General features: G+C 43.1%; 13 protein-coding genes across 23 annotated transcripts in view; 6 read left to right on the forward strand and 7 right to left on the reverse strand.

The window, feature by feature from the left end:
- The window catches only part of ccdc14 (coiled-coil domain containing 14), a 7,262-nt gene extending 2,908 nt beyond the window's left edge, over nt 1–4,354 (reverse strand). Inside the window, exons 1-6 of one of the 2 annotated variants that reach the window (XM_086110867.1) lie at nt 4,214–4,354; nt 3,105–3,163; nt 2,262–2,325; nt 1,506–1,578; nt 1,297–1,401; nt 381–851 (exon numbers count right to left, since the gene is read on the reverse strand). In XM_086110867.1, the coding sequence (XP_085966993.1) occupies nt 381–851; nt 1,297–1,401; nt 1,506–1,578; nt 2,262–2,325; nt 3,105–3,163; nt 4,214–4,237 (796 nt within the window). In that variant the 5' untranslated portion in view covers nt 4,238–4,354. Of the gene's footprint in view, nt 1–380; nt 852–1,296; nt 1,402–1,505; nt 1,579–2,261; nt 2,984–3,104; nt 3,164–4,213 lie in introns of those variants that run through there. The other variant, XM_086110859.1, reaches the window with a different exon arrangement.
- A 1,194-nt stretch (nt 4,355–5,548) lies between these two features.
- ddx4 (DEAD (Asp-Glu-Ala-Asp) box polypeptide 4) lies at nt 5,549–15,844 on the forward strand. 2 transcript variants are annotated; one of them, XM_086110897.1, is made up of 20 exons: nt 5,549–5,569; nt 5,694–5,724; nt 7,992–8,033; nt 8,243–8,302; nt 8,379–8,417; nt 8,494–8,520; nt 8,981–9,022; nt 9,091–9,114; nt 9,194–9,229; nt 10,184–10,237; nt 10,310–10,452; nt 10,532–10,684; nt 11,765–11,919; nt 12,638–12,767; nt 13,451–13,617; nt 14,069–14,214; nt 14,301–14,400; nt 14,484–14,754; nt 15,253–15,357; nt 15,447–15,844. In XM_086110897.1, exons 1-20 carry the CDS (start codon nt 5,549–5,551, stop codon nt 15,516–15,518), a joined length of 1,818 nt encoding a protein of 605 aa, XP_085967023.1. In that variant the 3' UTR covers nt 15,519–15,844. The 2 variants fall into 2 exon arrangements, with proteins under 2 accessions (XP_085967023.1, XP_085967013.1); XM_086110887.1 differs by having other exon boundaries at nt 14,069–14,400.
- A 1,069-nt stretch (nt 15,845–16,913) lies between these two features.
- Nucleotides 16,914–24,983, forward strand: LOC147210458 (ubiquitin-protein ligase E3A). Its single transcript, XM_086110878.1, has 11 exons — nt 16,914–17,189; nt 17,709–17,753; nt 17,939–18,228; nt 19,539–20,791; nt 20,872–21,016; nt 21,623–21,828; nt 21,907–22,071; nt 22,145–22,300; nt 22,592–22,665; nt 22,844–22,987; nt 23,644–24,983. The coding sequence occupies exons 1-11, from the start codon at nt 17,113–17,115 to the stop codon at nt 23,762–23,764; spliced, it is 2,676 nt and encodes an 891-aa protein (XP_085967004.1). The 5' UTR covers nt 16,914–17,112; the 3' UTR covers nt 23,765–24,983.
- Nucleotides 24,984–26,192: 1,209 nt separating this feature from the next.
- LOC147210459 (cyclic nucleotide-gated channel alpha-3-like) lies at nt 26,193–31,862 on the reverse strand. 2 transcript variants are annotated; one of them, XM_086110920.1, is made up of 9 exons: nt 31,776–31,862; nt 30,620–30,873; nt 30,195–30,248; nt 29,997–30,077; nt 29,775–29,831; nt 29,479–29,586; nt 28,775–28,876; nt 28,583–28,689; nt 26,193–28,503 (listed from the first exon to the last, which is right to left on the reverse strand). In XM_086110920.1, exons 3-9 carry the CDS (start codon nt 30,242–30,244, stop codon nt 27,146–27,148), a joined length of 1,863 nt encoding a protein of 620 aa, XP_085967046.1. In that variant the 5' UTR covers nt 30,245–30,248; nt 30,620–30,873; nt 31,776–31,862; the 3' UTR covers nt 26,193–27,145. The 2 variants fall into 2 exon arrangements, with proteins under 2 accessions (XP_085967046.1, XP_085967036.1); XM_086110910.1 differs by lacking the exon at nt 31,776–31,862 and adding an exon at nt 31,055–31,193.
- A 2,353-nt stretch (nt 31,863–34,215) lies between these two features.
- atp1b1b (ATPase Na+/K+ transporting subunit beta 1b) lies at nt 34,216–43,766 on the reverse strand. The gene is made up of 6 exons (XM_086110934.1): nt 43,548–43,766; nt 41,977–42,105; nt 38,578–38,733; nt 38,294–38,484; nt 36,595–36,678; nt 34,216–35,642 (listed from the first exon to the last, which is right to left on the reverse strand). The coding sequence occupies exons 1-6, from the start codon at nt 43,636–43,638 to the stop codon at nt 35,382–35,384; spliced, it is 912 nt and encodes a 303-aa protein (XP_085967060.1). The 5' UTR covers nt 43,639–43,766; the 3' UTR covers nt 34,216–35,381.
- A 10,553-nt stretch (nt 43,767–54,319) lies between these two features.
- ddrgk1 (DDRGK domain containing 1) lies at nt 54,320–58,369 on the forward strand. Its single transcript, XM_086110969.1, has 8 exons — nt 54,320–54,509; nt 55,271–55,423; nt 55,582–55,730; nt 56,564–56,665; nt 56,757–56,879; nt 56,968–57,006; nt 57,090–57,195; nt 58,015–58,369. Exons 1-8 carry the CDS (start codon nt 54,422–54,424, stop codon nt 58,173–58,175), a joined length of 921 nt encoding a protein of 306 aa, XP_085967095.1. The 5' UTR covers nt 54,320–54,421; the 3' UTR covers nt 58,176–58,369.
- On the reverse strand, nt 55,210–62,374 carry cars2 (cysteinyl-tRNA synthetase 2, mitochondrial). 2 transcript variants are annotated; one of them, XM_086110956.1, is made up of 16 exons: nt 62,274–62,374; nt 61,939–62,152; nt 61,501–61,551; nt 61,309–61,426; nt 61,152–61,223; nt 60,888–60,993; nt 60,723–60,803; nt 60,278–60,407; nt 60,058–60,191; nt 59,890–59,957; nt 59,678–59,744; nt 59,353–59,491; nt 59,125–59,248; nt 58,953–59,051; nt 58,558–58,767; nt 55,210–58,487 (listed from the first exon to the last, which is right to left on the reverse strand). In XM_086110956.1, the coding sequence occupies exons 2-16, from the start codon at nt 62,133–62,135 to the stop codon at nt 58,392–58,394; spliced, it is 1,692 nt and encodes a 563-aa protein (XP_085967082.1). In that variant the 5' UTR covers nt 62,136–62,152; nt 62,274–62,374; the 3' UTR covers nt 55,210–58,391. The 2 variants fall into 2 exon arrangements, with proteins under 2 accessions (XP_085967082.1, XP_085967073.1); XM_086110947.1 differs by having other exon boundaries at nt 61,939–62,333.
- A 374-nt stretch (nt 62,375–62,748) lies between these two features.
- atg3 (autophagy related 3) lies at nt 62,749–72,279 on the forward strand. Its single transcript, XM_086110980.1, has 12 exons — nt 62,749–62,939; nt 63,285–63,326; nt 63,748–63,797; nt 65,285–65,355; nt 65,804–65,911; nt 66,398–66,450; nt 67,117–67,198; nt 67,271–67,305; nt 67,374–67,526; nt 68,956–69,083; nt 69,775–69,843; nt 69,970–72,279. Exons 1-12 carry the CDS (start codon nt 62,868–62,870, stop codon nt 70,049–70,051), a joined length of 945 nt encoding a protein of 314 aa, XP_085967106.1. The 5' UTR covers nt 62,749–62,867; the 3' UTR covers nt 70,052–72,279.
- A 434-nt stretch (nt 72,280–72,713) lies between these two features.
- slc19a2 (solute carrier family 19 member 2) lies at nt 72,714–79,328 on the forward strand. The gene is made up of 6 exons (XM_086110993.1): nt 72,714–72,907; nt 74,523–75,074; nt 77,124–77,370; nt 77,457–77,649; nt 78,151–78,292; nt 78,652–79,328. The coding sequence occupies exons 1-6, from the start codon at nt 72,785–72,787 to the stop codon at nt 78,784–78,786; spliced, it is 1,392 nt and encodes a 463-aa protein (XP_085967119.1). The 5' UTR covers nt 72,714–72,784; the 3' UTR covers nt 78,787–79,328.
- On the reverse strand, nt 76,751–80,548 carry arl6ip6 (ADP-ribosylation factor-like 6 interacting protein 6). Of its 6 annotated transcripts, none has more exons than XM_086111051.1 (5): nt 80,275–80,548; nt 80,106–80,159; nt 79,769–79,889; nt 79,571–79,695; nt 76,751–78,333 (listed from the first exon to the last, which is right to left on the reverse strand). In XM_086111051.1, exons 1-4 carry the CDS (start codon nt 80,408–80,410, stop codon nt 79,596–79,598), a joined length of 411 nt encoding a protein of 136 aa, XP_085967177.1. In that variant the 5' UTR covers nt 80,411–80,548; the 3' UTR covers nt 76,751–78,333; nt 79,571–79,595. The 6 variants fall into 6 exon arrangements, with proteins under 6 accessions (XP_085967177.1, XP_085967167.1, XP_085967149.1 ...); XM_086111041.1 differs by having other exon boundaries at nt 76,751–78,782; XM_086111023.1 differs by having other exon boundaries at nt 79,763–79,889.
- Nucleotides 80,549–87,775: 7,227 nt separating this feature from the next.
- Nucleotides 87,776–101,316, reverse strand: arhgap1 (Rho GTPase activating protein 1). Its single transcript, XM_086111062.1, has 13 exons — nt 101,229–101,316; nt 97,665–97,894; nt 95,724–95,822; nt 95,513–95,600; nt 93,056–93,187; nt 92,885–92,971; nt 92,676–92,774; nt 92,467–92,574; nt 92,295–92,371; nt 92,129–92,206; nt 91,182–91,310; nt 90,993–91,096; nt 87,776–89,364 (listed from the first exon to the last, which is right to left on the reverse strand). Exons 2-13 carry the CDS (start codon nt 97,786–97,788, stop codon nt 89,197–89,199), a joined length of 1,293 nt encoding a protein of 430 aa, XP_085967188.1. The 5' UTR covers nt 97,789–97,894; nt 101,229–101,316; the 3' UTR covers nt 87,776–89,196.
- Nucleotides 101,317–110,175: 8,859 nt separating this feature from the next.
- Nucleotides 110,176–122,140, forward strand: LOC147210467 (anosmin-1-like). The gene is made up of 13 exons (XM_086130328.1): nt 110,176–110,434; nt 111,762–111,809; nt 115,190–115,255; nt 115,361–115,583; nt 116,471–116,655; nt 116,763–116,892; nt 117,184–117,389; nt 117,470–117,596; nt 117,693–117,800; nt 118,132–118,220; nt 118,716–118,887; nt 120,426–120,631; nt 121,569–122,140. The coding sequence occupies exons 1-13, from the start codon at nt 110,204–110,206 to the stop codon at nt 121,722–121,724; spliced, it is 1,947 nt and encodes a 648-aa protein (XP_085986454.1). The 5' UTR covers nt 110,176–110,203; the 3' UTR covers nt 121,725–122,140.
- Nucleotides 122,141–126,397: 4,257 nt separating this feature from the next.
- Nucleotides 126,398–131,935, reverse strand: LOC147210468 (patatin-like phospholipase domain-containing protein 4). 2 transcript variants are annotated; one of them, XM_086111084.1, is made up of 7 exons: nt 131,900–131,935; nt 131,566–131,746; nt 130,328–130,363; nt 130,048–130,183; nt 128,905–128,970; nt 128,649–128,804; nt 126,398–127,816 (listed from the first exon to the last, which is right to left on the reverse strand). In XM_086111084.1, exons 2-7 carry the CDS (start codon nt 131,661–131,663, stop codon nt 127,685–127,687), a joined length of 624 nt encoding a protein of 207 aa, XP_085967210.1. In that variant the 5' UTR covers nt 131,664–131,746; nt 131,900–131,935; the 3' UTR covers nt 126,398–127,684. The 2 variants fall into 2 exon arrangements, with proteins under 2 accessions (XP_085967210.1, XP_085967200.1); XM_086111074.1 differs by having other exon boundaries at nt 130,269–130,363; nt 131,900–131,929.
- Nucleotides 131,936–138,697: the final 6,762 nt, after the last annotated feature.

The raw sequence follows: 138,697 nt of genomic DNA on the forward strand, positions 1-138,697 counted from the left end.
GAAAACGTGTATTTCTTTTGTAAGCATGTAAGTCAGCGATAAAGGGGATGCCATATAAAATCTGAACTAAGATGCCACTTTGGTTAGGGCTAAACATTTAATTGGGTGAATAGCATAGCACGACAGAACGTCCATGCACATGACTTTGAGAATCATCAGTAGCATTGACATTTTATTGGCACGCTGGTCCCCATATGAACTGCAGGTATGCACATTTTTAAAATGATCCAACATAATTTAGTGCTAATTATTTAGCGGAACTGCCAAGCGACGACTTGCGGCACCGCAGGGCTTCGGGGACTAGTTTGAGAACCCCGTCGGCACAGTACTTGTATTAGCACTCATGCAATACAAAAGAAAGTATGACAAAGAAAACGTACCTTTTCCAGCTATCAACGCCTTGAGCTCGCCAAGAAGATACTGAACGGTCCGTAGTTTTTCTGCACTAACGTCATCCCCACTATGTATGTCACGGGGGGTGTCATATGGCGGACCAGGATTAAACTTAGTATTGTAGGCGTGCGCACTTTGGGCGTCTGTGTCTTTCACAGGCACAGAATCAACATCTTTGCCATTAAAGGAGGCCGTGTGGTAACCGCCAAATGATTGGCAGGCGGTCTGAGCAAGAGTCCGTTGACTTGAGCGGTGGGCGGAGTGGAGCGCGGACTCAGACTGGGTCACAGACAGAAGGACGGAGGTCAAGGGCTGGGAGGGGGCAGACCCGGGAAGCTGTTGAGACGGTCTCAAGGATGGAATTAAGTGAGACTGCTGGAGGGTGGGCGCCGCCTTCGCTCCCAACTGTGAAATTGGAGGACCATCTTTTGCTCTTGGGACCTGAGTAGAACTGCGTTCTGAAGGTGGAAGAATGATAAGTGTCAATTTACATCATCAGAACACAGGGTGTCCAAAAACAAAAAACATACAAACACACACACACACAAATTGACTTGCTCTTTGTTTCAGGTGCAAACTACCCTAAATGAGAATATGTCAGAAGGATATGGACAGTCAGTTTTTGAGAATAAATTTGAAGAAAACAGCTAACAACCCCAAACGAAATGTTCCGCAATGTTGTCAAATCAATTGGGCCGTGTTTTTAGCTGTCTTTGGAAAATTATGGAAACCAGCTTGCATTTTTGCAAAAGCTTAAAAGTATCATAAATTTAATGTGATTTCCTTTCCATTCAATTCAGTGGACTTCTTAAATATGTCAAATATCCTCCAAAAACTATATGTAAAAAAATATATGTGTCATAGCCAGTCAAAGAATGAATAAAGTTTTGGGCGACTGACTACCTGTTGTTGGAGGGAACTTCTTGCTGGTCTTTTTCCCCGGTCCGGTTGACGGTTTTGGTTTGGCAGCACCACCGTCCACTGTTTTGAGAGGTTGTCTCAAAGGTTCTAAGCACAATCACACACCAAAAAAACACAGTTACATCACGGCACAAGTGAATTCTATAGTACGAGCTCTTAATCTGTGACTGATTCCAGGAAAGCCCTCCGACCTTCCTTGTCCACCTGGAGCATGCCAGAGAGCAGAACAGCGCAACGATCCAGCCCCGAGTGCAGACTGGCAACCTGAGAGCAAAGTGTGGGATGTATTCACAATCATTTACAATTTGTGTACTTTGATGCAAAATGGCATGTTGGATGGATAATTGTCAGTAGCCTCGTTGAAGAGAATTGTTTGATGGTTTAGGCGTCAAGAATGATTTGGAGTGAATGTTGTGTCTCGTGCCAGTCAAAAATCCTCAAGCATTGGGCATTCAAAAACACATGTGTAAGTTTTTCAGACGTTATCATTCGTGATTTTTACATGTTTTGTTGGGAAAGCTATGGGACCACATTGTTTTGATAGCTAGCTAGCTAGCTAGCTCGTAACACCACACAAGGTGATTCTTATTCTTCAGAGGACAGACATATGGCAATTACTAAAGAGGGAAACTATTTTGTGTGGGGGGGTTTGTTTTGTCAAGTTATTAAAATGGGTGTTGTATAGAGGAAGTACATTTCAGAATGTGGACTTATCTACTTCTCTATAAGTGCAGGGGTTTAATCAGTAACTACTCCGGCCAATCTTTTTTTAATGTTTGTTTTTACTTTTGCCACCTCTGGTGAAGATTGCTTAGAAATAACCTACAATTATTATTTTTCCCCCTTCAAGTTGCTTTTAAAATGTTTTTAATTATCAAGAACATTGCTATATAAAATGATCGTCACTGACCACCCACATCCACCCTTGTGTCCTAGCCTTTGCTCACCTGGTCTTTAGGATCTGTGGAATAAAAGGAGTAGGCCGGTTCCTTTCGCCCTGGAAATGTGGCTCTGTTCATATAATAGAAATAAAATACAGTATATTTCTGAATAAGGAGAATGCTGTTCATGGAATAAGTGTAGCGGCCTGGTAGTCCAGTGGTTAGCACGTCGGCTTCACAGTGCAGAGGTACCGGGTTCGATTCCAGCTCCGGCCTCCCTGTGTGGAGTTTGCATGTTCTCCCTGGGCCTGCGTGGGTTTTCTCCGGGTGCTCCGGTTTCCTCCCACATTCCAAAAACATGCATGGCAGGTTGATTGGACGTTCTAAATTGTCCCTAGGTGTGAGTGTGGGCGTGGATGGTTGTTCGTCTCTGTGTGCCCTGCGATTGGCTGGCAACTGATTCAGGGTGTCCCCCGCCTACTGCCCGAAGACGGCTGGGATAGGCTCCAGCACCCCCCGCGACCCTAGTGAGGATCAAGCGGTTCGGAAAATGGATGGATGGAATAAGTGTAAAACATGTGTAAGCTTATGTTAAATTATTAATTATTTTCATTTTATATTTGAGCATTATATTCTTTTATGTTATAGTTATCTAAATTATATTCTGTTTAATAATTGTTGAAACATTCTTATGTTGCTTGCGTCTGATTGGCTAAAGGGAAGCAGGAAGTGCTTTCGTGACTGAAAGGGGGCTGTGTTCTCGTTCATCCGTTCGGACGTTTTTTTTCCTTTTAATAAACTGCATTAAAGGATTCCATCTCTCCTTTTGTCATTCGTAAAGTAGAGCTGTCCACTAAAAACAACGAACCCCTCCACTTACACATGCAATAACACAAAGAATGAACTTGCCGTTTCCTCGCCTGTTGTAACCTGGCTCCTCCACCTGTCAGCTTTCCAGATGTTAGTACCTGTCAATCACAAGCAGAGTGTTTCAATTCATTCGCCAATGTCCATACTACTGATGCTGTTCAAGGTCATACAGGGAAGCTTGCGTCTTTCCCAGCTGGCTGTGAAGTGGGATACACCAAACCAGACTGATTATGTTTCAATCACTGCGCCAACTAAATGGAGCGTCAACGTACAGTAACATTCGTTAACCCACGTATTAATCGAAACTGGATTTACACTGCAAGTCAAAGTGCTCAATTACCCATTTAAAAGAAACCCCGACCAGAACAATAAATGGGTCTCAAAATACAACCACTGATTTCTACTATTAAAACACATTGATAGAACAACATAAGAATTTCTTGTAAGGTATAAAAAATCTCATTTGTTTGTTTGCAACAGGGGTGGCCCAGTCCTGTCCTTGAGAGCCCCATCTCAAGCATGTTTTAGATGTTTCCCCTCCTGCAATACACCTGATTGAGACGATTAGATCATTAACAAGATCTGCAGAAACCCGATAACGAACCTGAATATTTGAATCAGGTATTTTGGCTAAGGAAAATATGTAAGACTTGTAGGATATGGGCCAACCAAACAGGCCCAGATTTCACACCGAAAAAGTTTGTTAGCAAATTAAACGAGATGGGCAATATTTCAATATATTTACATACTTGGTGTGACATTTTTGTTTGGCGTTTTTGCAATTTGTTTGTAAAACGTGCAGGGCAGGGCCCTCGAGGACACCCCTGCTCTATTCTATGAGGTTCAGCCAATTTGGACAGATATGACACATCCAAAATGGCGGACGAGTTGACGTACCGCAGCTGTGGGTCAGTGTAGCCAACCGGCTCGACGCGTACCTTGCTAAAACAACCGTTTCCTTACTTGCTGAAAAAAACACAGCTTAAACGAGTTGCAGGAGCATCATTACCGCTTTGGGATGCTTTGGCCAAAGAGCGAATTTAACCCGAATTTAAAGCAAATAAGACACGAAAGACGATCGAGAAGTGAGGGAAAAGTGCAACGAAAGTAACCGAATTTGTGCCCGTAAATGTAATCAATGCTCTGACCTTTCGCTTTATACTTCCTTTCATTGCTGAGAAACTGCATCACCATAAAGCTAACTTCTGGCGCTCCTTTAATGTTGTTACTGTGCAATCATCGGAATACAACGTAGCATGTTTATTTCGAATACCGTATTCTTCTTCCTGTTGTTTTCTTTTATGGAAACCAACCAATGTTATTAGATGCACTACCGCCACCTATCATGGTGGAGCGTGGCACAAAGGACCGTAAATACAGTACTGCACAGTACTGTATCCTCCCTGAGTCAGAGACATAATCAACACTTTTTAAAAAAAAAAAATTATTTAGCGTGTTATAGCTGATTCGTGGCCAGAAATTTACTATATTGTGCCCAAAATGTAGTACAGAATTTAGTGACCACCAATTATTTTTATCGCCTTTGGTCGAGAGCAACTAAATAAATAAGAAAAGTTATTTTTTTTTTTAAATAAAGTTAAATTCACATCCCACCTGAGCGGAATTTTGAAATAAATACGTGAACGTTTTAAAAATGAGCACTCGAGTAAACGGAAAGCATTGTAAAAACAGCTCAATTTAAAAATTGAATCGGTCCGGTCAACTTTACATTTGAGTCGTCAAGCAAACAATTGCCAATTAGGCGGCAAAGTAGCAAACCTGGCAACCCGCGATAGCCGAGCTTTGCTTTTCTGCCACGTGCTAATTGTGCGTAGTCGAGAAGCCGTAGCCTGCGACGCAGCAACGCAAAAAGACACATTTGAGTCAAATTCACCTGCCAGGACGAAAACATCAGTACAGTATGCATATTTATGTCTCTCTCAACAAACGTTAGTTGGCAATTAGGTTTTATCGCGTAGTTGTTATTGCGTTGTCTGGTTTCGCCAAATACAAACTATCTTTCGAAGTTCCTTGGGCGAGTTTGAGCTAACGAGGCGTCAATAAAGGCCAACACGTGTTCGTTCTTTTCTCTAAAATGACTGTGCTACGGCTACTATTTTTAAAATACATTGAGGATTCGGTGGTTTCGGTTGCAGAAGGCCGCTGTTGGAAGGCCAAGTCTTGTGTCGAAGAGCGTAGTAGCTGCAAGGCCAAATTTTTGCAGAACACACTTTATAAAATATTAGGTAGCTCACGAGAAGGTCAATTCCACAAATATGAGTCGGAACTGAAGCTTCACAACTGCACCTACACTAAAATAAGTTTAATGTTCATATCAAAATTTAAGCTTGACAAATCCAGTACAATTACTTTAGGTAAATTTTGCCACGCATTCCAACCAATGACCTTGAGGTAGATTTTAGACCATTTTTGCCTCGGAAGTAAAATTTCTGTAATTTTGTATTCGTTTCAGGTGAATCAAAATGGATTCTTTCGATGAACAGGTGAGCTTGTCGTTCTCAACCTGTTGCAAGTTTTTTATTTTATTTTATTTTTTGCTAATCAGCACCGTCTTTGTGCGTATGTTCCTATTAACACGTAATTTGTCTTTACTGAATTTGTTTGCAGGAGTTTGGAATCAGCACGTCCCAGGATCACAGTATGTCAAATTAGAGTATTTTTTGTGTTAAAAATTTGCATTAGAATGATTATTTTGTTGTTGGTTTGATTGCTATTCATCACCGGTCTATAGTTTTTCTCTCCAGAAACTGATAAAATTACCTGCTACTCTGCTTTTCAAAGTTGCATATAACGCAGCTCCTGCCAGGCTTCTGTGAAGTGTACTCTATCACCCAAGCATGCTTGTGTTTCCAGCCAAATTTGTCTTAAGTTTTACCACTGAAAATTATAGTTTGTTAACATTTACTGGAGTCCCTGACTTTGTCCACAAAGAGGGTTTGACCACGCACAAAAAACAATATTGATTGGCAAACAAGTTTATGAGTTTATTTCAACATGTGTTCCAGTTCAAAAATGACCAGTCATTAAAAATGAATGCGTTGGTCTTTGGGGAAAAATAAATAAAAAATTGAACACAGCGGTATCCTCATTTGTCAGATGACACACACATCTATTCAAATTGCTTATTATACTTTTTGAGCTTTTGCTTACATTTCATTGTGTGGTAGCACCATGCCAGATCAATGTACCATAAGTAAAGGTCTTGAAACATTTGATTGTTACCGCGCTGAGGAAGAGCCACAATGCCAGGAAAACAATAGTGAGGATGGATTTGACCAGTGTCAGAAACTCATGACGCAGAACAAATTTCAGATCAAGACACAACTCGTAAGGAAAAATCCAATGCCAAAGAGGATGACGATGCTGAGATTGCGGTCACATTCAAATCAAAAAAGGGCTACCTATACTGGTCTTCAGAATCGAGGTGGGCTGTCACTTGTCACCAGGATGACCCCAGAAAATATGCCCTGTCCCGAACTGATGACATCAAATCTTGTTTTGAGCTGCTGTTGATGGCCCATGGTAACTACTGTGGTCAACTTGGACAGGTCACAAATTTACAAAGGCAGTTGCAAGTTGCTAACCCAGAAACCCATCAACACACGCACGGGCCTTTTGATATTCTGCTGATGTATACAAATCCAGAAACAAATCTACAGTTTATGGGATGTACACTGTTGGTGAGCTTTTCAGCATGCCACATCACTCCAAGAATTGCATGTCACGGGTGACTCACTTGAACAACCGAGATTCAAGATCAGGCTGCTGTCAACACCAAAGACCAGAGAAATATGGCACAAATCTGCTAAGCTAGTCAACATGTATGAAGACATCTAACTTGGGAGACTGTTAACACATCAAGTGCAGTTTTAGGACTATTTCCTTTGTACGCAATTAAAACGGCCACGGTCATTTTTGACAGGGAACACAACCGGTGTTATTTTTTTCTGTTTAAAAAAAAAGTAATAAAATGGTTTCCAAGCCAAATAGTACCCTCTAATAAACAGTATACATTGTCATCCGATTATGTATTATATTAAAAAATATACAGTATATACAAACACTTCTCAAGTGTATAAGTTGAGGTACACAAGCACAAAACAGTAATTCAGAAGTGGTGGTAATCACTAGAATGTAAGTTGATAAAATCTAACAAGTAGTGATAAGATGGATCAAATTCAGTTTTTCACGGTGACGCTTCGTGGAATAGTCATTTCTGAGCGGGAACATAAAATTATTGAACGTGAAATGAACGCATGAGGGTTAATTCCGGTGTTGAAGGATCACGTATCATTCTTCTATTAGCAATTAGCTTGGCTTCCCCTCTTCTGATTGTTTACTCCTGATTATCCCTCTTTGTGACAACGATACTTATCAAAAGTATCTTATGTGTGTGTTGTGTAGGCGACGATTACTGACTTGCGAGGGACTCCGCAACATGTTTAGCTGCTGTTAGCTAGCCACCCTAAGATCGTTGTTAACTACCTGGTGTGGTGTAAGTAGGACCCCCTACTTCCCGTGCCAAGATAATGTTAACGTTTGGACATCCAACCCAGTGAAAATCTTGGGAACAGTTACCACAGTTTAAAAAAAAATGATTGTGACATCCCTAGTTCTTATATTTTGCAAACCTGATCTGCTAGAGAAAAAAACAAGGGCAGATTATTTTATCAGTTTTTATTATTTTATCTATTTTATTAAATCGCTGAGAAATGTTTACTTTCATCGCTGATGAAAAAAAATGCAGTAAAAATTTATTGACCAGTGTCATCGGAAAAACTTTTTAAAATGTGGTTCTCTGTTTAACTTTTTTTTTTCTCGTAAAAATGCCATTTTTGAATCGCAAACGGCGATGTGAGACAGTTTATTCCGAGCCTTGCTACATTGACATTCTTTGCTTCTTAGGTCGTGGTAGAAGAGGAGGATTTAAGAGTTCCTTTTCATCAGGTTTGTATACTTAAAGGGACACCTGATTGAGTTGAACATTCTGTATGTAAAAATGATGTCGGCGCTCAAATTCATGCCCCCAAAAGTATCTGTAGCGATTGAAGGGCTTTTTTTTTTGTGTGTGTTGACTAAACCCACAGATTTGCCCGCCCCCTTTTGGAAATGATTTATTTGATGGTCACTGTTGTTCATTTTTACGTGTCCGTTAGAAATGGACAGCTCGGACGGTCATGGAGGAGAAAGAGGAGCTTTCAGAGGAAGAGGCAGAGGTGAGGTGTTTTCAGTTGGCAAAGATTTGTTCATTGAGAAACGTTGCAGAACTTGTCCTGATGTGTGCTCAACCAGGTCGAGGTTTTGGTGGAAACAGTCAGGCCCAATTCAACGGTGCGCTTAATTGATCACCGTCTCAATTTTTCCACAATGTGCTCCTGATTTAATGCAATTGTCCTGAATTTCCCAGGAGAAAATGATTCAACTCAGGAAAATGGTAAGTTGGTCATATGAGTATTGACAAAAACAGTCACTCATTTATTTTACTTTATTTTTTAGATACACTTGGTGTAGATGAATGCATGTACTTACTGTACTCTCTGTACATCTAATTAGTGTTAAACTTTTGTGTGTCTTGTTGGAAAATATTATTTGGCCTGTATTCCCCCCCCATTACGTATTGCTTTGCCAGTCCGGCATTTCATATTTAAATATTTAAATAATAGCCAGCCTTGCTAGAGCTTTAACATTTGCTCAAAATGTACTGGAAACAGCCTTTGGACAGTTTTTGTAGTCCTCCTTAAAGAGCAATTGATTTGAATGGCCATTCAAATTTGAATATGAATCTCTACGTTTTCTGTTACTTTCCAGAATGTAAGCAACTGCCATATTTTAGGCCATTTGTAATCTACTTGTCCCTGCCCTTTTTCTTTTTTTTTTTTTAATGTTCTGAACAGACTTTAGCGGCTGGAGGAGAAGCAGAGGAGGCCACAGCGAAGGTATTTTGTGAGTCAAGTTTAATTTGAATTGTTATTTTAACACCCCCCACTTTTTTTTTAAATTCAAGGTCGTGGCCATGGCTTTGGGGGAGGTAAATGACAATTCCGCTCTCGTGTATTATTTCTTTTTATTTATTTACTCATTTGTGTGCATGTCTCACATCTTTTTAGGATATCGTGGAAAGAATGAGGAATTCTTCACCCAAGGTTGTAAAGTTACAATACAATACAATACAATACAATACAATACATGCTGATTTATATAGCGCTTTCACAACAGCGGCAGCTGTAACAAAGCGCTTAACAAAACAGTTAACATAAAGTAAAATAATAAACACAACATATAACATAAAACACGGACAGTCGTGCAGTCCTAACCACTTTTCCGTCACACGCTTTGTTTGAAGCAGTTTGAGATGAAAGAGGACAGAATCAAAGTGTCCTTTAACAGTGGATCAGAGACGTCATGCTCAAAATGTGCACACGTCGGCTACAAGCTAAGTTTCAAAGTCAACAAGAAGCTGTAGCATCCATTGACGAAAAAAGAGATTGGTTCACTTCTCCTGTCCCATGGAAATCCATTTCAATTCCAAGCGGCGACTCTCGGTTCCAAATACGCATCGGCGCTCTGCGCCAACGCTCCTCTCTCCTCATCCTCAACTTCAGCAGCCATCCATCCAGCCGCACCAATGCCGACTGTCCCACAGCGCCGACATATCCACTGAACAAAACGGGGTTGTGAAAAATGCTGCCCATTACAGGCGCAAAAAACACAAGCGCCCCAGGTCTGTCCAGCACCGACAGTCAATGGCGCCGACATTCCTCCCAATCAAAATCTGTGCTGGTACAAGCGTGCTGCTGAGAAGGCGCAACCACCAAGCACAGATACTTCTCCTTTGACAAATGTCGTGGCCAAAAAACGCTGAAAACAGTCCATATCAGGTACACACGATGAAACAACAAACAACATGTGACAAAACAAAAGACAAAAACACCAAAAAAGAACAAAAATGCAAGGCTCTTGAAGAGCACTTGCCGAAGGCTGCCTACTCGGGCGCCATCTTGAAAAAAATTTTGATTTGAAAAAAAAAAGTTGATGTAGGTGTGATTCTTCAAGCCTGCCATTGGTGTGATGTTTGACTTTTTTTATTTTTTTGCCAGCCAATACACAAGATCCAAAGGAGTCAGACCCATCAAACCCGGATTCTAGCGTCCGTAAGTTGGAGGGGGTCATACATTAAGAAGTTATCAATAGTGTCATGGCGCTTGTAATGAATGTCTGCACAGGGCCAAAAGTCACATATGTTCCTCCGGCCCTTCCTGAAGATGAGGACTCTGTGTTTGCACATTACCAGCAAGGCATTAATTTTGATAAATACGATGACATCATCGTAGATGTGAGCGGAACAAATCCAGTGCCTGCCATATTGGTAAGCTTTTTTGAGTTTCTTAAGCAGACGATTTTAATCCATCGTACACCAGTGACGACATGACCATGTTTCCTTGCAGAGTTTTTCTGAGGCAGCCTTGTGTGAATCCCTGCGAAAAAATGTCACCAAGTCCGGTTATTCAAAGCCCACCCCGGTTCAGAAGCATGCCATTCCGATCATCTTTGCGGGTCGAGATCTCATGGCATGTGCTCAGACCGGATCTGGAAAAACGGTACAAAAATGCATCTACAAGGCTGCAAGGTCATTTGTGTATTTTGCCCCTCAAACGATGCCAATGTAACGCAAAACTGCGGCTGGGCCGGCCATCATATGACCAAATCCAGTGTTGCCAAATGTTACAGAATCATCGAAGGAACGCTAACTTATTATTATGCCTGTCACACATCGAAATTGATTCTAAATATTAAAAAAAAAAAAAAAGAAATCTGACTGGCCACTATTGGAAAGGGCGTCAGTCCTGAAAGGTGGTCTGAAAAGGCAGATTTTTTTTTTTTTTTGGTGTGTGTGTACCTGATTTAAAGTTTAAACAATCGCGCCTACTTTGATAAATAGATGAAGGAATTCCGTCTTAAAAAGTAACGTTATTTTTCCATCGATCTGCGTGCGTCGCACTGCTCTAACGCGGCTCTTCAATGCACCGATTGGAGCACGTACGCAGTGTGACGACAAATCTTCAGTCCGTCTCCATGTCTTGTGAGTTGACTACTTTGTCCTGTTAGAAAATATGTTTGAGTTGCCTGACAATTTAAATTATAGTATTATATTTACCACAAAAGATTTTAATATTCCCACTTCCCACTTGGGCTGTGTGATATGGACACAATATGGTATCCCGATTTTTTTGCCAGATATCATGATTAAGATACAATAACGATGCTGCTGTGTTCTGTGAAACCTAGGCTTTTTTTAAAGGAATAATAGAACAATCTAAATATGAATCCAAAAGAATGTGACAAGTGCAGTCTTTTTTCAGAACTCTCTGACCATCAACATTAACAATAGTCTGTTGAGTATATAAAAAAGGAAGGAAACCAATTGGTATCTCATCATAAAGTGTGAGCAATTAAGGAAATATATCCGACATTCAACCGTCCTGTTATAGTGTCATTTTTGTTTCAAAAAAACAACCTCACTTCAGGTCCCTAGGATTATTCTGCTCCTTAAAATGACAAATTTGCTCATTAAAAGAATTACTTGATTAGCAAAATTGCGCCGCCCGACTTGTGGTCATAGTCTTTGTATTCCTTTTCAGTGTAACGTTGCGTAACCCGTTTGTTTTTGTGTTTCCTAGGCTGCATTCCTACTTCCAATTCTGCAGCAGCTAATGGCCGGTGGCGTGGCTGCCAGCAGCTTTGTTGAGTTGCAGGAACCCGAGGCAATCATTGTCGCCCCAACTCGGGAGCTCATCAACCAGATTTTCCTGGAGGCCAGGAAGTTTGCCTATGGGTATGGTCACCTTTCACTCTCAACCTGTGCAATCTGTTGCCTGAACTTTGTTCCCTTGGTCTCTGATTTCACAAATCAGAAAAATGGGTGAGTGGGGGTGAGTCCAGGTTTTCCGTCAATAGCCTGACAGCAGTCAGCAGGAACGAGCGGCGGTACCTCTCCTTCTTGCAGCGCGTGTGTATCAGTCTCTGGCTGAAGGAGCTTTCCAGTGCTATCAGGGTGGCCTAGAGGGGGTGGGTGGGAGGGAGGGTCTCTCCATCATAGCTGTTAGCTTAGCTAGCATCCTCCTGTTGCTCACCTCCTCCAAAGTGTCCAGGGAGCAGCCCAGGACAGAGCTGGCCCTCCTGACGAGTCGGTTCAGTCTCTCTCTGTCCCGGGCTGAGATGCTGCCTGACCAGCAGACTATGCCATAATGAATGGCTGAGGCCACCACAGAGTCATAGAAGGTTTTAAGGAGTGACCCTTGAACTCCAAAAGACCTCTGTTTTCTGAGCAGGAAGAGCCACCTCTGCCCCTTCATGATCTTTTTTTTTTTTTTTTTTTTTTTTTTCCAGATTTGTAAAATATTGAAATCCAGTGCTTTATTCAATCCATCAGTGGGATTAACATGTGTCAAAATCACACTATTGGCTAAATCAGAAATGATCATTCCAGACTCCTTTGTCAAAGCTGAAACAAATTGACTGAAATTCTACTTCGCAATCTCTCCTTGTTGCAGAACGTGTGTGCGTCCGGTGGTGGTGTATGGTGGAGTGAACACTGGATTTCAGCTCAGAGAAATTTCTAAAGGATGCAACATAGTGTGTGGAACGCCGGGGAGATTATTGGATGTAATTCAACGTGGACGGGTAAACTGATCAAATGCACTCACAGCTTCTGCTTTCTAAGCTTAAATTGGTGTTTGACCGCAAAGAAGCGCATTGCGTGTTCCTCAGCTAAATTTTGGCAGTCCTAGTTTAGATTGGGACCAAATTGTAAAACCTGCATCCTAAATGTGCTTGCCTCTGCATCCTCACCTTCATTCAAAATCGGACTACAGTTTGGTACCTTCTACAAGCCATTTTAGAAAATGTAATACCTCACAACACAGAACCAAAATTCCTAAACAGAATGACTACATCCAGCCACTTTCTTTTATCTGACGTGACTTGTAACTTACAGGGAGTTCTTGGTTGACGGCTGAGTTCTGATCCTCCAATGATGTAACAGTAATGTGTCGATCACGAACCTACGCTGATTAAGTATTTAAGTCATCATTCCAGCAACATTTGTATGGAAAAATACTTCTAAGCCATATACATGAAATACTCAAATGAAAAATTGTAAATATCAGTGTGTGCCGCCTTGTGTGCGCTTAGCATACTGTATGTCGGTATGCGACCATTGTGAACTGACAGCCCCCTGTTCATGCAAACTCACCTACTAATCACATCACAATACAGTTAAGTTGCGCTGGGGGGGAGAGTCTGTGGGCCTTTAGATATGACTTGTGTATGTCTATATGAGCAAAACTTTGAATCCTGGGTTTCAGATCGGGCTGACCAAGCTGCGCTATCTGGTTCTTGATGAGGCTGACAGGATGTTGGATATGGGCTTTGAGCCTGACATGCGCCGCCTGGTTACTTCGCCCGGGATGCCACCCAAACAGAATCGCCAGACTCTGCTGTTTAGCGCCACCTACCCTCAAGACATCCAGAAGTCTGTATCCCGACATGATAGTAGTGTCCAGCTGGTTTAAATCGCGGCCCACAAACTGGTGGCGGTCACCCTCAGGGCTGATTTGTAATGCCAAGCCATTTATATGTTTAACGGGAAATTTGCGTTATGCCAAAAATGCTGCATTCTTACATCGTGCGCAGAGTCCACGTTTCCAAGTTTGAGACATAACACATATTCACATCTTTTGTTTATCTCCCTTTTAGCCGGATACCTGTGAAATAGGTTTCCAGTTAAAAAAAGGGGGGGGGGTGTCTTAAGTAGGTCTTAAAAAGTCCAAAATATTAATCATATCACTTTGTTGTCCCTGTATTTGATTATCATATTTGACTAATTGTGAACATGAAAATATTGCAAACATTTTGGGGATATGACACCGGATTTCACCATCGCCGTTTGAGAAGTTAACTATTTTCATTTTGTGTATTTAAAGGTTGGCCGCCGATTTCCTCAAGACGGACTATTTGTTTCTGGCTGTTGGCATAGTAGGCGGGGCTTGTAGCGATGTTGAACAGACATTTGTCCAAGTCACCAAGTTCTCAAAGAGAGAGCTGCTTCTTGACTTTCTTAAGACCACCGGTAAAAAAAAAAATCAATCAATCAATCAAATAAATTCTTTCTGCTCAGTCAGTGTACTTGATGGTAACGCCTGCTGGCACTTGCAGGAAATGAGCGCACAATGGTGTTTGTGGAGACAAAGAGACAAGCTGATTTCATTGCCACTTTCCTGTGCCAAGAGGAACTTCCCACGACCAGTATTCACGGGCAAGTGTTGCTTCCTTCGATATCAGGTCTGCTCACTTTCAGCGCACCTTGTAACGTGTTGTGAATGGATGTTCACGTCGCAGGGATCGCGAACAGCGTGAACGAGAGCAGGCCTTGGCCGACTTTAAGACCGGCAAATGCCCCATCCTCGTCGCGACGTCGGTCGCTGCCCGCGGCCTGGACATTCCAGAAGTGCAGCACGTGGTCAACTTTGACCTCCCCAAGAATATTGATGAATATGTCCACCGCATCGGCAGAACCGGCCGCTGCGGTAATATTGGCAGAGCGGTGTCTTTCTACGATCCAGAGGGGGACAGTCAGCTGGCTGCTTCTTTGGTCACAATCCTGTCCAAGGTTCGGAACATCACGTAACAATATGGGCTCTGTGTTGGCCATTTGTGTTTCTTTTTTATTTCATGTATTTATTTTTCTTTGCATTAACGATAATGTCATGAAATGTCACAAGTTGCGATTTTTTTATGACTTTGTTTTTGCTTTTTTCTTTTAATTGTATCATGTGGCTTCATCGTGAACACCTGGCCAGTTGAAACCCATGAAAGCTACATTTAAAAATATTTTTTAAGTACCGGTAACTGGATTGAGTCTTGCAGTTTCGGTAAAATTGATTTCTTCCTCCTCAATACTGATAGTATTTTATAAGGGGGCACGATGGTCGGCTGGTTAGCACATCTGCCTTACAGTGCAGAGGTTGTGGATTTACACGCACACACGCACATTGTCATGGCAGTGATTTGTTAATAGGCACAAAGTTGCGGGGGTAACTAGTAGAAGGCTACTCTCAGTGTTGATTTGATCGGGCTTTTGTGTGTGTGCTTGTGTTATTGTTGACAGGCCCAACAAGAAGTGCCATCATGGCTGGAGGAGTCTGCATTCAGTGGAGGAGCCACTAGCTTTAGCCAGGCCAACAAGAGCTTTGCCTCCTCCGACTCCAGGAAGGTACTTTGTTTTTTGTTTCCCCCTCCCACCGTACACAATCCCCACCCCAATTTTAAGTGTCTTCATCCTTTCTCTTTCCTTTTCTTCAGTCTCAACAGGCAGGATGTGAGTGGAGACAGCCCGTTCCTCAGGTTGCAGTTGCTGACGATGTTTGGGAGTAGAGGTCAAGGCAAATCCACCAAGCACTGACTTTTGTTATTTGAACGGTTCACTTATGCTGCGAGTTCTTTTATCGCCACATTTTAGTTTGGAGCGAGGACCAAACGGTTGTCCCAAATCAAGTCTAAAAGTGCATGTTTAAGATGCTAATTTGGAGAAACATTTGTGTAGTGTGTTTTCCTTGTGTACATTTTTTTTGGGGGGGGGGCTGTTACTCTCCATTTAAACTGAAAGTATGACAATATGTGGAGGGAAGAGGAGTAAGTGTCATTCAAGATCTGTTTTGTTTATCTACTTGGATGACCAATAAATATTTGTTCAACGCAAAGACCGCTGTTTCGATGTATCATTGCTGATAAATCACTCCTTTAGAGCTTTGAGAACATTTTTGAGATTAAACCAAAGGCAGTGTAACGTGATGGAGCTGTATTCAAATCATCTGAGTGTAAAACATTTGTGTAGCGGATGAGATTTGTGTGTGTTTGTGTGATTTATGCCTGGCCTTTCTTTACATGGGCTGCCTTTGTAAGAACGGAATGCATAATACATTATGATTATTGTTATTAGCAGTATCAGCGATTAAGGTCACAAGCAGAGGGGTGTGAAAATGTGCATATAATTGATGTCCATTGAAATGCTGTGGGGGGGGGGGGGTCAGATATATTTTTTAAACCTAGACAATGATTCAAAAATCGCTGACAAACACTCACTACACGTTTTCTACGGAAAACCGGGGTAAAAAATACAAAACAAAAAAAAAGAAATATGCGAATCCGCAGATGCGGAACCGCGAGGATGCGGGGGCCGATTGTGTCAACATTTATAATAATAATAATAATACATTTTATTTATAAGCGCCTTTCAAGACACCCAAGGACACTTTACAATAACAAAAAACACAAAACAATACGGGTTGAACAGCGGCAGCCAAATTGTGAATATGCCATTTAGCCGACTAGAATAAGATCAGTAATATAATTTTTATACACAGATAAATAGTCGTTAAAGCCAAGCATCATATTTTCAAAACAAAAGGAAACATGTGGTTCAACAAAAAAACTCCAAATACAATTATAACACTCCCCCCAAAATATATCAGAGAACGGAGAATGCCGAAACAAATGTCCCTCGGGGTTACCTCACAAAAAGAGTAATCAATGTCAATGTCTTTTATGAAACGTTGTAAAAAAATAAATAAATACATTTGTGAGTGTGAATTGTTGTTTGTCTGGTGTGCCCTGCGAAGGCGGTTCGGATAAGGGATGGATTTTTAAAAATAAATAAATACATAAATGAAAAAACGACAACCTTCGAAGTGGGTGCCCCACTTCCAGGTTGACACCGGAACATTTTGAACATTTTCCTCCAGGTTTTGTCGCCGGTGCATTGTGGGTCGTAGTCCGACAGTGAAGCCGAGCCAAATATGGCTGCTAACCTCAGGCAGCGGAAAGAGCCTTCAGATGCAAGCTTATGAATGAAGTTTTTAAGTATAAATCCCTCTCGCCAGTCCCAACGGTCGCTGCGCCCCACCCGTGGATGACTTAACACTTTCGCTCGCCGCAAAAGAGTTACGAACAAGTGAGGTTACAGTCTCGTATGAATTCCGACGAGAAGGAGGACTGTGAGTGTGCGCCACCACAGGCCGACATTAGCCCAGAAGGAGGAGTTGACAGGTGGGTACGCGACGAGGAAAGAGCCGGGGATGCTGGGAGCGCTACTTGGCTCTCTTCTCGGCTGCTCGTGTGATGTTTTGCGCCCCTTTCCACAATACTGTCCAACATAATACCCTTGTAAAAACGTTCAGTTACTGTTTTAATAAGATAACTGTTTAAAATAACGAATTCTTTTTAAGTGGGTACAGTCTTTGCTGTATTAGCTTGCTACATTAGCTTGCTTTGGCACTTCAATTTCATTTCCCTTTCTGTGTCCCACTGACCGTATAGCAAAATATCCGTTTTTCCTGTTCGGTGTCTTATTAATAAAGGGTGAAATGTCATTGTGAACCCGTATTCATAACTCTATTTATTTGCCTCATGTTAACGTTGGCTGGCCGGCGCTATGCATCTTCTCAACTGGGACTCTGGTGCTTATTAACTACAACGCTCTGATCGTCTCGTACCTTTATTTCAAATCTACCGGGCGCTCACTCACATGCAGTATTTATAATATGTTTTTTGTGCTTGTTCCATAAGACAATACGACGAGCCTGAAGCAGAAAACGCAGAAGCAAGCCGAATGTAAGTGTTTTTCCAAACACTAAATTTCTGCATACGTTTAAGAGTTGGAGCAAAACCTTACAAACTGTCCTGAGTCCACACAACCGTATTGCGTGGCATCAGGGCAATTGCATACAACATGATGTAATGCCTTGTCTCTTGTGCCTGTTTTTAATTTCTTGCTCTTTTTGTCATTGCACACGCAGGAAGCGAGCAGCTGCCAAACATCTAATAGAGCGCTATTACCACCAGTTAACCGAGGGCTGTGGGAATGAATCGTGCTCCAACTCATGGTGTGCCTCGTCTTCCGGCTTCCGCCGCATGGACAACAATGCGGCAGCTGTCAAAGCCCTCGAGCTCTACAAGGTCAATGCGAAACTCTGCGACCCCCACCCCTCAAAGAAAGGTACATCTTCGGTCTACCTGGAGAACTCGCCGTGTACCAATACCAAGATGAACCATAAGGATGTCCACTCTGTACGGGACAATTTCAAAGGTTAGTTAAAAATCGAATCGAAGTTCAGAATTACATCTGCGACTGGCTTTCTTTCCACTTTGCATGTCTTTAACAACGACCCAAATGATTTGAAAAGTGGTCTTTTCTGGCCAAGGAAGGACCCTTTACATTTTGGTGCACCCATAGCATTTTTTATTACAGAGCATTTACAGCGGTGCCCTGAGATACGTGGGTCTCGACTCTGCGTATTTTTTCGAGATACAAGCAGTTGTTCGGCTGATTGTTTTTGCTTTGAAGACAAGCATAGACTTGAGATGCAAGCGCTGTATGGTGAACTCAACTCACTTCAAAGGAAGTACCACTTTGGCAAATAAGTACTTGACAATTCTTCAAAAAAAGAGACTTCAAGTTGTGTATTGATACTCCCACTATACTTCAAAGACAGTAGATATTCCTTATTTTGTATTGAGAACCATCCTGAAGAGTGGAACCTTGGCTTAAGGGTGCCCCAATGTCTCGAGCTGTCGCTTGCTCCATTTTTTTCTTGTTTTTTGCCATGTATTACGATCTAAAAAAAAACCTAAGTGAGAAAACCTCAGATACGCTATTGCTCGATGAATGGAGGAAAAAGCCATTAAAGCCAACAGGGCTTTATAAAGTGTATTTCTTTACGTTCTCTTCTGTTTTAAAGCAATACAGTGCTATTTCCAGTTATCCATATACACAAGTCACGCTCGTGTACCACGACACCATCAGAGACATTTCTTTGACATCTTCCATCTTTATTAAAAACAAATGCTCTCAAGCGGTTCAAAAAAAAAAATTTGGGGCTAATTCATCCCACAATTTTCTGCAATTAATCGCAATTTCTCACATTTTTCTATGTCTGCTTTTGCGCTTTAAGCCTGTAACAAATATTTACTTGAGCAAAATGTTGGAAATAACGTAAAATCATCTAATAGAAAGTATTTTGAGATTCAAAGACTGTCATGATAGCTTTATTTAATCCTTAAATACAGTTTTTCTCCTGTAAATTACAACTGTTTAACTCAACAATCAAAGCGGACTCTGCTTTGCAGGCATCTTATATTCTGCTCACAGAAGCAAAGAAACTGGTAAAACTGGGTACATTTTTCTTCATGCTTCAAATAAATCCAATGAATTGTTTTTGTCACGTGCAGTTGCACATTATGGGACATTACAGGGAACCAGGACTGGAGGTCATGCGTTACATCAAGAATAATTCGCCCCTCTCTGGCATTGAAATTCTGCCTTGGCCCTTGTCTGCACATTGGCTATTCATTGCCGTTTTAGTTTTGGATTTAATCTTGTCACGCTTCCTTCGGCAGATGTGAATTACCTGACAGAGGAGAAAGTGTACGAGATCTTGGATATCTGCGGTGAGAACGAGGATTACTCCCCTCTCATCAGAGTAATCGGCCGAGTGTTCTCTAGCTCCGAGGTCCTGGTGCAGAGCTTCAGACGGTCGAGTCCTCACACCAAGGAGGAGCTCAAGTCCCTTCAGGAAAAGGACGAGGACAAAGATGAGGACGAAAAGGAGGCCGCGGCCTGCTCGACCACAGCCATGGAAGAGGACTCCTCCAGCTCTCCTTCGTCATCGCGGCTCGGAGAGGGGTCATCCGGGGAGAACGCTGTCCAAAAGCTGGGCCCCGACGAGGTGACGGTAGACATTGACGCGGTGCGCCGGGTATACGAGCGCCTGCTGTCCAACGAGAAGATAGAAGCTGCTTTCTTGAATGCACTGGTCTACCTCTCACCCAACGTAGAGTGTGACTTAACGTACCATAATGTTTATTCCCGCGACCCCAATTACCTGAACCTGTTTGTTATCGTGATGGAGAACAGCAACCTCCACAGCCCAGAGTACTTAGAAATCGCCCTGCCGCAGTTCTGCAAGGCCATGAGCAAGCTCCCGCTCGCCGCTCAGGCCAAACTCTCGCGACTGTGGGCGCACTACAGCACGGAGCACATTCGGCGCATGGTGGAGACCTTCCAGCAGCTCATCACCTACAAGGTGATCAGCAACGAGTTCAACAACCGCAACCTGGTGAACGACGACGACTCGGTGGTGGCGGCCACCAAGTGCTTGAAGATCGTCTACTATGCAAACGTGCTGGGCGGCGACCTTGATACGGAGCACAACGAGGACGAGGACGAGGAGCCCATCCCGGAGTCCAGCGAGCTCACCCTGCAGGAGCTGCTGGGCGAGGAGCGGCGGAACAAGAAGGGTCCCCGCGTGGACCCGCTCGAGACGGAGTTGGGCATCCGCACCAACGACTGTCGGCGGCCGCTCATCCCCTTCGAGGAGTTCGTCAACGAGCCTCTGAACGAGGTGCTGGAGATGGACAAGGACTACACTTTCTTTAAGGTTGAAACTGAAAACAAGTTCTCCTTCATGACGTGCCCCTTCATCCTTAATGCTGTCACCAAGAATCTGGGCCTGTACTACGACAACCGCATCCGCATGTACAGCGAACGGCGTATTACGGTGCTGTACAGTTTAGTGCAGGGCCAGCAGCTTAATCCGTACCTGAGGCTGAAGGTCCGCCGGGACCACATCATTGACGACGCTCTGGTCAGGGTACGTGGCGGCTCAGTGACCCGCGCTCTCAAAGATGAGACCGCATTGATAACCGAAGAATTCATTGTACTTCTGAACAGCTGGAAATGATCGCAATGGAGAATCCTGCAGACTTGAAGAAGCAGTTGTATGTGGAGTTCGAAGGGGAGCAAGGTGTCGATGAAGGAGGTGTTTCCAAAGAGTTCTTTCAGCTGGTGGTTGAGGAGATCTTCAACCCGGATATTGGTAAGACATCACAGCCTTACTGAAACGTCCCTCAAACCCAAGCAGGACAGTTCATTGCAGGGAGTCGCGGTAAAATTTGGAACGGGAATTTATGTCGGGTGGGCTTAAAATAAAGTTAACTGTAATGTAGGCATATCGTAATACAGGGTGTTCCAAAACTCTTGGGCACATTTTGACATTGAATATCTCGGAAACTACTAAGGATATAAAAACACATTTGGTAAATTCAGAAAGCTTGTAATCTCAGTTAGTTCAATGGGAGCACCATTTCACCATTTCACATGGAACACCCTGTATATTACCGGTAATGAAAGCAAAATAATGTTAACAATAAAGAAAGCATTTGTTTTTCTTCCAGATTTCCCAAAACCAGTAATCGTAGTTGAGAAATACCTTGGAAGTCGAGGAACTCGCATATTTTCCCTTGATTTGAGATATTTAATCTTTGTTGGAGTTGAGTTTTTGCAGTGTTGAAAATGAGATCTGTGTACAAGTCTTGAGGGGTTTCATTGCTTTTACTCTGAGAATCAAAGTGAACAGAACTGCGCTGCAGAGTGGAAACAAGGCTTGGATATTAATGCAGCAAGTGTTGTTTTCCTCTGGCAGGCATGTTCACGTATGATGAACTCACCAAACTCTTTTGGTTCAACCCTTCGTCATTTGAAAACGAGGGCCAGTACACGCTGATCGGCATCGTTCTCGGCCTCGCCATCTACAACAACTGCATCCTGGATGTTCACTTTCCAATGGTGGTCTACAGGAAGCTGATGGGCAAGAAAGGAACCTTCAGGGACCTTGCCGATGCCAACCCCGTAAGTGTCCAGTTGTCTGTGATGGAAAGTGACTGCTATTATTCACCGCGCGGGCTTTTTGCGACTTGCGCTTGACAGATTCTGCACCAGAGCCTGAAGGAGCTGCTGGAGTATGTGGGCAGCGTGGAGGAGGACATGATGATCACGTTCCAGATTTCTCAGACCGACCTCTTCGGGAACCCGCTCATGTATGATTTGAGGGAAAACGGGGATAAAATTCCAGTGACGAATGAAAACCGAAAGGTGAGCCACACCCACCATCCCGTTAGCGCCGGAACCATGAGACACAACTCTTTTCCTCGGTGAATGTGTGCAGGAGTTTGTCGCTCAGTATGCAGAGTACATGCTGAACAAAAGTGTGGAGAAGCAGTTCAAAGCGTTCAGGAGAGGTTTCCACATGGTCACCAACGAGTCGCCACTCAAGTACCTCTTCAGGCCCGAAGAAATTGAGCTACTGATATGCGGGAGCAGGGTGAGATGACGTATCGTGTACATAATTGAGATCCGGTAGCCCTTAGCATTAAATAGGCACGCGTGACGAAAAAAAGTTCTACATTTACAATACAATACATGCAGATTTATATAGCGCTTTCACAACAGCGACAGCTGTAACAAAGCGCTTCACAAAACAGTTAACATAAAGTAAAATAATAAACACAACACATTTGAGTAAATTAGTGAAGGTGCGTCTTTTGAGGTGGCCAGTCAGTGCATCGTAATGAGCGGCCGGTCAGCTTATGTTCCTCTTTTGTTTATTGTCCAGAATTTAGACTTCATGGCACTAGAAGACACAACGGAATATGATGGAGGCTACAACCGAGATTCTCGAATCATCAAGTAAGCTAAATCCACCTCGTAAGCCGGGTCCACGCATACTGATTTGTATTTTTTTAAATATATTCTCGTATTTTCATAATGTAAAAATGTGTGGCTTCCTTCTGTTGTATCGAGATGAGCAACGCAGCAATATTTTTTGCTCTTTTTTTATTTTTTTGGGTGCTGTCTGGGTGTTTAGGGAGTTCTGGGAGACATTGCACTCTTTCGGCGAGGAACAGAAGCGCCTCTTTCTTCAGTTCACCACGGGGACGGACAGGGCACCTGTGGGCGGGCTCGGCAAACTGAAGATGATTATTGCCAAGAATGGGCCAGACACAGATCGGTGAGCGTGAGCGCCACATTCCCGCTACTATTGAAAGCCGTTCATGTACCGGTACGCTATTTGCCCTCACTAATAATGTAGTGTTACACATTTCTGGGAATTTTTAGAGTTCCAGATTTTTTACTTTCTGTTGAGAACCGCTCGAGTGGAATGGAAAAAAAAAAAACGTTGCTGATTAAGGCACGGTAAGGCCGTACATATAGGCGACTACAGCTACCATAACTTTGAATATAAACTGCATTATTTTAAAAAAACGAATCATACAAAATTGATGAGGGGAAAGAAACAAGAATTCATCACATAGTACAAACGCTTACCTTAGGCAGAGGCTTTGTTCATCAGGCCGTCACTTGGGCTCTAAATATTAATTTAACTATGGTTTTAAACCAGGGCCAGTGCTGGTTCTGCCAGGGTTACCACAAACATCAATTATCACGGGGAATAGGGGCCAGCGCGCAAATAGCAAAAAATCCGCATCTAATCGATGCTCGTTGAAATGGAAGTTCTGAGACTGTGCTGAGTCATAGTCTCATCGGTGAGAACAAAGAGCCGAGCCGGACATCAAGGAATTCGAATAAATGCACAAATGACCCGCCGTACGCTTATGATACATCTGCAATTCGCTCCTGATGATATCATACGTTTCCCCTCAACAGGCTACCAACATCTCACACTTGCTTTAATGTGCTACTGCTGCCCGAGTACAGCAGCAAAGAGAAGCTGAGGGAGCGACTGCTGAAAGCCATCACCTATGCCAAAGGGTTTGGCATGCTCTGAGCCCCACCACCCACCCCACACCGGCACAATACCACTCTTACACCACCTGCTCCAAACACTCTGCAAATAGACTTCTCGACCCATCTCGCGCCGCCCTTTTTAAAAAAATAAATACATGAAATAAAATTCTGAGGCAATGTAAGCGGCAGCAGGAGGAAATAAGTCCTTCACTGTGCCTGCATTATCAAAACATTGTAGTCTTTCAATGTAAGCACAGAGATCGCCTGATCAAAGTACCCACATCCTCTTGACATGGGCGTGCTGCTGCCTCCCCGCTTACCTTATGTACAGAGAGGATGATTTTCTATTTATTTTATGTTTAACTTGGGTTCCCGCCCATCCGACAGTGAAACAAAGGTTATTAACCTCTGAAGATGGGACAAACAAGTTGCTATCCTCCAGGATTATTGAACAAAAAAAGTGACCAGTAGAACATTGTAGAAAGTTTAAAAAAAAAAAGTAGCCTTTCCTGGATTGTGAATATCCCCATTGCGGGACTAATAAAGGCTTATCCCATTCTTATTCTTGCCTTTCTTAAAAATAAACAAAACTCAGCATTGCACTCTCAAAATCCCTCCAACCCCCACGCATCTCAGTTGTTGTTTTGTGGGGATGGGGCGCAGATCAGACTGAGGTCTTGTCAGAGCTGTGTAAGTGCACTTAGACTTTTTTTCAAGAATGTTTGTTTTTGGAGGGAGGGAGCTGGAGGTCACCACGATTGTCTGAAGAATTTTGTAGTGACCATGTCTTCCTGTGTTGACAATACTAATTAAATAAAATGTAAAAAAACAAAACAGTATTTATATATCAGCACTCTTGGGACGATGACGTCGGACTGCCGTATATAACATAGTGGGTAATTGGCTGAAATCCATAAGGCACTTTATTTTGTCCATTTCTGCCATAACTATATTTTGTGCACAAATGTTTCAGGAAATCTGGCCGTGTCACACAACCGGAAGTGAAAATGAGCTGCTTTGCTCTTATGACCGCTTTCACTCCTGTGCCAGTGACAACCTGAATTGCCAACATTATTTTAGTTTGTTTCTATTGAGCAGTCAGTTTTCCACACCACATTCATCCAACCAAGGGGCCTTACCCAAATAGTTATTGGAAAGCATAGCCAATGTATCGACACAATGAAGTACGATTCAACTGGAAGGACTCTGCCCCAACCATTGCCTGATTGATAAATGAATTAAAATGGTGTGGCCCAATATTTTTGCCTTGTCAGTGTGTGTATATACAGTTTACAATGGATAGCCTACACACCCCTTGCGAGGTGCTGTAAAAAATAAAAATAAATAAAAAAACAGACCAATTTGGAATGTGGCTGTGCTCAGAATGAAACCAATCACATTCAAACATTAAATGGGGTTCAGCACACACTTGCCACCATTTAAAATGCCACCGATTAACTCCAAATAAAGTCAGCAGTTTGACTCGCCTTTTCCTGACATTTTTGTAGTCGCATCTTACAGCGCAGCTTCTCACTCTACCCTTTTTCACACTGCAATTTAACAGGGCGCAGCACGCTGTCAATTTCGTTCATTGTGTATGTGGTGAGCAGTGGGGACCGCAGAGTGGAGCGTAGCTGGGCGGCACGGCCAGAGGACTTCTGCCGTGACGGCAAAGTGCCTGGAATTGGAAAATGTTCCAAGAGTGGCGGCCATGTGACGTAAGCAAAGTGCCTCCAATTGGGGAGGAGCCAGTGGAGTGACTTATTAGTGTTATTTTGGCAGTTATTTCCAAATATGGACACACTTGACAGCCGGTCATTTTGTGTTGCTGTGTGACTCTCGCACTCACCGAGTGCATTGTGAAAAGGGATTAAGCTGATGAGAAGGAAGACTGGTCAGTGAGGTGGCCAGGAGGCTTAAAAGCAACAAATGATGGAGCCGCAGGAATTTCTGGCAAATACCATGGCAGTTTAATACATGTGACAAAAATAATTATTGGGTAGGCCGGCAAGACTGAAATCCTTAAATAACCAAGCTTGTCTACCTTTTCTCAAACATGTCGAAAAATGTGTTATGGTCCATTGAAACCAAGGTTGTAATTTTTGCGCTTTATTGCAAAAGATATGCTAGATATGAACGCAACTCTGCTCATCACTAAGAGAAAGCCTTACTTAATGTAAAGCAAGCCTCATGACAGGTCATGAAACTGTTGAGGGGTAAACTGGTCAATAGGGTAGGCACCTCCGCATCTGCACGGGCAATTCAACTCGGTGGGTCCAGCGGCCACCGCATACCATTGCTCACTGTGCCCTCCGCTCGGGGCCCCCGCTCCCAGCTTGGCCGCCCACCAGCGAGGACTGTCCTCCGCCGGCCGGGAGGCCCATGGCAACTTCAATCTGCCCTTGTCGAGAATTTCAGGATCGAGCTCGGCAGGGTCCCCCGCCCCCCCCCCCCAAAGAGCCTCTCCCTCTGTCCCCCAGCGGTCCTCCGTTGAACCAGCGGTCCTTGACGTACAGTAGCTGGAGGCGTTGTCACATGACATGGAAAAGCGAAAAATGTGTTTCCATTACACTTTTGCGATACACTTTTATATCGACCCTTTCTCAACCACCTTCTGAGGCGTCTGCCATTCTTGTTCTGGGACCTCTAGTCCATATTTGGAACAGATGTTAGGGCACATTATTCCTGCTACCTGGTTATGCAGCTCCATGTATCTCTTGCCTGCCAACATCTTGTCGTTCTCTGATATGCTGCATCATCTTTGGGGGTGTCTTTGCACAGCCTGAGCCTGTCTGATGTGGTCGACGGTAGCCTCTATTGATCTTTATTTTAGGGCCTGCCTATTCTTGTGCCGCCATGATTAGTGCCTCCGTGTCCGTCCAGCCTTTTCCAGCCACTCTGTTTTCTTGATGTCAGACATTTTTTCACAATTTGGCGGTGGTACATGCCATGCAGGGGCTTGTCTTTCCATGAAGGTCCATCTGGCTCCTTCTCATCACTGGGCTTATACAGTATTGCCTTTTGTGTACAGCCTCAGGATTCTTGCGGTAAACTATTTCGACAACTGCCTTTGAATAAATTGTTTTAAATGTAAAGCGGCATTATGGACCGTCTAGATATGAAATATTGCTTAGATCAGGTCACATTTTGCGATCAACATATGTAGAAATCCAAGTTCCAAAATGTTTGCAATGCACTGTTTTTTGAAACTGGACAAGTGATAGTACATAGTTTGTGTTCGGTGTCATAATGTTAAAAAAACAAGCATGATGATGAGGTCTCCCAACATACATATTTTCCCAATTATTTCAGGAACTTGCACATTAAGAATGTATAGCCTTTGGAGTAAACCCGAGCCATTTATGGGATCAACAGTCTGTCTGAAGAGCAGTTGCTCAGTGGAAGTAGCCTTAAGCTTGTGCTATTCATCAGCAACTTTGATGGTCTGGACCTGGTTTGTCAAATTAGTGAGCCGTTGTTTGAGCTTGCGCTGGGATGATTCATGATGCTCCGTTAGCTTCTTCAGTTTGAGCGCCATGACTTCCAGGCTCGTCTCGACAGCATTCACTTTTAATTCAAAGTCTTTAGCGTCGGTAGCTGCGACAAGCGACTCATCAATGAGGTTGTCTTTCATCAGGATGGCCCGTCCCTTGTCTTCCAGTGCATTCTTAGCGTCTGGGTACTCTGTGAGCGCCTCCATCAGGTCATCCTTGGATAAGGCAAAAAGGTCGGAGTAACCTACGCTTCGGATGTTGGCCGTTCTTCGATTCCCCGCCTTACTTCCTTTAATGCCCAAAATGCTGATTTCTCCAAAGTAGGCTCCATCACTGAGCACCACGAACTGAGTGACCCCATCATCTGCCACCACTGCTAACTTCCCTTCCTTGATGATGTACATTTCCCTCCCGATGTCCCCCTTCTTACAGATGTAATCACCCGGACTAAAAACTTGGGGTTGAAGTTTGAGAACCAGCTCTACAAGCAAACCTGCCTCGCAATCTTGAAAAATTCGCACTTTCCTCAAAGTTTCCAGATGAACGTTTATGGCGATCTCAGCCTTGAGCTTATCCGGAAGGTTCTTGAGCACCTGCTTTTCGTCACACGTTTTCTCCTCCGTCCACAAGTAATCAAACCACTTGACCACTCGGGCCTCAAGGTCTTTAGAAACCTTTCGGAACTGCATGTACTGCTTGATGGAGTCTATCTTGGACTGGAACTCTACTCGAGCGACACCCATGTTGGATATCATGGCACCAACATTGCCTACAATTGTCGCAAAGATCAAAACCCCAGTGAGGAAGTCAGCGACAACAAAGAAGTACTCAATATCACGGACTGGTGGTGGTGTCTCCCCAATAGTGGTCAAGGTCAGTGTGGACCAATAGAAGCAGTAAATGTACTGCCTGGTCAGACGTTGAAATTCTGCATTCTTCGTTGCTGGATAGACCCACGTGTCTGAACCGAAGCCCAGAACCTTCGAGATTGCAAAATAGATGCAAGCATTCCAGTGGATGATGATGATGATGTAAAGTACAAGATTACTGATCCGAAAGATGTTTGGGAAATTGGTGCGAGTCTCTGTTCGGTCGAAGAATTCAAAGAGCCGAGCTAACCTAAAGAGGCGATTGAACCTCCACTCAGGATTGTTCAGTCCAATTTTGATGAATACAATATCAGTGGGAATCACGGATATGATGTCCAGTCGAAACTGGCGGGTTTTCATGTACTTTTCCTTCAGAATCTTCTCATCCCGTACGAGCAGTCCCTGCTCAAGGAAACCTGTGACAAACAACATGATTATCGTCCCATGAAGGTTTTTATAAACTGCAACTGCAGAAGATCAGTTGAGGTCACAAACCTGTTCTGGCTCTCACAAAACTGTCCGCAAGGTAGAGTGCATCCGAAGTGTAGTCCAACACTATCCACAATATTGTGTTGTTATTCTGCAGCTCATTAAAGCAAGCCCTGTAATGCACCAACATTCACAAAGACTTTCAAATTTTTCTAAAAAATATATACATTTCAACGCTGAAACCAAAAATGTCCAGACCTGGCTACCAGCAAAATGAGATTGTAGAAGACAGGGATGGATATGGTCCATAACCAGTAGTAGTATAAATCTGTGGCAGGATCCATGATCCACACCTCTTTTCTGAACAAAAGAATTAATTACTGTTAGTGTTTAATTAGAACTTTTGATAAGTAGCTACCGTATTTTCCACACAATACATTTTATCTTTTCATACGCTCACATGTGTTGCATCTGCACAGTAGAACGTGACAAAGAAGAAATTATATTAATACTCGTGGTTGTTTTTGCGCCTTCAAAACAAAGTTGGGTTGAGCGTGTCAAAATAAATCGGGCCCGTACCTGCATGGACCGGCAAAAGGTTCATTAAATGAGATATGGTGCTTTGATCGCTTCATTGACACTTGGATAACTGGACACAATAATTAGCTAATTTATGGTAACCTGACATCATTTCTGCAGATTGTGAGTATATTTTAAAAACTTGCCCTCGCTATGTGTTGGACTTGCAACCGGAAGTTCGCATGCCTCCGTACCTGAATACGGGATAGGTGCGTGCATAGGCAGTCCATTCCGTTCACTTGAAAATGAAGCTAAAAATATTACGTTCTCATTTATCTCAATGTAGCTCGTGGTAAAAGTTCATTTTAGGGAGCCAAATTCATAACAAACAAACCTTATTTAAAATCACTATTTAATACATTGACAGTGAGCGCACAGCTTACGGTTCTTCCTTTTTCTCATCCTTTTTCTCGTCTTTCTTGTCGTCTTTCTTCGGTTCTGCCTTCTCATCTTTCTTCTCATTTTTGGGTTCTTCCTTCTTGTCTTTTTTGCTGTATAAAAAGACGTTCATTAAGCAGGCGCACAAGGAGTCTACAATGTTTATACAATAACTCAGGTGTCCGCAGGGGGGCACTGTGACATTTCAGTTACGCTCACTTGTCCAGCTTTAGGAAAACCACCTGCCGTACTTAACATGAATGGATGTGGCTGTCGAATAAAGAGTACAGTGCCATCTTACCCGTCATTGTTGTTGCAGTTATTCAAATTCTGTTCAGCCAAAGGCCTCTGAAAGTGACTATAAGGACAACACATGCATTAATTTATCACTGTACATCTTTTCTTACAGATTTAGACATTCACATACTCTCCCATTCTATGACACTTCCTGTTTTAGTTTATTTTCAGTGGCAATCCCTGTTTCTTTCCAAATGTTCTATTATTCCATAGTTACAGAGCTCACCTGTTCTTTGTTTTACAGAAGCTCATACTGAACTCTGCAGGTCTGCTTCTATTCGGACCGGAGTGCATCATTTGAGCCAGCCTTGCAATAGAGAACAAATTTGTAAACAGTGATGATTAAGCTCTGTTTTTTTTTCTCAGTCTTGCTTCTACTTGTTGCTACTGCTTTCTGGATGATCCTCACCTCAGTGAGACTTACCTGTAAAGTGGTCCAGTCCCTGCAAAGGAGTTCTGATTTTGGGTGTCCATCAGCCTAAGATTTTTTTAAAAAAAAGGGGGGAACGGTACATTGACTTTCCTTCATGAGTCTGTTCTTGTGTTTCTGTCTCGTGCCTTTTCTACAGTCGTTGTGCTGAGAGGTAAGCATTTGGTAGATCTTAAGGATTGAAACCCAAAGAACCAATTAGATTGGTCTGTTACTATTATCACTACCCTGAGAGACAGTCTTTGCAATTGAATAATTGTTTAGGTTTTGTTTTGTGAACTCTGCTCAAATCCTCTGCGCAGATTATGGATCATTGTATCTAAAATTAGAATTTGTATAGCTGTTTATCATTCAAAAGTTATTCCTATTTTTTAAAAGCCAGTTAACAAGTGACCATAAAGACGTGTGCATGCATTTACCTGTACTTTAGTGTTGATTACGAAGGCTCAGCGTGCACTCTGCACTAATTCCATGTTTGCTCCCAGTTCTGAATGACCCCAGTCACATCAAATATGAGGATATGTTATTATGTATCTGTGAAGAAAGCAAAAACAAACCAAAAAAAAAAAAAAGACATCCAAACTGGAGAGATCTTGTCTTGCTGTTGATTAGTCGCAAAATGTTCATGTACTCTGTCACTTCCAAACCAAGGTTGTGGGGAGGAGGGAGGAGACTGCCAAGAGAAAAAAGATCACAAGCAGAAGACAAAATGCATCACTCTGATGTTTTTAGAATAGGTCTGTTATCTCAAAGGATAAAATATTGTGTCGTTGTTGTTTTTAATTATTTTCTGACTTTCGCTTTTACTTTGTATTCAAATGTCGTCTGTTTTGTCATAGTTGGACAACACTCACCGTTGTTCCCAAATTCTTATTTAGCCATCATAGAATTGGAAAGAGTCAACATCAACACACAATTATTAGATCAACAGTAGTGACTTTTGTCCGAGCTGCCTATTTATTTATATCCCTTCCAGTCTGGGCAAAGCCGCTTACTGTGTGTTGGCCAAAATGACTCGGCTGTAGGGCAATCCTCTGACACTTTGAGCTAATCTCAACATGGCTACTTACACCCTCCCCTTTAGCTTCCCTAAACCTCTGAAGCCATGGAACAAATGTGAGATACTGTATGTACCCTGGTGGTTATTATTCATATTATTTGACATTTAGCAATGACAAGAATCACTGATCTGTTCCCAAGCAAGGAATTTTGAATTTTTAGACAAACAGACAGGTAGTTAGCTAGCTAGCTGGCTGGCTAGCTAGCTCGCTCAATGGATCTACTTCAACCACAGAGTCCACCCCAGAGTCCCCACACTCTGCCTCCTCAAGGGAAGGTGTGTTCGATGGAATTGAGGGGGGTCTTATTCTCTATTATTATTAGAAATATTCTCTCCATGATTTGCAATGTCCCGAGTCGAGGTCAGCAGCACCCCATCTCCACTATACACAGTGTTAATGCTACACTGCTTCCCCCTCCCGAGACGCCAGATAGTTTGACCAGAATTTTCTTGCAGCCGTCTGGAAGTCATTTTCTATGGCCTCATCTAACTCCTCTCATCCTTTCAGTTTTTACCTCGGTGAGCATCGAAGCTGTGTTCCGCTTGGCTAGCCGGTACCTGTCAACATCCTCAGTAGTACCGCAGGCCAAAAAAAGCCTGACAGGACTCCTTCTTCAGCATAACGGCATCTTTTACTTTGGTCCAGAAATTGCACTGTTCGGACGCAAGACAAAAATCATCTGGATCCAGTTACATTTTTAAGGTGGACTACACAAATCCGAATGATTTTATTGTGGCAGACGAAATCAAATTTAGTTAGTTCAACAAAGCATTCTTTTCAGTGTACTTGAGTCACCTCTCATGATTTGCCATGTTCAACCCAATGTGCCTTCCTGCAATGAGTCATTATTTACCACAGAAAAAACGCAAAAGGGACACATCACACCTCACATCACATTTATAATTCTATGGTGTCACCTTTAGCTCCCAGAGGAGGTGGATGGGTTGGAACATGTCCAGCCGTTTTGTTAGGCTGATTATCATGAGCCTCTTGTGCATTCAGTCAGCAGTATTTCATGGTAGTATCATCAGCAGGATGCTGAGGGGGGGCAACAACAACAACATACCTTTGGCTGTTTTGAGGATTCAAAGCTTAAATTCTAAATGTGTGCTTTGATAAAGAGTCAGTCATTTTCTTGATGAGAAGCATCACTCATACCATTCCCCACTTCATCTGGCTGTAGCTGACAGTAACAACAGTGTTACTGCAACTGGCAAGGGTGTCAGATTTTTGCTGTTCGAGAAAAAAAAAAACTTTGCGAGATCTTGCAAAGTTTTATTTTTTTTCCTTCCATGTCCCCTTAGGGCATAGGTGTCAAACTCAGGTCCTGGAGGGCCGCTGTCCTGCATGTTTTCCAAGTCTCCCTGTTGCAACACACCTGATTCAAATGAACAGGTTCAATGTCAGGCTTGCGCAGAGCTTGCTGATGATCTGATCATTTGAATCAGGTGTGTTGGAACAGGGAGACTTGGAAAACATGCAGGGCAGTGGCCCTCCAGGACCTGAGTTTGACACCTATGCCTTAGGGACTCCGTATGAACCTAACGTAAGTCCTCTTTTCTATTTTTCATGTTTTTTTCCAAGTTTTTAACCATAATGACATGTCACTCAAAGAGACGCCACCCCGTCACTCACATTATCAGAAAAGGACGAATTAATATGACGCATTTTTAATTTTTATTACATGGCGAAGTTCATTCTTGTCCAGTTAGCATAGAAGCCAACACAGCTAGCAAGTACTCTTGAAAAAAAGAGGTGCGACCTTGTTACTATAATTACACTACTCGTAAAATTTAAATAATATTCGGATTAAATTTTGATTTCTTTTATTTAATGATAAAGGATTTATTAATCACTATTTTTGTTACACTTTGTACATGTTTTTGAGGTACATTTCAGCAAACTCACGTGACAATCATAAAGAAGTTGATGGTAGAGCTCGGCGATTCAAATGAAATGCTGTTTTATCTTGAAAATGTAACATGCACTCAGAAAAAGTATCAATGCTCCTTTTTTGTCCTGTACGAGGAAGAACTGTACTGAATAAAGTACCCGGTGAATGTTATTCACGTGATATTGCTGCCCACTTGTGGTCAGCTGTGGTAAGAAGGATGTGCAGTCTACCGAACAAATAAAAAATTAAAAAAAAAAGAGAAAATTACGGGGGAATTAAACTATACAAAACAAAAAACTCACGGTTACTTAGTATAGATCACAGCCTTTATACAGCCTTCTTGTCAAAATAGCTTCAAAGACGTGCTTACATCATCCAGATAAATTAACAATAACACTTTAAACACAGTAAAATGTGGCTGTTCATTTGCAAATTTTGCACAGTGAATATGAAACTTTGCCAAAATTGAGAGAAGGTTGATAACATAAAACTTAATCTAAAGCCATTTCCTCCAAATGACATACCCCAAAAAGAAATGTATTTTCATTGTGGGTTTAATTTTAGATAATTAAATTTGGATAAAAGTTATTCCAAGGGATGTTTGTGTAAGTACAGTCCCAAAACAAATGGGATATTGCTTGCTCTTCATCAGAACAAAAGCACACATTGAGTCAATGTTAATTTTATATTTTGGCAGCTTAATTTTTACACAGTAATAGCTATGAAGTATTTTGAAAGAAACCCCTCTTGATATGTTTATAATTAAATATTTTCATGGCAAAAGCCAATTATATTTTCACTTCATGTAGATTGTCGGAGTTCAAAAAACTCTGCCGCAGGTTTGGAGACAATATTCCTTTGGAAAAGTTCCCTTACACAACAATTTGAGCCTTTATCGCTTAAAGTGTGGATAAACTATTGTAGTCCTTGCACTCTTATAGCCTGCAGGAGGGGCAAGTAAAAAAAACTTAGTGTACTGTACTAGAATTACACAAAATATTTGAAATATTAAACACCTGATGTTAAATATAGCATCAAACATAAGACAAAGCACAAGAGAGAGGAGTATTAGGATTTTATTAGTTTCTATCTTTGATTAAATGGCAAAGGGTGCATGAAATGACGGTAGGTTGTACAAGTTCAAGTGTTTCAGATATGATCCTACACACTAAATTGCCAAAATGGTTCATCACCTAAAAGCCGCAAGAGCTCATCGAGGTTCATTTTCCCTCTTTTCTTTACTTTTAATTTGAAATGCATGAACGTTGTGACCATCGAAGTAGTCAAGCGCCCTGGTTCCGCCGACATTCATCGCCCAAGACGCCCCTCACCTTTCTAGAGTGAGCCACGAAAAGGTTGCAAGGCAAACAAATGTTGACCCTTTGACAGATCAGCACTTTGGTATTGCATGTATACATTAACAATATTTTTGCACAGAAACGAAATGTACAACTGTATAAATATACAATTCATCCAACATGTTTGATGGCTAAAAACATTCAGAGGACATGCATCGCGATATTGCGACAGAGTCCAGAAGGAGAAGAAGATAAAACCTAGTCAACGTCGTGTCTTACCCACGAGTTGGAAAGCACAAAAAACAAAACAAAAACAAAGATCAATTACAAAGGCATTGAATAAAATCTCTTCACACTTTAAGTGATTTAAGCACAAACGAAGGCAAAGTAAAACAAGGCCCCCATGATTAAAGATTACAAAAAAAAAAAAAAGAAGAAGAAGAAGGAGGAGGAAAGAAGTTCCTGGAGTGCAGCCTTTTTCATTTAAGATCAGAAGAGTGGTCCAAGCCAATCAATCACTATGGGCCGTGGGACATCACGCTGGAAAAATGAAGGAAAAGCGAGGTACCGAGGCAGTGATATGACAAGGAGGAGGAGGAGGTCATGGTCAAGGTGGGAAGGGGGGATGGAACAGATGGTGGTCCACTGGTACACCTGTGAATGAACAATGGCCCCAAATTGCTTGTGGGGAAAATGTCACTTACAGCAGAATAAATACGTTCGCGTGGCCTAACAGCTACCTTTTTTTTCTCTCCCCCCCCACTAAAATTGTGCGCCAATGCTAACCGGAAGCAAGTGTGATCGACTTAGCTCCGCCCCCCACCCCCACCCCCGACTACTTGTCTACTTCATGTCAGGGGGTTGAAATGGGGAAGGGAATAGGGGTGGGGGGCGGCAACGGGAAAGTGCTCTACTGTTCCGGTGGCGGTCATAAACCGTTGACCGAGATCTTGATATCAAAGCGTCCCTGGAAGCGGTCCTTGTCACTGTAGGATATGTTATCGCCGTAAACTTTGCACTCGATGCGCAGCTCTTCGTTCCTGGTCAGGTTGGTGAAGTGCAGCGCCACCAGCGGCTGCAGGTAGTGCGGGTGAAGCAGCTTGCCGTAGTACGGGTAGTACTGCAGCGGGAAGCCGCCGCCGATGCCGTAGTATTTGATCTCGCCGATTTTGCCAGCGTCTTCCTCTCGCTGCCGGGGAAAAAGGAATGATGAGAAAGAGTCATCGTGGAGATAATCGATACTTTATCATCCATCAAGTCACAGCAGAAATATTCACACAAAGAAACTACAATACAAATGACTAACCCAAGTACAAGCAAATACAAGAGCAGAATTGAGACAGAATTCTAGGAATTGGAATCTAAAGAAGAAAAAAAGATTGCGATGATGTGTTTTGGGAAGTAATTCATACGTTGGTACCTTCACTTATGAGTTCCCCGACGAATGAGCTTGGTCAGTTTTTGACTTTGTGTTACAAGCAAAAATTGGACTTGGAACACATATTGTTTTTTTCCCCCGAACTATCATGTGTATTCTGGCGTTTATAGTTTGGCATGTAGCAAAGTGTGCTTGCCTCAAGGTGTTTGTTACCACTCCCAGTTGAAGGTTATTGTCAAAGTAATTCTAAAACAAAAAGAGTTACCTGTCGTGTATAAACCACGTAACGTTGTCTTATGAAAGTCCCCGAGCTTAATGCTAACGCATAATGCAAACCGCCACAGCATAACGAACGAATTATGCCCGGATGTCAAGGTGTAATTACGGTAGAGTGCAAACTGGAAAGCACATTTTCAACAGCGACGGAGAATAACACACTCAACGCTGTTAACTCATTCACTCCCAAAGACGTTTTTAAACGTCTTTTCAGACCTGGTCCAGAATTGGCTGGTACTGAATGAGTTAATATGCATCATATGTATGCAGAGAAGTCCAAATGCAGTAAACACCAAAGGAATGACAGACTTCAAAATAACCAACACAGGCGTACGAATCATACTCACATCCTGCAGTCACGTTCGAACAAAGGGCGCAGGTTGACAGGTATGAATATGGACAATATAATATCATATACGGTACGCATATTAAAATGTATAAGGTTACAGGCAAGAACATTTGGGCTGAGGCTTTGAGTGGCAACTACCTTATTGGTGCAGTAGATGGGGATCAAATTGGGCTGCACCTTGGGTTGAGCTTCTTCAGGAATGGTTTCATTTGAGATGGGAGTCTGAACACAAAAAGAAAAGACGCTTCATAGCATCATTCACCATATATGACCAAGAGAGGTTATGATCATTATATTTCTTTTAAGACACGTTTTTGGGACCCACACAAGTCTAATCAGGATGTATTTTTCAATCAACGGGTTCTGTGCAAGTTCATCTACCGTATTTTCCACACTAAAAGGCGCACTGGATTAGGAGGCGAACCTTCAATGAATGGCCTATTTTGTCATTTGTTTCATATATTGGATGCACCGCATGATAAGGCGCAATCTACAATGCATCCACTAGATGGCGCTACGCTCAAGGAAATGCCAACAGAATACTACACGCTGATTTATATAGCGACGATCAGATGTCAGTAAGACTTATTTAATAAAGTAGCGACACAGTTCACTTAACCAACAGCAAGTTATAAAATTGACTCGTTGACGTTGAACTCTCTTGCCGCTGCTCTATTTCCGTGTTCACCTGCATGTCTCGAGCAAGGAGCCATTTTGAGGGTCGACATATTACCGTAATAACAAGGCGCATCGGATTTTAAGGCGCGCTGTGAGCTTTTAAGAAAATGGAAGGCTTTTAGGTGGGCCTTTTAGTGCGGAACATACGGTTTTTATATATATTATTTTTTTATTTAACATGTCCCCATCTTCATGCCTTTGAAATAAATCTCATGAGAACAAGTTTTATTTGCTGTGCTCTGAATGATCTGGAAGAAATTCCCATTCATTTTTTTCATAGGGCTGGCCACTTCACACTCCAGTAATCGCTTGCATACTTCCATCCATTTTCCAAACCGCTTGATCCTCACTAGGGTCGCGGGGGGTGCTGGAGCCTATCCCAGCCGTCTTCGGGCAGTAGGCGGTGGACACCCTGAATCAGTTGCCAGCCAATCGCAGGGCACACAGAGACGAACAACCATCCACGCCCACACTCACACCTAGGGACAATTTAGAGCGTCCAATCAACCTGCTATGCATGTTTTTGGAATGTGGGAGGAAACTGGAGCACCCGGAGAAAACCCACGCAGGCCCGGGGAGAACATGCAAACTCCACACAGGGAGGCCGGAGCTGGAATCGACACTATACCACATTCCTCCCACATTACCTCTGCACTGTGAAGCCGACGAGCTAACCACTGGACTACCGGGCCGCCCGCTTGCATACTTGCAGTTCACTATTCGCAAATTCAACTATTAGCATTTTTTTTTGTTGCTCTTTCTGAAATTACCTAAAATGCAAAGGTGCCGCCCCCCCCCCCAAAAAAAACAAAGTATAATGATGTCGAGTAAGTACAGTACAATGTTTCACTGCATATTTATGCATTCATTCATTTACAGATTTATTTTTATCCATCCTGCTATTTTTTTAATGCATATCTCGTGGCATCTCGTGTCAAGGAAGTAACCATGCAGAAGTGAGTTGAGGAGCTTCATTGACACAAAAGTAGTGGTTTGTTGCCAACTTGTGGCATTTTGTGCCAAGGAACTATGTTGAGGCCAGCTGAGTCGCTTCATTTCGACAGAAGTCATGTTTTACCAGATCTTGTGGCATTTGGGGCTCAGGAACTATGTCGAAGCACAGTTTTAGAATAATCAAGAATTGAAAGAATTGACTCACCCGGGGACGGAAGTTCACAATCCGATTGAGCTTGACGACGATGCAAGGTTGGCCTTTGTCAAAGCCGAAGTCTTTGTCTTTCTCATCCAGGCCGGAGCAGGGGCCCAGCAGGCTCCTGGAGAAGCGGCACGCCCTCCTGACGCCCGTATCGCTCTCCAAGTCGCCACGGTTCTTGTAGCCCATTGGATCATCTAAAGAGGACACCGAGCGCGTATTCAACACGGACTGGCTTGACTTTTTTTTGGGGGGGGGGGGGGGTTGTTTAAGAGGGTGAGTGGGCGTACCTCCACAGTCCTCAAATTTCATCTGGTCGAGTTGCTTGTCGTCGTCATACTTGGCCAGGAACTCCCTCAAGGCCTTGGTGTAAGGCAAATAGCTCTCCACGTCTCTCGGGTTAAAGGCCATTTCGGATTTGTCAGATCGCGGGGTGTGCGAGAGGCCTGCGGGTACAAAACACACAGTTCAGACTCGAATTAGCCACGAGATTATTCGTAACGTCGTTGAATTACACCATCACCGGGTGGTGCGTTTATTTTGAGTTTATGAACGTTAGTCAATACCTCGCATGCTTGCAGTTCACTAATCACCAATTCTATTTACATTTTTTTTTTTTTTGCTCTGTGAAACCTATCAACACCCCCTTGTGCTTTTTTTGTGCTCTTTGTGACGCCCGTAAACGGCACTGTGGGGGAATCAATAGACAGAAACTTGCCCGTGTATTTCCAGGTTATGCCACTGTCCCGCGGACGAGAGCAGGTTCACCTGGCGGCCATGTTGGCGATGCCGACCGTCCCGTCAAAAGGTAGGCACCGGGCCCAAAAGGAGCCGAGGCGACCAGCTTGCTTGCCTAGCTTATTATCCCCCACACACACACACTCCACCAAGCCCGGGCGAGCTAAGTTTGTAACTTTTCAAACGGTTTGAAGCATCTTTATCATAATTATTTTGTGTTGAGGATTTTTAAGCCGCGAAAAAGAGTACAAGGCAATTTTGTACTGCATTGGACATTTTTAGGCCATGAAAAAACAAATAAAAAAACAAAAGGACATTTTGCTCTAATGGACGACACCTTCCCTCAGTTGATCCAATAAATCGACGTTCCGCTGTATTTTGTGTTGTTTTGTATTGCTTCTTTTTTCTTTTCGCTAATCACTCGCCAGTCCGCATGGCAAAGTTTCCCGTTAGCATTCTGATAACCAAGAGAAGAGAGCGACATCATGCGGTTTGTCGCACTGCATGGTGGTACGCATGGAATTTTAACTGCAAGCATGAAGTGCGAGGGACCGGATGTTGCTGACAATCCAATCAACTGATGTAAGACGAAGAAAGCGTCTTTTGTTGTCGTGTTTCTACAGTAACTATACAACGGTGTCCGCTCTGAACGTCCGTTGCGGCTTTGCAGGATAATTGAAAAGCTTCCTTGTCACAGGGTGACATGCTGCGGGATGAAGACAACACTTTCATTTTAGTTATAAATTCCCAGATTTGCTTTAAGTGTTGATCCGGCGTCATTCGCTTCCATGGTGAAGCCCTGCCTCGAGGGCGCATTTGTTTTGGAAACTATCACTCCATGGAGATGCGTGTTGATGAACTGGACAGATGCAACCCATGTGTGAAACTGCTCTGTCTATTCTAGTTGCTTTTGTGATGTTTTGGAGGTGAAACCAAGCTCGTTCTTTACAAATGCAGAAGTGCCCACCGGACGACTGATTTTGCATTGAATTTCATAATGGCATTAGGGACCATTGTCTTCCAACATTACCTTGTAAGGCAAATGCCTTACACGTGATTTTAATTTGCAAACAAAACAAAACAAAAAGACAATAAAATGCACCACAAGTGTGGGTGTAATTCACATGTGAAGAAGACTCTCCGGAATTTCCACCAACTAAATTTAGCTGCTCCCTGACACACAGAGATCAGTCGTGATGCGTCACTGAAAAACATACTTCGGAATACGTAAATGACTTATTTTGTATTAGCCAGGACTTGGGCGGAATCTTAGAGTGCTATAGAAAGAGCTCAAGAGATATGGACCCCGGTGAGCTTTACAGCAAACAGCTGAGGATAGTTTTCCGGACATCGGGTGACTAATGCCAACGTTCATTTGTTTATGTCGCCACGCTGGCAAGATAGTAGCGAGATTGGCAGGCAAACGATTTACAATGGAGAGCAGTGACAATATTCGTGTTTGTCAGCCAACATCCCAGCCAAGTGAACGGACATCTCACGTGAGCGACCGAATGACCAAATAATTTCAAATGGGTTACTTTCTGTACTTGTGCCAAAAAACAACAATTTAGTTTGTGTCAGAGCTTTTCTTGTCACAAAGAAATGTTCATGTTCAAAATTTGATGACGACAAGAAAAATGGTCTCTCTTTGCATCATTCAATGAACCCTCCAAAAAAAAAAAAAGATTGCAAACCGCTCGGTGATGGATGTTCAGGCTTTCGGCTTTGGTTCAATAGACATTGTGTTGCTGTTTCTGGTGTGCATGTTTTGGCCACTGGGGGCAGTACAGCGTAACGCACATATAATTGATGACAAAGAATGAACAATACCGTTAACTATGTTGCAGTATATTACAGTGAAACTCCTCTACAACGAAATCATGTTTGCAGCAAGAAATTTTTCACAACAGTGGACTTTTCACTGTAGCAAATTTGATCTCAGACGTAAACACGAACACACACAAAAAAACGTATATTATGTGTACTTTTTATTTTTATTCCAATCGTGCAGAAGTATGAGCATACACTTATTTGACACTTCAGATAGCCAGCGTAGAAAGAAAAAAAGGCAAAGAAATTGCGAAATTTATGATCAGCATTTACTTTTACTTACATCAATTTATTGCATAATGTCTTATTTTGCTTCCTCAGTCTTTCATTTTGATCACTTTTACCCTCTCTTCTAGCGCCAGAGCTCTTCTTGTCTTAGCTGCTTGACATCCAAAGATCCGTTTTGTAGTCATTTTAGCAATGCAACGTTCGTGCTGCGTCTGAAACTAACAATAACAAATACTTCTTGTACGACTGCGCATGTGAAAACCAGTGTGGTGGTTGCTGTTGCCGTTTCCGAACGAAGCAGTAGAGGTCGCTGTGGCATGCCGAGATTGGATCATTAGTCTTTTGCGGAAGGTTTGTTTTCGTTGTAGTGAATCTCGTTGCGAGGCAAGAGCAGAGAAAAAGATTTCGTATAACGTAACAGGGGGACTTTTCGTTTTTAGGGGGAGCAGAAAAGTGGGAATGGCTTTCATGCATGAACATTTTTTTCAACACACTAGAGGGTATTTTCGCCCATGTTGGTTTTGTCGTAGAGGAGTTTCACTGTAGTCATTTTTCACAGAGGGGAAAGGATGTATCAATTTGATTATTGTTAGAGACTGTGCACGTGGCTGCAGTTTTGTTCAAATACCTCAATTGTTTACAGGTTTACAACCACTGCGCTACCAATGAGTGTGTCGTTAGCCCATGTATGGCGTTTTGCATTATTATGTAAGCTTGTGGACTTTCGTAAAATTTGTGTTTCGGTGAGATGTAATTCATTTAGTTTTATCGTGATGGCAGTGCAGTAATTGCACACAACACACTCTGGGAGGTCAAAATAGTTCTTTGCAGACTTCACGTCAAGGTGTCGCTGCACTCTACGGCGGCCCTGCGCAAACAGATCACGGACTTACCGGGAGGTGCAACTCGATCCTGCCATGTGGGCTTGTAGTTGCTCAGGGTGAGCAGCATGGCCTGGATGGTGCCGATGAAGATTCCGGCCAAGCAGCCGTAGAAGATGATGTAGAAGACGATGATTTTGACTGTGGGAGGGATGAGAGAGGGTGGGGGTCACAGCGACAAAAACCACAACATTACAGCAAACATTAAAAAGAAAGAAAAATACACTCATCCCTAAAAAATAAACCTACAAATATCTTCACCCTGTTTCAATATTAAATTAACAACAGGCTTTGGTATTTGAATTATTTGCATGCTTCTAATCCACAAGCAGCCCCTCTAGGCAACAAACTCGTCAGGCAAGAATGAATTTAACCCACTTCTGTTCACTGCAATCGGTTACCTCGCTGATACAAATGCTCGAGGAAATCTAAAACCATACAACAGGGGTGGCTGTCGTCCATACAGATTCGACAGTATTCAACTGTGAAGTCTGAGAGTGGAAAATAAAACGGCTATGCTGACGCAAGCACGTGGGTCCTTGTCATCCCTCACGCGAGGGACTGCAGGTGAAAAAAAAGAGAAAAAAAAAAGTATCTGGGAGGTCACACTGCTGCTAGCCGACTTCGACATGAGGCTGCAGGAAGGAGCAATGTCAAAAAGGGCAAGGCAGTCAAGACCGCATTAATAAATTACGTATTACTTCTTTGATGACCGTTTCACGATTACTCGGGTGGGCTTATCTCAAATGAGCTGCAGCATTGAGATACAGTAACCAGAAACGCATAGATTCTGCACCGTCCAATGTTTCGTGAGGTTATGTACAGTGATGTAGAGCTGAACTGCATCATGCTGAAATACGTTGAGCTTGTTCAGAGTGGACTATGCCCCCCCCCTCCACCCCCTAAAAAAGACAGCAATAGTATTAAAAAATAGGCTATCGTGGCTTTTATCAGATGGATTAGGATGCATATTAACTGTGCCAAATTGTGTTTTCCTTCCTGTAACATCCTGACACCCTCCCGCAGCAGTATGTGATGCTTCAGCATTTTTTTTAAATATGCGTCCAGAAGGTCAAACGTGAGACATTCGCCTCCTCTTTACATACAGTGTGCTCTGCTGCACAGCACACTACTTGTGACATTGAGAGGCGCTGCAAGGACATGCGCACTGGCGCCTCACGAGAAACTCGAGAAGGTCGAAGCCTTAGTTAATCAGTGGTATTGTCCGTTAAGATTACCCTGACATCTGATCGGAGGAACCCGATACGGATCGATAGTCCTTCCTCCAAGCCACTCCACTTTGCAGCAAGGCCATATCACCTTGACTCACCTTGGATTGTGATGCATTTTTAACCCCTACGGGGGCCAGTTCATTCAAAAAAAAAAGGGGAAAAAAGCCGCTCGACGTCCAGCGGTTGGAATTCTGAAGCTCTCGCTCCGTGTCTGTATAGCACTCTGTTGCTTTCAAAATACATTTACGGATATCTCAAACATCGCAGCGGCATTACCGGACGGGTCGTACGTGAACGCAACGCGGGCATATCAAACAGGTGGCAAGTAAGCACGAGGCGGTTCATACTTACACCAACTGCCTCCTGTGCGACCGAGGAGCTCTCCTTTCTCCGAATTCCACAGAAACTTCTTCCACCCGCCATCGTCGGTCTTCGGGGGCATTTTGGTTTATTTTGGGGGGGTTCTTTATTTATTTATTTTTAATTTCCCGTTAAGCCGGTTCCTTTCAGTTACCGGAATCTAGACCAACTGCTAGCCCAAGCAGAGGTACCCAGCTCGGGCTTGGTGGAAGGCAACCAAATATAAAGAGTCCGGATGAAGAGGGGCCCGCCCCCCTCAAACGCCCCCACGCTTTACCTCCACGAGGAGGCGGAGCGGTGGTGGCCAATCGGGAAGCGGGGGAAAGGCTGCGTAAAGATGACGTCACTATAACGCACAGACAACCCATGGAGTCAGGACATTTTTTTGTGAGAACTTAAAAAAACCCTAAAAGATGTATTTAATCTCTGGTTTGTAAGAGATTTCACTTTTACATGACGGGTGTGAAATTCAAGGTCTACCACATCAGGTTTTGTGGCCTGCTAAAGCAAATAAAGTGTTTGCGTCACATCCCTGCTAAATCGATTTGGTTTTTTGATTTTGGCCACTTTTCATCACTTTTTTTTTTTTTTGGGTCCCAACATTTTACAGATTATAAACACGTTTTCACTAGACCTTTTTTAATTTATATTGAACAATTGGCACTTGCATACTTCACTATTTTGTATCCTTCGTTTCCTCCAAGTTGAACAAATATCTCTTTTTGTTCATCCATCGCTGTCTCTTTGTAAATGACTGTGTTCCCAACCAAAGCAATGTTTCCCATTCTCAATGAATGGATGTAGAATTAATTCGTTCCAGCGTTGGAAAAAAAAACATATTTTATTATTTTTAAGTTGGTGTGTCGTTGAAAGTGAATACAGTAGAATTTAGAAATAAGTGATACCATACTATATCATGAAGACATGACATATTTTCTTCGCTTGCAAATCACTGAGCAACATCTCATGCCACGTTCAGACAAAAACGTGAAATTCACGGTTCAGCAGCTGGAAACGAGTAAATAAACTCACCTGTTCATGACGCGACAGTTCAGCCGCAGCGTACAAATGTTTCGAGTAATTGGTAAATTTCTTAATTCTATTCATTAAAAATGTTGGTTTGCAAGCCAACCTTCCCCGTTTTTATATCCCAACTCTTGCTTAAAAAAACATTCGAGGACATTTTATAAATGTAGTTTGTCATGTCCCTCATGTTTGATGCTCCTTATTTATTCCTTGTTTTGTTTTGGTTCTTTAAATGTATTTCATATATTTACCTTGGCATTTGTTCAATTTGTTCCGATATTGTAGTAAAACTATCCATTTTAATTAGGAAATAAAGTGGAGTAAAAATGTAAATAGCCAAGTGAATTGCGGATACATGAAATTTGTGCCAAAGGAAGCATTTCAACCCGGTGACACTGCAATGGTGAAAACCTACGAGCAAGACAACATTAAACTTTAACAAGCAATAGCACTAAGCTTTAATTCAACTGGCAACCCAAATATAAACTCGTGTGAATGATTTCATCTCAAGTTTTACAAGTGTGTTACGCTCGCTTTAAATTCAGAAAAGCAAAGCAAAATCAAGAATCACCACAAAGTCACTAAATCAAACCCAGCCGGCGTTCACCAACACGCCCAGCGGGACACCTTCACATTCTTGTCTGGAAACCAGGCACTGCCGTGTGCGATGTGTGTGCTGGTGCGCGCATGTGTGAAATGGCTCAGCAATGTGCTTCGGCTGCTTGTTGAAATGTAAACATGGATGTGTAGGACAGGCCCGGCCTGGCTGGTGGTAGCGACCTTTAAATATCACCTCAAGGACAAGAGCGCTTGTCTTGCCTCTGCACACAACCCTGTGCCGTGATCAATTCTTGGTGTTTCTCATATTATATGTATTCGAATCGGCATGTTTAGACTATGGCCCAGGGGGGGGGCCATCATTTATCCGCCCGTGGCATATGATGCCGTAAAAAAAAAAAATACCTTGACACGGCCAGCAGTGCTATTACAATCACTTCCTCGCTCATGGCTCGCCATGTAACTTCGGAGCAGCGTTACAAAAAATTGCCGCCAGGCAAGACGTTTTTATGTCCCCTCGCTAGCCGCGGCAAGTTTAATAACAACACCAAACTTTTAGAGCAGGCGTTGGCGCAAAAGCCAGGGAAAGTCACCCTCCCCGCAGCGCCCCAATTTACGCTTCGGGTTGTTGAGCATCAAAAACTTTCTACTCGAAACAACCTGAAGTCTGGATAGGTAAATACTTCTCACTCTTCAAAGCATCTGCTGAACCAAGCTTTTGCCGATGAAGCGCAGCCTTTTGTGATTTTCTGTGGCTTTTCACAAAGGCTTGCTCACGAAGTTCCGTTTTTCAGCAGGTCCGGGTAGAAGAAGGCCATTTGTCGTGTAGTTTGTCAATCACAGATCTCGGGTTTGAGAAACTTGCCACGGAAAGCCTCGATTGTACTTCGCGTTGGAGCAGCGTGACAGCCATAAGTTCTCTCTGGCTCAGAAAAAAAATCTTGCCCGGTGGCAGGTTCATTTTTTTTTCAATGTCACACCAAGGTCAGGTGGCCAACCGTGGTCAAGAGAATGCGGCGCTTACAAAACGTGCAAAGCCGAAGCTGACGTCCATCCGGGTGAGACATGGAAACAAAATAAAACCAAAGTGTGCACGATGACTTTTGGCACAACGCTGGAAAGTTATCGTCATCGAGTACCAAGGACACAATTAGTAAAGGTGTATGAAAAGCATATCTCCTACACTTTGGAGGGCTCAAACGAGACCACCGGAGACCACCCGATGGGACATCGTTCCAAATCACCTTGACTCCGTGTCCCTTTGCCCTTCAAAATAAGGCACGCTGGAAGGCTAGATGGATGCATGAGACCCACGCGCATGGACACAACTAATACAACTTTGAATACTTTGTACATGTTTGAGGCTTTTTAATCCAAAGAAGGAAAAGAAAATGTCAACATTTCCACTCTTCCTTGGTGATGGGAAACTGGAAAGATCTGAAGTGAGTGGAAGCAGCAATGATAAGCGGCCAACTACCAGCTTTTCTCTGCTTGTGTTCATAATAAACATGCATTGTGTGAGGGTTTGTGCGTAAGCGAGTCCTTTGGGTGTTGCGGGTGGGGGGATGGAATCATGCCACACGGGCGCAAGCAAGCAACTTGGTGAGTTTGAGGCCTACATGCCAAATAGTACTCAAAGGCTGTTTTTTGTCATTTCTTTACATACATAGAGTAGAAGCAGCACTGAGTTCGACTGGATGTGACGTAATACAGTTGAACCTCTGATTGAATGTTTTTACAGATGAAGTAGGAACACATAGTTGTTTGTCTCGTGGCTCATAGTCATTTTTTTTCTTCATATACACGTATTTTAATTGACATGTTTATACTGGGGTGGCCCGGTGATCCAGTGGTTAGCGCGTTGACCTCACAGTGCGGAGGTGCAGGGTTCGGGTCCGGCTCCGGCCTTCCTGTGTGGAGTTTGCATCTTCTCCCCGTGCCTGCGTGGGTTTTCTCCGGGTGCTCCGGTTTCCTCCCACATTCCAAAACCATACATGGCAGGCTGATTGAACACTCTAGATTGTCCCGAGGTGTGACTGTGAGCATGGATGGTTATTGATCTATCTATGCCCTGCGATCAGCTGGCAACCAGTTGAGGATGTCCCCCGCCTACTGCCCGAAGACAGCTGGGATAGGCCCCAGCACGCTCGCGACCCTTGTGAGGATAAGCCGATTAGAAAATGGATGGATGTTTATACTGTATTACAGGTTCATGTTTTTACATCTATAAATATTATAGATGTAAAAACATCTATTCATCATAGTTGGCCGGCCATTTTATTGGAAACGGTTTCAACTACCGTTATAATTTACATATTCGTCATGTCCCTCGAGGTATGTTATAATCAGGTTCGACTGGTAGTAGAAGAAGGGGCAGAGAAGGTCCCCAACTAAACTGCAGTAACAGTCATTGATCTGACAGGGAATTATTTGTGAATACTGTGTAGATCATACTCTCATATCTCAAGCATGTACAGGGGATACAATTCAAAAAGCTGGATTATCCATCCATTTTCTGCACCGCTGTATCCTCACAAGGGTCGCGGGGGGTGCCAGAGGCTATCCCAGCTGTCTTCGGGCAGTAGGCGGGGGACACCCTGAACCGGTTGCCAGCCAATCGCAGGGCACACAGAGACGAACAACCATCCGTGCTCACACTCACACCCAGGGACAATTTCGAGTGTTCAATCAGCCTGTCATGCATGTTTTTGGAATGCGGGAGGACACTGGAGGACCTGGAGAAAACCCACGCAAGCACGTGGAGAACATGCAAGCTCCACACAGGGAGGCCGGAGTTGGAATCCACCTTAGGGCGCCAGCTGGGCCGCCCTACAGGGGATTATGTGATGCTAATTGATTGATTTTACCAAAGCGATGCGCTCTAATGAATGCCTTTGGATGAGTTCTCGCCATCTGTGTGAATGTACTCAAAGTCCAAAGTGCTCAAAGAGCTTCATTTGCCATCAAGTGATACTTTTTATTCTATCCGACTTTACGTGACTTCACCCTTGAGTTCTGTAACAGAACCTTTTTGTCCATCAAGTCCTATAGCGGTCCCCTACAAAGCTATCCGAAGACATCAGCTGTCAGAGTGCACAGATAATAGATTTATTTCGCCGTTTTTGGCTGGACCATATGGATGGCATACCATAACGAAATGTCCATTGTCTTTTCGCCAGCCAAGGCCATCACATAATGCCAGAGGTCAATTATTGACAGGTTCATTCTGGCAAGCTGAAACGCCCCCTCTCAAAGGAATTTGGTTAATGTGTAGAGTTTCAAAGGAATGTCTAGCTGCATGTCACTTCTTCAACCTTGCACTAAAAAAAGTGCCAAACATTCAAAACAAACACGAACGGCAATGGTGTTTCCAGTGATTGACAAATAGCACCATCGAGGGGAAAAAGCGATCACGATGACTTGAGGGCGGAGGCTCAAAAGCCGTAACTTCCTGTTTGCTAACTCGACTCCAAAAATGGGAGAAAGGCGTCATCTTTGTTTGTATGAAAATTAGCCTCCACACCACCCTGTGTGCGGATTACTTTCACAATTGTGGCAAAACAACAAACAATACACACACAAAAAGAAACATTTCGTGATTTATTGACTGGAGACTCCAAATTGGCAATCGGGGTGAAAACTCAACCTGTGACCCTAATGAGGACAAACAAAAACAGATGAAAAGATATGAATGGATGGATGGATGATCATTTTTCACTTCTGTGTCAGTTGCAGAACAGCCACGGGCAACTCTGGTCCTCGAGGGGCCACTATCTTGCATGTTTTCGATGTTTCCCCTCCTTCAACAACAACTGATTGAAAGAATCAGCTCATCAGCGAGCTTCGCAGAAGCCTGACAATGTTCCCCATCATTTGAATCAGGCGTGTTGGAGGATGGAAACATCAAGATCCAAAATGGTGTACGTCGTTAAAAAAACAAAAACTTATCTTTTCAAATGTAATTTACTTTTTTTCTGTTTTTAATAAATGCATTTTTTTTAATATCCTGAATTTGTAAAAAAGATACAGTATATATTTATTTGGCACTCATGAAGGGTTGAATGTGCATATTAACTGGTTGGGTTCGGTACCTCTAAAAAGGTTAAGAACCACTGTTCTGGAGGCACTGTTCAGATTCAATTAAATTGGCAGCATATAGAGGCTGAAATCTGATTGGTCAGAAAAAAATAAATCCAACATCCACATATTGGAAGGAGTGAAGTCAAGAGATGGCTGGGCCATCAGTGAATGCATTCCTGAGTCTGACTTTCCACCACTACGTTGTAGTACAATGAAAGGAATTGTTCCGAAACAGCAAACAGAAGATAAAATAAGGCCAAACAACAAATGATTATTTCCAATATATATTTTTTTAGCTTCCGCAAATAGGCATTTAATCAAATTGTCACTTTTTGGATTTTAAACAATGAATCCAAACGAAAAGTCGTTGCAGTAGTTCCCATGAATGACCCCGGTGTCCATTCGCGGAGTAAAGAGCTGTCGCATTAAACATTCACTGTTCTTCCTTCCGTGTTGGAAGTGCCCGCAAGTGAGCAGAACTCCTTGAAGCTCGACTGGCTCACGCTGCCGGGGTTGAAACGGACGCTGTTGCGAAACATTTGGTTACAAATTAATCTACACCTCACTCACATTTGGCCGCCACTTACACCAGTCCAAAGTTTAGCCCTCAATCCTTCCAATAATTCATGTGATGGTTAATATTTGAGAGAGATAGATGAGCCGAGCCACTGAAGTAAGTCTACTCCAGCACTTCTCAACGGGACACATTTTGAGTGTTACGTCGCCCCATAGTAGAGGTTATGAAACTTCGGAACAAAGAGGAAACAACCTTATCAAGGAAACGGTTCAGCATTTTAGGACACTTGGACAGTCGGCAGTATTGTCACGACATCCCCGTTTTGCTCGCGCCACAGACCCTGTCCGGTCAATTCAGAGATTTGTTTCGAAATACATGATTCATGTTTGGTGATAATTGCTGAAAACATATGACGAAAAACAAAAACAAAAAACGAGAGCTATACTGATTTGTGAAGATATGGCGTTGAACTATTTTCACCACTTCAGGCTTCCTGATTTTCTTTTCGGGCGTGGCTAAAATGGCGCCCAGTGACACACTGAGGTTCTCAGGCATGTACCGCCTATCCCCCACGACTGTACAGTAATATAAAAACTTGTGTGCCTTTATTTACCATCGACTGCGAGTTATTACAAGGTGCATTTCTACCAGTAAAGTGACAGCATGTTCACACTGCAGCTCAATTCCGATTTTCTTTTTTTTTTTCCCCTCCCCAAATGCCAACGTGTATCAGATGATTTGCATGCAGTGTGAATAAGATTTAAGATTTAAGATATCCTTTATTTGTCCCACACTGGGGAAATTTACAGCCTCCAGCAGCAAGAATGTAGGCAGAAAGAAGAAAGAAGAAAAAACAAACAAACACCGTTCAATTAAGTGCAATATAAATACAAAATGGATAAATCGCAGTGCTATTTACAGTTGTTTTTCACATCATTTAATTATTATTAATATTATTGTTGCTATTTTTATTCAGCAGGAATAATACAAGTCAGATTTTTTTCCTGGGCCTCTTTCGAATGCTGACAAAAATTGGATATGTATGAATGCTCATTCGTACACATTCGACTTTTATACATGAAAGCTCAATATAGGGGAGCCTTGGGAGACTACTGATAATCATCTGTCAATCTGCAAAGTACCCGAAAATGTAACGTTCTTGGATGGCATAATTTATAACACGGCTTGGTGTTGTTTAAATTCCCAAGCAAGGAGGCGACGCCCCGGACGATCCCGCTTTCTGATAGCGGGCGAAGAGGTTCCCCCGGAAGCCTGTTAGCTTGCTCTACCTGGTGGCTAGCGGCCTTATTTCACGCCTTGGAAAGCCCCGCAATGACGCAGTGGGTTATACAATTCCAGCCATCATTTTTCAGTGTGGCGCGTCTGCTGAATATGTGATAACACGCCGCACAGCGTTAAAGAGCGGAGACATTAACGTGATTCTTCATGACTTCAAAGCTTCGTTTAAAATATTGTTTTTCAATCGGTCAAAACTTCGCAGGGTTGTTCACGACATTCCTCCGTGTGGTGAGTCAAATTTATAAGACATTTATTTTCTCTTGCCAGAGACTTTAAAGCAGAAGTGGGGCAAACTACAGCCCGCGGGCCGAATCCGGCCCGTTGTTTTTTTTTAATCCGGCCCGCCGAAGGTTGGTGCACAATTAAGGTTCGATGTGAATGATTGCATCCATTTCATTTGGATTTGCAATGACAGGAATTTCAATGCCATTTGGCGCATTGACTTGAAGTTGTAGAGCACGGGGGGGGGGGGAGATCTTATCTACCACCTACAAACCTCTGTATCACTCTACTTCTACTGGTCTGATCGCAACCCATCTGCAGCAATGCACTGGCTAAAATAGGTGATCAACAACACTGTTCTCATTTAAAAAAGTATATTAATACAGTACTTTCAGGCTGTTCTGTTGATGTTTGATATGGAAAGTCAACAAATGCAGTTTTTAGTTGGTTTTTTTTAATGTACCATAGCTCGTGCTGACCCGGCCCTTCTGTCAAATTTTAAATGTCAATGCGGCCCCCCGAGCCAAAAAGTTTGCCCACCCCTTAGCCCACACTTTAAAGTTTAACAGTGTTAAATGACAAAGTTGTCTAATCTGTCAATGAGAAGAATTTTTTTTTTCAACTTTATTTTGATCTCTTGCTCTATGGTCCAACGTGACCATACAATAACGTCTACGGAAAGATAGACCAAGGGACAATGGAGGCCCAATGCCCTTGTTGCTCAAGGTCATATGGCTCGCCCCCTGTGACCGCAGCAATATAAGTCACACAACCATTAACAGATTGTTTGACTGGTGCGGGAATATTATGCTGTAAATCAGGTTTGGCGTCTCCTACGCGATCAAGAAAATATGATCTGACTCTCCAGTGTGTCGCCTTTAACGAGTCTGAGAAAAAAAAGCTTGGATGGAGGACAAATGGTTCAATTGTGATGACAACATTTGTATCGTGGCTATGGATCATGAGCCGCAGTGAGTGAAAACAAAGTGTATGGGTGTGCGTGGGTTTTTTTTTTTCTCACTCGCCTGTCCTTCAAACCATGGTGGCGGCCATTGCACTGAGAGCAGCAGTCAGCCAGTCTTCTTCTTTTTTTTTTTTTGAGCTCTGCACCATTTCCTGTCTTCCCTCGGTGTCCAACCCCGCTTGCCCATGACAACTTCCTGCTTCCATCTGCATGACCTTGTCCTCATTGCCCCCACCTGCAATTGTCTTTTGATGAGGACCTAAGCCCTCAATAACCTCTGCGGCACACATCGGTCATATTCCCACGTGACTACAGTAATGCAGCTTCCTCTTTGCAATTACTGTACAGTACCCCCCCAACACACACTCCCCCACCCCTCAGAGAGGAGCTGCAACAAACTCCTCCCCTTCTCTGTGGATCACCTGAGTGGTGAACCAGGAAATAGAGGCGCTGCGGCAAGTGCAACGTCCTTCAAGGAAATCTCCTTGAACTGAACTCAGATTTTTCTTTTTTTTTTTTTGCAGGCTTATTGTTACAAGCGTATGCGCCCCCCACTACACACACACACACAAGCACACCGACTTTTGTCAGCATGTCTTGCGAAATGTGCTATCAGTGGCAAGAAAATAATTGCACATACAGTACGAGACAGAATGTACAGCGAGATAGAGAGAGAAAGAGAAGCCATAGCAGGGAGTTCTTTCTTCAAAAGCAGACTGTGTCCTCCAGATGTCACCAATGATGGAAAAGTACTGTGTCACCCAAAGGAGCTTCTCCTGCAGTTGAGGATTAAGTGATTACCGACTTCTTTCACTTTCTCTCTTCCTCAGAGCTGGACTTGACATGATTTTAAAAATGTGGACAAAGTGTGCTAGCGTTCTTAGTCTGTCGTACAGTCGGTACAAGGGTACCAGGTCACCCCCCTCCTACCCCCCCCCCCCCCCCCCCCCACATACCACAGCTTTTGTGCAATTAATTAGCATTAACATATAGTTAATGGTGACTTGAACAAACTTTCTGTTTCGGAAGTGTGTACCAAATTAACCGGGACAATTATAAAATGCAATACAACACAATGCGTTTTTATTTTCATTGACAGTGTGTTCGATCCGATAGACTTTGTTCTGATACATTGAGGCACACTAATATCATAAAGTTAGCCCCTTGTGATGGCAATTGCAAGCCCTTGTGTATGTTTCCAAAACAAGCTTATTTACAGTATGGACTGTATATGCCGAGGAGCATCAGGGAGATGACAGTGGAGGTAACATGTCTGCTTCATGGTGAATGAACAGTCTATCAAATAGTGTTGGAAGCGTACATCCATGCAAAACAGATAGTGACCACAAACATTACGATAAATTAACTGGTTCATGTTTTTTCCACAGAGGGCTGGATTGAAATATACGACAACAGATATTTTTTGCTACCCCTTTCTGAATGAAGTGTGCACCTGCACAGTAACAAAATGGAATAGTCCTTTGCATGAGAAGGGAGGGGAGCACCCCCAAACCATCATGATAAATAAAGCATTTCCAGGTGCGTGTAAATGTGTGAATTCAGACTAAAACTCAAGGAAAACTTTGTTAATCCTTTTTTTAATGAGATATTTTCTCTTGGGCACGAAGGGCCCCAGGCAGTTTCCTGTGTTTGTCTGATGGTAAGTCAGTCAACTGCACCATGTGTGCAAAAGAATGACATTGGGGCAGTTTAAGTCTCATCAAATTTCAGGGTGAAAGAATGACATTTTGTGTATTTTTATTTCGGTCAAACTGTCAAAACAGGTCAGATTTAACCAAAAGAGTACCGTTTATAATGATTAAATATGCTATTGTTCGTCTATGTGGGCCCTGCTATTGGCTGGCAACTGGTTCAGGGTGTACCCCGCCTACTGCCAAAAAAACATCTGGGATAGCCTCCACCACGCCCGCGACCGTTGTGAGGAAATGCGGATTAGAAAATGGATGGGTGTAGATGAAAATAAATAAACACATATATAAATATTGACAAACTTTGTTCTTACTCCAAACCCATAGGGGATAGTCACTAGCTCCAAAGTGCTAAATGAGCAGCAGAAAAACGACAAGCGAAGAAGAAAGCTGTCGTTTGTTGACGTATCAAAAGCCTCATGCACACAGTCTCGCATATATATTTGTGATACAAGTTTACAACACGTGAAAACGTGTGTGTGAAACGGCCATGGATATCGTTTTGTACTTGATAGCTGCTGCTATCCTTGCCGCGCTGCTGCTGTTTGCTCTGAAGCTGCGGAAAAGGACGCAGCAAGGTAAATCGGAGCTAGCCGACGAGCTAACTTAGCCTAACTCAGCACGAGATTTGGCTCACGTTTCGTGCCGCTGTACCGTCTACGCGCTCAAACAGCAGTCGCCGAGATTGCCTTTTGCGGCTTTAATCGATCGTTTATGTTGTAGTTACGACCCACGTCTGGTTTGGAAGCCACGTCAGCAGCAAAACAATGTCAACAGCATGTAGACTCAGTACTGAACTAAAATTACAGAGGGTTGTGCAATACAATACGATTCGATGTGAAACTTAGATGTACGTTATTAAGTCAACTTAATCAAGTATAGACTGAAATATATCGTAAAAATGAATATCGACTGTCAGTTATACTCGTTTTCATAACTTGGAGCTACTTTTATGATATCAAAACACCTTACTTATCTCTGGGTTTTTTTCAGATTTCACTGAAGGAGAAATAATTTGTTAAAACCAGAAACTTGTTGCCTTTTTTGGCTGGGACCAGACACACCTTGTTTACCACAAATCTTTTTTTTTTTTTGCGAACGGCTCCAAACAATTATCTTTAAGGCCCTGTTGGACATCTTCATCTCCATAATTTAATGCAACAACATTGCAACAAGTTAGTGTTTATACTGTCAAGCATTTTTATTTAACCTGTTTTCCTCAATGTATCCGTTTTAAGATGTGATTTAAACCTAAATCACCATTGTATGACAAAAAGGTTTAAGAATTAAGGTTTATTTATTTTTTTAACTTCAATCTTTATGTCTCCACTCCGCACAGCTGACAGAGAGCATGAGCAAGCTGTTGTCCGAGCGGCGGGTGTCCGTCAACGGCCTGTCATGGAGGAGCGAGGAGCAGGCATGCCTCGGAGGAGGAGAAATCTTGCAGGGGCGATGGCCAACAGAAGACAACAGAGAGAGGCAGCGGAGCTTGGTAAACAGACATTTGAGCTCACTGGTTTGCAATTCAACATAGTTGTTGCTTTTTAAATTTTGACTTAAAATTACTCCATTTTTTTCTCTGAGGAATCAGGGAAAATGTATAAAAATGTTAGCAATCGAATAAGAAGGAAAAAAAATGTTGATTTTTAGAAGAAGAACGAGTGCAGCAGCAGCAGCAACAACAGGGGGAAGAAGATGAGGATGAAACAGAGGAGCAGAGCTTCCAGCCAGCTGCAAAAATTGGAGCCAAAAAGCAAAGGAAGCTAGAAGAGAAACAGGCCAAGAAAGCCCAGCGAGAGGTGGGAGGCTGAGAATACAGTGCACACCCACTTTTTAATTGTAGAATGTTTTCTGATCCACTTGCTGAAAAATGTGCTATTTATGGCAGAGTGGGTTTTTCTACTCTTGCCACATGTTGACGCCAAAGCCCCAGCTAAAAGGAAACTAGCAGTCGCTGTCAGTTGTACTTAAATGTTTCAGCTGTTCCAAGTTCTTTCGATATCAGGAAAGGAGCAAAGTTTAGCCTGGGTCGTTTCAGAGAGCCTTTGCCACATGTGTATATTTTTTGCTCTTTTTCGTATCTTTGAAGTAATTCACTGCCAGCTGTTTTCGGAGCAGAGTTCCCCATACGGTCAGCCGTTTTAGAAAATTTTTGATTGACCTTTTGAGTTCCTCTGAATGTGTTCTGTGTAGTGAGGGCAAAACGAAGCTTCATAAAGCATTGAAGCATTCCAAGCCAATTGGCACATGGTCTGGCCACAATAGAAAATAAACACAAGCGCTAATTCTGGGGGCGATCACAAATCAGTGAGTTAAAAAAAAAAAAATGTGATTTTGGCACAACAGGCTTGTCTGAGGTCATATTGTCATTTAAAAGATGAATTGCTCGAGTGGGCAATCCCCTAATTGATATCTTCTCATCCAAAGCCGTGCTTATTTCAAATCCAAAGTAATGCATCATCACTATCTCCAAGGGATGTGAAATGTAGGCAGTTATAAAGAATTTTGGGTTCCTGTGCTCAACAAAATCTCCATAATCACATGACACAATTCAATGAATGTACTTAAAGTATAAGTTGTCCACTGCTATTGCTCTTATTAAAAAAAAAAAACCCAAACACTCTACTTTCAGGCTGAGCTCGAGGAGCGTGAAGAAAGGAAGAGGATGCAGGAGCTCAGAGATGAGGAGAGACGACAGGAGGAGGAGAAAGAACGGCTACTGGAAAAGCAACAGGTTTCTTTTTTTGTTTGTCCAAACTTCCTTTTTCTCACTCATCCGTGCACGTGGGATGACAAATTGGACCTGTTCATTGCTCTTTTGTCAGGAAGAGGATGAGCGTCGAGCCAAAGAGGAGAAGGAGAAACAGGAGGAGGAAGAGTACCTGCGGCTCAAAGCTTCATTTGTTGTTGAAGACCAGGGCGAGGAGGAGCAGCTCACTGAAGACCAGGTCAGGCCACTTCTGATATGACCTCAACCTAAACATATTTGATGGCTATCCAAGTAATGAACACGTGTGATTTGGTTTTGCCTTTCAGTCCCGCAACCTGCTCCAAGAATTCATTGATTACATTGAGGTGATGTCACACACTGCAATTGATTTTCCAGAAAATCAAGGTGAAGTGTGTTTGTTTCGAACATTGGCTTCTGTCTCCGCCAGAGCTCTAAAGTTGTTCTACTGGAGGACTTGGCCTCTCATTTTGGAATGAGAACAAAGGATGCCATTGCCAGACTGCAGGACCTGCTCGCCGAAGGCTCCCTCACAGGTTTGTGTCAAGCGCGGCATCGTTTTCGCTCACTTTCACGGACGTTAGCTTCCAAAACTTGCATACCTACAATTATTTCTCTCACGTATAGATGAAATGAGTCAGTTATCCACCTCATTGGATCATGTTTTATTTTGGCGTTAAAGTGTATTCAGATGGACCATAGATTAGCTAAAGGTTGCAGGTAGGACTTTGACTAGTCTCAAATACAGCAGAAAGTAAATGGCTAGGACTGCATCTGTCCAAGTGTGCTGAAAAACGACAAAATACTTTAAAATGTCACTTTTTCTTTTATCTTTTGATCTGCCTCAATGATGTAACGAATTTAAAATGAAAATAGGGGTTTTCTCAGTAATTTTTAGATTAGATTAAATATAGATTAATTAATTACAGGCCCCAATTAATTAATCACACTTTTTTTTTATCGCCTGACAGCACTAGTTTTACTGCTCCTCCTGATATATACGGCAAAGGATTGTCAAATTACATCCAACCTAGATTGAATTGAATGCGCTACAAAGACAAGATATGGAATGGGATTTTAAAAAATATATAAAAATTTATGTATGACATTTTGACGTCTAGTTGTCAGTTTCCATCTTGCTGAACAAAATGTAGCCTGTGGCGCAAGGCATTTCAGTGACCTGATGTCTCAAATGGGCCCGCAGGCCGGACTTTAGGTCCCCCAATTGGTGAGGGTTTTGTCTCAACTTTTAATACCGAATTAATTTGAAGGCAATGCGACATACGTAATTAAGGTACAATCAAATTTGTTTCGCTCGTTATCTCTATTGATTCAAGTTTTTTTCTTTTTTCCAGGGGTCATTGATGACAGGGGCAAGTTTATCTCCATCACTCAAGCCGAAATGGACGCAGTGGCTCAGTTCATCAAACAAAGAGGTCGAGTTTCCATCACGGAGTTGGCCCAGGCCAGTAATTCTCTGATCAATTTGAAACCAGAGAACCGCAACACTGCCTGATAAACACTGCTGGATAACCGTCGACAGTGATCTCACATCTTCACGCGGGATTTTATTAACCCGACTACTGTCGTGAGAGATCGCCAGGTGTGCTCTTGGAATTTGTCAGGAAATTATTTTTTTTATAAATAATATATCTTTGCTCTGCTCATAAAAAAAGATGTGGGATCAAATAAACGGGTTTCTTTCTCTAATTCCAAATCCCCTCGAAATCATTCATTCATGACCAGTTTTTCGTATGCTAGGTTTCATGCCATCTGTGATTTCCGATGCTCTTTTCGTTAGCTCCCACGTGGAGGTGGCTCCTCGATCCTGAAAGCACAAGACCGGAATGTCAGTTTGACGTTCCGCAACACAAACACAAAATACTTCCGATGCTCACTTTTATAAGCACGCCAAGAGGTGCAAGGTTCTTTCTCAGTTGGTCACTCGCTTGAAGGAGCGAGATTCGGTCTGGATAAAGTGCTTCTTGAAGCTTCCCGGGAGTTGTTGACTGACGGGTGAGAGCGAACGCTCTGACTTCGCTTCGGAACTGAGTCAGCTGCTCAACAACAGCCGAGAGGCTTCCCGACTGGTTCATTGACTCCGCATCCTGCATAAAGAAAAAAACGAGCCAGACCGAATCTTTATAGTTTTATTCCCCGGGCCTTTTGGCTCCAGAGACACCGAGCTCCTCTTTCTATGTGGCCACGTTGTTAGTGGAAGCAGTGAATGTCAGACACACTTTTGACAGTGCGTGAAATAATTGGTATTTGGAGGTTCCATGTGCATCCTGACCTTGTCATGCAACGAATCAATACCAAACACGTCCAGGATTTCTCTTATATAGGCCGCCATGGCTCCAAACACTGCTGGACTTCTGCTTGCTCCCGCAGTCTAGTCCAACATAATCACACAAATAAGCTGATGTGCTGGCACGTCAGCGCATTTTTGCGGCGGAGCTCGTTACCGTGGAAACGGGCTGCAGCTGGCAGTTTCCCTGGTACACCAAATCCATGATGGCATTCATGGCTCTCGGGGTGTCGAAATCATCGGCCAGAGCCGCCAACACATTTGCCTTTGTCTGAGCCAACCTGGCGAGTAGGGAACCGGGAGACGGCAAATGATGTCATGGCATTCGTGAGCACTTTGGAAGCTCTTCCATAGGCTGAAAATAACCATAAGTGTGGGATCAAACCTCTCCCAGAGTAACACGTCCTGCACAGGCAAACACTGCAGCTGACCCTTGACGTAGGCCTGAGCGTCATTGTAGTAGGTGGAGATGCTTGCCAGGGAGCCCCGAGCCTCCGACATGCTGCTGTCACTGTAGTCTATCGCTGCAGACACCACAGGCCAGTCATTTAGCACCAGCTGCGCAAATGAAAAGCAGCTACAGTACAGCAACCCCCCCCCCCCCCCCGTATCGCTGTAACAATTATACATTTCCATATTCTTTATTTTCACTCTTTACGGCAGGGCCCAAAAGGATGACGGTGCAGAATTTTCAATAAAACTGTCTCTACCTGATCTGTATTTGGTCAAGAGGCAGAACATACGGAACTCATTGGCGGAGTGAGATCGCAGGAAGTCCTGATGAGGCGTGGAAGGGGAAACCCCCCCCCCCCGCAAATGTAAGTACGAAGCAGCTTCAGCATTTTGGCATTGTGACAACATGTCTCAGCATTTGCGCACAATGGCGGAGGAAACTTCAAATTCTTGTTGAAAGGTGAGCTACCTTAATGGTGATGTAGTTCTTCAGAGATTTGGACATTTTCTCTGCACTGCCTTTGAGGTGTAAATGTCCTAAAGGCGTAAATTAGAAAAGGATTTTTGTGACGTTTCCTCTTTAAGCCGGTCATATTTTCGACTTTCAGGATCTGTTTGCGTTCGGTCCATGACTTACCCGAGTGGAGAAAGTAGTTGGCCCATTGCTCACACCGATGATAGGCTTCACTTTGTGCCACCTCATTCTCATGGTGAGGGAAGGCCAGGTCCATGCCACCGGAGTGGATGTCCAGCTGACTCCCAAAGACGGAGCTAAACCCATCGCAGAGGTGACGTCAACAGATCGCAGAGGCGACCAAATAGCGGCGCAGAGACACGGCCACGCTGGGGATGCAAACCTTGCGACGGTGGAACACTCGATATGCCAGCCCGGTCTTCCGGGGCCCCAAGGAGATTCCCAGTGGGGTTCTTGAGGTTTTGATCGCTTCCACAGAGCAAAATCCCGCACATCTTTTTTACTGGCGCTACCTGGAAAAGCGAACACAAGAGCCTACATTCAAGCGAAACGGCACGCCTGGTCTTTTTTTCTCCCCACACTCTATTTTATTATTGCGGTCTTAAATCCAAGTGGTGGAGAACCACGCCGCATAAATGGTGAGTAATATTTGCCTTCTCATGCAGCTAAATAAGGCTACCAAAATAGTAGATGCAACTCTTCAAACTCTTCTGTAATGAAGTGGATGACAAGTGTTTAATGCGTATGGCATAAAATCACAGATTTTGTGGGTCTTATGTCTGATTCGAAGTTTTTAGTTTTGTTTCTAAATCCCATCCATTTCTTACCAGCTCCTTCTTGAGAATCTCCAGCTATCCCAAACTTGCCGTATCGATCCCCAATGGACTGGATATCAAAATAGACGTCACCTGCAAGTCAAACGAGTTTGTGGATTTTGACAATTTGGCGTGGGACGATCCGGTGACATCATGCGGAGCCGCCAAAACGCTCACCTTCTTTTGTGGCGTAAGCATTCCCGTTCTCGATGATCCTTTGAATGAAGGCCACAATTTGCGGGACGTTTTCAGTGACTCTTAAATACACCGCAGGAGGAATCACCTAGATTTTTTTTTTTAAAACCCACATCCATATTTTTTTAAAAATCTGATATTTTTGATACAGTTTTTGATGTGTTGGAATGGATTACAGTATGTCCATTTATTTCAAAAACCTTCGGCATCTTCCATATACAGGACTTGACCGGCACACACACACACCTTCAGTGATATCATATCCTTCTTAAATTCTTCTTCATACATTCTGGCTATGATGATGGGTGAGACATTTTCCTAGGAAGAGGAGACAAAAAACATTATGATATCAGACTGAGAACAATGCTCACCGATACAGCCGTGGTAGCGACGGGCGTCTCACCTGCCAACCTCTTTGAATGATTTTGTCATCAATGTCGGTGATGACCATGGCGTGGATGACCGTGACACCAAACAACCTGGACAAGATTCTCTGCAGCACATCAAACCTGACGTAAGAACTTGAGGAGAAGAGAGGGTCCAACGTCTATTAGACTGAAAACGGATACAATTTATTGTGCGCCCTCGTTATTACCATGCATGGCCCAAGTGGGCGTGGTCGTACACGGTAGGCCCACAACTGTACCTGATGGGACAAACACAAGCGCGGGATTGTGGGATCTCAGTCGCACGTTGCGAGACATTCATTGGGGTCCTCGGTTTACCACGGAACACCTCGAAATTTTAAATCGCAACAAGTCAAAGTTTTCCAATCTGTGCTCGGCAGCCAATTTCCGCTGAGAACACGGGTGATAATATCCAACCATCCATTATCTGAACCGCTCTATCCTCACGAGGGTCATGGGCGCGACTCTCATATACGCGGCAGGAGGAATCGCCTAGATTTTTTTTTTTAATAACTGAGTGTACCGTTCTCTGACGCGTGTTCTTGCGCTCTTTTGGAAGGGTCAAAACCACGCATGTCGGGGCCGTCGTAAAGCGAGGACTCACGACATTTGAACGTGTGCAGTACCAAGTGGCGATTCCCTGTCGAGCAAGAATCAGAGGCTCCTTCTGTTTGGTGAGGCTGTTGAAAGTCTTTAAACCGGTGTCAAATCCCGTGGGAGTGACCCATTTCTTGTCGCTTCTGCTGCATGATCCACGAATTTTTGCTCTTACGCGGAGTCCTTTGGTTCGCCGTAGAAAGGACTTGGCTGTGTTTCTCCACATGATGTGACCTCAGATATCTGCAAAACACAGCTACAGTATTAGCAGCTAATGTAGCACACACGGTGTGACGCTTAATGTTCTTCCAGCAATACGAGTTCTACATAAACAAAAAAGAACAGATGAAAATGAAATACACACGTTTAGAGAATACCCGAGACTATCAAATCGACTCCATCAGGCTGCTAGAGTCATTATAGAATAGATACCGCCTTGACCACCACACCGTATGTTGATTTAGCCACCATATTGGATGTGGAAAGGTGGAGCTTGAAAATACCTCATTTGCTAATGGGAATGTTCTGTACTTAAGTATAAGTCCGAATACTTACTTACGTCCAGATCATCCATGGATCTTGAAAAAAAGCAACCAGCCAATTTTGACAAAGTAAAAAGGGTGCAAATGTAATTTCAAACGTAGGGAGTAAAAGTACAAAGTCGTTGGGAAAATAAATACTCAATTAAAGTACAGGTACCCGGCAAATAGACGGTTGCAGTTAGTTACTTAACAAGTATTTGGCGTTAACTTACATCGCTTCCTGAGCAGAGCTGCCACATCCAATATGCCGAACCCTCGTCAAAGCTCGCGAGACCACGATACCCGGAAGTGTTTCTTTTGGTCATGTGATTCACGAATGTTGCTGCTGCATCCTTAATTTCGAAACAACTATGTCGAGTTAGGTTTTTGTTTGTCTGTATGCTTCCAGGGACAATCCCTTCATTTGAGCCTGCAAGATGCAGAACGTCATTAATACGGTAAAAGGAACAGCTCTCGGAGTGGCCGAGTTTCTTACGCCAGTGCTCAAGGTAAACTTGATTCAACTTCGCAAGCTACCTCGTTGCTAGTTAAATTACCTGATATGCTTATATGCACCCGTAAAGAGAACAGTTATTAATGTTAGACGCATTGTAGCCGTTGTTGTTGTTTCAAAAATAATGTTATCGATGACATGTTCGGGGTAATGCGGTGAAGCAATTATACAATAAACATCAGCATGGGGAGTTAGCACATGTCGAATACTTGTGTCATCAAATACTGTAGGTGAATGGGCCATTCCAGAATAGAAGCACAATTCGGGCAGCGACAATTATATATAAAAAAAAAAGAACCCCCCCCCCCCAAACTGATATCTCGTTTCTAAAATTCCACAGGAGTCCAAATTTAAAGAAACTGGAGTCATCACACCGGAAGAGGTAAGGTTGATCCATACATGCTGACTTTTTGTTAATTAGTCTTTACATGCTCCAGTGTTTCCCCAACATTTATTGAGCCAATGCACGCATTTTACATTAGGGAAACCTCACTGCACTCCAACACACAATAATGTCACAAACAGTATATACACCAAAATAATGATAATCTCCTTTCAGTTTACTCACAAATTCATTTACTTGGAAATCTGGGCCCGGTTAGTTGAACACAAAGCTGATATACTTGTTTACTTGCGAGAATTGAATAAAGACACATAAATCCTGAATAATAAAGCTCAAAAATTAACATTTGGACCAGTTAGTTGAAATGTGACAATTTCACAATAGTTATGAATCACTAAAATGAAAAGATTCTACATGTATAATAAAAGCACACTGTTGCAATGTTCTTTTTGTGTGTCAGTTTGCAGCCGCTGGGGATCACTTAGTTCATCACTGCCCCACTTGGAAATGGTCAGTATTATTTCATCCAACTTTGGGTTGAAACGAATGCTCGAATAATTCGGGTAACTCGATTAAACAAAAAATAATGCTGAGGCATTTTTCAGGTCACCGCTTATTTATGTGTACACTGCCAAGAAGAAGTCAACCTAACCACAGCAACGATAAATAGTGTGCTGCTATGCGCGGTTTCATTTTAAGTATAAAATGTTGAATAGTTAAAAATGAATAACGGTTGGACATTCATTATTAGAGGTGTGTGCACTTTTTAAAAAATCACATTATTCTATGAAATTCCCAAAATATTCAATAGCTGCAGCCCTAATTCAAATAATCTGTGCTTCTTAAATATGTGTAAATAATGTGAGTGTGTCTGGCTAGCAGGGTGAATCTAATATATGATACTGCGACTGTGTAAAATAAGGCAGTGTGAACTTGTGACTCGGGAATGTGCATTACGTTGTTGCGCCGCTCTTGTTAAATTTCACAGAATGGTGCAATTCTCTGCTGGGGAAACCCGCTTTGTCCAAGTGAAACTATTTTGCTGGACACTCTTATTTGTTTCGCCATATATGATGTCTTTTGACTTTGCTCTTGGCACTAAGACACTTGACAAGTTTACCTCATACAATTGTGCCTTGAGATACGAGTTTGTGTTCTGTGACGATGCTCGTATTGCAAAAGACGAATATCTCAAATCTACTTTGTCCATTGAAAATAATTTGAAATGTCCATTTTTTCCAGTAATGCTTTATTTCTTTCATCATTTATTTTTACAAATAAGGTAAATAGGATTGTATAAAATTGTACTTTAGAATACAGTTCAGTCTACAGTTATGCCATTCACAAATACAATGTAGAAATTACCACATTTTTTGACTCCGCTCAATAGACATTGTTCGGTCCCTTGTGATGTGTGCACTTTAGCTACCTGGTTGCAGTAAAAATACAAACATATGGTTGGACATGCATGGAGACAGTTGGTCACTCCTCACCAAGTGGCAATATTCTTAATCGTTCTCCGCGAAGGATAAAGAATAGAAACCTGCTGTGAGTGTGGTTATATTATGGGTCTACATGTGTTGCCTCGCCATTTGTCTTCAAACAGCCTTTGCATTGTTTGTTAGCATTAAGCTGAATAGGGCTGCCGCTATTGCATATTTTGGTATTTGGATATCCTACTGAAACTTCTGTCAAATAATCGGGTGCTTGGATACTTATAAATAAATATATACAGTATATACAGTATATATATATATTTTTGCAGCAGCAGACAAAAAAAGAAATCCACTTAATAATGAATGGCTAACTCGTTTTCATGTCAAAGATTTGCTAACAAGTCAAAGCAAAGAAAAAATAGACTAAACTACAGCTGGTTGAAGTCAGTTGAAGAATCTCCAGGCACCACTGTATGAAGTCTACTCGCGGTAGTTGTAATTTACTGAGTACAACGAAATAAATACATGAAGTCATGATTTTTGTGTTTCATTTTCACTCAGGGCCACTGGGGAGGAAGCGAAAGTAAAGCCATATTTGCCCCCGGATAAACAATTTCTCCTGACACGCAATGGTAAGAGCAATGTCTTCTCAAAATCTATGATTTCAGTGACCCCTTAAAAAAAAAAAAAAAAACCACAAAAAAAACCCCACACACAAAAACTTTCCAATCATCTGAAATCTTAGGCCTGCGAGGCACTTGCCTAGCAGACTTGAGCCAAATATTAGTATATACAGTACATACTACAGTATATACAGTTTTAAAAACTTTAACTATATTTAGGCGCGGTGTTAACGTTGAGTCTGTCCATCATGCTCCAGTGGCTTACAATAATTTTAAATAGGAGCGGGAGAGCCGTTACTGGAGTATCCATATTATACAGCACATTTGACAATAAAGTTGTATCCAATCCAATAAGATACAGTGGATGTAACTTTTTTTTTCTGGCTTTCTGATTGTGTGAATGTTTTTTTTTTTTGTGTGTGTGTGTGTGTGTGTGCGTGCCTGTGTGCGTTTTCAGTTCCCTGTTATAAGCGCTGTAAACAGATGGAGTACTCGGACGAGTTGGAGGCCATCATCGAGGAGGACGATGGAGACGGGGGATGGGTGGACACTTACCATAATGCAGGCATGGCAACATTTCCCAGCAATGTGCTATTTAAGCAAAGAAATGCGATATGCACTGTTGGGTGAAAGGAAAATTATATCACATTCACAAATATTGCCTGAAGATCACTTTTTCTTTTTTTTTTGTTATGGGGTGGGTTGTACAGGCAGGCTGGAGTGTACACAGAGCAGCTGCCATCTCCGAGTGTGTAATACATTGTGCACTGATGGAGAAACATTAACGCAACCAAGACACATTCTTTGTTGTAAATGAATACTTTTATTTTTGGGCTGAAAAAATTAATTATACATACCTTGAAGTGTTAAAAAAAAAAAAATTGGGGTGATGGCAGCGAGCCAGGAGCGAAAAGAGCATAAAAGGCAGAGAAGGTCCAAAATTCTGAGTCACTTTTCACTTCCAAAAGCTGACGGCATCGACAACCTGCAAATGTGAATGCCTCTTCTCGACCGTATGACACTTGTAACAATGATCTGATTCTTTTTCCAGGTGTGTTAGGCGTCACCGATGCTGTACAGGAAATTTCACTGGACAACAACAAGGTATTTGTTGTCAATTTGTGCTCAGCCATTTGTTACTTATTAAGGTACTAAATAGTCTGACCATACTCAAACGTGGCCATTCGAACCATACTTGGTACCTCCCACTGTCGCCCTCTGCTGGCCTGCTTCCACATTTCCACAGCATTTTAAAACGTTACGCATGAGCTAAGATAGTAAATGGGCTGCAAAAATGCGTCGCATGCCTCCGGGTCAGGTCACCCACTAAGGTAGGCAAGAAATCCTTTCCACAAACTCATAAACTCTTGTGTCTACTTTATTTTTCTCTTTTGTTGGTCTTAGGGGCCGTTATGGCTGTTGCTCAACATGGCATGCGTGTGCAAGTGCGTGTGTGCGCGCTAACGGGTCGATGGCGGGAGGTTGGTTGATCGAATAGTACATCAATAGTACATCAGTCAAAAAAGTTTGAGCACCCCTGCCGTCGATTGTATTTAGCGTTAACATTTCGATTCCATGCCACGTGCGTCTTTGCGCTGAGACCTGTAAGATTTACTGAAGTACGGTAGCCAAGTATTTCCAGTCGGTGACTTCCCACCACTGCATTGCGGTAACCGCATGACACTTCTCCGATGTGTTGCGCGCGCACGACCAATTGTGCCGCACCTGACTCGCAAGCCATATTTCAGCCGCGTATTAACTCGATTCAAGGACAAGAATATGAATAGCACATCGGCGGCCTGTTGCGATGATGGTGAAGACGACGACGATGGCGAGGCAGCAGATATGGAAGGTACGAGAAAATCGTGACGATTTCGGTCTCGCGTTGAGCCGCGCGGTCATGACATTCGTTTGCTCCTTTCAGAATATGAGGAAAGCGGCTTACTGGAAACGGATGAGGTAAGCCGGCCCGTTTCCGCGCGTGAGCCCAAGTGCTGTGGCCTCCTCTCATGGGGTTTTGTCTCCAGGCAACCCTGGACACCAGTAAAATGGTCCAAGCCAAAGTGAAAGCGGAGCCCGGGAGTGAAGACGCTATCCTTCAGACAAGAACATATGACCTTTACATCACGTACGATAAATACTACCAGACGCCTCGACTCTGGCTGTTTGGATACGACGAAGTACGTACCTTGGCTGTTATCAGCCAACACCTCCTTTATAGTGTTGCGATGTTGCGTCATCCTTTACTGTCAGCTCCCAGCTCTTCTCCTTTTATTGCTTTGCATCGCGGTGCGTTTCTCAGTGGTTTCGATTCCCCAAGGCGCCGAACCCTTTAATTGTTTCGGCTGTGTGGAGAATTGGTTTCTTGGTGGTTTGCGTTTGTGCCAAAGTCTTTTGGTCGCGAGAGTTGCGATTTCAGCAATGCTAGGCTAGCCACACGCAGTCAACCAACTGACAGGCGCTGCAACTTTTTGAAAACCGGCACCCTCCAACTCCAAATGTTATTTTGAGTTTCCTCAATTATTGAAATGATTTTAAAATGTAAACATAACATCAATTATTATGCTTAAACCATTCAATATCAGTTTGAACTCGTTTTATGTTACCCTTAAATGGCTTCCAGATGATTTGATTTTGGGGGGGCGCGGGGTGTCACCTATGTTGCCGATTACGTGACCTGTGGTTTGTCAACTCGAACCTTTTAAGGACCAACGAAAACATATGTACGTACGCAACGCAGACTTTGCGGAACATTCGCTAACAAACCCAACTCGGCTTAGCTCCTCTCAGACACGCAAAGATCAGTCACGCTACTTACTCGATACCAATTGCTACCATTTTTAATTTTTCTTACTTTTATTAGTCACCGCTTTGGCGCCATCTTGTGGCATCAGAGGGCATGAAAGAAAGAATGCTAAAATGGCAACACGAACAATAATAATAATAATAGATTTTATTTATAAGCGCCTTTCAAGACACCCAAGGACACTTAACAATAACAAAAAACACAAAACAATACGGGTTGAGCAGCGGCAGCCAAAACGCGCCAGCGTTTAACTGTGATAAGAGGTGAATTTATGAATTGGTGGGTGTAACCCGATCATAATGTCATTCATTTGCGTTCAGACCTTCAAGACTATACTAACTATGGGAATGGCCTTTTATTTTTGTTTTAATCTCTTCAAACTATAAAAAAAGCATACTATTGCTTCATAAAATTGTATTTTTGAAATTTCTTTCAGATCGTTTTCCAACATTATCTTGGAAAAATACAACCTTATTCTCAAAATGGTATTGAATTTCTCTCGTGTAGTATTTCCCTTTGAGGGATCATTACGAGTATAATAAATGCATTTAAAAATAACATTACAACCTCAATTCTAAATAAATAAATCAATAAAAAATGAGTATGTAGCTTTTTAAGTCCAGTGGCATTTAGAGGTACACACTTTTTAAATGGTAACAATAATGAAATCTTCTCCTGTGGAAGGGGTCCCAATCCCCAAATAATTTGAGAACCAGAAATTTGCTGTACAGTCCAATCCCATGTGATCGCCTGCCGGGGCCTTGAGATTTCTAGTTTGATCAAGTTGCGGTGACTTCTTCCAGGACAGGCAGCCTCTGACCGTGGAACAAATGTATGAGGACATAAGCCAGGACCACGTGAAGAAGACGGTCACCATTGAGAACCATCCAAACCTTCCTCCACCCGCCATGTGCTCTGTCCACCCCTGCAGGTAAGCAAAATTGCAAGAGAGGACTGACCGCTGCTGTCGTCCTTCCTTATTATTAGTGACTTCATGAAGCGGCTTCGGAATTTTCCACTCGTTCCCGTTTTTCGACAGCGGCCTCTGCGTTGTAGTTTATTTCTAACACCCCCAAAAAAGCGTATTTGGAAGACTCACTGGGGGTGAGGTTAGCCGTCATTACTGCCGCATGCCGACAACGTACCGAATCAACGTCAGCCGGCTTCATTTCCGTACACGTTTTAAGCTGCACGTAGTTGAAAGTATTCAAACAAACAAAGCACAATGTCACTCGGTGTTGGGGTATGTTGGTCTGCGTATGTGAAAGCTATTCAGGTGCCACAACTCATGAATTTTCCTGGTGCTGAGAATCAGAAGCAATCAAGCGTGAAAGTTATTCTTCTGTGCAATTCATCATGGGACAGATATCTGCTCGAAGGAGCGTATTTGTTGACTACTTTTTAAGATGCGCTGTGGTACATAGTACATTGAGGACTCTACATACCGGGATAACTTAAGCCCAGTACACATTCAAACGGCACAACAAAATGGCAAGCTCACAATCTAGTACACTTTGTATATTGAAATCATTTCCACATAATTGGTCTTTTTTTTTTTAGCAGGAAGTGTCTTCACCGCCTTTCTTTACCCAAGGACGTTTCCTCTTTTTTTCTTTTTCTAGACATGCTGAGGTGATGAAAAAGATCATCGAGACTGTGGCTGAAGGAGGTGGTGAACTTGGAGTGCATATGTATCCTTTTTATTTTTTTCCATTGCACAAAAAAAAAAGTGCTCAAATATTGTGGTGTTTTTTGTGATCCACTAATGAACAAGGCCTTTTTTGTTTTTGTTTTTTAACCTTGACTGTGATTTACAGGTACCTTGTGATTTTTCTCAAGTTTGTCCAGGCTGTCATTCCCACAATAGAATACGACTACACAAGACACTTCACCATGTAGAAATGGCAGATGATGGAAAACGGCTTATTCTGCCCCGTGTGATTTTTTCATATGATCTGGTTTGGTGATGAGAGGATGTTTGTCTCACTCTGGAACACTTTGCACGGGTGTAACTGACAAAGAAATGTCCATCCCAAATGGGAATCGTTTTTTTTCCGTGATTCGTGATCATATCATACAGTTCTGAAATGTGATGTTTTGTCTTCAAGCAGAAAAATCGAAGCACTTCACACGATCACACTTCACAGTATCATAAGAGTGTAAAAATGACTTTTAACAGTTATCCAGCGCTCTGTCCAAAGTAAGGCTAACTCCATCCTCAATGCTTTATGGGAAGCGTTTGTCCTCCCTGACCGTATACAAATTGACATTCCATCATGGTATTTAATGTGATCCATACTCTGCTACTTTCATTTTACGGTAGTTTGCCACCAAACTCTTTGGGGAGTGCCTGGCCCTTGCGCTCAAGGCGCCTCCATTTTCCCTATATGTCAAGTTTACATTCGCACGAAGGCTCAACCAAAAAAAGGACCCCAATATCGCAAGACATCAAAGAAAATATGGTGATTAAATTTTTGGTAACCTTTTGTTGAACGTAGAAATAGAAATAATGGCCACTGAAATATCTTGCTACTGTCAAAACAATCATTTGTAAAATAAAAAAGGCCAGACTCCAAAAAGGTCAGAATAATACATTGGCGCTAAGATGTGGCCAATTACGCAACAGTTTTAATTTCAAGATACCATCATGTTTTGCCAAGTTAGTTTTACGAGTTTTAAAAAAAAAAATTGATAATAAAGCAAAGCTGGATTTTTAGTAGTTCATTTTCAGTACATTGCACCTTTGCAAGTTTAAAGTTATTTCAGTGACCTTTTTTTCCCCTTTTATGGAAAGGTGCCAACCATTTTGTCCATGTATGAAGCTCCTAAGAAAACGATCAACTTTAGTGTACTATCGCCTGGTTAATGACAACTTTATTTCCTACACAACTTGGGTACTCTTTTTGTTGGGCTTCAGTTGGACGTTGACATGTGTTGAGGAGAGTCAGCTTTTCCTTTGCTTCTTGCTCTCCTTGGACACAAGTCCTTTTATACCTCTGTAAGGTGGAATAAAGACCAAACACCACGTCGTACTTTTTCAGTTTATCACAGCACAGCACAAATCGATTTGGGCTCCGAGAGTTTCAGATTTCTTTCGGAAGCCCCAAAGAAACACATACATGAGATTATATAGTTACAATATGATAATGAGAGGCGGGGAGGTACGCCTCTCATGCAAATCCCTGAAACAAAGAAAGTAACATGTCATCTAACCCGGCGTGGCTGGAAGAAGTTGGGAGCGGTGGGGTTCGAGGGCACTAAAGGTGATTGTAAACACAGCGAACAGAAAATACCTTTAACAGCATTCCATAACCATTAAACCTACCTAAGCAAAAACTAGAGACAAAGAAGGTCAAGCAAAGTTCGACCTTGAAATGATGAAGTATAGACCACTGCTGTTGGTCACAGATCTTGAGATTAGGTTTCCTCTTTGAGGGCACTTGACAGCCTTCAGGGATTTATACGAGGTGGTGGAGGCAGGAAAACCCTCGGGGGGCTGTTAATTAACCAAGTGAAAATAGGACCTAAACTTCACACTACATTCTTTGTTTTAAGTACTTCAGCAGATGTTCAGGACAGAGACTAGTGTCAATAGTTCTCATAGCAAGCTGAAATTCCTCAACAATGTTCTACTACTACTTCTAGCGGAATATTTCCTTAACACATGTTACGTTCATTTGACGCAGCTTGTACTTTCCTTACCATCAATGGAAATTCAAGTAAGATTAGACAGAATTGAACTCAAAGCAAAAGCAAACAGGTCTTATTAAAAATGATTCACATCACACAATCAACTGAAGGGACTGAAGAGTTCATAAAGATTTGGACTTGGACAAATCTTTGGCTTTCTGTTCAGATGTTGAATGTATCACTGTCAGGCTTCACTTGGAGTCGATCATAAAGTATATATTGTTGTAGCAAGAGAGGTGTCCCAAATTAAAAAAAACAAACAATGCCATGTTGTCTTAATACTCTGAATGTGTTGATGGTCCTTTAGCCGTAGACTGAAATGTTTTTTTTTTGTTTGTTTATATAACTCCTCTCGCCTCGCAGCTTGTGTGGTTAACTTGGCAACAAACAAAATCTTTGTGGCACATTGTGTAAAATATTAAATAATATATACAGCCCCTGGCTCGCCTGACTTACATAGAATTGGAAAATGCTCTCATGGATGCCTACACCAAAAGATCGGTGATTGGCTCATTTCGCTGTCAATCAAAAAGAGTCAGTCCCAGACAGATCATCCAATCATCATGCAGAAAGTAGTAAGTAGTAAACAAAAAGCTGATTCGGAACAAAAGTTGAGCGCGTTGTAGCGCATATTTCGTTAATGACATGTACACACAATTGTATGTACACACACACACACACACACACACATTTAAGGCCTGGGAAAGCTGAGCTTCCCTTGCAATCTTAAGAGCAATCGCCTCTGGTGTTGAATCTTCAAGACAGAAATGGGACTAAGCCTGTTTTCCGTGCATATTCATACTTTAACCACCATGCGGCGGTAGTGTTCCAATTGACTTCCTGATTGGTAAATGATGAACGAGTAAGAGTCGCCACCGGTGTGTGTGTGAAGTTGAAGTTGATGTTGATGTGGATGTGGAGGTCATATAACTTGCGTACAACATGTCTGTGTTGTACCCAACCTTGTGCCTCTGCGCATACGGCTTATTTTCCAACATGAGACCTTCGGAACCTTTCCTTACCGCTTACTTGATGGGACCAGACAAGAACCTGACCGAGGCGCAGGTGAGGAAGCTCCGCGAGTTACTGGCTTCGTACAGTAATGTTGGTACTCGGATACCACGCGAGGCTCCACTTACCGGTGTCAAAATAACGCATCTGGATTGCTTGTTGTTTAATTAGATAATTATCGACCAATGTTTTACTCGGTATCAGAAACGTAGGAAGTAACCATCTTAAACTAACGTGATGTAACATTGACAGCATACTGCGCAATTCGAGCTTCTGCCATCGGCAAATGGAAATAAATACAGTGCGCCAGAAAAGTATTCACAACTCATCAATAATGTTTTTCTTTGTTTAATCCTATAGCCACATTCCGAAATGGTTACATTTATTTTTTTCAACCTCAGAATTCAACACCATTTCAACAGATTTATTTGTTGTACACCTTTGTCAAAATGTAAATATTTTAATGAACAATCGGTGACTTCGTTGGAGAACATAATATGAATGCTGAGTTAAATATTACGTTCCCCCTTGGCCCAACCCATTCAAAAATGAACACAAATGCACACCCTCACCCTGTAACAACAACAACGTCCCATTCGAAGCGTTGAATAATAAGAGCCTTTGCAGTAGATTAAAAAAAATACTTCCCACAACCTTCTCAAGTCTCTGGATTTCTACTAAACATTTTCAGGCACTTTACATTCAACTGTACGAGCCCACGACCAGTTGTTTCAGTCAGGATTATGGTAAAAAAACCAACAACAAACCTGTGTATTTATAATTAGTTCCTTTTTAATACAGAGCCAACCTTCAATTTTAAGTCCTGGTTGGTTCCCATCCATTCTCCCAAAGTGTAGACTCTCCCATAGATAAACTGATTGCCACACTACTCCCAAAAAGTTTGGAATATTCGGTTTCCGGGTGAAAGTTCATTAACGTAAAATGCACTGCAGCCTTCACGGTGAGTTTCATTTGACTTTATCAAATCTTTGGAATGCACACATGTTGTCCAACATTGGGGTGTGTGCGTGTAGACCTTTTGAGGAAAAAATATTTTTTTGGAATCAAGACCGTACTATAACAACAATTTTAAAATGAAGTTATTTCATAACTGGATGCACTGCAGGTTAAAAATTTTCATGACCTCTTCTAAAGCCATCTCACAGTGGACAAAAGACAATGTTGTTGCATTTTTGTCCCTGGACAAGTTGGTAAAAAGTGGGTTTTTACTGCAATCCCTATTGAAAACAAATGCTAAATCCTTTGGAATTCGTGTTTAATGCCAACTATTTTTTTTTCCCACCGACCTTGAAAAAGAAAGCTTTTGTTCTGCAGTGCCAGGACAAACAGATCCACACTCAAGGATTTACAGACAAGGCAAAATGATTGTGCTTTTCAAGGATTTTTCATGAAATAATGACTCCAAACGGGATAAAACGAAAAGGTGAGAATCAAGATCAAAAGCGAATAGAAAATACAGCCTATTGACGACCGAAATGAAGCAGGTTTATTTTTTCCAACATTGCAGCCCAATTTGAAAATTACATTCTACTACATTGCAATGTCTAATTGTATTCAATTAATTGTTCAGCCCTAACTGTCTGTATTTATTTATTTATTTAAAACATGAAAATCAGTCAACTGTCATTCTGTCTTTTGCTTTGCGCAGGTTGTCAGCGAAATCTACCCAATCTGGACATATTCCTATCTGGCCTTGCTGTTGCCGGTCTTCCTGGCCACGGACTACCTCTGTTACAAGCCCGTGTTGCTTTTGCAGGCAACGAGCTACGTGGTCACTTATGTGATGCTGGCCAAAGCGCAGGGCCTCGGCGCCATGCGGCTTCTGGAGTTTTTCTTCGGGCTCGCCACGGCCTCTGAGGTGGCTTACTTCTCGTACATCTACAGCGTGGTCGAGCCGGCGCACTACCGGAAGGTGACGGCTTATTGCCGCAGCGTCGCTCTTTTCGGCTCGGCCGCCGGCTCGCTGACCGGCCAGCTCCTCCTCACTGTGGCCGAAGTCCACCTGGTGCACCTCGTGTGGGCCACGCTGGCATCGGTCGCCGTGGCCTTCGTCCCACCCTGGTTTCTGCCCATGCCCAAGAGGAGCTTGTTTTTCCACAAGAAAAGCGAGGGGGCGACAGAGCGCCGATCTGACTACAGCGGTGCGCTCATCGAGAAGGTTGACAACAAGGCGCCTCTGGACAAGGAGGTCGTCTCAACTGTGAGTCTGATACTACGTTAGTGGGGAATAGCGACCGAGCCCTGCAGTTTATAGCAAAAAACATAAAAAATGTTCACTGTTGCCTGCATTCATAACCATACAGACCGTGATCCCCAAACACTCTACTGTAATTTCAAAGTCATCCTACATGTTTTCAGATTCGAGTTTGATAAGAGGCACCAGAAGTGTTGTGTGCATACCACGTTTATTCATGATTCACTGCTAGAAGATTCATATATTTTTTTTGGGGGGGGGGGGCGGTGGTATCTGCTGTTATTCCCTGAAAATCTCACCAGTATTTTTGTTTTTGTGCTCGGGCAAAAGCGATGCCTACGATGAAAGTATTGCTTTGGCGCCACCTTGTGGCGTCTTGCTGCAGCTGTCGAGTATTTCCGTAACTCGAGCTAAAAAAAAAAAAAAAATCAAAGAGTGTATCTCAAAGCCCTGATGTGGTAGAAAAAACAAACAAACACATTTTTGAAATCGACACAAAAATCCACCTCTGATTAAAATTTGCTGTTGACCGGGGTGGTCGGCCTGAGTTTCGCCGACGAAACGCTCTTGTCATCTTTCTTATGAAAGCGCGCGTGCTGGCGAGTAATTCTGAGCAGGAAGTAGAGGACGATGGGCCTCATTTACTAACAGTGATTCCGCAATAATAAGTCATTCTTCGGGTATGAGATTTATAATCGAGGTTCGGAATAAACAGGCAGCAACACCTGTGTCGATCCCACTACCCGATCGAGCTGCGTCGAACAAATTGTCGAGTTCGCATGACATTTCACTCGGAATTTGCAAAAGATCCGCACAGCGCCCGTTTTATCCAGACGATCTCCTTTTCTTGCTTAAGCCAAAGTGTTTCCACGCAAAGCAAACTCATCGCGACTCTTCCGCGCCGCCGTAATGTTGGTTGCTTGACGTCAATCATTAAGGAGATGTATCGCTACAACCCCAACGGTTAAGGTTTACATTCAGTATTAGTAATAATAATACTAAAAATAATCCATCCATCCATCCATTTTCCGAACCGCTTGATCCTCACTAGGGTCGCGGGGGGTGCTGGAGCCTATCCCAGCCGTCTCCGGGCAGTAGGCGGGGGACACCCTGAATCATTTGCCAGCCAATCGCAGGGCACACAGAGACGAACAACCATCCACGCCCACACTCACACCTAGGGACAATTTAGAGCATCCAATCAGCCTGCCATGCATGTTTTTGGAATGTGGGAGGAAACCGGAGCACCCGGAGAAAACCCACGCAGGCCCGGGGAGAACATGCAAACTCCACACAGGGAGGCCGGAGCTGGAATCGAACCCGGTACCTCTGCACTGTGAAGCCGACGTGCTAACCACTGAACTACCGGGCCGCCCGCTAACAATAATAATACATTTAATTTGAAAGCGCTTTTAATCGTACTCAGACACTTTACAAGCGTTTAAAAGTATTAGTATTTCAGTTAACGTTCTGTGTGTACATCATCCATTTAAAATGCAACTCTGTCAAAGACGATGTCTTGACGTTCCAAAGCTGTGTTCTATTTATTATTTCTAATTTTAACATCATCGGCTGATTAATCAGTTTTTTTTTCTCAGTCAAATATCAGAATTGATATCTGCCTAAAAAAGTGTATTGTGATGCCCTTCAGTAGCGGAGAGAAGGATGCACGCAGTCGCTGATACGATTCGTCATTTTTAATAACAAAATAAGCAATAAAACACACGCCTTCAAAGGAGTTACTGTCAGCCACAACTCACGCCCATGCGCTCCCCACTCAGACTAACTACAGGAGCCAATATTCCCCCAACCTGGCTCCTCCCCTCTCTATGACGTCACACAAATACAAGAAACAGATATTACAGTATATTGGTGTGCCCTAGTTTCACGTGTGTGGAATGAGTTCAACTGCTTGCTAGTTAGTATTTAGTATTTATTTTTTACGATATGGTCTTTCTATATTCTAGATTTTCACCTCATCGGGAGTTTCACTCAACTGCATTTTTGTCCCCAAAAGATACTTAACCAACAATTTGTCCATTGTGTCTCAATTAGGTGTCCCCGTCATCTGAGGAGACGAATAGAAGCTGTGGTTTATCGGAGGTCCTGAAGATGCTTTTGGCCGACTTCCTGCACTGTTACAGACGAGGTCCCCTGCTCGCGTGGTCACTCTGGTGGGCGCTGGCGACGTGCGGTCACTTTCAGGTGCTCAACTATGCTCAAGCGCTGTGGGAGAAAATCCGCCCCTCCAGCGAATATGCCATTTACAACGGCTATGTGGAGACGTTGTCCACGCTGCTAGGTAGAGTCAGCTTCTTTTGATCCCGTGAATGCAAACGCTGGAAACGGTCCCCTCGAAGCTGACTGCTTTTGGGGGCGTGTCTTTAGGGTCTCTGGCCGCCCTCCTGGTGGGCCACCTGCCTGTGCGCTGGACCGTGTGGGGAGAGCTGACCTTGTGCGCCCTTTCGATGCTCATGGCGGCGTGCGTGCTCGTCATGGTCGCGCTGAAGAGCATCTGGCTGTGTTACGGCTCCTATGTTCTTTTCAGAGCGACCTACATGCTGCTCATCACAGTTGCCACGTAAGTAACAAGAGGGGCACTTCTCGCACACAGTCGAGTGGTGTATATTTTTTGCCGGGGGGAAACAAAATGTTGAGGTACTTTTGCTTTATGGTGGTCGTGAACTCGGCTCAACTTGGTCAACAATAAGAAGCAGTTTGGCAAAGATGAGTAATTCTTCAAAAAATATGCTTTTTTTTTTTTTGCCACTCTCAGTGGAACCTTCCTGTCAAACTAAACAGAAACCAAAGAAAATTAGGCATTATTTATTTCAAACAACCGCATAGCTTCAAAGTCACCAAACTTGGATGTTGACATCTCTTCTTATGCTCGCATCAACGTCTGAAAATATATCCGAGTGATGGCCCAAGCATTGCATCTTGTAGCATCTCATGGGAATTCTAAATTAGGTTCACATTTTTTCACTATTGGGCAGCCCAGTGGTTAGTGCGTCGAGCTCACAGTGCAGAGGTCGTAGGTTCAACTTGCACCTTGACGGCTTTTCTTTCTTTCCTCTCCCAGATACGAAATAGCCTCCAGTCTTGACATGCAGCGCTATGCCTTGGTGTTTGGCGTCAACACCTTTGTGGCTCTGCTGCTGCAGTCTCTGCTCACTCTGGTGGTGGTCGACGCGGCCGGCCTGGGCTTGGGTGTCTTCTCCCAGGTGAAAATTAGTGATTCGCACTCACACGGCTTTAGGTCCGCCTGAACGGTGTCACGAGTTTCAAGGTTATTGTGAAAAGTCGTCGTGCTTGTAGTTTGCAGCGGTGTCGAACTGCGCTGCAAAGTACACTGAGCCCCCTGCGTGTTTGCAATTCGCCATTTGCAAATTCACCTATGGACTGATTTACTTCCTGTTACTCACCGAAAATGCAATCCATTTGCTATTTTGTGTGCCAAAGCAATAACATTGCTTTGACTTTGGCAGGAACAAAGGGGCATATTCTCCCATTCAGACTTAAGTCAGTTCCTTGCACACTTTTCTTCATGATATGTGGTTGACGTGTTTTCTTCCTACATCAGTTCTACGTCTACGGTGGCTACTTTGCCGTCATCTCCGCTGTGTTCTTCTTCGCCGGGCTTTGCAAAGTGGCCACCAGGCGGCGCTCTGACCAAGAGGTCCTGTCGAGAAGTCAAGCAGACACCGACGGCACCTAATATTGACGTGAGGAGGGGAGGACGCCAATGTGTCAGCAAACTAGCGTATTGTGTTTTTTACTTGTTTACATCCAACAAAGCACTTCTGCCACTCACGGAACAGAATCATTAGTATTAAACTGACTGCACTGACACAAAAAGACATGCTGTATACTTAGGTCTTGTATGATTTTGTATGTATCAATCGGAGGCCTTAGACTTGAAAGCAATATTGTATTTTATGTGTACTTTCTCTTGTTCCCTTTAAAAAAAAATACAGTTAATGTACATGTGTGCGCCTGAAATCACAAGGCACAGCAAAGGATTATGAAGAATGTACTATTGTGTATTTGGTGATGGTATTATAAACTCTTGATTTGTTAGTGAATTGTGAGCCAAACAAATACGTGTGATGAGTGTATGGTTACGAGTGGTTGAAAGATTGTATGTCTGTCTCCATGTATCACTATTATGAGCTATTGAACACTGAATTCTGAAAGGAGGTTAACATTATTTTCTTACTTACTTGGGTTACAATTAAATGTCATTTAATTCCACCTCAACACTGCCATTGTATTTTTTGGTTGTTTCTATTATTAAAATGCACGGAGAGGTTTTGAATGTCTTCTGCGGCATCCGACAGAAAAAAAGTTACTTCATGCTGGAATGACGTATGGTACCAATGCCAAGTCATCTTTGTTTGGACTTTGTATTCAAATTTTGACATGGATGAAAAAGAAAAATTCTCCAATATTTTCAAAGTGAACAGTTCATTGCTGAAAACGGTATAACGGGCATCACTCACTGATGGACAAAAACATCGGATCAAGTCAGGTCAGGCTCCAGATGGCAGTAAGCGTTGCCATGGCGCCATTGAGGAGAGCGACACCGTAATCCAACAGGAAATCTCTGTCGTGTTTGTCTCCGAAACTGAAACAACAAAAACACTTAGGTCTGGATATTTACACTTGTTTGAAATCAACAAATTTTTCAATACCCGCACAGTGTTAGCAGTGTTGGTGGCCGCAGGCCTGGTTTGTAAGAGTTGAGGTAGGTCAGAGTCCATGAGAAGAGAGAGCAGCTGAGTCCAGCCAACACCGAGAGAACCAGGACACTCCAGAAACCTACACGCAAAAACACAAGGAGTTCTTGTGAGCAGGGGAGACAAAAACAAACAAAACAAAAAAGACATTTTTGATTTTAAACACTGAGGTTGTAAGCCCATAGTTTTTTTATTTTCCCCACCAATTCCTGATGGCAAACCTCTTTTTGACTGACATTGATTTAAAAGCTCGTAGCCGGCTAGTGACAAAGTCAAAACATTTCCACTAAATACTCACCCAACATCCTCACTTCTGCCCCATCCTCTTTCTTCACTCTGCCCGCCCGCAACTCTGAAAAAAAAATACACATTACGTAGGACACAAGTTTTACTCGCTCACACTCACGCACGCACATTATCTTTCGTTCTATTTGAACCTAAGAGCCAACACAAATAGTCGCGTTTACCTTGCAGTATGGGGTCAAGAAGTGCGCAGAAAGCGCCGATAGCAACTACAAATACAGCAGAAATAACTCCAGACATGACCACTACAGTCCACGGTTTCACGCCATTACGATGTTTCATGGCGCTTCCTCCTACCATCACCGCAGTGGGTGATATTTGATCCAATTTTAAGGACTCACTCGAGATTAGCAAACTAAAAAAAAAAAAAAAACAACAACAAAAACAATCGTATCAGTTTCGCGTTTGTACCGACACTTCCGCAAACCAGTGCACTTCTTCTTCTTCTCATTTTGCGGCAGACAAGGCCTGGTTTGATTAGTTTTCGCCCCCATGCGTTTATCAGTCTTATTACAGTTTTATTTTTAAACGCGTGAGCCAAATAACGTATTTTCAGGGTAAAAAAAATATAAAGGATTTTCCCCCCCGTTTTTTAACATTTAAAATATACGTATATATCACGATAGTAAACAGAAACTCATCTTTGTATTTTATTATTCATAGTAAATGAATCCACAAATTGGAGGTAGGTCACTGCACAGTTCCGTGGCTCCAAACTTCTTATTCCCTTTTTATCTGAACCCCCCCCCACCAAATTTTGAAATAGAACTTTACCCCCGTACAGTCAGGTATGAATTGCAAAGTCTCCAGTCTCCGACCTTTTTCACGCTCAGAGTTACTTTTTGGGTACTGGTTAATGTGAAGTAGGAAACAGATGAATATCAATAAGCGACACTTGATTTCTATTCATGCCTGCCATTGTTCACATTTTCAAATGAGTACTTCACAATGTCCCATCAATAGTGAGTAATTTTTAGAACAAGTCAGTGGGTTACTCATGTAGTCCTTGGGGGCGAGATTGTGCCCACGTTGCTGACCCCTGCGCTCGTCACGGATCTGTGAAGTAAGATTTTACACAAGCTACAAGATGTTTACAAGCCCCAAGTCGAGCAATAACAAGGGCAGAGTCGCTGGCACCAGTTCTTCTTGCTCGTCTCTCTTGCTGAACTGGAGCCTAAGGTGCAGCCCTGTGAAACCGAAGTCTCAGTTTTCTGGTGTCTGTCTGATTTGGACAGGCTTGGCGCGCTGGTCGAGTCTCTGTCCGCGGCGCGAGTGCCACTCTTTTTGGCCTTGTGTGCGTCTCGCATCCTGAGTAAAGCCACTTTCACAGCTTGGAGCTTCTCCTCCATGTCTGACGTCTCTTCGTCGGGCCGGATGGAAGGAATGCCGGGGACGTGCCGGAGGAACTGCTCCTTCAACATCTGAACCATCTCGAGTTGCTCCCTCAGCTGGCAACCGAGCTCGCGAACGACCCTCTCGGCGGCCGCGGCGTTTTCTCTCTCCTTTCGCTGACTTTGACGAAGCTGCATCCTCAGGTCGTCGATGACCTTCCAGTTGGCGCACAGCTTGTCGGCGTTTTGCCTCTCTTGGTTTTCGGATATCTTTATCTTCGTTTTCAGCGTGTGAATCTCGATCCACAGCTGAATCTTGCCGTTTTTCGTCCGGTTCCCCTGAAGGTATTCCAGGACGGCAAACTGGCTCTTGATTTTACATTTGATGTGCGCTCTTTCCTTCGGGTGACATGACAGGAGACGAACTTTGTTGGCGTTGAGGTCTTTGGTGACATCGGTCACAAGCTTGTCAATGTAGGACATGACATTATAGTGCTGGCCGGAAGCGTATGCGTCGGCCATGTTGCTTTTTCCTCCCCACATAAAAGAAAAAAAAAATGTCATTGCCAGCACAAAAATGAAGAATGAATACCTTTGTTGCATCATAAAGTAATTGTTGGCATCATAAAGGAAGCAGTCTGTCACCGTGTTTAAGTCAGCAGACTCCTCGGCCAATGTTTCCCAACCTTTCATGAGCCGAGGCACATATTTTACATTTGAAAGTCATCTTTGTAACTTCCTGTGTGGAGTTTGCATGTTCTCCCCGTGCCCGCGTGGGTTTTCTCCGGGTACTCTGGTTTCCTCCCACATTCCAAAAACATGCATGGCAGGCCGATTGAACACTAAATTGTCCCGAGGTGTGAGCGTGAGCGCGGATGGTTCTTCGTCTCTGTGTGCCCTGCGATTGGCTGGCAAGCGGTTCAGGGTGTCCCCCCCCCCCCCCCCGCTTACTGCCCAAAGATGGCTAGGATAGGCCCCAGCGACCCTTGTGAGGATAAAACGGATCAGAGAATGAATGGATGGATGGATGGATGGAAGTCATCTTGGCATACCACCAAACAAAAATGTCACAAAAAGTTCAATCACGTACCCGATGCCATCTTGTAGAACAGGGCTGGGCAATTATTTTTTGCATAGGGCCACATGAGAACCAGAAAATATTATGGAGGGCCGGATCAAAAGGGTGAACTAAATTCGACATAATATTAATTGGATTTCTTTATTTAAAAAGCAGTATTTTGCATTTTTTGGCACGTTTTTCAGACTTTAAGAGTACATTATTCCATCGTATCGAACGGGATTTGCTTGACTCGGCGCTACTGCGGGCTTCCGTATCGTCTCCCCCTTCCTCCCTATGCTCTGCAACTTCAAGTAACTGTGCCACCTGGCGTTGAAATGCCTGTCATTACGAGTCCAAATGAAATGAATGCAGTCGTTGACATCGAACCTTAATTGTGTACCAACCTTCGGCGGGCCGGATTAAAAAGATCAACGGGCCGGATTTGGCCCGCAGGCCGTAGTTTGCCCATCACTGTTGTAGAAGAACATTTCATTTTTCTGCCTGTCACTATATGTCACTGGCATAGATAGGTGAAAAAAAAGGAGCCTTGTTTCTAAATGAATGCATTTGTAATGGATTGAGGTCAGGCGTTGAGGCGTTCTAAAGGCGCGCCGCAGAGAGCAGGACTTAGATCTGATCTTAGTTTTACTGTTTGGTGCCTTCGACCATCTTTGTTACTGATTTATAGCTTTATTGTTGTATATGTTAGTTGCTCCATGTACAGCACTTTGTATGCAGCGATGGCTGTTTGAAAGTGCTCTAGAAATATAGTTGAGTTGAGTTGAGAGAGGCTGCAGACTCTTGAGATGGAGGGAGGAAGAAGATGTGGCAATTTGGAGCTGGTTGGACAAATAGGGAGGGCAAAGGTTCTTTTGTGGCCTTAAAAGTCAGGCTGCTCGGAATTTCTCGTCGAAGATGACAGCCACACTCGTCTTAGTGAGTATCGAAGATAAAATATCTATTGAATATAATACCTGGTATCATACAATATTTTGGTTTCGTCACTGTTTTGGAAACGTTTTTTCTCGTGGAAGACTGCAGATGTAGAGAATGGAGTTGAGACGGGGATGCATGGGATGTTGAAAGAACCGGGCGTAGCCACCGATACAATTTTCATGGAGAAGAGGGAGATTTGCCTGCCTGCCACCGCGTGAGTACAAATATTACAAATATTTTTAGATCATTTAAATACAATACCTGTTTACAATTCTGTAATGTGGCCCCCAAAAAAAATCTGCACACAAAATAGGTTCTCTCTTTTTCAATTTATTCATCGATTTTTAACTTGTATGCAGTAGTGCTCAAAATGAGAAGCAAACAATGACATGTTGCATGTCGTCGTTTGAGAGGTAGCGGGCGCCGGCCCGACTTTTTATGCTATTGAAACAACATTGTGAACCGAGGAACAGGAAATGTTAAAGTAGCTTCATAGAATTGAAGATATGAAAAGATAAGATATAAAAATAACACCATTAGGGTCAACAAGGGACTGGTGCACGACTTGGGTTCTCTTTTTGACCCAACTGTTTTCAGAGTTTACCTTAGAAGACCAAAAATCTCATCGACCGCAGTTTTTTTTTTTTCCACATTCAAGTATGGGCACACCTAAATCTTCAGCTACATTTGATTGATTCTTGCTTGGCAATTCTACACTATTTTGTTTTTATAAAATTGGTAACTACTGGTGGGAACTAACAAAGTAGATGTATTTTGAGTATTGTCCTATAGGGCAATATATACACACTCAAAATACACACACTTAATTACTCCCCACTCGGAGTTACCAATTTTACAAAAACAAAATAGTGGAGTGTTGACAAGGAACATACAATTAACTCATTCAGTACCAACCAATTCTGGAACAAGTCTGAAAAGACGTATAAAAACGTCTTTGGGAGTGAATGAGTTAAATTCAGCTGAATAATCACAAAATTTCGGGGTGCACATCGCTAAATGTGTGTGTGTGTGGGGGGGGGGCGTACAGATACCATCACGCTTATCAACTTCAGATGAGCACACGTTTTTTTTGTCCGACGTCATCATGAAGGCCTTCATCATCGAGTATTTGCATGATGTCACCTTTTCAAAAAAAATGGATGAGTCATTGGCAACTGTCAGGATTGGACCGTTGTGGTCCGTGATGTCACACGGCTGCTTTCTTTCAAAGGTGCTTCAAAAACATTTTTTTTTTTGGGTTTGCTCACAACACGCCCCCTATCTCAACATTGGAGTATGAAACACGTCTCAGATAACCGAGATAAAATTGGCAAAATGGCGCAAAAAACCAAATTCCACATCAGCAAGACGACTTGCAAACCAAAACAAAATTTTAATTCAAAGATGGGGGAACCGGAAAACTTTGATCGCTACCTTGAACAAAAGAAGGTCCAACGCGACGAAGCCATGGCGGTCAAGCGGGCGGATAATTTGCGGCTGATGGAGGCCATCGCAGCCCAGGAGGAAAGGGTGAAAGGTCTCGAGCTGGTCCTCGAGAGACAGAAACTCATCAATGAAAACTTCCGGGAGATGGCGGACAAGAAATTGACCGAAGAGGGCGTCCGTTTTGAAAAAATGAACAGGTACAAACTCATCAAAAATGCGGAAATCAACAAAATCAAAGAGCAAATCTGGGAAATGAAAAAGGAAATCCCCGAGATTGAGGACACGCTGAGCAAATACCAGCGCTACAAACGCAGCATTTTCAAACTGGCGGCGTCCGACGAGCAAAACAATCATCTCGTTCTACCGGATCACGAACAGGTGCTGGAACGGATGGAAAACCTGAGGGAGCAAAACCAGTTTTTGCTCCCTTACGCCGTGAAGAACAACTACGCGCTGCTCGGGCAGCAGCAAAAATTTGAAAACAGCAGGAAGAAGAACGAGCAGAACCTGGAGAACCTGCGGACGGAGATCAGCAGCGTGAGGGCCAAAATTCAGGAGGAGATCAATACGTCCTTAAAAATCTCTCAGATGGTGAAGCTCTACAAGGAAAATCGCAACGCCGAGCTGGAAAAGGAGTTGGACTCGCTGACCGCCAAGGTGACCAAAGTGTATCGCTCTTGTTCATCTTCCAGCCATTTCTTAAACCCGTTAAAGAAAATGAAGCACGTGGAGGAGCAGGTGTTCAAGCTCATGTCCAAAATCGACTCCATCCCGAAGGAGCTCCTGAAGAAAATGCAAACCAACTTCTATCGCAAGAGAGTGCAGGAAGAGGAGCAGCGGATGCAGAGGGAAAGGGAGGACAAAAGGTTACGCAGGTCCGAGCTGAGGTCCGAACAGAAAAACAAGATGAACCAAAAAGACGTCCGTCCCAAACGTGTCATGATACGCTACAAAATGGCCGTTCGCCCCAAGGCGGCCGGCAAGAAGGCCCAAGCCGCCGAGAAAAAAGCCAAAACCTTCGACGACGAGATCTGGGAAGACGTGCTGCAAGCCGGCGACGGCGCGTGCGTCCTTTTGCCGCGGCTCAACGCCGACAAGGCCAAAAACGCCAAGAAGGCCAAGGAGCAACACGTGCCGGCTACCGACGCCAAGCCGCCGCGCAAAAAGACCGTCAAGGCCGACCTCGAGGCGGCGCTCTTGCCGCCCATTCCGGCAAAGGAGAAACCCGCGGAAGAACTCGTGCCGCCGCCCTTCCCCATCACGCCGCCCGACTTCACCGACCCCCTCGGGCTCCTCCGTGCCGCCAAACGAGATGCCCCCTCGTTCCGTTCGCAGGGCATCAGCAAATCTTTGCTCCTCCAACTGGGACGGCAAAAAGCGGGGCCGACATGGACGTAATAGAGACTCCTGAGAAAGGAGCCGAGTCGGAACGGCCGTGGGGAAGCACTCGAGGGCTTTTCTGGCCTGGCCCACGAGCCGTACATTCGAGCAGTCACCCTTTTCTGGGTCGGATGGGGAAAGTAAGTGGGTGATTAAGTTTAGTTTTTTTCCCCCTACAAACGAAGTCTCAGGTCTTGTGGAATTCTGCTCGCCGTTCCGTTTGTTGGTGGCCATTTTTGGCCGTACTGATGTGACATAGTCCAAGGGCGCCAAAGTCATTTTTGGTCGCCGGCTACATCATAGTTGCGGTTTCCCTTCAAGAGGGCCGCGATGACAATACAAACGGCTCATTCATCATAATATCCATCCATCCATTTTCTAATCCGCTTATCCTCACGATGGTCGCGGGTGTGCTGGAGTCCATCCCAGCTGTCTTCGCGTAGTAGGCGGGGGACACCCTGAACTGGTTGCCAGCCAATCGCAGGGCACACAGAGACAAACAACCAGCCGCAATCACACTCACACCTACGGACAATTTGGAGACTTCCATTAACCTACCGTGTATGTTTTTGGAACGTGGGAGGGAACCGGAGTACCCGGAGAAAACCCACGCAGGCATGCAAACTCCACACAGGAAGGCCAAAGATGACTTTCAAATGTGAAATATATGCATTGGCTCATGAAAGATTGGGAAACAATGGCCGAGGAGTCTGCCGACTTAAACACGGTGACAGACTACCCGCAGAAAACCCACGCGGATAACATGCAAACTCCAAGCCGATATTTGAGAAAACACTGAAACTCGAGATTCAACGTGACTCATCTCACATTGCAAGAAGTGTCGAGTTGGCAGAGAGAATTGGTGAACATTCTTTGAAGCGTGTTTATTGCCACTCAGCTACGGTCAAACTAACAGACTATTCACAACTAGCACAACCGAGCAACCACATCTGCTCCCAAGCTAGGTGATTGCCTCAAAGAACGGGGAACTCCATCAGCACCCCGGCTAACAATTAGCATCTATGTGGTGTTCTTGCTCCATTTGCAATCGATATCTGAACACAAACGGTGCTGCAACACATGCAGACAGATCATATAACAGTACCCACAAGCATAGATTCTATAAACTGTCGTACGGAGAAGCCGCGAGGGCGGGCAGACACTCCAGTGCGAAGGCCTTTTCACTATCTTGTGGAGAAAATATGGTCGTCGTAATAACGTTGTAAAGGTGTTTGCTGTTGGCAAAATGTGAATGTTATAGTGGTGGAAACATAAACGGGGTACGTTGAAACGAGGTTCAACTGTCGTAGTTTTTTTATTTGCATTTGAAACGTATCTTTTCTGATGCAAGTTGCATGCAAGAGATTCTCTGGGATTTGCTTCAGCGCAATATACTGTATGTATCCTAAATTGTTTTCCACTTCTGCGTGCACTTGAATGCACCATTGTTAAAACTAATAAAAATAAAAAATTAAAGAACTTAAATGCCAACAAAAATGGCAAACCGTCTCATGACTTTAGGTTCCTTTATTATTCTGCCACAATATGACATCATCATACACATCCACAACTAAATATATTAAAAAAAAAAAAAAAAAAAGATGAAAACCAAAATGGAGCAAAGTCATCTCGAACACATTAGCCCGGAAAACCAAAATCATTCCTCCCCGGAGAGAGAAAAGAAACCACTGTCACCAGGAGAACCAATTACAGTACAAAGATCACGAGATCACACGCAAGATGCGATTGGTCAGCAAGTGTGAAACGTCAATGGCACTTGTTTTGAGGCTCCAACATCCACTCACAGGAACCCTGTTGGTGAAAACAATTACGTCGCCCCCCCCCCCCGGCATAATTTTTGATTTCAAAATGCATTAAGACACACGCAAACCATATATATGAATGTATATAGCGTACGGCTAACACAGTAGCACTCTCTTATTAGATAACATCATGGCAACAATGATACTTAGCATGCCGCCATGGGTAAAATGAAACAGATGAAACTCAAGCGCGTCTCAGAATCATACGGTCCATGTTAGTGTTGAACAAGGTAGAATATTCATTTTAAGGTGATCATTAATTTTCAAGAGGAGGGAGTTGTGTTTAAAAGGAAATTTTGCGGCTTCACCTATTTGGACTATTTGATTTTTTTTTACCCCAGGCTTTTGATCACTGAGGAGCAAAGATAGCGTCATTATTGGACTCACTTGATTCATGGCACACACTCAGCAAAAGATAAGGCCAGCGCAGTCACTAACGGAACCCACACACATCAACCACAAGATCTGATTAAATCACGCAGTTCGGAGAGAGGGAGAGCAAGCACGTGCATGACGGCCGAAAGCACAACAGACGTTGGGGGGGGGGGGGGGGGGGTTAATACAACAGCGAATCTTCTTTCGCGTTTTTTTTTTTAAATACAGCAAGATTTTCCACATTTGGTACCATTACTTGAAATGAACCTGAGGGCTATCACACAAACTGCTGACTTCTTCAAGGGGATTTTTTTTTCTTCTTCTCATGACAGAAACAGCAGAGACCAACGACAGCGACACGTTGAATAGTAAACACATTTTCTGATTTAAATTCCACTTGACAATAATTGTACGCATGCGGTTGGTGGAATGCCTTTTTTGTTTTTTTTTCAAGGAAATCTATTTTGTTGAGAAGGTGTTAAAAGTTTGCATTTGCACGGTTGTTCTCTCGCCAAGGTCTCAGGAATCACGTTTCAACTTGATGTTGCGCACTCGCCACGCTGCTGCGGGGCCCAATTAGAATCCCAGGTGGCAAAAGACACAATTAAAGTCGTCCTGGGGATGTTTTTTTTTTCTTTTTTCTTAATGTGAATTTTAGAGCAAGGCTGCGTCGGTCCAAGTGGCATTCGATGGCTCACTCAGCCTCTAGTGGCGAAAACAGACAAGTGACCACCTTTAGGCAAAGACCAAGTGCTGCTGGTCCAACAGGCATTGGGTGAAGTTGTTAATTGGTCCGATGGCGCTGAGTGACATGGCGTTGTCCCGCCCCCAGAGCAGGTTGGGCCCAAACACCACAGCCAGGTTGCTGTTGGTCATCTTATTCACGTCACTGTTGGCCGTTACCTGTTCCGGCACACAAGCAGCAGCACGGCGTTTAGCACTGACTGGATCATGACGGAAGCGCGGAAGATGATTATTTTTATTGAAACTCCGAGGTATGACGCACAACAAATACCCAATTTTAGCCACCGCTGTAAAACTCACAGACAGCTAAGCTATGTTAACTTCACAGTTTAGCCCACCGATAGCTAGACAGGAACAAAAACTTGTTCCCACGGCAGGAGAATTAGGCCAAGTTTGGCACAGACCCTCAATCACTGGGACAATCGCCGGGATGCTCCGAAGTACCGAAATGTTGCAAAAAGATCATCTTGACAGATATTCCTTGCGTGCGTGATGTGTTCTGGACCGCTCAGAGCGATGTTTGTGCCGCTCTGATCTCCAATCGGAGTGGAGTGATTCAACAGGCCGGATGGTTTTGGCCAGATTTCTAATCGTTTGTGGTGTGCTTCGAGGACATGCGGGCACGCAGCCGGTTGACAGTGACGTGTCGACGATCAGTAAGGGAGGTGACGGTGGCGAGGAAGCATAGGGGGGGGATTCCAAAATTTGGCCTGTCTTAAGCTTCATGTCGGTTATTCGTTTGGACATTTGTAAAAAATTGCATCTACGCAGAATTTTTTGCTGTCACAAATTGATGCCTTGGATACCAACAATATACCATTGTCCTGAAATAATGTATAAAAATTGCTAATCTTGCGTGCTAAAAAAGAAAAAAAAATGACACTGACGCTTTATTGTACAGCGCTAACCGCGCAATGACTCCGCACACTTTGATGGTGACAGCCTGACACAGTTGCCGTTCGTACTCATCACTTTTGTGACTTCACTTTGTGTCATAGACCAACATTTAGGAGGAAGAGATTCATTCAAATGTTGATGATCAAAATACGAAAACCGGTTGGCTGCTCATTATTAAGTGGAAATGTGTTGTTTTTTTTTGTGTTCTCTATCTTTGACCAAGCAAAAAAAAAAAGTTCATTCTTGTCTTAACTCGTTCAATCGCAGCCATTTTCACTGGAGCAACCCTCTCAATCCCAGCGATTTACTGGATTTTGACTGATTTTGCAAGGCCCACAGAATATTTGGTTCTAATGCTAGATAAGCGTGGAGCCTACCAAAATAAAGTTTGGGCTCTCTCCAGCAGAAAAAATGTTGTTTCTATCTTTTTCCATTCTTCAGCAATCAGCATTACAAAATGGCTAAGTTTCATGAAAATGGCGATTCCTGGGCAAAAAAAACGGAGAAAAAGAGCTTTTTGTAAAAGCATGCATTTCGAGCACGTGAGGCACCACTGCCACCTACTGGTCCCTTTTTTTACATGATTTACAATGCAAACGGCTTATTCTCATTCACAGATTGCATCAGACCCTCCTCCTTCTATGACGCAAAAAAAAAAAAGACAGACATACAAGTACGTCCTTGGTAGGCGGGGTCTAATTGAAAAAGACGTACAAGTACGTCTTGTGGAATGAAAGAGTTAATATCGCATTATTCGATTCAAATTTTCAGTAGGATATCCGAATAGCAAGAATATTTAATCACTGCAGTACCTATATTACACCGTTGTGTAGTTGAAATTCAAACAAAGGTGACATTGCAGAGAACGCCGATTATCGCTTCGACCGTACCTGTGCCAGAAACGTGATTAGGTATCTGAGCGCGGCGTAGTTCTCCTCTGGCAGCGACTCCACCAACGTCTTCATGACAGTCACCTGACTGTCGCTGGGCACAGCTTGACATAAACAAAGGCCGCAGTCAGCGAGGACTCACGCGGGTCACAGCGGGCGACATTTTGAACGACGCGTGGCAAAACCCACAGGCAAAATTGACAATGTCGTTGTAGAGCTGGTAGGTCAGCAGCGGCTCGGGCAGCTCCCTCAGGAACTTCTTCAAGATCACGGCCGCCAAATGGACGTCTTCCATCTCTCGGAAGTTCACCGCTTCGCCTGCAGCAACGGCAAACACGAGGGAAGCTGGAAGGACTCGTATTGTGTTTTGTTTTCATGGCACCCTCCTGCGGGTGTTCTAGATGCGTTCCGTTGAGTACCGTATTTTCCACCCTAAAAGGCACACTGGATTACGAGGCGCACCTTCAATGAATGGCCTATTTTGTAATTTTTTTTCATACATTGGGCGTGCCGCATTATAAGATGCAATCTACAATGCATCCACTAGATGGAGCTATGCTCAAGGAAAAGCCAACAGAACAATCAGATGTCAGTAAAACTTCTTGAACAAAACAGCGACACGGTTCACTTAACCAACAGCAAGTTATAACATTGACTCGTTAACGTTGAATTCTCTTGCCGCTGCTCTATTTCCATGTTCAGCTGCGTAACCCGATCGCCTTCAATTAGAGCTCTGCATTGTAAGCATGTCTGGAGCAAGGAGCCATTTTGGGGTTGACATATTACCGCAATGACCATACACGAGGCGCATCGGATTTTAAGGCGCGCTGTGAGCTTGTAAGAAAATGGAAGCTGAAGGACAGCTCCCGTAACTTTAAGATCTCATCCGGGATGCTGCAATATCCGTTTTTTTGAAAGGCATTTGCAAAATGGAATTTGGGTGTTAAACCAACACCCGTTTGCACGGACAGTGTGGCCTAGCTTAGTCATCGGGTCACAGTTTTAAAATGCAATGTCTCATAAACGTCATGCCACTTAGCAGGTCTTGAGGCAAGCGCATGGGAAACACCCCATTTGTGAGTGTTTCAAGTTGTAAGCTAAAATAAACTGGATGCAAAAATTGGAACGCTTGCGACCTGAGTTATATCGGAGCTGAATCTCCTTCACCAAAGTCACATTGGCGGAACGTCGGAAGATTCCCTCGATCTCCAGACCTGAAAAAAAAAAATAAATACAACGAAATTTAGACCAAAACAAAACCGTTTCAAGCTGCCATTTCGTATCGGGCCGCGGTGAAGTCACCTTGCTCTGACAGGAAGCTTATTGTGTTTCTCATGACCACAGGAACAGGATCTCCATCTGGACTTCTCTTCCTCAACCTGACAGACAGAAACACACACACACACGCACACACACACACTCCGATTAACTGTAATGTCTTTGACACTGGCAAGTGTCAAAAGAGGTTACTTGCAATTCAAGGGGGACCCCAAAGACCTGGTTGGGCTGAGGAGGACTGCGAGGAGGGGACACGGGAGGCAAGGAGGTCGGCTTCAGGGAGGCTCTCAGCTTGTTGTCGTATCTGCACACAAAGACGCGCAGCCGTCAGCTCGGCGTTCGGGCGATTGGCGGGTTGTTGGGATGCGATTTGTTCCAGGCCACAAATGAATGACAAATTCTTACTCTTTGACACGGGCTGGAATGACGAGCTGCTCGCACTTGACCACGTCCTCCAGCTCACTCAGATAGCTCACGTAGTTGAGTTTCCTTCCAAATTTGAAACTAGAACCCCCCCCCCCCCCCGCCACCCAAAAAAAAAAAAAAAAAAAAAAAGACAAATAATAATAATTCCACACACGGCAAATATTTTTGTGTGCTGCACAACAACGTACCTGATGATGGGTTTGAAGAGGATCAGCAGGGTCTTGATGAACATGGTGGGATGGACAATATACAAGGCTTTGATATTCTTCTTATACCTGGCATATAAAAACAAACAACTCCCACTGAATCCAAGTCCCCGGACAAAATCGGGATACCGTCGGGGCCGCGTGCAAACTCACTTCCTGTCAAATTCCCTGTAAGCGTCCCGCAGCCAGCTGAGCGACGGCTTGTTCTCGCTGGTCAGCCCGTGATGGAAGTAGATCAGGGTGTAGTCGCTTTCGACGTACTGGTCCAACGTTCCTTTTAGGTACCTAAAAGGACAAAAGCAGATCAGGATCCTGTTAAGAAATTATTCCTCTCCGTCAGTTGGATTTGAAAGAAACAATGTATCGTATTTTCCGGACTATAGGTCGCAGTTTTTTCGTAGTTTGGCGGGGGGGTGGTGCGATTTATACTCTGGAGCGATTTATGGGTGAAATTATTAACTCATTTCACATGTTATTTTCACATTAAACCGCAAGAGGCCGCTCTAGACCTGTGTTGATAAAACCACTATGAGTCTGATGTAAGCGACGTAGAAGAGGAAGCGCTGCATCTTCTGCCTCCGGAGTTGGTGGAGTTGCTTTAAAGTGGCACAGAGGATGAAGATTCCATTGGATTTTGTGATTTAAAGTGACATTGATGGTTTGGTGAACTTGTTAGCATGTTCTTTATGCTATAGTTATCTGAAGAACTCCTAATATGTTACTTGAACATACCAGGCACGTTCTCAGTTCGTCGTTTATGCGTCATGTAATGTGAGCATATTGTACACTTATTCAGCGTGTTGTTTTCTATTTCATTTAGTTTTTAAATTGTCTTTCAAGATGACATGTCTGTTCTTGGGGTTGGATTTTATCACATAAATTTCCCCCCAAAATGCGATTTATACGCCAGCGCGACTCATGTATGTTTTTTGTTCTTTATTATGCATTTTATAGCTGGTGCGACTTATACGCAGGAGCGACTTAGAGTCGGGAAAATACGGTAGTATGGTGTCGGAGGTATTTACAATCACCTTTCATGCTCCCTCACCCCCCAGCACTTTTAGGACCTCTCACTTTTAGAACCACATTTTACATCTTTATTTACCGTAATAATTTTATTCTTGTCGGGGCGTAATTTTCGTACTGTCAAAATAACAAATTTGTCAGAAAAAAAAGGCGGCTTGCTTCACTTCCCATGACATTGATTCATTCAAGTTGTACCTTTATCAGATAGCATCGCAAACTCTCATCAACGCTACCCCACCCCAAAAATACATCCGATCTCATATTTGTTAGTCTCAACGCGGCTGCGAAGCCCAACGGCATGCTGGGCCAACGGCATGCTGGGCCCCCGGCATGCAAAAAAGCCTTTTAATGTGTCATAAAGGCAAAACACCCGTCCTACCTCATCCTCACAAACTCATTACTTAAAAGTTGTTTGAGCCGAGAGTGATGCAATTAATAAAACACCCGAGCCAAGTAACCCCGTTTATTCAGCGGAGGCCAACGTGCAAAGGAAAATGACTTCCAGAGCTCACGAGGAAGCATGGCAGCGATCGATTTGAACAAAATGCCAATTTAAATGGATCGAAGTTGACTTTTGTTCAGTTATTGTTGAAAAAAACAACAACAACAACTTGCAGACCTTGAATACAGGTGACAATTATGCGGCATCCGGGACGTAGGACGTAGATGGAGTTTCGTAATGCTTGTCAGACATAAGTTGCATTCAGGAGGGCCGGCGTATTTGTTTGAAAACTATTTTCAACACTGGTTAATATTGCGTAACAATCACACACAAAGTGAGGTCAGACCATTAGTATCCATTTGTGGAAAAATAAGAATTTGACGATATTTAGACAAAAGGTCATGTATTGATTTAAACAAAAAAAGCAAAAAAAAAAAAATAAAAGGATTTTGTAGATTTGGAGGTGGCAAGCAGCCCTGTGTCTCACTAGAATCCAGACGCTCCTGCAGGGAGCATTGGATTGTCCGGAAGAAAAAAAAAATGTAATTGCAGGATTAACTGGGGCTTTTGGGATTTGCAAAGGAATCAAGGTTGGTTTGGCCAGACGACAGTGTTTACGTGTTTTCTTTGCTCGGTGGCAAAGTCTCCAGGGAAAGTGTTGCTCTTCAGGACAGAGTGAAGCGTTTCCTCAAGCTGGCCCGCGAATGGCTTTCGTCCGTCTGATTCTGAGCCACATCAGAACAAACTTGCGACTTACACAAGGCGCTGGCATCATAAGTCAAAATTCGGCCAACTTCATTTTTTTCCCACACCTTGATACTATTCTTCAGTCCTTTTGTGTATGCGTTATGTTCATCAATTACAATGGTCAATTTTTAAAAATTATTTCAATCAGAGAGATGAGTAAACTTTTCTCAATGCTTTTTTTGGGTGATGATTTTCAATCTGCCCATCATTTTTTTCTAGCGCATCAGTTTTTCACCCCCCCGCCCCAAAAGAAAAAATGTATTACCGTAATTAAGGGTTGTGTTTAGCAACGAGTGAATTTTTTTCCTGAAACATCACAGCCATGAAGTACGAGGCAAGGTCAAAACTGCTTTTGCAGTGCTAGCAGAAAAAACTCCTAACTGGGACTGACTCACATCAACAGCTTGTGATGGTCCAGTTGGTGCTGGGGCGGCATCCTGCAGGCGTTAAAGACGATCACTTTTCTGCCAAAGTTGTCGTCGCCTACGAGGCGACGAGAGGAGGGGGAAAAAAAACAAAACAACAACAGTGAGCAACGACAAGAGGATGAGGTCCGTAAAAGTTGGCCGGTAGCCGACTCCAGCGAGCAGATGGGCCTCAACTGACCGGCGACTTCGATGATTTGATGCCGGGCGATGTCATAGAAGGGATGGTCCCAGGGCAGGTGCGGGGAACTGCCATCAAAGTGCTGAGAGACGTCAGTCTCTGATATCAACACACAAACACAAACAATTAGCATCGCTTCAGCACACTTTCAAAACGTCCAAAAAAAAATGTTGCTGATGTGTTTTGAGTGCTTATCTTAAGACTGTGTCTCCATGCATCCATTTTCTGATTCATTCATCTTCACAAGGGTGGTGCGACTGTCTATCCCTTCACCTTTTTTTTTCCAACCGATGATCCTCAGTAAGGTTGTGGTTATGTTGCGGGTGTGCAATTACCTCCAGTTCCCTTCCTATTGACTGCCAGGCATCTTGTTTGTCCAGTTTTGAATGGAACTAATTGTCGTGAAAAGCACGATGCATGAAGACGGCTGTCATCCGCACCCGTAACCTTCACTCGATATCGATTTACTCGACGACAGATTCATTTACAGATCAAACGTCCATTAACGACGCAAAAAGTGAACGCGCGAAATGCGAGGGAGTCGCCGGTGATTGTGATTTCATCGGAATATTGTCGAAGTGATCATTTGAAAATGAAACACTGGCAGATGTATTGAAATAATATTATTATTTATCGGTTTCCTACATTGCTCAATAATTGTTGCTAATTATTGTAAGGAATCGGTGACTTCACATAGATCATGATCATGAACTATTAATAACACATAATTAACTCATTCACTCCCAAAGACGTTTTTAAACGTCTTTTCAGACTTGGTCTAGAATTGGCTGGTACTGAATGAGTTAAGGGTAAAAAGTCGGACACTTAGTCAGACCCTTCTGCACGCTGTGACGCAAAAAAAATAAAAATAAAAAAGACGTATAAATACGTCATGGGTAGCAAGCCATAGCGGATTTTCAAGACGTCATGAGGATTGAATGAGTTAAGGGTAGTTTGAGCATTTCTTCCCCCCAAAAGCATGTCCCAAACCTTTCATTGATCAGTAACCAACTTCAATGACGGGTTCGATTGACAGACTGATGTTGTCCAGACAGGGTTCTTGTAGTTAGAGAGAGGAAAGGCGGCCGTAACTGAGGATGTTAAAGCGGGAAGGGTGGGTGTGAAAGAGGACGCTAAAGGCACAGATCCAGTCGGCGCCGGTACGTGCATTGTGCAAAACGGCGTCCCAAAAATGGCGCCTCTGAAGAGATCCGCTTACAAAACACAGATTAAACCGCAAGCTATCAGTTACGCGGAGGACCGTGGGAATGGAGCGGCCGCGAGAGAATTCAAGGTCAACTACTCCATGGCGCTTAGTGCTTTTTGTTTTATGAAACGGCGCCACCTATCCATCCGGGCAAGGACTACCGTGGCGCAGCAACATCCGGCGGATTACATGGAAGAGCTGGCAAACTTCCGCTCCGACTGCAGTCCAAAGTGTCATTTTTTGCGTTACATGAAATCAAGACGCTTTCTTGGAGATTTTAATCCTTTCTTCTGCAGATCTCACTTGGCTTCCATTACCGACTGTAATCTCAACCAACCCCCCCCCCACCCCTCCCAAATTCCTTCAAACGCGCTTGGGCTACGGCAAGTGATAAGGGACGATAATACTTTGCATTAGGGAAAACAACAACATGATTGTCAAACACTTCCAGCCCGACCGCATCACCAATGTGGACGAGGTGCCGAATTACAACTAATGAAAGGACTTGGTCAGACTGTTCCGCCGATTCTGACACAGAGAGAGGGGAGTCGATTGTGTTTTCAATTTGAGAGCAACTGTGATTAATGAAAAGGAAATGACACGAAAAAGCAAAAAACTGTTCCTAACGTCTGACAACTAGCGGTCGGCACTTTCTACAAAACGTTTCTGTGAGTTCAATGCCCATTTCCGGGTAAATATCTGGAAAGTGTCGCTTGTGAGTGTGCTCCGCTCACCCGACTTGCTGAGAGCGGCTTCATCCGCCGGCCACTGCTGATCCTCTAAAGTGGCCAGCTTCAGATGGCTCAGCTGTGCCGTCGTCGGGTCCTCGCTCAAGTCCACAAGCAACTCAGAAGACATTGCACACCACGGGACGGTGCAGCACGCAAGCACTCAAGACAAAAGCACACTTAACACACAAACGCACATATACATACACGTACACACACTAATAGCACATGGAGTCCTGGAAGAGACAAAGTGGTACACATACCGTATATCAGATACACATGGCCATGAATCGGGTCAAGTTCATTTGATCTTTTCATTTATACTGCTTGTATTTGAGATCTAATCTTGAGCAGGGCAGTTTTACGCGGCTGTAATCATAATAATATACAGCCCGCGTCGTTAAAGCAACACTTCCTTGACTTTGTCACTCTACAAACCCAATTCCAATGTAGTTGGGACATTGTGTTCAGCATAAACATCCCTCCATCCATCCATTTTGCAATCCGCTTTATCCTCGCTAGGGTCGCGGGGGGGGGGGGGGGGCTATCCCAGCCATCATCGGGCAGTAGGCAGGGGACAGCCTAAACCAGTTGCCAGCCAATCGCAGGGCACACACAGACGAACAACCATCCGCGCTCGCACTCACTCCTAGGGACAATTTCGGGTGTTCAATCAGCCTGCCGTGCATGTTTTTTAAACCCGAGTACCCGAAGAAAACCCACGCAGGTCCGGGGAGAACATGCAAACTCCACACAGGGAGGCCCGAGCCGGGATCAAACACACGACCTCTGCACTGTGAGGTCGACGCGCTAACCACTGGACCACCGGGCTGCTCAGCATAAACTTACCTTACTTTCTGTCAAATTATTACTGTATATGTTTTATGATCAATAACAAATGAAACGAAACGAAACCCAAAAACCCATTGGCACTAACCTAGCCGCATACCATCACAGACGTTGACTTTTGAACTTTGCGCCTGAAACAGTCCGGATGGTTCTTTTCCTCTTTGGACACGACTTCCACAATTTCCAAATAAAATTTGAAATGTGGACTCGTCAGACCGCAGAAGACTTTTCCACTTTGCGTCAGTCCATCTGAGATGAGCTCCGGCCCTTAGATGCTGGGGGGTGTTTCTGGGTGTTGTTGATGAATGGCTTTTGCTTTGCATAGTCGAGAGCCAAACGGTATTTCCTGACATTGGCCTTCTGAAGTGTTCCTGAGCCCATGTCGTCATTTCCTTTACACATTGGTGTCAGTTTTTGATGCAATGCTGCCTGAGAGGTCGATGGTCTCGGGCATTCAATATTAGTTTTCAGCCTTGCCAACCAAACAGCTCCGGACAATTTAGAGTGTTCCATTAACCTGCCATGCATGTTTTTGGAAACCCACGCAGGCACGGGGAGAACATGCAAACTCCACACAGGAAGGCCGGAGCCAGAATCGAACTCAGGAGCCCTGCATCGCGAGGCCAACATGCTAACCCGTTGTCCACCGTGTCCTGCGTGTATAATCCAGTCAATCTGATATTGTTTATTTTCATCAAGATTAATTTATCGTTTGCGTTTGTTAAAAAAAATTACAAAGGGAAGAGGACCTTGAAAAAAAACAGTTACATCTCAATCACAATATTGTTGGGAAAAATTGCAATCAGATTATTTTTGAAATTTGTTTAGACCTAATATAAGATGTCTCATATTATCTTTGGCCAAAGACCGATTGGATCTTGCCCAGTGCTTTTGTCACATATCAACTTCAGCACACACACTGCCCACATATACATACTGTACATCTCCCAACCCCCATTAACACACACACACACACACACACACATACATACACCGTGCACAGCCTCCAATGTGTGGCCTAATGCTAGTTGACAGAATGTTGCCTTAAAATAAATGCTGTTACTAACCAGCAGGAAGAGGCCATGTCACTGCTGTTGGCCAACCACTCTGTGTGGTTGGTGACACAACACAAACACCCTCCTACGGCCAAACACGCAGAGATCACCACTGTTAGTGCATCGACCAATGTGATGAAGGACATCTGTATTTTTTCATGCCGTGGAGCAGGTTTTAGCTTTACGTTTTCCTGGAATTTGTTCACGTTTGTTTCAAAACATCAGTTGAAGTAGCAACGTGACAAGTGGCCGCGATCTTCAAAAAAAAGAAAAAAAAGAAAATGGAATGGAATGAGCACTTCCAACGCCTCTAAAATCCTTCATAACAAAAAAACTCATTTTGGGGCATGTCAGCGTTTAAACATCACAGAAATTTTGCCCCCTTGATGTTTCTGAATTTTGTTCTACACCAGCAATTGGTGGATATTTTGAGATGAAATTTGTCAGCCGACCGCAGAACAGGGCTCCTTGAATAGAAGACGAAGTTGAGAAATAGTTCTACTCTAATTTCCTCCAAAATAAAAAAATAAAAAATTCAATCCCCGCAACACACCATCCAATTTTCAAAACTCCTGGCTCATTGTACTCAGGTTGAAGGGGCCATTCCAGCCAGACTTTGACAGACTTGTCATTTTTTGGGGAAATCTTGTCACGTTGCTAGTTAAAAGATGGTTATGGAAGCACTCGTTGGGGGGGGGGGGGGTAATATCAATTGATGATTATTTTTAATGGAATGGGAGAATTCCATCGATGCCAGTTGAATGAGCAGGAGAATGTTGCCAAACTGAAGTCCATATTGTTCCTTTTTCTAGCATATGATCATTGAAAGTGAATCAACATCACCTTTAGTTGGTTGCAGTCAAGAAGTGCATTTAAGTTTGAGTAAATTGCTTCAAGACATTCGTCTAGCCATTTTCTACGCTTCTCCACATTTAGGGATGCAAGTTCTCGCTGGACATTCTCTCCGTGTTTGCGTTCCACATTCCACATACATGCATTTTACCTTCAAGGATGAGGACTCTATATTGACCATAAAGGTGAATGTGATTGCGAATGGTTGGTTTGCCTAACCACGTCAGGGGGTTAACTCGTTTCTCACCCAAAGTCAGCTTGGAACAGACTCTCGCTCACCTCCTACCCAACAAAGACAAGCAGCATAGAAGAGAAATGGATGGCTGGATTGATGGATGGCTACTCTACGGATCAACATCCGGTGCTAACCCTCCTAATGTGCCCCCCCCCTCACCACAATTCAGTTTAAAAAGCCAAAATCGGAATCAAATGTCACGCGTCGACGAAACGGTGTCACACACGAGCAGAAGGAAACAAATCAAGCAATTCAAATGACGCTGACGTCCACTTCCAGTGCGGAGGCTAATGAAGCTAACTTTAGCAGCCCTAGCTTGTAAACACAGAAGAACGCTGCGACCCAGCTGACAAACACATATTTATATTTCATTATCTGGTAACGTCGTTTCCTATTCATGCTTTCGTAAGATTAGCGATTATTAAAGATAAAAAAAAATGTTGACATCGTCGCATATAATTTTGTCATGTAAGAATAACAAAGCGCACCAGCATCGGTGCGATGTGGTCATGTTCATATTCAAACATTTATACAAAGAATACTAATCATAATAGGTAATAATGCGGTGTTTTTATTCACCTGGAGATCTTTGTGATGTTTTCGCTGGCAGCACTGAACGCACACAAGCGGCGTTACACCTTTTCCGCTTCTGCACTTTCAAAATAAATATGTTATTTTCCGCTCCCTCGTGCGGGACACTTTCAAGATAAAAGCAATCTTATAAAAAAGAGTGCGACCTCTCGAAGTCTGACTGTGAAATTACAGTTTCTTAGTTCCACCTCAAGTGATCGAAGAAAAAAAATGAGAGAAACAATTTTAACCTGGCAAAATAAATTAATTTGCTCAGTTTTATGAGTATGCACATACATATTAGCCTGCATGTATGCCAATACTATAACAATTATGCGGTCATGCTTTAATGAGGTGAGGCTTAACAAGAATGCTGCAAAGTGGAACGCAGGTTGAAAAAAGACAGCCTGCAGGTCTCTTTCCAAATCCTAAAAGATTGCTTGCAGCTGAGGTGCGATATAAATAAAACAAAACTATTGTATTACTGAACAGCATTTACTGTCTGTGTGTCTATCTATCTATCTTTAAAATTGTAGCCGCAATATGGCATGGTGAGAGCTGGTGACCAGCTGGTCTTGCTGGTATCACCAGTTACCATCAGGGCAACAACAGCATGTTAGTCTTGCTGGGTGGAGTTTGCATGTGCCTGCGTGGGTTTTCTCCGGGTGCGTCTATGGGTGCCCTACGATTGCCTAGCAAGTTTTTCAAGGGTATACCCCGCCTACTGCCCGAAGGCAGCTGGGATAGCCTCCAGCACGTCCCGCGACCCTTGTGAGGAGAAGAGTGATGGATGATGGATGGATGGATGGATGTGTTTTGATGAAATTTTGACTCGTAAACTGCGAATGTCAACACTTATTTCGAGCCTTGTAAGGTTTCCTATAATTCAGATGTCATGATACGTGGGGATTTGAAAATCGTGTATTTATCGGATTCGTATTTAACTTCTGTGGGACATTTTAGTGGCACACAGAAATGGAATTGTTACTGCAGTGAAATGTTTATTATTGTTTTAGGAATCCTTGTATCAAGAGTTACAACACAGGACAATGCATGTTTGGGGCAGAAAAAAAGATCTGACATGAATGAAGAAAGGGGAGGTCACGCGAGCGGAATTTCCTATTTTTCTGCGTCGTTTCAGTTGCAGTTTTGCTGCAAGTTTCCTGGTATTGAGTAACTGAAATGGTGGTGACTGTCTGCTTAAAAAGAAGTGCGAGGAAGAACAAGAACGAGAAGTAGGAGAAGCCTTTCGAGCGAAAGCAACTGCAAGCAACAGTCCACATTGTGTCTCGCTGAGGTAATGCAAATGTAACATTTCCACTTGATGTATCTTTTCAATTGTGCAAGTCTGTTTGTTGGTGATTCTTTTCGCGAATATACTGTATGTGGCCCGCATCAAGGATTTTTTTTGTTTTAACTGGTCCATGTTCTGCAACAGTAAGACACATGTGAGCTCGTAGTACTGTATCTCGCACGCACGAGCTTCAGTGAGATAACACTGCCGTTAAATCACGACTTTATTGGCAGGCAGCTTCATGGGGAATTTAAATATAACGGTATTTAGTGGAGGTATGATTGAGCACAATGCTGACAAAAAAGCAGATTTTGTACAAATTGAGTATATAATAATGCAATTAAATATAAGGAGCCCATTGAAAAAATGCAAAGGCGAGGCTTGGGAAGTTGATGAGATGGTTTTATTTCTTTGAAAGGAAAAGGGGCTCTTGTCATTCACCGTTGGTATTTTGGAAATTTTCTGTGAACTTCCAGGTGAAGTAAACCCTACTGTTGACTTTATGTCAACTTCTTTTTTCAGCACTTTGGTTCAGGTTTACAAATGAACAAATCCATGGCTTTAACTTGCGCAACAGTGTAAACTCAAAAATCAACTGAGTCAACATATGGCTCATCTTTTTTTTTTTTTGCACAATCAGGCTCATACCTGCGGCTACGGCTGAGGCTCCTTCCTCTTCTTACTAGTGCATACCCTTTCTTCCATAGTCCAAATGGCCACTCTTGTTAAACAATGTGTCTTTACTTCTGCTTCATTATTCAGTAATAGAAAAGAATGGTCAGATTGTGCTTGTCAAAAAAAAAAGCCAACAGCAAAATACAAATGTTAAAAAAACCCCTGCAGTAATCAAAAAAACAGGAAGTACAATATAGGCCAGCCACAAAGAATAATAGGACACGCGATTGGACAAAAAACAACAACAAAAAAAAAACAATTAGTGGCAAATATTTTTGCTGCATTTAAAGAGGAACCAAGTCCAGCATTTCCTTTGCAACGTGTTCCGTGCGCCCTCACCTGCCAGTCTGATTAATACTGTAGTGCAGGTGTTGAATCAGTACTTCTACTTAAGCACACTTATTTGTACTTCTACTGGAGCGCATTGGTACTTTAGCAACTTAGGTAGATTGTCACCAGGTCCTAAAAACTTCACATCACCGCTGTCATGAACAATTGGTGAATGTGTGATGAGATACAAGGCGGTTGTGTACAAGCATGTGCCGTTTTCACAAACCTCCCTGTTTGACATTTGCAGTGTCGGGTGGGACAATGAAAGCTGCCGTGTGTGCCGTTCTCCTCTTGCTGGCTTTATCTCAAGGTATGAGCGTTGCAACGTATTACACTGGCCACGAGATGCTTTGCCATGAAGCAAATATTAAGTCATGCGACTGCTCAAAATGTTCATCCTAATTTTTGGACAGAAAACTCAGACGTATGTGCTCTGCGATTTGGCTGGCACATTCTGATGCTGTCACTCTTCTTTTTTTTTTTTTTTCAGCCAAGGCACTGAAGTGTCACTACTGTTTCTCAAAGGGCAGCGAGCTCTGTGAGCCGACGAGCATTCAGACTTGTTCCAGATCCGCCGATGCCTGTGGCGCAGTTGTCCTTCAAGGAATTATAAGTAAGTCCAGTTTTGTAGATTGCCCATGGAAATTTTTGCAGTCAGAAACTGTATGAGAGATGCTCTCAGAGAACCAAAATACCAAAAGAAGATAATGAATCCCTTTGTTGCTTGAGTTTGGCTATTGTTTTTGACGACCCCTGCTGGTAGAAGCCGAAGTATCAAAAACGCTTGACACAAGTGTTCCCCTGTTGTTTGCTATTTTGAGCCAAATAACGTACGAGTTTAAAAAAAAATCGTCAGAGACTGACACGTCAAACGTAAGAGAATGAAACAGTGAATAGCTAAACACCAGAAGGTTCAACGGCACCATACAATGACAAAGGTCTGCTAGCTTAATGCTAACATATACAGTACTATGAAACACCATCGATGGGCGAAGGGAGGGAGAGAAGGTCTCCAACTAAACTCGATTAACAGTCGTTTTTTTCCCACAGAAGAGACGGAATGTGTTGCTGCTATGCGTTTGTTTAAGTAGAAACAGTTTGAAAGTTCAATATCACCTTAACATCAATAGCAATTTTCATTATATTTGTCTGTTGCATTTTACATTATATGTTAGCATCAAGCTAGTGGACTTTTGTTATGGCAAGTGTGTTTTAACAAGTTTAAAAATGCTTAAAGGAGGTATGTGTGTATGGGGGGTGGGGGTGGGGGTAAAACTTCAAACCCTGTAATTAGGACTACAGTATATGCAATTAATTATACAAATGTCTTCATCCTGTTTTTTAAGGGAATGCACTGACAAGAAACATTAGCATTAATGCTTCTCGTCTCTCAGCAGTTACTAATTCATTTTACCATATTGTCACAACAATTTTTTAAATTTATAATTTTATTGTAATCTGAAACCATTTGTCTTGAATTCATTGCAGGCGAGTCTTTCCGGCAGTGCATGAACATGGCCGTGTGTCAGAGCTACATCCAAACACCCGGCGCGTTCGCCAATTGCTGCAGCACAGACCTCTGCAACTGACCCGTCTTTACCACATACACTGGCACCCTTTTGGTCAACTCTTGTTAAATAAATGCCTCTTTCTCTGAATGGAAATTATAATCTTTTGTTGAAACCAAACTATTAAACATTTTCACATTTTGGCTAGCAGACAAAGAGGAGACCATGGCCCCTGTCGACAGCAATTTCCCACCTTACCCCTTAGGACTCGAAGCAGCGTCGAGATTTGTTAGAAGCAACCTAATTTGACATTTACAGTGGAAATAAAAAAAGTCCACGCACACCTGTGGGAATGTCATGTTTTTGTGACATAAAAAAAAAGTGCATTAAGATTAATCATTTTAGAACTCCCCTAAAACCCTTTAGTTTGAACGTGAAAAGTTGAAAAGTCAGACAAGTATCTTTGGCTTTTGACTCAGCACGAGACTTGATTTTTATTTTATTTTTGCTCCATGTTCAGCGGCGGTTGTTTTAATGGGCCCAAGAAATACACTTGAGTTGAGCGACATACACGATGAACAATTCAACCTGATACACCCTCAAAGGGCTTGGAATCAGTGTACCGGTACTATTGACACATTGTGAGAAAATTGTTGGTCCCCTTCTGTGAAGGAAAGAAAAGAGACAATGGTCACCGTAACAACTTGCAACTAAGAACAAGTTTCCTCCAAGCATATTGCCAACTGCATTGGTTGGAAATACCCCGCACCAGATTTCTAACTCCACAAACGTCATCAACAAGCTCTGAAACGGGGGACTTGCCCCAGAAGAAAATCACCCGATGTCACCACCCCGTTGGCCTGCATCCCTAGCGAAACTTAATTTCAATGTAACAAATGTTTCTATCAGCAAAAAAGATGACCTCGCCTCCCCCCGTAGGGCTTCATGGAAGAAGAGGAACAAAAAGCTCTGGCCCGGACTCATTCAGAGGCCCATCCACTGGTCCACTTATGTGGATGACACATCGGTTTAAAATCAAAGCTCGCTAAGTAGTTGTTTTTCTTTTACTGAAGACAGGATGAGCTGAATACGAAATGCATGGATGGATCTCCAAGGATTTGAAAATTACTTTGCTTTTTGCTCAACCAACTCATTCAGTCGACCAGCACACCGGGTGGTGCTTTGAATTGAATGACCGGAACCCCAAGAAACACGACTTGACATTTAGCACTGGCAATACTACAGTGCGAGTACAACGCAGTCCAGTAAACCGCACGGAGAGAACCAACCTCCTTGTGTTATGAGGTAAACCACGTTGACTGGGGCTTCCCCCTATAAATAACGAGACCCCGGGGAGCATCGTGGAAACAAGCATCTGGAGCCCAAAGGACCCCACACCAATTGTTGGGATTCCACCAACATTTACAGTCTGTGTACTATGTTGATACAATGGGAAAACCACAGCAGACATTCAAAAATCCATGTGCGGGGGTTCTTGGTTTATGACTGCTGATATACGGCGTATGACATTTCGAGATTACAGATGGTATGGCAGTTGCACCGTAGCTTCAGAATGCGTCATCAATATGCACAAGAAGGCTTGTTCAGCGTTCATTGCAGCACAACTTTTCCAATTGTTTTTATGTGATGGCCAACAAGTGCTTTTTATACAAATATTGCACAGGTGAGCATCGTCAGTCTGTCGGTGAGCTTCCGTCAGTATTTCGAGTCGTCGGCGACAGCCAAATGGCATCGAGAATGGATTTACCACTATATATGTATATATGGGGGGCCAGTGGTTAGCGCATCAACCTCACAGTGCAGGGTTCAATTCCGGCTCCGGCCTTCCTGTGTGGAATTTGCATGTTTTCCCAAGGTCTGTGTGGGTTTTCTCCGGGTATTCCGATTTCCTCCCACATTCCAAAAACATGCATGGCAGGCTGATTGAACACTCCAAATAGTCCCAAGGTGTGTGTGTGACCCTGGATGGTTGTTCATATGTGTGTGCCCTGCGACTGGCTGGCAACCGGTTCAGGGTGTCCTCCACCTACTGCCCGAAGGTGGCTGGGATAGGCTCCAGCACCCCCCACGACCCTTGTGAGGCTAAGCGGATCGAAAATGGATCTCTCTCTCTATATATATATATACACAGATAGATAGATAGATAGATAGATAGATAGATAGATAGATAGATAGATAGATAGATAGATAGATAGATAGATAGATAGATAGATAGATAGATAGATAGATAGATAGATAGATAGATAGATAGATATTAAGGGCCCACATAATCAGACAATCACAGAGAGATTTGGACTCCACGATTTCAAAACCTTTTGTGACCATTCACCGAAAACTTGTACACCTCACAATCTGCACTGTACAACTCGGGATGGAACGCACCTTCGTCAGCGACTTTTTTTGGCAGCCGTGATCATAAATGCAAAGTAGTCCAATACAGCAGACCTCTGTTAGACTGCTGGCGCGTCTACAACTCCTTTCCACTTGACATACAGGGCAGGCAAACGTCTCCACACCTTTTTTTTTTCTCTCCGCAACTGACTGCTGGCCATGCCGCGAAGCTTCTTTTGAATTCAGCAGTCGGTCTCTGTTTTTGAAGTGCTCATCACTTCACCTTGTGAAATGGGATGGGAGGCATTTGATAAGACTATGCGAAACCACATACGAACCAAACCGCAACAGTCACAACAAATGGTTCAGACAGTTTTTGTGCTGGTCCCAAACCAGTCTTCGCGTCGCTAGCTAAACTGTAATGTTAGCTTACCTGTCTTTGTGAGTTTTGTAATGATGGATGAAGTTAGACGTCGTCGTGGTTGTTTCTTTATTCTGCGAGTTGCAAACCATGCGTTTTGCCATCCTATTTTTGCCAAGGTCATCGACAATCCGTTAATTCAAATGAACGATCTTCCGAGCTGCCTCCATCACGGTTGCCGTTGAGGCTGCCTCTTCACGCTAACGTTGACTGGGTTGCCATATTGGCGCGAATGAAACAAAAGCCCTTTTTTTCTTTCTTTCCTTCCTCAAAAGTCAAGCTGTGTTAAAATGCAGTTTTCCAACTAGTGTATAAACGAGATGAATTGTCGAGTCACGTACTTCAAGTCAAAGTCAAGTTCAGTCTCTTGGATACCGAGTGAAAGACAAGCCAAGACTTCCCCAAGTTTTTGACAAGCGAGTCTCAAGTCCTAAAAATAACAACTCGAGTCTGACTCGAGTCAATTCACACGACTCATCGATAATAATCTGTCTGAATATTTGGAATATCATATTCTTAGTAGTTAGGGCCAAAGGTAAAAGAAAACTGCATGTTTTTGTCATTGCACAGTTTGAAGTTTCAGCCTGTCCTCTAATGAGCAAAAGCATTGTTTACGATACTCTTCGTATATCTCGCTCATAAAGCCACAGACAAGCGCTTATAAAACTTGCGTGAGTGTGCAGATTTGGAAAAGCCAAGCGATGTTGGCTCCTCGTAAGCACAGTGGGACATTCAGCAGTTTATTATGCCCCGAACCTGTTCGAGGGTTTCCTCAGATTTTCCAATGAATCATTTTCCCTCTTGCCCTTGGGTGAGGAAACCGCCGCTACCTTTTCTCCTTGCGGGTGATATGTTTGCAATTAATAGGGTCGAATCCATTAATGGGATGTTTGGCAGCTTCCAATTAAAATTACAGATGGGATTCCCTGCAAAACGTCCGCAGAATGTAAAATCGGCGGCATTGTCGAGGTAAAAAGTTCCACCTGTGCGTTGTAAAACAGGAAAGCGACCCAACACATCCTGCTCTTTAACAGAACATAATGAGGTGTGAAGAGGTTTCCACTGCTCAACAACACATCTGCTGCAGCTGCAAACAACTACCGGTACTGGAAAAACGTCAGAACTTCCACAAAGGATGCAATTGCAGTGAGACTTAAGTAGTCTCCTTCCGTGTTTTCCTTCACTCATTTAGCCAGTTCCATTTTTTCTTTCATAACATCTTTTCATGTTGTAATTGACATACAAAAACAACTCGCTGGGTAGATGTGGATTTCGAGCTGATTGGTTGGGTTCATTATTTAGACACAGCGGATTGGGTTAAAGATTGGATTTGGGTGAGCCGAAGAGCTGAAGCTGGGAGCTAATTTGGACACTTTTGTGGACTGATTTTCGAGTCAATACAATGTAACATTCTTAGAAAATGGTCTCGGTGGGCTCAGTGTATAACATTGCTCACTTTGGACATGGTAATCAGGGTTCATCCCTGCTCAGGGTGAGCGTTAACATCCAGTCGGTTCCCTCGGCAAGGCCCTTGATGCCATTTGTTGATTCCCAGCCACTGCTGGTCCCAAGCCTGGATAAAAATGGGTGCATGCACAAACAAAAAGCGCCTGCAAAGACAAGGTCAGAGGAAATCGGAGAATATAAACGAAATGACTGGAGTCCAACTTCACGTAACATAAACAAGTTACGAGCGGGAGACTAGAGAGCAAATAAAATGATGAGATGGAAAGGTCTAGAAAACAACACTTGCGCATGAGCAGCAAACGAGGTCAATAACCCGACAGAGACTTGTGGTTTAGAAAGTCCTTAAACTTGATGAACGCATTGGCAGCAGGTGTGCACGCTGGAGGGAAAGCGCTTCTCTGCCACCTGCTGGAGACAAACGAAAACGGGATCAAGACTTCATCCGGTCTGACGTGAGGCCATCATTGTGCCATTATCTTGCCCATTGCCCAATGTTGAAATGGGTAAACCTTTATTACTGCCTGAATCCGCGCTGAATCAAGCTTTTGGTGATGCTGAATTCCACTGCAGCACCCCCCCAATTAGGATTTCCTTGGCTTTTTGAAAACGCCTGCTGTAAGAGTTTGGTGTTTTTCATCTGAGGTGGGAGCAGCAGGCCCACTGATGAGTAGCTTGTCAAGAACAGAGCCTCTTTGAAGAAACTTGCAAGGGATAGCGTAAATTGTTTCATATTGGAGCAGTGTGAAATCGATGTGTAAGAAAACGCATTCAAAAAATACTACAAGAAACAATTTAAATCACAGTGCATCACATCCTCAAACTGCAACTGTTCACACCTCCTGCATGTATGGCACTCCTCCCCCAGCTATAAATTCATGCTTGAACTGAGGTTCTCTCATACGACTCACGCACTGCTCTCTCACAAACAAGGACAAGAATGCAGGCTGCCATGCCGAGGCGCGTGCCACAGAGAAGTGTTCTGCTCGTGCTCCTCTTCGTCTCCGGTGTCTGCACCAAAAAGCTGCTCCAAGGCTCCAACCATGACGATGATGATGATGATGATGATGATGATGAGGACAGCAAGGATGGGGCACCCTGGCTGGAGAATTTCCCGAGCGCACGGTGCATGTCCCGTTGCTTGAGTTTGCACAGCGCGGCAACACTGCAGGTAAACTCGGCTTTCCTAAAAAACTGAATTTCAACTGCACTTGAGTCAGCATTTCTTGGGTTGTCTTCTTGAAACTTATTGCTATTGTGAATTTATCCAGTCAATTGTATTTTTATTTCTTCTTTTTTGCACTTAATACAACGCGGTATATTTGGATATGCCACTGTTTTTTGAGGTCGAAAAGAACCCCACAACAATGACATTATCCTATACTGTCCGCCACATGACTGTTATAGTTCGACACCTTTGATTTATTATTGCTGCATGTGAAAATTTGATGTGACACTTGTCTTTAAGGCAGGGGTCTCAAACTCTGGTCCTCAAGGGCCGCTTTCCTGCTCGTTTTCCCGTCTCTCCCTGCTGCAACACACCTGATTCAAACGATCAGGCCAAAACAACAAAAACCAAAAACAAAATAAATAAATAAATAAATAATTGAATGGCATTCATCCCAAGATGGTCAAGTTGGCTCGGTACATCATCAAATCTGCCTTTCCAATCATCAACAAGCCACCGTTTCCAGGCAATTACATAATTCTAAAAGGATCTGACTCGATGAATGAGGCAGCCAGTGCCCGTTGAATTGTGCTTTTTAATGTTTTGGGGGTGGGAGGGGAGTCGGATAATTTATTGTCAAATAGACTTTCAGTGAAATTATAGTAAAGGGTTTGAGTTATGATGTCTAGAGTTAATGGATTTAATGTAATGTATATAAATATACTTTTTGGTCCTGTAGTATTTGGACATTGACATTTATTATGAATTCATACACACACCACCAATATGAAACAACAAAAAAATCAAAATAGGAGACTAAGACTAAAAAAAAGACACCTTTCGAAACTCAGCCATGTTATACCTTCATTTTCGAGCCAAATATCACACATAAATCAGAGTAGATTTCGCATTCCACTCTGATCACAAGCGATAATCTGACGAGCAGTTGCTTCCTCGGGCGTTTTAATTTCCGAATAATTTACTCTCATTCTTCCACATTTCACTGTCGTGATGACAGATGAGGTGCTTTATCACATGAGGCTCACTGAAGTTTAATAAAGAACTCCGAGTACAAAAAGTTTCACAATCTGGTTATCGTGTTTTCATCAAGGACAAAAAATAAATAAATAATAATAATCTTCAACTAAAGAAAATCTGTACCTGTCAATCATCGCTCGTGATTTATGAAACACCCATCATCTTCTCCCATCGTGTAATTAATTGCCGAAAACGTGATCACAGTCGGACAAATTCTTTTTGTGCTTCGTTCTGCAACACAGTGACGGTCGTGACATTTCTTGTGTAATTCTTTCTTTCTGTCTCCTTCCAGAACAACGTATCGCTATCCTGGTGTCGTAGGCACAAAGAGTGTACAAAGGTAGGTCCTTTTTTGGCAGTACATTTATTTCAAGTAATTTCGTTAAAGATTTAGGGGGGCAGCCGATGCCGTTTGAGATGTCAGCGTACAGGAGCTTTTTCGGACAAACGATTCAGTTCCAACTTGCAGTTTGTCGGGCGTTTGAATGACATTTGCTAAAGGATTGGTCCACCGTTCCACTGTACAATATTTTCTTGTTAACTCTTGCTCTCTATCGATATGTGTTTAAAAGTGTGTTTGAAGACCGTAAAAAAAAAGAAAAAAGAAAATAATGAAGAGACATACACGGTCGACACACATGCCTATGGAGTACTACTACGAACATCTCTTCATACGAACTTTTCAAGTTACGAAACGCCACAACAGAAAAATATTGCCTCTGGGTCCGAAAGAAATTTCAAGACACGAAAGGTAAAAATAAAGGCTGCTTCGAGTTTCCTGAACGCAACATACTTATAGCTGCTCTGCCATTGGCTATGACCTAGCATCTTCCTGGCATCCCATTGGCTAAGGGGGACCTCTACCGTATGTGTCTTTGAATGTAGATAAATAGATAGATCTGTGTCGATGCAGCGTCCTCGTCATTCGCCCCTCGGGCCATGAGGCGTTCCAATAGTTTTACATAAATATGAATCACCCAGAAAAAGTGTTCCTTAGTCGGGGTGATCGCTAACTATGCTGATGTCTGCTTTGGACATTTTCGAAGCATTGTTAAAAGTCGACAAAAGCAAACATCCTCTGATCAGTTCTTTAGAAAACGTCAGGCAAAAAACACTTCCGAGAGAGAACATGAACTGAAGAGGGCAAAAAACGATGAGGATGCAGTTAAAAGTTAAATGACCATCATTTTTATTCTTTACCCTGGTCTTTTTTTTTTACACTATCCACATCTCTCATTTATTGTGAAATAATCTAATTGTAACACGTATTTGTTAGATATTTTGATGCATTTTTTTGCTTCATATCATTCATGTCTGAATTTTGGGGTGCTTGGAACGGATTAGGGCATTTACATGGAAAACGCGTGTCTCCTTAAAAAAATTTCTAGCAAAGAAATTTCTTCCAGAACACATTATTTTCGTAAGTCCAGGTACTTTGAAATCTTTTTTTTTCCATGTCTCCTTGGACAGCTGCCACTGCTTCAAAAACAAGATTCCAACTCATAAAGAGTATTCTACACTGTGGTAAAGAAAATGACCAACTACTCAAATATCTTGCAAATGCGTTCTTTTGAGGAAAGAAATTTGCAAACTCTGGTCTTCCACCCAAGGGCACAGAACATGAGTCATGGCGTCTCCACTCTCCGGCTCGAGCTAATGTGCAATTTCCTCCTTGCAATACAAATGAAGACTTCGATTCAACTCTGCTCAATAGACTAATGTCAAATGGGAGCGTTCCTCCAGCTCGGCCCAAAAAGTTCCTCCTTTTACTCGCGGGAAAGCAGGAGCAGAGTGATTGATTTCATCTAGAAATGGGGCAGAAAAGGAAGCATCGCTGGGATTTACCGAGCCAGTGACGGCACAAGAAGTGGCAATGTCATTCTCTATTAGCGAGGCGATTTCTTTTCGAGGCCCGCAAAGGGACGATGAGAGATGACAGGCCAAGCGTCGCGTTGTCAAGTGGACAGCGCTGTGCTTCATGCGCATGCAGTCAGCCAATTATAGCTCCAACTCTAAAAAAACGACTCCTGAGGTTATCTAGACTCGTGGATAACAAACTTTTTTTTACATCAAGTACCACCTCAAAAAAAAATACAGAGCTCTCCAAGTACCACCGTAATTATTCACCTTAAATAACAGTAGCGTAGTAGGACCAAGTATTCATCATTCATCAAAACGAGGCAGATGTAAAATCATTGGATGGCGCAGTAACGTGCTTGGAATTGAAACGGATTTACATGGGGCAGGAGAAGTGAACATATCTCTTTTTTCGTCAATGGACGCTCGAGCTTCTTGTTTAATTTTAAACTTAACTTAGAGCAAAAACCTGCACATTTTGAGCATGACGTCTCTGCTCCACCTCTATCATCTTTAAGTGCTTCAAACTACAATGTGTATGCTGGAATAGTGGTTACGATTGCATGACTGTCCGTGTCTTATGTGTTGTGTTACATTACCATATTTTGTTATTTTGGTTGGTTCAGAGACGTCACGATCACAGCATGCATGACATCACGGATATGAGCAATAAATGCATTTGGTGCCATCTTGTGGCACTTTGGTGTCCCAAGCCACTATGATGAAGTCAGTTGAAGAGTTTCCTTCAGACAAAAATAGTGCTTGGCTGCCATTTTGTGGAATCCATTGGCAATTACAAAAATTTTGAGGGATGCATCAATTGCTCACAATTTTTCACTATTTAGGCAAGGCTAGGTGGGAACGCTGTACAGTGGTGCCTTGAGATACAAGCGACCCTACTTATGAGCATTTCGAGATACGAGCTGTCTTTTTCTGTTTTTTTTTGCCTTGACTTGTGGGCAAAAATTTGAGATCCGAGCGCTGTAAGCACTGAACTCAACTCACTTCACAACAAGCAGTAGAGGCTTCAATTATATTGCACCTCCCAGTGAGACGTTGACTGTCACATTAAAGATCAAGCCAAGAGGATTAAATCCCATCACTTTGCTTTCACTTGCTTAATGCTAACACATAATAGGAAAGACCGTAGACTGGCTACTAAATGCCATCTTTGTGGAGACATTATAATGCTTTCATCAATGGATATTATTTTCACTCAGATGGCGCAGCAATGCCAAGTTAGATAATACAACAATACTCACAGGCATATGAGCTTTATCCTTTGCGAAGAAAGATTACCGTGTGTTCCGCACTAAAAGGCCCACCTAAAAGCCTTCAATTTTCTTAAAAGCTCACAGTGCGCCTTAAAATCCGATGCGCCTTGTGTATGGTCATTACGGTAATAATTCGACCCCAAAATGGCTCCTTGCTCGAGACATGCTGACAAGGCAGAGTTCAAACTTAAGGCGATCGGTTACGCAGTCGAATACGGAAATAGAGCAGCGGCAAGAGAGTTCAACGTTAACGAGTTAATGTTATAACTTGCTGTTGGTTAAGTGAACTGTGTTGCTGCATTATTAAAAAGTTTTACTGACATCTGTTCGTTCTGTTGGTGTTTCCTTGAGTGTAGCTCCATCTAGTGGATGTATTGTAGATTGCATCTTGTAGTGCAGTGCGTCCAATATATGAAAAAAAAAAAAGACAAAATAGGCCATTAAGTCAAGGTGCCTCTCACAATCTAGTGGGCCTTTTAGTGTGGAAAATACGGTATTTTATTGCAGTTTACTGAGCAGCGTGTGAAGCAAAAGTGGACATTAAGTCAATACCCCGGAAACTAATATTTCACTCCCATCCCTTCAACAGTGCCTGGATCCCTGTGAAGAGTCCTGGTCCACGAAAAGGAAGAGCAATTGCAAAGAATTCTGTGAGGTAAATGCATCATCATATTGTCCATCCTTTAGGCGCACTTTGCACAAAATTGTTGAAACGTTCGATGATGTAGCGATTGTCATCCATCCCCTTTTTGTATTCAAGAAATTGTTTGGCGTGAACCACTGGGAATGTGTGGCCAGCTGTGAGTTCCTGCAGACGCTGATGCAGGTGAAGCAAGGCGGCTGTCCGCCTCCGCACAGGGCCAGTGGCTTTGCGGCCGCCTGTGTCGACAGCTGTGATCGCGATGCAGAATGCCCAGCTCAGAAAAAGTGCTGCTCCAACGACTGCGGTCACACATGCCAATCTCCGCAAGACCTTTACAAAGGTGAGTGTGACACGCCTGCGCGGACTATCTGTGAGGAACCTTTGACGTCTCGAAAAGGTTTGTAATTGCCCGTAGAGAATAAGGCCCAATGGACAATGCCAGATTGCTATTAATGCCTTCGTCACATCCCGGCTGGATTACTGTAATGCACTTGACTTTGGAGTCAGCCAATCCTCCATGAAGCATCTCCAGTTGGTCCAGAATGCTGCTGCTCGCCTCTTGACTGTTACTCGTAAGAGGGAGCACATAACGCCTACTTTGGCTACACTGGCTTCCTCTACATTTTAGAGTTCTTTTTAAGATCCTATTATTTGTTTTCAAATCTTTAAATGGCCTCCTTCCACCTTACCTCTCTGAGCTCCTCCGCCCTTACACACCTGACCGGTGCCTCAGGTCTGCGGACCAGACACTATTAGAGGTACCAAGAACGAAGCGGATGCTCAGAGGGGACCGGGCCTTTTCCGTTGCCGGTCCCTCTCTCTGGAATGACCTTCCACTGAACATTCGGCAAGCCCCCTCGCTTCCCATCTTTAAAACTGGTCTCAAAACTCATTTGTATTCTTTGGCTTTTGACTCAGCATGACTCAGACTTGATTTTAGTTTGACTGTTTTTGTGCTTTCTACTGTCTTTGTTATTAAGTCATTGTTTATTGTTGTATATATGATATTCGCTCCATGTCCAGCACTTTGTATACAGCGGCGGTTGTTTTAAAGTGCTCTAGAAACACAGTTGAGTTAATTTTAAAATGTTTTGGTTGTAATTCCTATCCAAGCAATCAAAGCAACAAACTACTTTAGATTCCCACTGATTTGTGTTTTGAAGCCTACTTTATCAAATACAGGACTGTACTTTTAATGCTGTTTCATGGCTCTCATTAATCTCCCAGGGGTTCCCCTGAAACCGAGAAAGGAGCTGAACTTTGAGGAGGTTGCGCCTGGCCATTTGGAGGTGACCTGGTCCTCCAGGTTCAATGTATCCGCAGAGCCTGTGGTCTACATCCTGCAGACAAGGTGGAACTTTGGCATTCAGCCCAGCGATGATGCTGCCGTTTCCTGGCATGCGGTCGCACAGGTTCGTGGGCCGCTTTCCCCATGTGAGGCTTCATGTTGTGTCCAACCACAGTCCATGTTGTTGTTGTTGTTTTTTTTTAACCCAACGCCACACTTGTTACTTGTTAGACCACAGAGCAGAGAGCCCGATTCTACGACATCCGACCAGGCCGCTGGTACCAGTTCAGAGTTGCAGCTGTCAATACTCACGGAACCCGAGGTTTCACCACTGCTAGTCGACACATTCGTTCCAGCAGAGGTCAGCAGCCTTTTGAATGTTTGTTAGCTCTGTTGTTCAAATACATGTTAAAGTCCCTGTAAAAAAAAAAAGTCTTCTTAATTTGAACCCTGCAGAATTTCAATGAGCTAGCTAACAAACGGTTAGCTAGCTAGCTAACAACATATCATAATTGTGCGACTGCAGGAGGTACAAAATTCATTTCTTATAGTTTATAAATGATGTACACCCTAAATGGAGTTTTGCCATGACAAGATGAATAGACTACCGCATCATTTTCCTATCTTGTATATTTCACATCTCCATCCTCAGACCCCTCTCGCCCTCCCGCACCAACTGAGCTGAGAGCGACCAACATAACGTTTGCATCGGGCCACTCGGTGCAGGTCCAACTAGAGTGGAGCATGCCTGAAGACCTCGATGTCCCCGTTCACCACTACAAGGTCAGCTGGACATGGACCGCTATTGGTCGGCCCGCCGCTTCCTCCTTGACCAAGAGGAAGAAGCGAGTAAGTGAGGTAAGGGCCGCCGTTGCAACCACTTTGTTTCTGGAAATGGACAAATAACGTCATAAGACCACGAGTGCTCTTCTGCACAGAGGCAGGTGGTGCTCGGCGACATGCGGTCCGACCGGATGTATCGTGTGGAAGTCCAGGCTGTGTCCTACTGGAAACAATCTCAGCTGAAAGGACCTCGGGCCATCGTACACATCAGCACTCAGCGCAGTATGTACCATATGTGTGCTCTGTTTGCTAGGATTATTGTGACTCATGCTGATGCATCGCCTCGGAAGGATATTTTACGTTGTATCCATATTAAAGATGCCAGCGTCACACTGAATTCCTCCACGGCCGATGTCCTGCATGTGGGGGCACCCTTCTATCAAAATGGGCAGCTTCAGGTTCATATTTACTGGCAGAGCAGCACAGGTGTGTATTAAGTGCATGATTCATTTTTCAGGTGCAAGTATGCGAAATTTTATTAATGAAACAGTTACATGCATTGAAGCACACACGCTCAATTCATGAAAGAACAAAATAGTCAAAACGAGTCGTAGCGAGAGTTTTTATGAATCTTAAATTAATAAAATAATGAATACAACATTTTTTTGTGTTAAATGTTTATCACATATTTAAAAAGGGTGTTTCTATAACTTTCAATGTGATTTCCGTGTGTGAGAGTGCTATTTTAAATCTTAAACTATAAAACCAAACATTTTTTTCATGCAATTTACACTTTCTGATCGTATTCTGTGTGTAGACCCTTCAGTTGAATACTACAAGATCCAGTGGGTACCAGAGTATTGCGAGCACAAACAAAACACTGTGAGAGAGAAGACCAGCACACAGGTTACACATCATTTCTAAAAGTTTATCTACATTTTGGGGCGGCCAGTGGTTAGCACGACCGCCTCACAGTGAGGAGGCGCAGGGTTCAAATCGGGTCCCGGCCTCCCTGTCTGGAGTTTGCATGTGCTCTCCGTGCCTGCATTGGTTTTCTCTGAATACTCCGGTTTCCTTACACATTCCAAAAGCATGCATCTAAATTGTCCCTAGGTGTGAGTGTGAATGGCTGTTCGTCTCTGTGTGCCCTGCGATTGCCTGGCAACCGGCAACCGGATCAGGGTGTCCCCCGCCTACTGTCCGAAGACAGCTGAAGTTGGCTCCAGCATGCCCCGCGACCGTCCTGAGGATAAGCGGATTAGAAAATGGATGGATGTTATGTAGAAAAAAAATGATTTGGTCGTTCGGTCATGGTTGTGCATCACAATGGGAAATCTAGTTGGATGAGGAAATACGTAGCCAATAGCTGTAAGTGAATTTTATGCATTGGCTTGATCCCAGGAGACCTTCACCAGCCTGCAGGGTTTGCTCTTCTCCTGTAAGTACAAAGTCCTACTGCAGCCTGTCAGCAGGACAAGTCGGCCGCCAGTCAAGAGCGTCTGCTTCGTTACGCCTTCCTGTTCCGCCATCCGAGCCAAGAGTCCAAGACCCATTGCCTGTCATGGAGAAACCCGTAAGGGAGCTTTCTGTTAGAAGCATATTCAAGCATCAGTTCGGTTATCATCACAACTACTGATGGACAAGTAAAGCTTCATGAAGCATTTCTGATCTTTTTGACTCCTCCCTCCATGGCACTCTTGGTTTAAAGATGCAGTGCAATTTTAATCCATTTCCACTGCACTAAACTTCATATAGAACCAAGAGCACCATCTAGAGGAGTCAAAAAATATAGCATGTGCTTCATGAAGCTTCATGAGCAAAATCACTAAGCATAGCTACCTTCACCATGTGTTATCCATTTAAACTCAGCGTGGGGGCTCTCAAATAACCCCTACGAAGTGTGAACATGTTCCATGGACCCCCCCCCCCCCCATAATCCTAACACCAATTAAACATAACTACCATGTGTTGGGCTGCAGCCATCGAATACTTTTAGAAAGGAGTATTCTACGTCTGATCATGGATGCCGTGAGGGAAGACATGCAGGTAGTTGGAGTCAGAGTAGATGATGCAGAGAACAAGGAAAGATGGAAATTAATAACTCGCTGTGGCAACCCCTGAAAAGGGACAAGCCGAAAGGAGAAGAAGAATCTGACAAAATAAATTTGTCTTATTCTATGCATATTAAATTCAATAAAGTGATTAAAAGTATACCGGCATCCCAACCAGCTAACTAGGCTATAGCTAATGCTATTTTTGTTACCCTTAGTTTGTGATTGTAGCCGTGCTATTGTGTAAGCCAGTTGTGCTTTGCAGTAGACACAGCTGTAGCTTCTTTTTTAAAGTGTGAAATAATTCAAAATGTTGGACATTCTTTGTCTTCTATGGACTATTTCCTCCAGGTTAGTCTCGATTGCGCCCACTAATTGCAACACGGAATAGTGCATGCGTCCGCAGTAACATTAGCCCATGCGGAGAAATGATCCATATGAATCTCTGAGGCAGAGATTTTGTGTTGGCCTTTAAAAAAAAAAAAATAATAATAATAATAAAAAGATGTAATTTTCCAAGTTAAAGTTTTCATGTTATTTTATTAGTCAAAGTTTAACAAGGGAAGAAAGTCATATTTTAACATGCCTTTTGTGCAAGTGGGGAAAAAGATATACTCTCTCTAAAAAAAAAAGTTTTTATCTTTTGTTCGAAATATTTATTTTTAAATGAATAAGGCCTATTACTTTATTGATGTCAGATTCATGTGCTGATACATCACGTTCGTATCAATGCTTTTAATAGGCCCAAAGCTCAGGAGGGGAGGTGGAAATTATTGCTCACCAATCTCCATATATAGGTTTGCAAGTTCTTTTTTTATGTTTTTTTTCTAATACGACTTATTGTGTATTGGTCATTTTGCAGACCCTCTCGCGCACCCCCATCCAAGAACCCCCGTAGTGTAATGTCAGTACTGCACCCCCCCCCGCCCCTGTGGTCTGTGCACAGTTCACTTGAGTGCTTCCTGCTGTGCAAACATAACACTGTATTGTACACACGGAAGCACTATGCATAATGAATTGTGCTTTCAGAATTGATAACAACTTGAATCTCGTTTTCCAGCGACTCCTCGGAAAGCTTTGATCAAACCAACCAACCTGACAGTTACCTTCAAGGTCCGTGGCAGCAACCTGACTGCAGTCTTCAACTGGCATATGCCCGCCGGACCATCTCGGCGTCATCTGACTGGTTACCAGGTGACCCTGGTGGAGGTCACGTCAACCAACCGACTCACAGATGACATCTCCCATTCGCAGATCTTAACCCCGGTCAGTACTTGAGCACAAGCACGTGGGTTATTCCACAATTGGACTTTTCCTGCACCCCCCACACCCCTTCCCAAAAGGGCAACCGGTGACAAACTGTACCAAACCGATCGTGCAAGTGAGCTACACAACTCATGACATTAGCTAATTTCCTAAAAATTCTCTTTTTTTTTCTTCATATTTTTAATGTTTTAAGATGTAAAAAGATGTTTCACTCAAACCAACACAACCTTCTTACTCTTGTGACCAGAAAGACATTATAGCAGTGGGTTCCTTTTTTAACGAGGCTAAGTTTTTTCTTGACAAGCGAGCATATCGTCTAGCACAGCTAGCATGTACTTTTAAGCAAAAAATTTTAACATTCGCATTGATTTACAACTCTGTTGATGTATTTTAGGGAACTATTAAAATTCATTTCGCATTAAAATCAAATCTAATTTCATTTAGTTCATTGAAGCATATTCAGCAATATTTTGTAACTCTATAGCTATGCTTATTCTTGACAAATTAGCTTTGCGGCTAGCACGAAATCATCGAAATTGATTTCCAACCCTGATAATGTAATTTGAGTTATGGGGATATGAAAAATTAGTATTTAAATAAAATGAAAATTATTTAACTGTAAAATATTTATTTCATCATATTTTTAAATCGATTTTTTTTCCGACTGGCTGAGTGCCAGTGACAGGGTCATGCACTGCAAAACCATATGACATAAATCTCATAAAAACTGTTGATGAGTAAGCAGGATGAGTCAAATTATGTGGTTTCCTTTTTTTTGGAAAATGTAACGATACAATATCCAGCGTATAGTCAGTTAAAAAAACAAAACAAAACAAAAACCTAGTTCCCAAGTTGTCCTCCAATTCTGGAATGACCCTTGTGCAAAATGTTGCTTTGCTTAACTCACCTTCCCCGCATGCTGTGTTTTCCATCACAGGACGTTAACGTTCTGGCAGTTTCGGACATACGCCCCGCCAGTGTCTACCGGTTGGGTATCCGGGCTATCGCTGCAGACGGCGAAGGTCCAGCCATCAGCAGAACCTTCCAGACTCCAGAATTCCAACATGTGTTAAGGCCTAGGAAATACGATTGATAATCAAGCAAGATGAGGAATAGCGCTACAATTAGCCAGTCGCTCAGAGGAGCTGACCTGACAGCTATTTTGGAATGCGCAAGCATTGAAGGTGGTGTTAAGCCTCAGCTGCTAACAAAGCACCTAAGACAAAAGCAACTCCAAACGCAGAAATGCAACAATCAGTCTTCCTTCAATTGTTCCAACTTTGAAAACGTATTTAATTTCCTGTTGGAAACCCAAGTGTTGTTGGCCTTTACTGTCCTGTGCATCACCTTAGAATGAAATTACAAAAACATTGTAAAGTGGTGAAATTATTCTTGTTAGTGTATGTTATGTATATAATGTCGAATGTTATCTTCTGTCCAGATGTGTCTACGAAGAGTGCTATTGTACAAAGATTCAAAACGGAACAAAATAAACCCTATGGCCGCGTGTAGTTCATACTTTCTTGGATTCACCTTTTTTTCCTTGTTATTTTGCACTAAGCATTGTTCCCCCCGGGTTCTTAGTGCGCACCAACTCAATGCTCTGAAATGATTGCAACAGGCTTCATTGACTTGCACGTGCACGCCACCGCACTAAGTGTAGCACATAACTTTTTGGCCGTCACTGATTCTCTTGCATCAGCTCGTTCGACTATCTTGAAGAAGACGAATGGTGTCAGTTATCCTTCCAAGCCCCTTCAGAACTCAGTCTTGGTCCAGATAAATCAAATGGAACACGGCGCGCATGCCGAGGGACGTGCTTTCTTCATCACTTTGTCCTGCCATGTGATGCCCAAAATATGTGGCAAAGATGGGAACTTTATCCTGTCTGGTGTTATGTTATCCCTTATCAGGGGTATCAAACTCCTTTTTGCCGTGGGCCACATTGTCGTTACGGTTTCCCTTGGAGGGCCGTTACGACTGTGAATTTTGTAGAACCAAATGGTGAACCATCTCCACATATTACATACAGTACACAGCGCACAACAAATTGATGGTTAACTTGTTTTGAAATCAGAAGTCAAGAATAATAGCTTGTTCAAATATTGTTGTCATGGATTAGATATGACAATTTGAAATTTGGGTTCTGACTTTAGCAAGAATCATCTAAGTTGACATGTTTGATTTGCTTTCGTGGGCCACATAAAATGATGTGGTGGGCCAGATCAGGCCCCCGGGCCTTGACTTTGACACCTGTGCCTTACACGCTCTGCTATCGGGCACGGCTGCGTGGGGTGCATACCTTGAGTTTGGCCACACTTTTGCAAGACGGCAGCGGCATCGGCAATGCGCCTGTCAATCTCTGAACCGTGAGATAAATTGCTCGTCACGGTCGAGCCAATTTAGGCAAAGTGGTCAGTGACTCAGAGTGCCTTGTTGTTTACGCTGATTGATGGAGGAGCTCGGTTTTATTAACCTCCACCGATGGTTGAAAACGCAACTTAATGGCTCATTACCGCCACCAGCTGACAATGGGCCTCATTCACTAACAGCGCGTATGGACAACAGCGCATGCACGCCTGTCAGAGATTTTCTCGGACAAAGTTAAAGAAATGACTCGGCACACAGGAAAATTGTCTTCAATATCGGCGGAAGCGGATCTCTGAGAGCGAACGACGGTTAGTTGCTCCGCGATCACACTCGAGCTCCCTTCCCGCCAATTCAGGCTTTTATTGTAACATACAAGGAAAACACTGCCCCCAATATTTGCATACCGCACCCACGGTCCGGCCCCTCGGTAGTGATGGGTTACCTGTGTTAAACATTGAACCACCAGTACATTGGCGCCTTTTCTGGCTGGTCTACATCGAATTAGCATGTTGTAGACTTTGCGGATGGCCAATGTCGTCTGGGCGCGACGGGTGTTCTCAACTCGTCTTTTGTTGTTCAACCGCTGTTCCCGAATTATTCATTCCCCTTTTGTGACCGAGTTTCGCCCTCTCCCCCGTGATCGCCCACCTGTATTGACGTGCTAATTGTGGACTTCAACAGCCCTCTGGCTTTGTGCACAGGAATTTGGGAGTGCTGGATACGCACCCAAACGTTTAGATGTGTCCAGATTAAATGCAACTTTAAACATGATACAATTTTGCTCATAGATTCCTCTAACAACGCCGGACGCAAAAATCTGTGGAAAAAAAAAACATGCAAGTCAAGGCAACTCTTGTCTTGTCTGCTTGTTTCTGATAATGCGTCTGTGAGCAAGACGTTACTTCAGAGTGGTGCTAATTTCCGATATAACGAGCCTTATTCTGAGTTTCTCCGCACACGACGAGTAGAATAAATGCTGTCTTCACAGTCTCTTTTTTTTTTTTTTTTTTTAGTGCAGCCACCTCAAGCTTCACCACTACATTGTCATCGTAATAAAATCCACACGCACCATCGGCCCAGCGCTATGTAGGCCAGGATAAGGATTGGCTTTCCTCATAAGACAAATGGGCTAATTTCAGCAAGACAAAATTAAGCAGATGTAAAGTGTGATTTCAATCTTGCAGTATTTGGAAATAAGCTTGTCACAGACGTCTTTTAAATGAAGACCAAAAAAAAAAAGAAAGCACATATCCCCTTTACATGTTATTCATATTGCTGGCAGTCCACGTGGCGACAGGGAAGGCTTTCGTTGAAACTATTTTTGAGATGCCACGCCAGCAGGATTCCATTTCACAAACGCTGCAGAGGGGAGCGTTTCGAGAATGACCTGTAAAATATTCATGTTCGCTCATCATTACGTAAATGATGCATTCATCACACAACTGCGGCATATGCAGTAGACAAGAGGACATTTTTGATGTGTCCTATTTGATGCTAAACCAAATTGTGTGGATTTGTTTGAATAAACTGAAGGTGTCCAAATCACATTTTAGACGGAATATGAAATACTTTGGGGTATATTCAATTTAGTGAATTGAAGCTTCAACGTGAAGACGCAATTAATGCCCTTGTCACAAATCTGCCCGGGGAGGGGGGGGGGGGGGGGGGGTGTCTGATATTCCCTGCTGGATATTTGAGTGACACATTGCGGCAGAGGTATTTTAGGTTCAATTACAAAAACAGACAGTCAGCGTACTTCCTTTTCAGGGCTATGCCAGTCGCAATTTCTAATGTATACTTGTCAAATCTTTGGGGATTACTGTGTCACTATTTCAAAGTGAGTCGAAATTATATCTGGCAGAAGATAAACCAGTTGCCCCGAGGTGAAGATTTGTTCATTTTCAGCGTTCCGCCGCATTTACCTTTATCCCTAAAACATTCAGACATTGTCGTTCCACTTATCTAACATGTTTTGAAATGACATCGTGTTCAATTTGCTTGAGCTAGTTGGGGTCGATGGTCAATGTATTTTGTCTCTTGATTATTGCAAGTCACTTCCACTTTTCTTCACTGTTAATCCGAGGTGGCAAAAGAAATTGGATAAGATACTTGTGTTAAAAAAAAAAAAAAATCCTTGACAACTACAGCTCCCATGCATGCGATTGAGAACATAAACCGCCCGGCTGGCCACAGTCGCAAAGCAGAAATTCTTTCGTGTCGTCGGTGCTCAAGGCCCAAGTTTGGCCTGCAGGCGGTGCAGCCGCATTGCGGAGAGTCGCCAGTTTCGACATTTGAGGTATGAAGTATTATTGGAGCCAACAGCATCGAGCAATTTGTCACTCAGTCCACGGGTGGATAATATCTTTGCTTTTCTTAATCTGCTGCGGCATTGTCATTAATGCTCCCCGGTTCACGATGTTCAAAATAGATATCTATAATATGAGGCACTTTTTTTTGCTCCAATTCAATTGACGTTGTGCTGCTACTTCTGATGTACGCACTTGAGCCTTGTGTGGGCGCCACAAAACAAACACATGGAAAAATGTAGATGTTCTCCTCTCCTTCCATACTAGTCGTTCTTCTCAGAGGATAAAGAATATATGCATTGAGTATTGTTTTTATCTGTCCACATGCGTTGCCCCACTTTACACGTTCAAACACGATGACACCGATGCTATTTTGCTCGTCTATAGACTTTCCCATCATGTGTTAGCATTAAGCTAGCAGACTTTAATGCAAACTTATGAGGTTTATTTAAATGCACAACGTGAAATATTTCTTCATACCATGTCATCATCCACAGAGGTAACAAAAAAAAAACATGCCTGTTTCGACAGACGAAGGACTTCAAAGAACGGATATCTGCTTTCAAATATAAGGAGTAAAAGTCACATGAAAAAGAACACGAAACCTGAAAAATGTATCACTTCCCAACACTGGAATATAGCTCCACTTTAGACGAGCGCTCAGTTTGAAAGACTTCCCTTAGCCCTTAGCTTTCATTTCCTTGTTTAGCCTGCTGCCAGCAAAGCCGAGGGGGTTGAGGGTGCCATGCTGCAGCACGGAGGCAGACTCTCTCTGCCCTTTTCAGCTTGGGGCTTGCATTCACCAGCACTCTCTTCTGCTGCGGGCTGTGAATCTCATTTCTGGCTGAGACCTCGGGAATGTTTCAGTGTTCTGTTCGGGAAGGAGATTACGATGAAGCTTCACAGGGATTGATCGAACTTGTGAAAGGCTAGGTTTGCTCAGAGGGACCATCGGCTCGATAAGTAGCCTGCCAAACCGCGAGACAAACTGCAGATCATTAAGTGCCCGTGTCCTGATGATCGATTTCAGAGTGCAACAACAACGTTGTTGACTTTACCTTTGAGTGGAAAAAAGTACGCATTTCAAAACCAAATTCAAGCATTTAATTCAAGTGTTCTGTCGTTTTAGTTTTTACAAACACATCGTTGGAACAATGCCGTGTGTCACGACATTATATGGATCTTTCAGATTCATTCCGTGACCACCTTCGTAACGCAAAGCAAGTGGATCCCAAATCTGCCGCCACCCCTCCTACTTCATGAGAAAAATATCTATGAGATGGAGTACTTTTTTTGCTCCAATTCAGTAGACATTGTGCTGCTACTTCTGATGTACGCACCCGATGTAGACTCTACAAAACAAAAAAAAAAAGATGTATGTAGATGTTTGCTCCTCAGTAAGTTAAACAATATTGGTCGTTCTTCACAGAGGATAAAGAATATATGCACTGAGTATTGTTTTTATCTGTCCACATGCGTTGCTCCACCTTATGTGTTCAAATATCGATTGCTTAAAGGGTGGTCACACAGTGACACTGATGCCATTTTTTCGCTCGTCTATAGCCTTTGCCATTATGTGTTAGCATTAAGCTAGCAGACTTTAATGCAAATGTACGTGGTTTATTTAAAAGCGCAATGTGAAATTCTCTTTGTGTCTTGACTGTAAACTTCAACTGGGAGTGGCATAGAACAGCTTGACGCCTCTTTTTCAAAGAATTGTTCTCTATCTGCAAAAGGAGAAGGGTACATAGACATACACAGATGCATGCCGAACCGTTTATTTTCATTTCATTTTCAGAAAAGCACTTTGACTAACAATGCAGTCCCGCGAGCGGGTAGTGCACTGCAAAAGTCAGCTTCTCAAGGGGGCCTGCCTGTTTAGGGATCCCTTGAACTGCCTCATTAGCGGGAAGGGAATTTAGCAGCACAATGGGATGAAATATTACATCTGAGCTCGGGAAGAGTCGGCCTGCGATGCATCGTCTTAATTTAAGAGAAGTCATAACGAAGTCTCATTATCAGAAGCAGCAGGTAAGCTTATATAACTGGGGGTGGGGGGGGGGCAAGTATTCTCACCATCCCTGCAACATCAACAACTCCACAAAATCGAATGCACTGTGGGATTCCTCGCTGAGATGGGGCAACTCATTCTGAGAATGAAACCCCACCGCTTTCAAAGATCAATGCCTAATTCGTTTGCATTCTTCCTGAAATATATCCCAATGTGTGTGGAGGAAGAATATCACCTTCTCCCTGGAGGGAGAGTTGTTGCTTTCACTTCCTGCACCAAAAACCAATGCAGAACCCACTTATGATCTCGAACCTCGCCAGTTCTTTGAAGCCAAATTCACACCATTTGTTCCAACTGGCATCCCTTCTAGCTCATCCAACCCTCCGTCTTCAGGAACCTCATGGCGTCATCAAAACCCTCCTGACAGAGGAACTGCATTCTGTCGGGTGGTGGCGGGAATAAAGCTTGGTTCAGTCTTTTGAGGTTTTCCACGGAGAACTGCGGAGACCACAACACAGCCCAAATTGAAAACAATGCGTCGCAAAGAGTCACAATCACAGAGCGTGCGGCTTCTCCGAACTAGGTGGACTGTACGGATTTGCGTTCGTAACTATTGATGAGGTTTAAAATGTGCAGTTGTTGGTCCCATCGGCTTTGTGAGCTGAATGAGGAGAAAAAAAAAACATCTGTTGATATACCCTTATCCCACAAGGTCGGGATGCTATTTCAGAGACGTTTGTCACTCACACCTTTGCTGACAAAGTGCGCAAGGGAAGGAAAATGCTCATATTGGGCCCGATTATCAGTATCATTCCAAATCATTTGTAGATATAATTTAAGGTGAGAGGGGTCAAGGTTTTGGATACAAACCCAAAACTAAAATTTGACATGACTGCTGGTGAAAAGCAAAAACACTTTTGGTGTTCCAGTGAACGCTTTTTGTTTTGCACCCCAACTACAACTGCTATGTATTAAAATGACGCTTTTCTTATTAATTAAGAAAAGCGATTAAAACCTACAGCCAGCGTACGCTGTTAGACTGTTATGAGCTATAGATGCCACAAAGAGGTGCTTCCGGGCTTCACTGTAGACAAGTCAACTTTGGCATGTCTCGAAACACCCGCAGGGCCTGCCCACGTTTACCACCGCCTGTTAAATTTAGAACACGATATGAGCTCTCGTCATGACATTCTTTCTTCAACATTGATAATGAAGTCGTCGACAGCTGTTGGGAGTCTAAAAATTATATGACGGACTCAAGTTTTTTGTTATGCGGGTTAACACACATCGACACAGTACACACTCGCATCCGAAAAATTGCCATACGTACCATGATGTTCATGTTGGCCAGCCTGAGTTGGGTCTTGAACGCGTGGCCCTTGTGCAAGGGACTCACATCCTGCCGCCCTGCGAACGGGGACACTGTGATGGTTCGGCCCACAGGCAGGATTGGTAGGCTGTCGGTGAAGCCTCCGTCAATCCATTTCTACTGATAAACACAGATGGCATACATACAAATAGAGTGAACAACAGCAAAAAAATGAAAAAAAAAAATCACATGGTTCAGCTGTGACAATGCCTCGGACCTCGCCTTGGAACTTTATCGGTTGGAGCCCAGCATAGACTGGCACAAAGCTGCTGGCCAGGAGTGCCTTAGGGGAGAGACAAAATGTTATAAAGACCCATGTGTATGGGTCAGGGTCAAAGACAAATAAGTGTTGAATATTTGAACTTAAATGGTTGAAATAGTGTCAGTGCAATATTGTGTGCCAATTTTAGTCAACTGGGTCTTTGTGTTTTTCAAAGTCTACCGAGCTGTGATTTGTTTTTGTCTTTTAATTGGACTGAAGGCAGTGGCAGTGGTTATATTTTGGACTGATGCGAAGATAATTATTGGATAAACAATTCAGATGGCCCAGGGTGTACCCTTTGTGCTTGCAAAATTGGCTGTCATCACTTGTATCCACTTGCATTTGTGTTTCACTTTATGCTATGGGCTATTGTGATCTATATTGTGGCTATATCTGTGCTCGGGTTTGCTACCAGGATACCATGAAGTTCACATGATCCCAATACAGTAATTTCCGGCATATTCCCAATTTTCCTGTGTGTTGAAGTGACACACCTTGACTGAGAGACACATTTTTATGCTGGAGTGAAGCTAACTTTAGCCTGGGTTGTTAGTGGAAGTTATTTTGCCACATATACTTTTTTCCCCGAAATCTTTCAAAAGTGACGGGGAAAATGAAGCTTCAGATTTGCTTCACGAAGCAGTTGTATTTTTTTTGCTTCCTCTAGATGGCACCCTCTGTTCAACATTGGGCTGACAGCACACTGACTCGCCATTTCTGAAACCCCTTAATTAAACCAACAATGCCATTTAGAGGAGTCAACAACGGATTCGTGAAGCAAATTGGAAGCTTCATTTTCACCTAACTACAATTCAGGGTAATGTAAGAAGTGATATTGAACCATTTTTAAGATGGCAGTTTTTATTAATATGTGCAATTCTAAAAGATTTGTGAGCGCACGGCAAATTACTACCCGAGAGAGAGGCATTGTGTTGAGCATAGTCATGAAAAGGTGTGTCCTTTTCAGGGTGTTAATCATGGCTGCACTTTACATGCCCATAGCTATGGAAACAAATAACCGCAAGTAAATCTTTGTGTCCAAATTGGACAAAAATCATCCCAGGGCGTTAAAGTCAAATGGTGTTTGTTTGTGTGCACCTGTATGAGCTCCTCTCTTGAGTTAAAGCGGGACACAATGAGGTTCTTGCCACTTCTGGAGTGCGTCAATGAGACATGAAGACGGTCAGATGCCAGAATGTGCGCATCGACTGGCAGCATCTCCTCAATCCCTTCCCTGCAAAGTGGCAGATACTTGAGTCAAATGCTTTGGGAGTTTTTTTCTCTCCTGCTTCAGTTGCTTCTGTCTGTTGTGAGGTTACCGCAGATTGCACATGAGATTATATCCAGGTGTGAGCGCTCCAAATTTCTGTTGTCTTACGTTCTCAGCAAAACCGTAGGTAAATTCTTGGCAGTGCTGCAAGACAAACAACGGGGCAGCAATAAGTTAACAAAATATTACATTATAAACCACTTTGATTTTTATTTCAAACAGCTGTGACAACTCGAAACGCACAGTGGTAAAATTTAAGGCTGAGCTTGGAAAATAAATTTTCCGATTTCGTGTCAGTGTTTTGAATGCTCGAGAAGTGGTTGAAAATTGTGACAGATGATTTACAAGGAGCATTGATTGAATTATTCTTTTGTAGCTCACTCGCGTGGGATGTTTGTGATCATTCAATACACGACTCAACTTCACTACTCCACAGTGATATTTATATCTCGACAATGGCTAGATGCTGATCGCGTGGTTTTGTTGCGCTACTGTGTTATTTTAGTGTCACGGTTTTATTTTGAAGCGTGGCTTTCATGGCTACATTGCTTTTATGCTGATGTTGAAATAGGACTGCAGTGATAATACCTGCAGTTGTGTATAAAAGCTTGCATTGTGGAATACGCCTTGCCGTCTGCTAGAACCCGTGATGCGCAATATGACAATAAAGTGAAAGAAATGTTGGGAATTGTTTGATAACGGGCTAAAGTATTTGCAAACATCACAAATTCTCAACATGCACAACCTGCTGCTGTGGTGGGCCCAAGTTGTTTGTTCAAGTTTGATCAAGCTTTGCAAAGTTGCAAACACACCAAGCGAGAGGATGTTTTTTTTCCCCTATGGCTGGAACTACCGTTAATGCCGTCATCCAGCGTGTCCTCTGACAAGAGTGAAGACGCAAATTGGACTTAACTCCAATGTGACTCAATTCCACTGTATCCTATATTTTTTTTCTATCCGCAGGTTCTGCAGGGTTTATTTAATTATCTTTTTGAATATATCGGGGGGAGGGGTGGGACCCCCTGAGGAACTATATTTTTACCCATTTTTGCATTGTTTTGTTCATCTAAATGTGTTTTTGTGTAAATCATGTATGCTTGGCTATAAGTGTACATTTTTATCCCGTTTTAAACTCTTGTAAAGTGTCTGAGTATGATGAAAAGCGCTTTCAAAATAAATGTATTATTATTAGTATATGAATGCACACCCCCAAAACCCCGCACACCAGTCAGGCGAGTGTACCACAACTACACCATCAGCGACTTCAACTTTTAGTCATCGTTGTCAATTCAGGTCAACTCACTCACTCATGCGGGACGAAAAGGTCGACAGATAAAACGGTCTACCTTGACTTTATCAGGAGCCGTAAGCATGACGGTAGCAACAAGGGCCCCTGCTGAGGACCCCGCGTAGGACTTGAGCGAGGCAAGCAGCTTATCCCCATGACGGAGAAAAGCCCCCACAGATCCCAGGTGGTAGATGCCCAAAAAACCACACGCAGCGAAGGACAAGTTCACCACAGTCATTCTGAAAGAATACATTATATCAGAGTGATATATTACACTGAAGGACGTTTCGATGGTAACTGTAATTACGCCCGAGCGCAATCAAGCGTCATGACTGCGAAAGTTTGGAGAAACCCACAAGAAAATGTATTGTGTTCACAAAACGGATACGTACGAGAGATTGTCATGTCGCCATTTTTCAGTGGAAAAATGCAACAGGAAACAGTTCCGGCTAATATTTCAAAATAAACCTCTATCGCTACATGGCATATATATAAATAAGATTAGATAGATAGATAGATAGATAGATAGATAGATAGATAGATAGATAGATAGATAGATAGATAGATAGATAGATAGATAGATAGATAGATAGATAGATAGATAGATAGATAGATAGATAGATAGATAGATAGATAGATAGATAGATAGATAGATGGGGACAAAGCGGATAAGATAATGTATGGTACAGAATGGAGTTAGATCAGTATGTTGGCTAATGAGCAAAGACAGCTAACTGGCATCAGGTCAACCCAGTGCTTCTCAGTTATTTTCTGTCCCATCCCCTCAGAATACAACATAAAAATAACAATCTTATACTGTGTTTTACTTAACCACATATTTCAACTCATTAAAGTTTCCAAGGCTAAACTCATGAAAAACTTCACTCTGATTGTCATAACCAGCGACTTTGTATCACTTGAGAAATGAATTATTTTTTGGGGGAATCTTTGGGAAATGATAAATATAGCTTCTGAAGTCGTCAGAACAGTTTAACAGAGGTCAAACTGCTGCTGTGGCGCCTCACTGTGATTTAATTACTCCCGAGATAAAGAGAGGAGTGGTTATTCACTGGAAGAAAAGGCAAGCGAGAGCGGGTGACACCCTCGCCGAAGACGTCCATGAAATTCACGGATAAAAGAAATGAAGAAGTCCAATTTCAGATATCAGACCAATTATCCAAAGCCGGCTTCTGATTAAGTTTGGGGTGACAAAAAGTAATGTCGTGGCCATAATTCAAACCGCATATGCTGCTTAGCTGTTCTGTTGGTGTGGAAATGTTGCTTACCTACACTCCAGCACACAGCTTTGAAAGTCATCACAAGTTCATACAGGCTGAAAATACAAAGCTGCTGAGAGATCACAATGCTTTGGCTCATCTAAAGGTGCAACACAGAAGTCAAAATTAAATACGTCAACTTTAATATGAGATACCACCCCAGTTTTAAGGCACCACTTTATTTACGGCATATTGTTTTTAATGCATGCCCTTTTTCTGGTTTGTCTAACTAACTGAAGTCTCAGTTTTGTAATGTGCTTATTTCATACCTGTCAACTTGTACGTTTTCCCCGTATTCCAATTTTTATACTTTTATATATTAGATATTTACAATATCTAATTGTAACAAATACATGTTACAATTAGATTATTACACAATAAATGACAGTTGTGCATAGTGTAAAAAATAAAGAATACGCGGGGCAGAGGTCCCTCTTAACCAATGAGATGCCGGGAAGATTCTCGGTATATAGTCAATGGCAGAGCAGCTATAAGTATGTTGCGTTCAAGAAACTCAGAGCTGCGAGTAGCAACCCACACTGTATTTTTTACCTTTCGCATCTTGAATTTTCTTTCGTACCAAGTTGGCAATATTTTCCTGTTGAGGCGTTTCGTAACTTGAAAATTTCATATGAAGAGACGTTCGTAAGTAGAGGTATGTATAATCTCCCTATTTACGCAATATTTGCTTTGACTGATATCCAAGACGGGAGCATACACGCTGACAATTCCATGAGACTTTTTCTCTTCATGCTGCCATGGCGCATATCCAAATCATGCCATTTGAAAGCGAAACTATGGAATTGTGTCAGTTGCCCCAAGCAGTTTACACCCAGCCTCGGGGTGTTTCATACACTGATCACTTATATTGACATTACGTCAATGTTTCTTTTCAATCTTTTTGAGGGAAGGGCAGATCTGTGGCCGCCGCGGCAATGCGAGAAATGCAATTATCCCTTCTTAATCCGCTGTACAATTCAAATGATTTAGAAGGTTCCATTTGAATCATTTTATTATGGATAGTGTTATGCAGCACTTTTCTTTATTTTCAGGAGTGACAGTTGACCAGTTTTGAGCAGCCCACGTGAAGCACCGCTCTCCAAGTTGTCCAGCCCCCAGTAACTTCCTCATTCCTCTTATAAAGGGAGTTCACTTGAGCCTCAGGCCAATCAGGTCCAAGCAACAATTGGCCCTTCCCCAGGTGGTTGCAATGACCTCATCTGAAATAATTAGCATTCTACAAAGTGCATTAAGTACAACAGCCATCAAATGGGCTGTGGACTCTCTTCGTTACTACCTCCTTGGAAGAAAATTCGGATTACAGACTGACCATCGCGCTCTGAAGTGGATGCACTCCATGCAACACCAGAATGCCAGGATACTGTCTGTGGTGTCTTGCCCTTCAGCCATACCAGTTCACCATTGAGCATTGCCAGGGTAAGAAGAACGTTATTGCTGATTGTTTGTCGAGGTTGTCGGAACCTGGGGGAGAGAGGGTGAGCGATGTCATGATGACATCGCTGTGAGTATAAATCCACAAAGAAACAGAAATTTTAATATACGTCTTTCGTCATCATGACAGATAGTTATTTTAACATTCGAAAAGGTCATTCTTGAAGCGGTCGAACTTGAGGCATTGTATTCAACTGGGATAGATTCCTCTCCGACGTTAAAAAAAAAAAATATCGCCAAGAATAAATTGCTTGTTATCAAACGTGGAACGGGTGGATTCGCTCAGTGGGTTTTATTTTGATTAAATATTTATATTTTGTTCTAAAAATGAGTTTAAAAAAATAATTCTTTGAACTTGGGAGGGAAAAAAAAGACTGCTTGATTCGTTTTTGTCTCAGTAGCCCAGTAACATCTCATCTCGACTCACTGCAGTTCTACTTAAGTATACCCTAAAGGCTCTTCCTGCAAACCCAAGAAAAAGAGTGTCAAAATAGAAAGCTAAGTAAGCAATCACTGGCACAAGGTAGGCAATCCTTAGTAAGGTGATAGAATCAGTTTTGATTTCTCTCATAGGACTCAATATTCATGCATGGCATAGCTGCGTTCAAGTGTAAAAACTGCTGTACCGGTATCTTGATTTTCATGCTGGTGCAAACCTCTTTTCGCGTGCTTGGGAATTTGGCAGACCACTCCGAGACGATGTTCTCGCTAATTTTCTGAGCATTCATCCAAACTCCCCGAGTCTCCTTTGGACCACGTTGAGGAACATCAGACATTCTCACGGTGGCCACACCAGTATCACACCTCTCCAAAACCTGAGATCATAATAAGTTGCCAGATGTAGGTTTGTTATAAAAAACAAAACGAAACCCTGTATGTATTAATAGACAACATAATTAAATAGAGATCTGTGACACGGATAAAATATGCCTAAGTTTGTAACAACTAGTTCAGGATTGAGGATTTTATGTTGTAAATTTGCCCACATTAACTTGAATTGTTAAGAAAACGGAAGCAAATTCTGGAATCCAGTGCTGATTTTAAATTATGCCTTCAACGCTTGCTATTCTATATTTTAACAAAATATAGGAAGTGAGGAGTGACATGAGGGATGCTTTTCATCAACAATATATGAGTATATCATCATGTCATAACTAAATAACTGTAAAAGTGTTGCGATGCTTCAATTATTCGACAATAATCCTCAAAAAAGATTTTAAGGACTTTACCTAGCCCAGTAAATGTGAATTTTGTCTCAGCTGGGATAGGCTCAAGCACGCCCGTGACCCTTGCACAATGGATGGACGGATGGATCGATTAGAAGATGTTAAACATGAATATTAAGAGTCTTTGGCGCCAAGTATTAGCAAAATAACTTCAGCTGTGAGAACATTGGAACAGATTTTAAAAGCAGAACAAAGTAGCGTATATTTCATAATTCACATTTTATAAAATAATAAGCAAAAGTAGGGAGGGGATGGGGGTGGTGGTGGTGGTGGGGGGTCTGACTGTGTTTGCCTCGGGCATCAAAATGACGATAGTGCTACAGCCCTGGATTGAGCCATCAAAGTGCGCTAATTCGCGTCTCATGCATTGCTGACGCGAGGCAGCGCTGAGTTGCAAAAACGAATGTGGGTTGCACGACGCACGCGCAAATGCTTCAACTGTGCAGGGATATTCTGACTCAAGCAATGAGGTTCTATTCCCCGCTGAGCTATGAGAGGGATCGGTGAGATGACGAGCGGAGGGCACGAACGCTGAACAACGCCGCGTCTCCATTTGTCAAACACATTGCTGCTATTTCTATTCGTTTTCAACCAGTTTGAGTCATTTAAAATCACTTGAATATTGTATTTAAAAAAAAACAAACGCGCTAAATCCTCCTATTTACAACATGGGAGCCAGATGTATTTCCAGTCTGCTGCACAGGATAGCGTTAAATATCTGCATGCTGCAGGTAAAGACCCTCAAGAGACAAACATCATGTCCTTTACTAATTCCAACAACATGCAGGGGGCTTATAAACAAACGTCCCTCAGCACTCTCTGTTTTCAATTCGCATGTTCAATTACAGTGTGGGAGCACGTAGCTCCCCGCAGCATGTAAATACTGATCAATAGCACGAGACGCATCCGTGGACATGAGAAGTGCTCCGGCGTCTTGTTTGGGCCCCTGGTCAGAGGAAGATGTCCTCCGGCTCATTCCATTGATCACAGCTGACCCGGAAATGCTGAGACTCGAGGCTGGAATAATTAGCTGCGGCATTCATTAAGAGTGGTCTGAAAGCCAAAGTGCAAATATGGTACAGGGACGCGTCATATACTGTATAGCGTAGCGATAAAGAGCTCATTGATATGTTGATGCATGGCAGTGAACACCTCACTTACACTGCCACGCTCACCGTTGATGTGTGCTTGTTTTCTCAAAAGCCTCTGGGTAATCTGTTCATTTCGTTCAAGGTCGTTGACTGCAGCGTGTCACATAGATTTCATTCAGTTTAGTGGAAGCGTAATAGATGCTAAAATGTCACACCCTATCCCTTTTTGGAAGACCTTGTGCATTGTTGAACAGTTCTTACTTCATGGTGCTTTGCAAAATTCTTACGACGCCACTAAGTTGTTGTTTTGATGACCTTTTTCACAGCCCTCGTTTTCACCGGGGCACTAAAATAGTTTAGTGATAAGTCGAACAGGATTACAGGATACACAATATGCGGAAACCATTTGCATAAAATACAGGGTGTCCCGCAAACATCCACATCAGGGGTGCCCAACTGTTTTTGACCGAAGATCTACTTTTCAAGCGACCAACCTACCGTGATCGACCCAAAAGTCATAGTATGCTGAAGGTGCAGTGTGCACTAACACAAAATAATATATACATGAATAATATGCACACAGACATCCCAAAAAGTCTGATTTGACAGGCGGCCGGACCAGGGCTTAGTTAGCATTGGCATGGCTGCATTAGAGTGCCTTGTTGTGGTGCCAAAAATGTGCAGATGGAGAGAAAGGCAAATCAGTGAGGGAGGGTGGGGGGAGTCTGATTTAACAGCCAGCGTGTGGACTCTTTTGGGCTGGCATAGCCATTTTAGAGTGCCTCATTGTCACCGCAGTGAAAAGCTCCATGACGACACAGTGGGATTTCTTCCAGTCCCCGGGGCTTGAAGTGGACGTTTGTAGTTATGTATGGATGTAGGAATGATGCTCTATACATTAGCATCCATTTTTACAGGTTGAAGTAGTGGTGTTTGATTGCCAGTTGCCAGTTGAATGGGGCACGCCTGACACAACACACCTGCTTAAGTCTACAAGGTGGAGCACCATCATCTTGATGCACTTTTGCAATTAGCTTATCAAATGACCAGTTCTATAACATTTGTAGATGAACATTGCCTGTCACAAGAAAAAAAACCTGATCATTTTTACTTTTGGGGATCCCCCAAGTGCTCAATTATAGTAGGAGGCTGTTCTTCCGCCCCGGTTGTGGCACTTGTAGAACTTTGTTAATTTTCATTTTTAACTTTTTTTTTTACTGCTCGTACCACCTTTGGCCGACTTGTAGCCTATAATTCAGCACTCTATCAGAATGATTGAGGCACTAGTCGTTCAAGTAAGACAGTTGTTCTACATGGGCATTGAAATGCTTTACTAGTGAGGAAAAAGAGCCTATGAGTAATTGGATGTATATTGGGGATATCAAATGAACGCCTTTCCATACGGAAGGGAGAGTGATGCAGTACCGCGAGCTGTCGTGCAGAGTCGCAACTGGTCTGCCCTCGTACCCCTGCTGCTGCTGCTGCTGCTGTGCGTCCACCTGCTTGATATTCAGCAGCACTCCAACACAATCCTGCACTATAATAGATGCGCTTTATTCCCATCAACCGCTGTAATACGATCACTTACCCGAAGAGATGTTGCCGATATCCATCTACAGTATGCTCTTGATTTTTTTTCCCCTTTTTTTCCCGTTTCATATTAAAGGCTCCCTGTTTGTTTAGTAATCTTCCCAACTTGTAGCCAAAAGTGCTCACGCTGCCTGAACACAGGCGTCGGAATGGATGATGGTGCAGGCTGTTGAGGCGGGGGTGGCGGTAGGGGGACGGGGGGTTGCGATGGCTTGGTGAGGCAGTCGCTCGGTAAAAGTATTGCTGCAATACCTCTCCGACCCATTTAAACAACAGAATGTAACAATAGCCACTTTACTTTAGTATGACGGCTTCCAAATAAGAGGCCACATCGGATGTTCTTCTCAAAGGAGGGAGAAAAGCATTTATGGAGCGACCTCTAGTTCACCTACCTTATTGGCTTACAGTACTGATGGACCAACACGGACCGCCTCTCCTGTTGTGTCAGCACTAACGTTGGAACTAAAGCATCAATATGCATAATTGCCTCTCTGCCATTGTTACAGCAATCTCAGACCACCGTCTTTAGAAAACTCTTCTACTCCTCCGTTTCC

Source organism: Hippocampus guttulatus, chromosome 1 (assembly GCF_054856545.1).
Source record: "Hippocampus guttulatus isolate MCC_2025c chromosome 1, RoL_Hgut_1.0, whole genome shotgun sequence".
Taxonomy (NCBI): domain Eukaryota; kingdom Metazoa; phylum Chordata; class Actinopteri; order Syngnathiformes; family Syngnathidae; genus Hippocampus; species Hippocampus guttulatus.

Excerpts from the sequence above, each read along its gene's own strand:
- arhgap1 (XM_086111062.1), bottom strand. The coding sequence starts at position 97,788 with ATGTCTTCTGAGTTGCTTGTGGACTTGAGCGAGGACCCGACGACGGCA. Across the intron at positions 95,823-97,664 it reads AGCCGCTCTCAGCAAGTCGG|AGACTGACGTCTCTCAGCAC; the intron begins GTGAGCGGAGCA and ends TGTTGATATCAG. Across the intron at positions 95,601-95,723 it reads TCAAATCATCGAAGTCGCCG|GCGACGACAACTTTGGCAGA; the intron begins GTCAGTTGAGGC and ends GTCGCCTCGTAG.
- ddrgk1 (XM_086110969.1), top strand. The coding sequence starts at position 54,422 with ATGGATATCGTTTTGTACTTGATAGCTGCTGCTATCCTTGCCGCGCTG. Across the intron at positions 56,666-56,756 it reads GGCTACTGGAAAAGCAACAG|GAAGAGGATGAGCGTCGAGC; the intron begins GTTTCTTTTTTT and ends CTCTTTTGTCAG. Across the intron at positions 56,880-56,967 it reads AGCAGCTCACTGAAGACCAG|TCCCGCAACCTGCTCCAAGA; the intron begins GTCAGGCCACTT and ends TTTGCCTTTCAG.
- LOC147210468 (XM_086111074.1), bottom strand. The coding sequence starts at position 131,745 with ATGACTGTGGTGAACTTGTCCTTCGCTGCGTGTGGTTTTTTGGGCATC. Across the intron at positions 130,184-130,268 it reads AATCTCATGTGCAATCTGCG|GGAAGGGATTGAGGAGATGC; the intron begins GTAACCTCACAA and ends GCCACTTTGCAG. Across the intron at positions 128,971-130,047 it reads CAAGAGAGGAGCTCATACAG|GCACTCCTGGCCAGCAGCTT; the intron begins GTGCACACAAAC and ends CTCTCCCCTAAG.
- arl6ip6 (XM_086111023.1), bottom strand. The coding sequence starts at position 80,410 with ATGGTAGGAGGAAGCGCCATGAAACATCGTAATGGCGTGAAACCGTGG. Across the intron at positions 80,160-80,274 it reads TCTTGACCCCATACTGCAAG|AGTTGCGGGCGGGCAGAGTG; the intron begins GTAAACGCGACT and ends TTTTTTTTTCAG. Across the intron at positions 79,696-79,762 it reads ACACTGCTAACACTGTGCGG|TTTCGGAGACAAACACGACA; the intron begins GTATTGAAAAAT and ends TTGTTGTTTCAG.
- atg3 (XM_086110980.1), top strand. The coding sequence starts at position 62,868 with ATGCAGAACGTCATTAATACGGTAAAAGGAACAGCTCTCGGAGTGGCC. Across the intron at positions 62,940-63,284 it reads TTCTTACGCCAGTGCTCAAG|GAGTCCAAATTTAAAGAAAC; the intron begins GTAAACTTGATT and ends AAAATTCCACAG. Across the intron at positions 67,527-68,955 it reads GGCTGTTTGGATACGACGAA|GACAGGCAGCCTCTGACCGT; the intron begins GTACGTACCTTG and ends GACTTCTTCCAG.
- slc19a2 (XM_086110993.1), top strand. The coding sequence starts at position 72,785 with ATGTCTGTGTTGTACCCAACCTTGTGCCTCTGCGCATACGGCTTATTT. Across the intron at positions 77,650-78,150 it reads CTGCTCATCACAGTTGCCAC|ATACGAAATAGCCTCCAGTC; the intron begins GTAAGTAACAAG and ends TTCCTCTCCCAG. Across the intron at positions 78,293-78,651 it reads GCTTGGGTGTCTTCTCCCAG|TTCTACGTCTACGGTGGCTA; the intron begins GTGAAAATTAGT and ends TTCCTACATCAG.
- ddx4 (XM_086110887.1), top strand. The coding sequence starts at position 5,549 with ATGGATTCTTTCGATGAACAG. Across the intron at positions 9,115-9,193 it reads TGGCCATGGCTTTGGGGGAG|GATATCGTGGAAAGAATGAG; the intron begins GTAAATGACAAT and ends ACATCTTTTTAG. Across the intron at positions 13,618-14,068 it reads TACCCTCAAGACATCCAGAA|GTTGGCCGCCGATTTCCTCA; the intron begins GTCTGTATCCCG and ends GTGTATTTAAAG.
- LOC147210458 (XM_086110878.1), top strand. The coding sequence starts at position 17,113 with ATGAATTCCGACGAGAAGGAGGACTGTGAGTGTGCGCCACCACAGGCC. Across the intron at positions 17,190-17,708 it reads CCAGAAGGAGGAGTTGACAG|ACAATACGACGAGCCTGAAG; the intron begins GTGGGTACGCGA and ends TTGTTCCATAAG. Across the intron at positions 21,017-21,622 it reads GATCTTCAACCCGGATATTG|GCATGTTCACGTATGATGAA; the intron begins GTAAGACATCAC and ends TTCCTCTGGCAG.
- LOC147210459 (XM_086110920.1), bottom strand. The coding sequence starts at position 30,244 with ATGGACACCCAAAATCAGAACTCCTTTGCAGGGACTGGACCACTTTAC. Across the intron at positions 30,078-30,194 it reads GGGACTGGACCACTTTACAG|GCTGGCTCAAATGATGCACT; the intron begins GTAAGTCTCACT and ends CTCTATTGCAAG. Across the intron at positions 28,504-28,582 it reads TTTTGTGAGAGCCAGAACAG|GTTTCCTTGAGCAGGGACTG; the intron begins GTTTGTGACCTC and ends TGTTTGTCACAG.
- cars2 (XM_086110956.1), bottom strand. The coding sequence starts at position 62,135 with ATGTGGAGAAACACAGCCAAGTCCTTTCTACGGCGAACCAAAGGACTC. Across the intron at positions 60,408-60,722 it reads AGATTCTCAAGAAGGAGCTG|GTAGCGCCAGTAAAAAAGAT; the intron begins GTAAGAAATGGA and ends TCGCTTTTCCAG. Across the intron at positions 59,249-59,352 it reads GACGTGTTACTCTGGGAGAG|GTTGGCTCAGACAAAGGCAA; the intron begins GTTTGATCCCAC and ends CCTACTCGCCAG.
- atp1b1b (XM_086110934.1), bottom strand. The coding sequence starts at position 43,638 with ATGCCCCCGAAGACCGACGATGGCGGGTGGAAGAAGTTTCTGTGGAAT. Across the intron at positions 42,106-43,547 it reads TCGCACAGGAGGCAGTTGGT|TCAAAATCATCGTCTTCTAC; the intron begins GTAAGTATGAAC and ends TCCCTCCCACAG. Across the intron at positions 35,643-36,594 it reads CCATCTACTGCACCAATAAG|CGAGAGGAAGACGCTGGCAA; the intron begins GTAGTTGCCACT and ends TTTCCCCGGCAG.
- LOC147210467 (XM_086130328.1), top strand. The coding sequence starts at position 110,204 with ATGCAGGCTGCCATGCCGAGGCGCGTGCCACAGAGAAGTGTTCTGCTC. Across the intron at positions 116,656-116,762 it reads CCTGGCATGCGGTCGCACAG|ACCACAGAGCAGAGAGCCCG; the intron begins GTTCGTGGGCCG and ends GTTACTTGTTAG. Across the intron at positions 116,893-117,183 it reads ACACATTCGTTCCAGCAGAG|ACCCCTCTCGCCCTCCCGCA; the intron begins GTCAGCAGCCTT and ends CTCCATCCTCAG.